The sequence below is a fragment of the Panthera onca genome, chromosome C1, assembly GCF_046562875.1.
Source record: "Panthera onca isolate mPanOnc1 chromosome C1, mPanOnc1 haplotype 2, whole genome shotgun sequence".
Classification (NCBI taxonomy): domain Eukaryota; kingdom Metazoa; phylum Chordata; class Mammalia; order Carnivora; family Felidae; genus Panthera; species Panthera onca.
Window position 1 is genome coordinate 124,162,250 of NC_138346.1, and position 142,660 is coordinate 124,304,909.

General features: G+C 49.5%; 1 protein-coding gene and 1 long non-coding RNA gene across 9 annotated transcripts; one reads left to right on the plus strand and one right to left on the minus strand.

Moving 5' to 3' along the window:
• The first annotated feature begins 33,631 nt into the window (after positions 1-33,631).
• SYT6 (synaptotagmin 6) lies at positions 33,632-99,320 on the plus strand. Of its 7 annotated transcripts, none has more exons than XR_009607865.3 (8): positions 33,635-33,950; positions 45,199-45,547; positions 47,079-47,637; positions 80,049-80,169; positions 84,795-84,966; positions 86,185-86,314; positions 90,678-90,746; positions 92,346-99,320. XR_009607865.3 is itself a non-coding variant. In XM_060625485.3 (7 exons), exons 1-7 carry the CDS (start codon positions 33,788-33,790, stop codon positions 92,415-92,417), a joined length of 1,566 nt encoding a protein of 521 aa, XP_060481468.2. In that variant the 5' UTR covers positions 33,634-33,787; the 3' UTR covers positions 92,418-99,320. The 7 variants fall into 7 exon arrangements, 5 of the variants coding, with proteins under 5 accessions (XP_060481466.2, XP_060481468.2, XP_060481467.2 ...); XR_009607864.3 differs by having other exon boundaries at positions 33,636-33,950; positions 86,185-86,335; XM_060625485.3 differs by lacking the exon at positions 90,678-90,746 and having other exon boundaries at positions 33,634-33,950.
• LOC132673094 (uncharacterized) lies at positions 45,526-54,457 on the minus strand. Of its 2 annotated transcripts, none has more exons than XR_009607866.3 (3): positions 53,504-54,457; positions 51,620-51,703; positions 45,526-45,623 (listed from the first exon to the last, which is right to left on the minus strand). It is a non-coding gene; the product is annotated as an uncharacterized LOC132673094 (long non-coding RNA). The 2 variants fall into 2 exon arrangements; XR_013557416.2 differs by lacking the exon at positions 45,526-45,623 and adding an exon at positions 47,645-50,342.
• Positions 99,321-142,660: the final 43,340 nt, after the last annotated feature.

Consider the following 142,660-nt stretch of genomic DNA (forward strand, 5'->3'; position numbering starts at 1 on the left):
TAACTATTACTAAAACAAATCACCCACAAACCACCTTACAAATGATTCACTCCACCAGTATGAACACACTGTGGTTGAGAATTTTTGCCTTCAATGGTGATACTGCTGTTCTGGGTATTGCGTGTTCAGCCTTGGAAGGGGTAATGAGAGGTGAGTTTGTGGTTCCCCAATTCCTACTTTCCAACTGGGGAAAGGCAGAGAAAGAGCAACAAGTTCCTTGAGACATCAGGGGTCTTGAATTTACTGTCAGGCTCCCTACAAGTTCAGTTATTTGGGGAGCCCTGAATGACAAGCCCCAAGTATCTGGAGCAGGAATAATGGAACTCCTGGAGATTCTGGAACAGTTTAGATAGAAGAGTCTAGGGGTTAAAACATGCACTTTGGAGGCAGACAAATGTGGCTTCAAGTCCAAGCTCTGCTACTTCTGAAGTTTGTGAACTTAGGTAAGTTAGTTAACCGGTCTGATCTTCAATTTTCTCATCTGTAAAATGGGCTTCAAAACAATCGACTTGAGGAAATCTGATGTTCTCATCTGTGTAGAATTCCTTCTTTAGTCCCTTCTTTCCTGGGGGCAACCCATGCTATGGGGTTTGAGTGGGGTTCACCTCCTCCCAGCTGGGTGTATCCACTCAAAGAATTTCATCCCCTGCAGGACGGAGTTTGATTCAGGGAGAAGCAAGTGACTCCAACTGGCCAATCAGATCTTTCCGATGGGGCTACTGAGGAAGACAGATTTTTCTTGTCTTCTTTAGCTACTGTGTAGATAGGAGTATGGGGGAGGGGGGTGGCAGCCATTATCCTACCATGTGGGAATAAGCTGTCCAAAGCATAGAGCCTAGTAGAAATAAGCAAAGGTTAAAAAGGAGAATGCCCCAATGAAATTGTTTGATTCCTGGTTCCAGCCACATCTGGTTCCTCAGTTGCCTGAGTCCATAAACTCCCCTGTTTGTTTAAAACTAGTCTGAGTTGGCTTTCTGACATTCGTAATCGGAAGTCTTGACTTGTAGGCTACCTCAGGCTGTTGTGGGACTAGTGCCTGCAAAGGGACCTGAGGCTGGGTCATTGTGTCACCTCTTCATCTGGGTCTCGGTCATCACGAGTCTTAAGGCCCGTAGAAGCCAGAGAGCCCCTCTTTTTGTGTGTGTGTGTGGGGGGCAGGGCAGCAAATAAGAGCCTTTACGACTTTCCTTTCTCCTCTCTCCTTGCTCCATCAATGTGAACATGACTGGGGCACCTGGGTGGCTCAGTCGGTTGGGCGGCCGACTTCGGCTCAGGTCATGATCTCGCGGTCCGTGAGTTCGAGCCCCGCGTCAGGCTCTGTGCTGACAGCTCAGAGCCTGGAGCCTGTTTCAGATTCTGTGTCTCCCTCTCTCTGACCCTCCCCTGTTCATGCTTTGTCTCTCTCTGTCTCAAAAATAAATAAACGTTAAGGGGCGCCTGGGTGGCTCAGTCGGTTAAACGTCCGACTTCAGCTCAGGTCATGATCTCGCGGTCCGTGAGTTCGAGCCCCGTGTCGGGCTCTGGGTTGATGGCTCAGAGCCTGGAGCCTGCTTCCGATTCTGTGTCTCCCTCTCTCTCTGGCCCTCCCCCGTTCATGCTCTGTCTCTCTCTGTCTCAAAAATAAATAAACGTTAAAAAAATTTTTTTAAAATAAATAAATAAATAAACGTTAAAAAAATTTTTCTTTAAATAAAACAAAATGTGAACATGACTCTTGTTCTGGAGCGAAAAGTACCGCCAGGTGCAGCTCTTTGAATGAACTGCTGACTGTTCATACAGTTTTCAGGAACTGCTATGAGCATCGCATGTCTGTACAGGGTTGGTAAGGTTGTAGGTTTTACATGATTTTTTTCATTAAATTCCATTTATGGAACCATAGAATATTAGAGCCGGGAGGCACCCAACAAGAGGAGGTGTCTGGATGGACCCTCAGGACTGCCCCCTGGCGACCACCCATGGCTGGTTTGGCCACCAGCCCCGGGCCCCACGGCCAACCGGCTGAAGGGGGTCTGTCCTGATTCCCAGTTCTCTGGGGGTTCCACCCTCAAAATTGATCTGGGCCTCTTCTCAGCTGGATATCCAGGCCCCTCCTCCCTCTTGCCGAGCACCCATCTGGGGTGCAGCCCCCAAGGGGCCTGCCTTACTCACATATTAGGTGGGGAGCTGACCCCAGCCAGGTGTTCTGAGTAGCATGGCTGAGCCCTTACCTGCTCTAGCAGTGGACCCCCCGCACTCCCCCCTCCCATTCCTCTCCTCGCTCTCTGTTCTCTACCTATCCCTTTCTCCCCATTGTTCTGTAATTCCATCCCTCTCTACCCCCCTTCATCTCCTTGCCTTCTCCCTCACTTCTTTTTTTCTCCATTTGGACTCCCACCTCCTTCTCTCGGCCCCTCTTCTCCTCCTTACCTGGTCTGGTTGGCCCACTGCTCCTGGGAGCTTAAGTTCTAGATGTGGGGGCTCATGTTCTGAAGCCAGAATTTCCCAAAATGTGATCCAATGACCAACAATTCCAACAGCTGTTAACAGAGACATTATGTGTTTAAAAAAGATTTGTTATCAAGTTTCATGCGTAAGAACTTAAATTCAAACTTGGGTGTGTAAGAACTGTCATATTACCTTACTTAAAGTCAGTTTGACTCTGAACCTTAGCCTCCAACCCGACAGGCTAATGGGAAATTCTCCTTGTTGTCACTGAGAGTTCTTCCTGATCCTGCCCTCCCCCTCCAGGGTTATGACAATGTCCTGAGGTATGGCCTAGAGCAGGACCCTTAGTGTAGGCACCCATGGGCACATGATGGAAAGTAGTTTTGTGTGCCTGTGCCCGGTTTGGGCATGGAAAGCTTAGCTGGGGCCAGAGTCTCAGTATCTAGAGCACCCCTCAGGTCCTGACAGTTTCTATTGGGCCCTGGTGTCAGCTTCTCCAAGAAGTCTCTACCCTTGCTCCCCTTTCACTCGGGAGAATTTCAAGCTGTTCCCTGTTTTGGCCTCCTCCATTTCCACCAGGCAAAAACACTTACCTTTTCCCTCCGCTTCTGAGAGGATCAGGCAGAATTTCTCCCAAAGTCAGGAAAGGCTGTGTCAACACCTAGCTCCTGAGATTCATTCCACAAAATAACTTTCCCCTCAGTTAAGAGGGAATGGAAGGCTGGTTACTTTCTCAGGGAGAAGGGGTTGGGGGAGGAAAACTAGGGTAAGAACAAAATGCAAAAATGTTATCTCGGGAACTTGCTCTATCCTCGAAGAGAGACGAGTCCCTTCTCGGAGAACTTTGCAAGGCTGCTGCACATTGTGAACCTCCAGGAGGCCGAGAGAAGACCTCTCCTATTGTGTTTGACCTGGGAATTTCTCTGTCAGCATCTCAGAGGCTCGCTCCTCAGAACACACCTTGGGAAATTCTGCATTAGCAGTTCGCTAAGGCTTCCTAACTCTGGCCTTGCTCTCAGCATGGACCAGTTTGTGACACTGCCTGGGGGACACGTGGAAAGAGAGAGACATTGAAGTGTGGTGGCAAGGCGTGGGCTGAGGGTTCAAGTCCTGGCTCTGCTACTTTCACACCATCCCCTAGGGGAACTTAGCTTCTCTGAGGCTCAGTTTTCTCATCTGTAAAGCAGGGTCAGTGATAATACCTACCTAGTAGGATGGGGTGAAGGTTACGCGAGGTAAGGCCCAGAAGCGTCTAGAGCAGCTCCTAGAATACAGCAGACAGTCAACATTGGGTGGGACATTGTCCTTGTAAGCACTGTTGTAAGTCAGCCTGAATCCGAAGCGTCTGTGGGTAGCGAAGTGACCATCCAAGTGGGCTTTGGAGAGGTTCACTGGAACCAGACCCTGACGGCCCCAGCTGGAGGAACAGGGCTCGGGGGAGTGTCATTCCTCCCCAGCATAGTTTGTTAGCATGGTGCCTTTTCCTAGCTCGTCAGCATGGCGCCTTTTCCTCAGCCCGAAGAAGTGTATTAACAAGGCTGCTTCCAAGACTGTGATAACACACAAACTAACAGAAGCAAAAACAGAGATCAGAGACACTGACCTGTCAACTTAGAGCACCGGCCCCAATCCCCATCTTTTCTCCTGCATTAGAACATGGCGTCCCTGCTGTGAGGGGGCCCTTGTGACCAGAGGACTCGTCGTGACCTGAATTAGGGCAGTGTCAGGAGAGACGGGAGAGCGAGGAGAGCTATCCCCGATAATGTGGAACGAGAGCCTCTCCACCAGCTTGCCCTGCCTGCTGCCTGCGCTGCTTTTCTTCATGGGGCGCAGGGGTGTCCATCAGTCTCCCATCCTCCAGCTGCGCCTGACAGGTAGTTCCTGGAGGCAGGGATTGGGCCGAGAAGTGGTTCAAAGCTGGTGTTCAGAGGGATGGGGAACCTCATTCATTTCTGCATCCCTTACGCTCAGCACAGGGCTTGAGTCAGTCTTCCACGGCCCCTCAGGAAGGGGTGCTAAATGAACAGAAGCATCCCCTGCTTCCTCATGGCCTCTGTCCCCAGGGCTGCAGGGCTGACAGGCAGGGATGTGGGCGCCTGACACAACACAGCTCCCACTGTCCCCTCCACCCCGTCCACTGCTGGCTAAGGAGCCTGAGAAGGGGGGTGGAGACCCTGAAGCAAGGCGACAGGGCTGTCCCCGCCCCCTTCCCCCCCCTCCCCTCTCTCCCTGCGCTGCCTCTGACCCCTTAGCTTCTTTGCAGCCCAGATTAACAGCATACGAAAGGAAGCTTGCTTCCAACATGAAGCCATTTCCACAGGCACAGCTGGTGTTGTGTTTGGCCCCTCCTAACATCGCTTCGGGAACGAAGTGATTTCGGCGGCAGTATTAGGAACAGGCTGTCGAATAGTAATGGCACATTAATTTTGAGCCTGTGCAGAGGTACAAGTGGCAGTTCTGGGCTTAGACATTTTGTTTGTGTAGAATGGAGGCTATGACAGCTTCCTCCCTCCGTCAGTCTTCACTCACCTTTGGTTTGTGGAGCAGCCCCGGGCTGTCTTCAACAGCTTGGTTCCCCTTGACAGGATCTACAAGACACAGGGTTCTGCAGGGTGGGAATCGTGGCCTCACAATCATCAAATCGTAGACGGGCCTTGAGTATCCGTCTAATACCAGAGCCTTATTTTATGATGTCACTGCACCCGAAACCCAAAGATGTAAAGGAACTCAGGAAAGGACGGAGTTCATGCCAGAGTAAGGACAAGCAAAACCCAGGGCTTCTGACTCCCACCTAAGTGCTTCCCCTGCATAGAATCTCTTCCCAGGGCCTGTGTGGTCTGGAATCCTCTTACCTGAACTCTGCAGAAGGGCTGTCCCCCGTGAGTCAGATCTCCCTTGGGCTGGGCTGCACTGAGCCTCCAGGAATCCAGTTCTGGTGAATCACTGCTCTGACACGTTTGGTGCAGCCCTGTTCATACACGGGGCCTTGCTCACTGGATGGCAGGCCCACATCTGCCCTCTGACCCTCCTCCCCTTCATCTGCTTCTCCAGCCTCTTCTTCCTTCTCTTCCTTTAAGAAAGCCATAGCTCCACTCCTGGGGGGCTGGGCTGGGGCCTACCTCAGAAGCCCCCACTCTTGAAGCTGGAGAGAGCCCCAGTGATCATCTTGTCCAGTGCCCTGGGAGGAAACTGAGGCTAGAAACACCAGCCTAAGGCCACACAGCTAGGGAGCAGCTGGCTGAGGTTAGAACCCAGGACTCTGGACCCGGTCTTAGTACCCTTCCCTCCTGAGCCCACCACTTGAGAGAGAAGACCCGCATAGCCTAGGCGGGGTTCCTCAGAGTGGGGCCTGTGGACAAAATGGCCTCAGACTCACCCGGGAAATCTGCCTACAAGGCAGGTTTCTGAGAGCCACCAAGACGGGGAAGATGAGGAGATCAGAACCCTTGGGCAGGGGGCCAGGAATCTGCTTCTGAAACGCCACATCCTTTGAGAGCCACTGAGGCATATGTTACAATCGGTTGTGAAGGGTGTTGCAAGTAATTTGCTACTAATAATACTTGAAGCTTTGAATAGAACAGATACAATAGCAGTGCTCTCACGTACTTGCATAATGATTAGCTTCCTTGACCAGCAGAGAAAGTTACTGAGCTGCAGCCAACCCTCAGGGAAGAGGCAGGCCCTGGAGTCTGCATTTTTCTGCACCCCAGGAACCAGACCTCTGTGTTCTGGCCTCCCCTAAATGGATATCTGAGGGAGAGATGAGCACACAGCTTTGGAGACAAGACAGGCAGAATGAGGTTTGATTCCAAGCTGCACGGCTCACTAGCTGTTCATCAACCCCCTTGACTTCGCTGGGTTTCAGTTTCTTCATGTGTAAATTGGGAATAGTTCTTACCCCTGAGGGGTGTTGTGAAGATTAAATGAAAACATCCCAATGTCTGTGAGTTGGAGCAAAATGAATGTGCAGGGGTCCACAGCTCCCCCCAGCCTGCAGCCAGGCACCTGGCTGTGGCCCCTGGCTTGTTCCTCTTCCCCACTCTCAGGACAAAGGACCCTCAGGGTTGGGATTCCAAAAGAACTGCATTCCCGGGGGCACCTGAGTGGCTCAGTCAGTTAAGTGTCCGACTTCTGATCAGGTCATGATCAGGCTCAGGTCTATGGGTTTGAGCCCCACACCGGGCTCTGTGCTGACAGCTCAGAGCCTGGAGCATGATTTGGAGTCTGTGTCTCCTCTCTCTGCCCCTCTCCCACTTACGCTCTGTCTCTCTTTCTCTCTCTCTCAAAAATAAACATTAAAAAAATTAAAAAAAGAAGAACAAAGAGAACTGCATTCCCGAGGGGGCGATGCTTAACACAGTGCCTACCCCTGAGAAAGGGCTCACTAAATGGAAGTGACAGCGTTAGTCCCTGTCACTGTCATCTTTACTGCCTCCCACCTTGCCTCTTTGGCCTTTGGGGACTGTGGCCAGAGCTGGGATCCCCTTCCTCTCTCCCCCCTCCTCCATTGCAGAAGCTTCTGCCCCAGCCCTGAATCCACTTGAGAGAGAACAGACAGACGCAGGGCTGGGCGTCCAGCAGGGGGCTAGCTTTGTAATAAATAAAAGTCACGCCCCTGGCTCTTGAGAAGCTTCCAGCAAAGGAGAGATGGAATGCTAAGCCCAGGGGATTTTTTTTTTTTTTTTTTTTTTTTGGATTCTTTGTATCCAATTCCACCCTGCTCTTATACACTGCCTGCCCCCTTCTAGGATGGACGGGAAGGACAGAACACAGAAGCAGCATGTTAGGAATCCCAGCGGGCTGTCTTATTCCCACACAACCCCCTTGATCTTACTCTAGACTGTGGTTACCTCCAGATCTGAGCACTCAGTGGGCTGCTTGGGTGCAGTTTCAATGTATCAATAGGCAACCTTTCACCAATAATGACACCAGGCAAGGAACTAATTTTCTTATTCACTGCACACCAGCCTCATTAAGGCCTGGAGTACATGAAACATCTCAGAAGGACAAGCTCCAGGGCGGGAGAGCTTTCTCAGAGTGTCACCTCTTCAGGGTGTCGCCCCAGTAGGGGCCAGGAGTCTGGTCGGCCCACTTCCTGCACCACAAACAAATTCTAAACAAGCCTCAAAATGGAAATAATGAGAGATGTCGATGCCAGATCGATACCCCTCAGAGCACACTTGTGAACAGAGGCTATGACAGCCGCCGAGGTGCCCAGGATTCGGGTGTGACCGGGTCCTGGGTGAGCGCCAGCTTCGGTTTCTGGTTGCAGACCCCAGAGAAAGGCTTTGAAAGAGCCTTTGCCCCTTCTCCCCCTATTTTGCAGACGGTGCCTGACTCCCCTGCCGGAGACCTTCTCCCCACTCGTCCGGCAAAGGCAAAGGCGCTCATTAGTGCTGGCCAGGCTCACATCAAAGGTGGCTGAAGATACAATTTGTAGGAATCTGGTTACCTTTAATTATCCATACCCTCGGGGTGGGGGCCTTGGGGACAGGATCATTTTTTTTAACTGCACTTTACCCAGAAAGGACCACGTGACTGCAGACAGTCTGAGATGATTAAAGATAAGATTGGTGGTGGGAGGTGAGGTTGGGATAGGGTTAAAGAAGGGGTGGATTTCTAATCTGTTTTAGCTTGTTTGTTCTTAAAAATCCCTTGGATGCAGACAAGCTCAGAGGCAGAGGCAACTCAGATAGGCCCTTGCTATCCATAGGTAACTGGACTTACAGTAAAACCTTGCAACCGACCTGTGCGTGCACAGGAGAGAGGTCCATCCTACTTGGGGGCATTTAGAAGGCTTTACACCTGGCTCGGATTGGGCTTCCCCTTTTCTGGTGACATTTTCCCTTGCAGGGATGACTGTGGCTCAGCCAGGCTAGCCTTCTCTCCGTGACCGAAGGAAGAGTAGAAGACTTGATCCAGAGGAATCAAATCCCCTGCCCCATCATCCCCACACCCCCTCTAACGACATACCACACATGCCCCTGGAGAACCCTGGCGTTTTGTCCTCCTCAGCAGCTTCCATTCAATTACAACCACACGACTCTAGGAAGCCTTCCTGACTGTCCCTTCAGCTTCTGAGCGGGTGTCTCTCCTCTGTGTGTCCTTGGCACTCTGGGATCACTTTTGATAGTTTTATTTAACAAACACTTATGCAGTGCTCGCTAGCACTTTAGGAATACCTACTCATTGAATCCTCATAATAACCAATAAGGTAGTTACTGTTATTGTGCCTATATTATAGATGAGAAAACAAAGGCATCGAGAGACTGGGCAACTTGCTCAAGGTCACACAGTGTGTAAGTGGCAAGGCCAGAACTCAGATGCAGTGTGGTTGCAGATTCTGGGCTCCTAACTGATATAAGGTGTTGGGGTCCAGGAGCGAATGGTCAAGAAAGAATTCTTGAGCCATCTTCAGTGCAAAAAAGGTGGTTTTATTAAAACACGGGGACAGGACCTGGCATTGTGAGGAGTGACTGATTACATATACTTTCAAGTAGGGAGGGGGTCAGGGATAGTGAAAGTCTCTAAGGAATTTGGGGGCAAGGTTTCCAGGACCTTAAGGGCTAGCTGTTGTTAGGATAAGGTCATTTATTACTGCCTAGTAAACCCTTAGTCATGAGACCCTTCAGATGTATATCAGGGGATCATATGCTTGGAGGATGATTGCTAACATATATCCTGGGGGGTGGGGGTGGGGGGTGGGGGTGATAAAGGAAGTTTCCAAAGGGATTTTTATATATTAAAGAAGACTTATGGGATCCTGGAGGTCAGGCTAATGTCAAGCTAAAGTTGCCTTTTGTCTCTAACAAAGTGTTAACATCAAGGCAGTTGAGTTCCTGGAGGAAGGTCACCCTGCCTGTCTTAAGTACTTGTCAATGGGCTGCAAAGGGAATTTAATTTTTTCTGTATTTCTTTTGCCTTTGTTCTCCACATCACTAAGCACTTTGCTAAACTGCATTTACACATCTGCAAATGCCTTGTTGAATGGTCCATTTATAGATCTTTGCCCCTCACCAGCCTGTGAGTTCTGAGGGGCTAGAATTCACTGCTGGGCATAGTTGATGTTCTAGACCCTTCTAGGATACCATGCCCTGTGTAGAGTCCCACCTCAAATCGAGGTGGAGCACCCAACAACCAGGAATTGTCTCCTGGATCCAAGAAAGGAGCTGTTATAAGTTGAATTGTGTCCCCCCGCCCTTCCACCAATTCTTATGTTGAGATCCTACCCTCCAGTACTTTGGAATGTGACTTCATTTGAAAATAAGGTCTTTGTAGAGGTAACCAAGTTAAAATGAAGTGATTAAGGTAAGCCCTAATCCAAAATGTCCTTATAAAGAGGGGAAGTTTGGACATGGAAACACTGATAGGGGGAGACAATGTGGAGATTCAGGGAGAAGATGGCCGTGTGGAAGCCAAGAGGATAGCCCTGGGACAGGTCCTTTCCTCACAGCCCATAGAAGGAACCAACTGTACAGACACCTTAATTTTGGACTTCAGCCTCCAGAACTGTAAGACAATAAATTTCTGGGTTTCAAGTGGCCCAGTCTGTGATACTTTGTTATGGGAGCCCTGGGAATCTAATACAGGCACTTAAATGAGGGTCAAAGACAGCAGCCCCTAGGATCAGCAGCGTTACCTGGTGCTAAGGATCGTCCGCCCACCTTATGCTGCCTTGTCTGGCTCCTCTCTGCTGCCCTCACTCGGGCACCTGATGTATGTAGGCTTAGCCAGGACCATGTCCTGGCACAGGACCAAGCGACCCCTTAGTCACCCCCATCCTTGGCCCCGATGCTGGTCTTACCCTTCCCACGCACCTCAGTCCCAGGCACTAGACTCTTACTGGACCACATGCTGTCCCTCAGAGACAGTACCAGCTTCTGCCTGGTACCACCCTGGGTTCAAACCCCACGGCCGGCGCTTATTATCTCTGCAGTCAAGGGGCAAGTTTTCTAACCAACCTGAATCTTTCTTATCTGAAAACGGAGATAGTGCTACCTGCCCATAATTGACATATGCTGGTTTTGACCGCTCATTTCTATCAGCATTTGGATTTCCTTTGCGAAATTCTTTATTTCTTGCTGGGTAAAATTTTGACAGGATTGTGAATGGAGGTGATCTGTCTTCCCCCAGCCAGGGAGGGTATGGACCCCAAGTTAGGCCAATCAAACTCTTTTCCTGGGCTTTGAATCTGGAATAGTCTGGCGCATGAATGGAAACATGCCTGCCTGTTCCCTCTTGCCTGGTCTGTGTCCTGTCTGGATGTTTGGACTCCATGTCTGTCCATTAAGCTTAACACTTTAGACTCCATTGAACTCGCACTGCCTTTTATATGTACAACTGCCCCTGAGAAGTGACACTTGTTGTGGGTGACACCACCTCCTTGCCTGCTCTTGCCCTGGGCCTTCCATACCCAGCACCTACCTACACCCTCCCCATCCTCTCTTCTAGCAAGTTTCCTGTGTTCTCTGAGCTCCAGGGTGCTACCCTTGGAGAGAGAGACCCCAGAGGCCAGGGGAGAGGCCGAGCCAGGGAAAGCTATTGGTGCCACTTTGTCTGTTTTATATACTCAAGTTCCACATGAGACTTCAGTTAAGAGAAAAAAAGGTCATCTCCTGAAAAAAAAAAAAAAAGTCATCATCTTAGATCTTTCTATTGCTCTAACGTTGAAGCTTTCTGTTTGTTCAGAACTCAGTTATTCATTCACTTACTATTTAGGTAGCCCTGCTCTGTGCGAGGCACTGTGCTGGATGGTTGGGATGCCAGGCGAGGAGACTCGGCTTCCGTCCTCCAAGGGTTCATGAGCTAGAGTAGTGTCCCTCAAATGCAGTATTCTCACAGGGCACTCAGGGAGCTTATTAAAATAGATCTGATTCGGTAAATCTGAGCTAAGGCCTGAAGGTTTGCATTTCTAACAAGTTCTCAGATGATGGAATCAGGAACACAGTGCTCCTTCATGCCTTCTGGACGCTTCTAAAAATCTTAATGCATGAGCCATGATGAGATCAAGCATCCATAGTTTTTTAAATTTTTGATGTGTATTTATTTTTGAGAGAGAAAGATAGAGACAGAGCATGAGTAGGGGAGGGGCAGAGAGAGAGAGAGAGAGGGAGACACAGAATCTGAAGCAGGTTCCAGGCTTTGAGCTGTCAGCACAGAGCCTGACGTGAGGCTCGAACTCACAAACAGTGAGATCATGACCTGAGCCGAAGTCGGACGCTTAACCGACTGAGCCACCCAGGTGCCCCTAGTATCTATAATTTTTAAATAGTCTCAGTGAATCCAGTGTATAGCCAAGGTTGAGAACAATTGATCTATAGAGAGAGGCAGACTGTATTAGTTTTTTATGGCTGCCATAACAAATTGACATAAATTTAAGTATCTAAAACAACCCAAATTGAGTATCTCACAGTTCTGGAGGTCAGAAATTCAAAATAAGTCTCACTATATCAATCTCACGAAAATCAGGATATAGGTGGGGCTGCGTTCCTTTCTGGAGACTTCAAGTAAAAACCTTTTTTCTTGCCTTTTCCAGTTTCTAGAAGTTGCCACATTTCATGGCTTGTGGCCCCTTCCATGACTCTGATCTTTCTCACATTGCATCACTCTGGCTTGCTGCCCCTCTCTTTGATTTGTAAGGACCCTTGTGATTATATTCAGCTCACCCAGATAATCCAGGATAATCTTCCCAGCTCAAGGTCAGCTGATTAGTAAAGTAGCATAACATATTTATGAATCCTTGGGATTAGAACATGGACATCTTTGAGGGGACCATTATTCTGCCCACCAAACAGACACGGAATAAGATTAAGTCGTACAATGTCGTTCTGCCTTGAAGGGGATAATGAACAGGTGGGGCGGTTCTTACCCAGGCTTGGAAAAGGGAGAGGAGACATGGTCTGGAAGGATTTTCTGGGGAAAAGCACTGCAAAGATCTGTACTGGCTCTAGAGAGCTGATTGTCAAATGACCAGGAATACCACCCAAAACAACTATCAGTGGCTTGAAATTAGCCATGGGAGGAATATTTACATCACGGAAAACAACGAATGCTACCAATTAGCCATGTTTTTCCCTTCCCCAGAGAATCTGTTGTTAAACATTTACCAGCATACCACTGACGAGGTGCCCCAGAGTTGACTCTAAAAGAGTAGACATGAACAGATAGGTAAGACACTTAACCTTTGAAGTATGTCTGCTGCTTTCAAACACAATATAAATTCCCACTGGACAAGACCCAAATTTCAGTGCCTCTAGAGCAAGGCTTCTTAGACCTTGAAATGCACACAGATCACCTGAGGATCCTGTTAAAATGCAGATCTGATTTAGGAGTTCTAGGTGAGGCCAGAAAAGAAAAGTCTGCTTTTCTAACAAATTCCTGGGTGATGGCTGGAATGCTCGTCCAAAAAGCATATGCGTAGCCGGATTCTAGAGCAGTGGTGTCTGAAAGTGATCACAAAGCAATCCACTGGTAGAGAGAAGATGATTCTAGAATTTCTATTCACACACCTTACCTACTGATGATGCCACTGATCGTTATTTTATGTGCGTTAGGGAAAACTTGTAAACGCTACCAATTAAACTATGACATGCTATTAATTGTAAGATGCATCCTAACTCCAGAGATATTACAATGTGACAAAATGCATGTGTTTAAATCGATAAAATGCAGTATCTGTACTTAAAATTTTTTTAAATAAGAAATTACACTTAGCAATATTCACTACATGGACTGATGTCAGAACTCCTCCTGGCCCACATGTACGGTTCTGAACGTGTATAGTCCAGAGAGACCCAGAAGCAAAAGTAGGGGTCCCACACCCAAAGGGAGTGGTACCCTCGCTTGTCAATGCACTTTTGTTGTTTACCCATTATTTTTAGTTTTTATTGAGTCAGAGATTATGTCACCTCGTTTTAACTAAAATAGCCTTCATAAAATAGATGAGTGGTTTAAAAGGATTCCCGTGGTTTGAAGTTAACACCAATAATATAAGCCTCAGTAAGCAATAAAAAAGGCAGAACTGACATTTCTCCTCTTCGTGCGAGTTCTGCATCTGCCAGATTATGCAATAAAAACAATGATGGTCTAATCAGACCTGACAAGACATTGGGGGGAATAAAAGAGAAATGATCAGAAACACTTTTTGAAATGTGGCTTTACCTCCATTTTTATTATGGATGCATGTCCCCCTTGGGACCATGAGTATTAGTTATTATGGTGGGACTTGTATATAATTCACACACACACTTAGGGAGAGCGGTCTGCTTACTGCAGGTACCCAGGGACCCTTGCTGATGGAGGTTCCACCAGCTTGAATGCCCTGGGGGTGCTCACACCAGCAATTAAATGCTCTGCTCTGAAAGTGGCACATGGGGTTTTTTCTGTTTGTTTACAATTCATTGGCCTAAGCCAACCATATGGGCCCAAATACAAGGAGACCCAGAAGTGCCACCTGGCAAACAGGACCAATGACAGCCCTGAGTATTTTTTCTTCACAAGTTGTGTGTCTCCTGCTCATCTGGGGTCATGATCATTGCCAAATACAGACAGCGCGTGATGCCCTATGTTAGAAGAAGCTGCCCACATAAGCCTGTTTAGCCCAGAAAAATCCTGTCTGGGCTTTGCATGGCATTTGACTATGAAGATGTCTAATATTTGGAGGAATTGTCCAGTTTATGAACAGATGATAAAGCCAAATCATGAAGAAATCACCTTGAAAACTTGTCTAACCCTCTTCTGTTCTGGAAAGTGACAAGATTCCCTCTCAGCCTTGTGCCAAGAACAGAGTTAAGGAGATCTCTCCTCCTGGCTGCAGTGGGCGCGAAGACAAAACAAATTTGGACTTTATCACCTTGAAGAATGGATTTAGTCAGTGGGGAGGATCATGCCCAGGAAGATCTGGAAGCAAGGGTCATTCAGAAAAACCAAAAACCAAAAACCAAACAAACAAACAACACTCAGGGCAGATCATCTGCCCTGAAGAGAATCCAGAGTTATAAGGAATGTTTTCCACCTACAAAGGTTATATATACGTCCTGATTTTTAAAAAGAGCTCCCAGTGGTATAATAAGCCCCCGAGGAGAGACACTTTGGGGCGACTCTGGAGGAATATGTCAGAGCTGAGTCTTGCATGAGGCAAACTTCATTCACATGCAATACTGAGCAAATGAGTGGGAAACAAAAGATGATGTTGAACTAGGATGTAATTACTCATCTGTAGTGGGCTCCCAGCCTGCATCCTGTCTTCATCAGCAACTGGAGTCCTGTCCCAAGTTTCCCTTCCTGGGAGCAGGTGATGTTTGGAAGGAGCAGTAGCTGGGGGAAGTCACCACCGTGTGCCCCAGGGAGGAGACAGCATGCTAGGCAAGAAGTCGTTCTTGGAATATTTGCTGTGAGGCTGGGGGTGGGGGACTGCAGCCCCGGGAGCAGATAAACAAGGGAGTCTGCTCTGGAAAGTTGTGCTGTCCTGAAGCTGTGGCTAGTTTGGCCTATTGAATTCATATCAAAGCTGGGATTTTAATAAATTAGCTGAACATGAAAGTTTTTTTGTAATGTTTATTTATTTTTGAGAGAGAGAGAGACCGAGCGTGAGCAGGGGAGGGGCAGAGAGAGAGCGAGACACGGAATCCGATGCAGGCTCCAGGCTCTGGCTGTCAGCACAGAGCCCCATGCAGGGCTCGAACCCACAAATCATGAGATCATGACTTGAGCTGAAGTCAGACGATTAACCAACTGAGCCACCCAGGCGCCCCTCTAAATATGAAAGTTTCAAAGGGCTTTGCAGTTTCTTCAGAGAAGTCTTACCAGAAACTCGAAGGCCAGGTTAGGTGCCTCACCTCTGTGCATGCCATGGTCTAGCATGCTATCACCACGCTAGAATAATTGTGTACATGTAATTGTTGCTCTCTGCCCACTGGACTGTGAGATCCGAGAGAATGGAGACTGTATCATCCCCCTGATGTGTGACACATAACATGTGCTTGGCATATTTGATTGAAAGAATGTGTAGATGGGATGACTTATTTCAAGCCCTCAACTGAAAACGCTATTGAAATCCCTTGGAGGGCCTATCGCCATGTAGGCTTTGTTTACAGCAGGGCTCCTTAGCCTGGAGTCTACTCCATGCACCCCGTGGTAGGGGGTTCAGTTCAAGCACGGGATTCAGTGTGGGTTGGGTATGTTTGATGAAACTGAAGGCAATATTTTATGTGCATGTTCATTTTTCTGGAGAGAGTGCCCACCACAGCTTTTTATCAGCTTTTCAAAATGACTCATGGCCTCAAAAAAGCAGAAGAAATTCATAGGCTTGTGTAATGTTTGGCCTTGGCCCTAGCGGAGGAGGAGGGATGGGAGTGAGTTCTGGTTTTGCAGGATAGCCCCTGCCGTCTGCTGGAGATACGGAGAGGCAGACAGTCATTGCTAGGCCCTGCCTAGTGCATGCAAATCCATGCCTGAATTTGAGTCTTGGAGTTTTGCCATTTTGGATTTTAGAAGGCAATGAGCAGTGGAAGAGACCTTGGACAGCAGCAATCCCAAAGAGAAGCACTCAGAGATGTTGAAATCAAGGAGATAGGGAAGTTGCCTCGTGATACGAGAATTGGGGCGTGCAAGAGACTCTGGAGACCAGAACTGGGATAACAAGGTGAATGTGACCGGGAGGCCATTTCTGCTCTTATGGAGGAAGATCTTTCTCCCAGTTAAAACTGCTTGGAAATGGAATGGTCTTTTCTCCTAAGGTAGGGAGTTCCTCGTCACCAGAGAAATTCAAGCAAAGGCTGAATGAAAAAATAGTGGGGCTACAGTGGAGCAATATCCTAAGGCTCTGACTTTTCTCTTTTCAGTGTCTCCTTCCCAGTAAGTCCATTCATCTTGAAAGGCAAAATTTCACTTTTCTTCATTTGGTTCCTGTAAGAGACTCTCTTTCACCAGCTTCACCCACGGTGTGTAAGCTTTTCGTCTTCAAGCTGAAGTCAGAGGGGTGTGCAGGCAAGCTGATTCTAAATAAATGGGTGAGATTCTGAGCAAAATCTCTCTGAATAATATACTGAAATATATGCTTCTAAAATGTGAAACAGATAAGCAAAATCGCTTTTTTTCTGATGTACTCTGTTTTCTTGAACATCCTAGAAGCAACCGCTCTTGAAGATTGAACTGTCGGAGCCAAAGGCTCTGAAATTAATGGAATGCAATTTTCTGCCATTTGTGATGAATTTCTGGCCTTTTTATGCACATGAAAGTCTTAGGGATGAGCAGAAGCGAAGCTACTAACCAAGAGGTTATTTCGACAAGCTTCTTCCAGCCATCCCTCTATTGTCTTTTCCTGATCACAGCTTTTTGTTTTGCACTGAATAACAATAAAATAAAAAATGAGAACAAGTGAGAGAGAAAACCAACGACGCAATGTTCAGCCAACAATGCAAACAGAATAAAAATGTTCTTCGATTTTAGACAAAAGGAGAAGAATTTCGTTAAGGGCCAAAAAAAAAAAAAAAAAAAAATCGTGCAACTTTACAAAAAGCAGCATTGGGAATACCGTAACTTTTCTGAGCCACAGAGTTTCATCTAGAATGTTATTTTCCGTTCTAATACATCCTTGGGCATTGTGGACAAACGATTCCTGTTTAGATCCTTGTTTCTTCAGGGCTTTGCTCAGCTAAGTTCCTCTTTCAGACTCAGCGCGCAATCCCCTGTCTGGAGGAATCTGATCTTTACTGATCTTGCTTTAAGCATACCATGCTTTTAAACTTGTCTTTGGCCTTCCTCTCCCTCTGCCTGGGATGTCCAATCCTGTGGCCAGCTCGCTTGGACTGCTGGAACTAAAACAGCCCCACCCCCACTCCCACAGCCAGATACTATCCATGCTGTCACCCTTTCCATTGTTGTCATGACACATCTCGTGATCTCGTATGCTTACTTATTTGCTTGCATATTATCTGTCTTCCTCAACTGAGACATAATCGCCTTCCTCCGTATAGAGTTTCTCGGCTGCTTTGAAGCATAGGCTGTCAAACTGTACCTACCCAGCCTCCTCCCTTTTTTTGCAATTATCTGATGTTCTCCTAAAGACTTCTCCATTCACAGGCTACTTCGTCACCTGATTTACTGTTCCTCTTTCTACCTGTCAGAATTCTTGGTGACTTCCACAGCCATAGAAAACATCTCTGATGTTTCAGTTCCTTGACTTGCTCATTGCCCCTAAGCTTACCCGCCTCCTCCTTAGCCATCCATGCCCATCCGTTCATCTTTACCTATGTCATTGTGTACAGAATCAGGACCTCTAAACCACTGACCCACTCACCCCTCACCCTCTTTCCCCGGCTTGTGCCTGCCTCCCTCCTTACCCAGTTCAGACTCCCACATCCACCTGCAGACTTGCTGCTTTGCCTCATTATAATAAGCTACCTCGCCCCTGTCTCACTCTTGGTAGTTGCCTGGCAAAATTCCAATCCTGATTAGATCCAACTCTTTGCCGGCTCCTCACCTGCAATCATGGCTGGAAAAAATACATACCCAGATTGATTTGTCTCATTTTAAATTCATGACCACAAACCTCCAGTGAGCCCTCGGTGCTGGCGGGCAGCGAGTGCTCCACATTCCCCTAGTTAATTCACTCTTACTCTCCAAGAGGATTATTTCGTACATTCTCCTCTCTCCTCAAACCCCTCCATACCCATGACCCCCTCACTCTTGGCTGCTAACCTCACGTGCCTTTCACTGAGAAAATAGGAACTCCCACTGGCATGTCCGCCTGCCTGCCTGCACATGAAACCCACACAAGGATGTGTCCATGCCTCCGTTGAAGGCCAAACCTTCCACCTTAGCACTGGATCTCCTCCCCATTCCGTCCTCAAGGACACTGTACCTTTTTCTCGTGCATCCTCACTTTCCCCTCCTGGATCACCCTCATCAGCACAGACTGCCGTAAAATCTGTCATCTTAAAAATAAAGGGATCCCTTGAGACCACAACTTCCTCCAGCAACTGCCTCACTTCTCTGTGCCCCTTTCTAGCAAAACTCCTTGAAAACTTCACCACACTTGTTAGCTCCACACGCTCACCTACTGCTCTCTCTTGCAAGCTCTCCAATCATGTTTTTCTCCCAGCCTTCCCACAGAGCCATGGTCAAGGTCCCCAGATGTCTTAGCTCAGGCTGCTATAACAAAATGTCATGCACTGGGTGGCTTACACTACAGACATTAATTTCTCATAGTTCTAGAGACTGCAAAGTCCAAAGGTGCTGGCCAATTGCCCTGGCTTGTAGACAGACACTCTCTGCGTCCTCGCATGGCAGGCAGAGTACTCTCATTGGCTGTTCTTACACGGGCACTAATCTTATCATAGAGGCCTTACTGCCATGACCTCATCTTAACCTAATCACTTCTCAAAATCCCAACCATCAAAATGGGGGTTAGCATATCAACCTATGAATTTTGGGGGGGGACACAAACATTCCATCCCTAACACCAGTGACCTCCATGTTGCCAAATCCAGTGACCCAGGCTCAGTTCTCATTTATTAGATCTCTTAGCTGCATTTGGCACAGCTGATCCTTCTTAAAACAATTTTTCCACTTGGCTTCCAGGGTACCACCCTCTCTTGTTCTCCCACTTCACTGGATCCTCCTTCCCAGTTATCTTTGTGGGGATCCCCTGCCCAGCATCTTAATGGTGCAGGTCACCACACTCGGTGTTTGGACCTCTTCTCTCTACTGCACTCTCTCCTTGGATGACCTCATCCAGCCTCACAGCTTTAGAGCTGATCTCTCAGATGTTTATCTCCAGCCCTAAGATCTCTGCTGTACTCCAAACTTGAATATTCAACGGCTTCCTTTTATCTCCACATGACTGTCTAGTGGGCATCTCACACTGGGCACGTGCAAACTGATTACACGATTTCTGTACCACCCTCCCCCCCACCTAAATCTCTCTTTCCCAGGAATCTCCAGCTCCATAAATGATACCACAATTTATCCAGTTCCTCAGATCAACCACCTAAGAGTCATCTTTGACTCCTCTCTCTCACACACCCTACATCTAATTGATCAGCAAATTCTTTTGATTCTATCTTTAAAATAGGTCCAAAATCCAACTAAATGTCACCACATCCACCAATACCATCCTGGTCCATTGGATTATTATGGCACTTTTCTAACAGGTCTCTCTACTTCCACCACTGGCCCTTCCAATGCATTCTCCACATAGCCAGGATGAGCCATTAAAATATAAATCAAATCATGAACACTTGACCCCAAATTCCAAGGCTTCTCAACACTCTTAGAGTAAAATCCCAAGCCCTTAAGGGTGTCTATGAGAGGCTTCACGTCCCCTCTGCCCAACAGTGCTTTCTGCCACAGTGGAGATATTCTGCATGTGTATTATTCAATATGGTAGCCACAAGCCACACATGGCTATTGAGCCCTTGACATGCAGCCAATGCAACTGAGGGATTGAATTTTAAATTTTATTCCATTTGAATCCAAGTTGCCACATGTGGTTAGTGCCTACCATATTGCATATTGTACAGCCTACAGCATCTCCGGTTTTGCCTGCCATCCCCCTCCCTTCTTTCACTTGTTTCCAGCCACATTGACCTTCCTGAGGCTCCCTTGAGCATTTTAAGCACATCCTCGCCTCATGGACTTTGCACTTGCTCTTCTCTCTGTCTGGAGTTTACTTCCCCTGAGTGTTCAAATGTCTTACGGCCTCACTTTACTCTGGTCAAATATCATCTCCTCAGGAAAGTTTTTCCAAATGCCCTACACCAATAAAAGCATCACCTATTATTCTCCGTCTTCTCTCCCTCCCTTAATTTTCCTTCTTGGCACTTCTTACCACCTGACATGATATTATAGCCTTGTTTATTTGCTCATAATCCATCTCCTCCTGTGGGTTATAAGCTTCATAAGGTGGAGAGTTGGTTTTGCTCCCTATTGTGTCTCCTGGGCTTAGTTGGTGGTTTGATCATTAGTTGAATGAATGAATGAATGAAACAGCCTCCTTCCAAACCAAGAGTAGGCATCTGTGCTAAGCATAGTAAGGATACAAAGGAAACCCTAGGCAGGGACCCCATCCAGAAGTCCACATGAGCATTGGCAACAGGCTTTGGGTAAGGTGAAAGGGCCTATGTGGAGTCCTGGGGGCTCTTTGCGTGTGGTGTGGGTGGGCGCGTCTGCAGAGATTGACATGGAGAACAGAAGCAAATGAAGAGATTGTTGAAGAAGAGTGTGTGTGGTATACAGTAGGGTTGAAAGGATCTGGGCAGGGCTCCCAGGCCAGGGTAACACCTTGAGCAAGGACATGAAGGCCACAGACCAACAGGAAGCCTTCCTTTCTCTTGTGTGAGGCACCCTGAGCCCATCCACAGCTTCTGCTGGCCCACACTGTCTAAAGCAACCTTCTCAACCTCACTGTCCAGGGTCCCCTCTAATGGAGCTCTGACCTGTTCACGATAACATTGTACAAGGTGTCTATTTTTTTCAGTGTTGCATTCAGTGGTCTGCATCCTCTGTGCTTCTTCATTGCATTTAGTATATTTTAAAAAAATTTCTTTTGATGTTTATTCATTTTTGAGAGAGAGAGAGAGAGACAGAGAGTATGAGCAGGGGACGGGCAGAGAGAGAGCAAGACACAGAATCTGAAGCAGGCTCCGAGCTGCCGGCACAGAGCCCGACATGGGGCTCAAGCTCACAAACCCAAGAGATCATGACCTGAGCCAAAGTCAGACACTTAACTGACTGAGCCACCCAGGCGCGCCTGTTATATTCAATTTGAAATCACTCAGAATGAGGAGCAGGAAGCCCCTTTGGGCCTTGGATCTAAGCTGTTTACCCCAATTTGGCTTTACTTGTAATAAAGCAGGTTCTGATTTCTGTGTCTATTTCTGGCTTAAAATCTGGAGATTTGATGCACTGGCCTCCTCAGAAGCCCCAACACCTCCAGAATCAGTTGAAAATATGGCCTCTTCTGGAAGCCTTGCCTGCTTCCCAGAAAACTCAGTGGCTCCTCTGGCTTCTGTAACAATTTGCACACACTTGACAAGGGGCTTAGGACGTTGTCTTGTGGCATCCAGCCCGTGTCTGCTCCTTGCGTGTTCTGTCAGCAATCAGCTCAGAGCAGACGCCCAATAACGTCTCCTTAAATCCATGAATGGAAGAGACAGCCCTAACTCCTGAGATGGGGGCAGCACAAAGGCTCTGGCCAAGACCCAAACCCAGTTTTGGAGTGGTTACAGGAGGCCTATCCCGGGGGATCGATATAATACTGTGCCAAAGCCTTCCCTCTATTCTCAAGGCTCCACGGCACGTTCCCCCAAAAGCCCAAGCTTAAAACGATTTTCTGGGGTTCAGGCTTTGTCTTTGGAAAGTAGGTTTTTCTCCATGTCCCCATCCCCACCTTACACTAGTACTGCCCGTGTTTGGCTGCTTGCTAGGTCGTTCCATTGGGTCACCAACTTTGAATGGAGAAAGCCAGAAGCTACTATTAAAAACCAAAACCACTCTGGATCCTAACCAAGACAAGCCAAATGTAAAGAGATGCCTTTCAGACAACTGAGTAATTTGAATACAGACTGGGTAAGACTAGGGGATTATTGTTTTGTGAGTTTTCTTGGGGTGATAAATCTTTATATACATATTTAAAGTTTTTATCAGAGGTGCACGCAGCAGAATTGACAAGTAAAATGGAATTTGCCTCAAAACACTTTAGGAAAGTAAAAGGAAGAGGAAGAGACGAAACAAGGTTGGGAGAATGTTAATAATATTTGAAGCTAGGTGATGTATACGTGGCATTTCATTTTACTGTCCCTACTCTCGTACATGCTTGAAATTTTCTATTAAAAAAAAAGGGTCAACCTCTTGCTTCTCCTCTCTCAAGGCTGCAAACTAACAGAATCCCTTGGAGGCTCCAGAGGGTCACCCCTTCATAGAACGTCCTGCGTACTTTTTGTCTGAATGTATTTCTTTCTAGCTACCCGTTTAAGACCCCACAGATCTGTTAGTATGACAGCTTTATTAATAATCCTTGGGTTTGAAACTCCTCAAATGAAACGGCAAGGATATCAAGCTTAGAAGAAGGATAAGGTGATTCTGCAAAGGTCAAAGGGATTAAGAGAGCCCAAAGGGGTCCAGCCCCTGGTCTAGGGCATGACCTTCATCACACTGAGAGAATTTTCCTGCTGTGGAAATGGCCACACAAACCCGGGTGGATAAAAGCAGAAGCTCCAGGCCCTGGGCTTTGCTGACTGTGAGCAGAATTTGCCCCCCAGGGCCTAGTGCCAGAGCCAGACCACCCAGCAGTAGGACTAATTAAGCTAGGAAAGGTCACTGATGCATAATTTATGTGTAAATGGCTCTATTTAACCAGCGGCCCCCTCCTCCACTAGGTGCCCACCTTGGCGCAGACAGAAAAGGGGCCATCTGAAGTTTTCCAGGCCAGCAAAGACATCTGCCTATCTTACCTGGGGCAGATCCCTCCTGCTGGAGCTGAGGACAATTTTGGATGTGGGGACATGAGTGCTCCTATGTAGTTAAGGTGTTCACTTGGAGGCCTGTAATAGGGGTCTTTATCAAGGCCATCCCCTTGTATTCGAGGCCACTCAGTAATCACTTACCATGTCTAAATAATGATCATACAGCCACCATTTATTTGTCACTGTGTGCTACGTCTTTTTCAGGTATTACCACTTTGAAACCTCCTGACACCTCTAACAGTGGGTCAAATTATCCCCTTTTACAGATTTAAAAAAAAAGAAAAAAAAGGAAGCTAGGGGATGGTGGTGTTATATATATTGAATTAATCAGCCTCCCAGGATGAATATCTATCTCTGACAGAACTCTAAGGCCCATACCCTTCACTTCTGCTGGGCCTCACCCACCGTCCGTTGTCTTGGGCTGAAACGGCGGGTCATCCAACTCCCTGGGCGACAGTTCACTATGGTCTTATTTCACGCTTTTATCACAGAGGTTGGTGTGGCTCGACTACTCATCTGAAGACTGGCAGAACTAGAAAAGAAAGGAAGCTTTCCTCTCTACCCTAAATTCTTTACTCTCGCTCAAGCCACTCAACCGCACAGCAAGCCAACAACCCTGAGGGCCAGTTTGAGACGTGTATAAATTTTGGTTGCCTGGGGCCTGGCCTGCCTTGTGTTGATGCCATCCCTGCTGGCGTCGGAAATTCTGGGTCTGCAGCTGGGACCTCAGCGCTGGCCTCTGGGCCCGATGGCCTCTGGCTTTGGTCTCTCTGGTTTTGCACAGGTGGCCACTTGGCTGCCTCCGCAGAGCTTATGGTGAATGCCCGGACTTCCTCATCCCCGCTATTTAGCTGGTGACCTCTGGCAACCCAGCGACGGCCCTGCCCTTCTGGCTCAGCCTTCCTGGGCACCTGGTGACTCTCCAACCAGAGGCTGTGCTTTGGGAATCCGACTATCCCCAACTTATTCATATGATCTGTAATTTCTTCCTGGGTAGTGCCTGAGGTTCTTTGTAAAACTGCTGGTCTGCCATTGCACACTGAGGAGAACCAAAGAAGAGGGGGTTTTGTCTTCGCTTGGGTGGGAGCATTAAGGGGTGTGCCGACTCCCCTGGAAGTAGACCATGGAGATGGCAGCAGCCGCTCTTGGGTGAAACTGAGACCAAGAAATGAGGCCCTTGGTTCAAGAGAGAGGATTCCCAGGGGCATGGGGCCAATCAGGCCCCACCTGTCCCGAACTTCTCCTCTAGAGGCACTCAGCGTCAGTGCCAGGATGATCAGAGAAGGGACACTGAGCCTTCCCTGGAGGGTCGCCCTGTGGCCCTGGTCCAGGTGACCGAGCCCTCTGGGAAGATGTCAGTGCTGGGAGACCTTAAAAACAGATGTTCTGACCACGTGGCCGTTTTTAGGTATTCCAGTTTGCGGACAGGCCCCTCTCCCTCTCTGTGGTCCGCTTCCGTTTGCCTTTAGACATTTCATAGTTATTCCTTCCCTCCCTGGCAAGGGGGAATTGGTCAAGTTAAAAACAACTGCTTCCCCCCCCCCCCCAATTTGTATGCACAAGAATCATAAAGAATTGGCTATGAGATGAACCAGGCCATCCAATCCACCTCCTGCTAGGGCTGGAGGAACTCTTTGCTCTCTCTGGGGCTTCCCCAGAGCTGTGGAGCTGTGGCCTGGCTGTCACTCCCGTGTCCATTCTATCTGGAAGTCTCCTCTGCATCCAGGCCCCTTCACTCCAGCAACCTCCTGTCCCTCCTCTTCCTTAAGCCATAGGCTTCACTGTTTTCCTCCTTCTTCCCTGTTCTGCCCACCTTCTTTCCCTGGGTGGTGCGGTTGGCCTCCCCTCAATGGACTCTGGGTGTTCCCTCTATGATTTTTTCAGTAGTTTCAAGACTTGCTCTCTCCACCCGACAGAGATTGCTGTGAGTTTCTAAAATCTCAGTGGCCTCCCAGAGGGAGAGGGTGTCAGAGAATCTGTCAAGTGCTTCCAGGAGTATGCCTAAAAAATCCCCCTGGGGGTGTGAGTCTGGATGTGGTCTATGCATGTATCTCTAACTGCCTGAATTTGTGCATGTGCACACTGTGTGCACATCCCAAAGGGCCAGTTGCCCCAAGGGCTACTGGGTGCTTCCCTCTTTACCCTTATTGATGTTCTCCCAGGCCAAGCTCTCCCTCCCCTTCATCCTTGTGCCTTTGTTCTCTTCCCCTCCCCCAGCTCCCTAGGCACCCTGATAGTTTGGGAGGCCTGGGAGTCAAAACCCAGTCTCTGACAGAGCCACCCTGAGCCCTCTTCTCCCACAGCCAGTGGGACGCTGGGAGGGAGAGGTCAGAGAAGAATGTGTGTGCAAGGGTGAGGCTGAGCAGAGAGAGGCAAGAAGGGAGGGAGAGAGTGGGAAGGGAACTCCGCATTCCCCATTAGCAGTGCTAATTGCACAGTAATGACTTCGTGTTATTATCAGAAATTTATCCTGGAAAACAGTCAGCTGCCCCAGCAGACACACACACTTCCTCCACAGCAATGACTTAACACTTGAGAAAAACGAGCAGTTTCTTCTCATAAAGAAACTTTTCGTGGCCCAAACTCTGGTGTGTTCACAGGGGCACTGGAGCTGTTCCCTCGCAGCTGCTGCTGGTGTCATCAGAATCTCTTGGAGGGCAGGGGCGGCATCTTCCTCTGCCTGCCTTCCAACTGCCTTGAACAACTGAGCTCACCATAGAAATCCGCTGAGACTGAAGCGGTGAATGTGGGGATGCCTGAGGGCAAGGCTCCTCTCTCTCACCCTGGCCCTCGTCTGTGCTCCAAGAAAATCTGCTCACTCCCCTTTTTGAAAACTGCAGATTTTTTTTGTCCCCAAGTCTTATCACGGGCTGTTCCTGTGTTCTTCAATTCCTTCCAGTCTCACCTGCCTAAAATCTCAAAACTCTACTCCCCCAGGAAGCCTTCTCTGACTTGACCCATTTAACTCAACTCCGATTCCTCTAGTGTTCGGATTCCGATACTTTGTACTATGTTATGTTCACACATTCACCTCTCTTCAAAGCGGTGGACACTCACTGAAGGTGCGTTAGATATGAAGCACTGAGGACATAAAGATGAATTAAATACAGAGCCCAGTCTAGTAACAGTCAACAATGTGCTGTTGCAAAACTCTATGACAAAGGTAAGCATTGCATGCAATGAGCTAATAAGAAGAGGGACATCTAAGACCGCCTTGAAGGTTAGGGCAGGAGTTTTCTGAGTACTTTGTGTAATCAACTCATTTAAACCTCTCAGGAAGCTGATGAGAGTGGTATTTCTATTATCATCTCATTTATGGACAAGAAAACTAAGGCACAGAGAGGTTTAGTAACTTGTCCACTATCACTCAGCTACTACATGGCAGATCTCAGATTTGAACCCAGATAACCTGACTCCAAAGCCCACACTCTTAACCTCTAGGCTTTATAGTGTCCTATAAGAACCAGTGGAGTGAGGAAAAGAGGAAGGGTGTTCAGGGCACAGCAATTGCAAAGTTCCAGAATCTAGAGAGAGCACGGGTGGAGGACAAGAGGAATTGCAGGAACATGAAAGTTTGGGTGGGATGTGAGGGTAAGAGATGAGAGTTATCACTCTGTGAGCACAGCACAGGCAGCCTGAGGACACCAGGAGTGTGTGGAAGAGGAGGCCAGATAGGTGGACAGAGGCCAGGTCTGGAAGGGCCTTGAATGCCATGCTCGAGAAAGTCAACCTCACCCTGAAGGCCCCAGAAGTCTACGAAGGATTTTAAATGAGAGGATGACATAATCATATTATCGTGTAAGGCAACCATCATGATCCAGAAGAAGAATGTCAAGTGGTTGACTAGGGCAGTGACAGGGGTGGGGAGGTCAGGGGTTCAAACATTTTAGAGATAAAAACAGGAGGATTCAGTGCCACACTGATAAGGGGGATAAGGGAGAGGGAAGAGTCAAGGAGGGATCTGAGATTTTTTTAGTTTAGTTTGGTTTAGTTTTGTCTTCCTTTAAGGAGGTAGAGCAGGTTCGTGAGGGAAAATATGAATTCTGTCTTGGACACAGGGGATTTAGGAGGTCTGGGGTAAAGGTGATTGAATGAGAATTTAGAAATGCATGTGTAGAACCACAGAGAGACAGAATCTAGAGTGCTGACGGTCTGGGCTCTGGACCGCCTGGGTTCACATTCAGCTCTGTCACTTGGTACCTGTAGACTGCAGATAGTAATCAGAGTCATTGCAAGAAGTAAATGATATAGTCCCTATGAAGCAAGCAGGGAGGTCCTGGAACAGAGTGTGTGCTCAGTAAATGTTTAGCGGTGCTACTCTTAGTATTGGCATTATTTAGTGTTTGAAGCCCTCGGAGTGGCTAAGATCACTCAGGGAGTATATGAAGAGACAGAAGAAAGAAGGGACGAGAGCTGAACTTGAGAGAAAATGGAAAGGTGGGGAGGGGGCAGGGGAGAGAGTGAAAGAATCAGGAAGGGAGGGAAATCCATGGAGACTCATGTCACAGAAGAGAATTTCATAGTCGATGGAGGTGTGGGCAACTGCAGCAAAGAGGTCAAAGAACTCATTTGAGACCAATTCCACGCGTGGCCTCTCTCCACGGCCGATTATGTGCACTCCCCCAGGACAGGCCTGCGTATTGAGGGCTCTGCACAGTGCATGACTTGAAGGCCAGTGCGGGAGGGAAATCACACAGGGCTGTGTCTCAGGTGCCTGGTGTGGACCCGGGTCTGCACAGGACCAGTAAATGCTCCATGAATGAATGATGTGAAAATGACAGGCTCAAATTCTGGCTCTGCCGCTTGCTAGCTATAACCCCAAAAGAGTTATTTGTAGCCTCTCTGAGGCCTCACCACCCAAGTTAGAAGAAGAATATCCAGTTCTCAGGGTTATTGTATGAAGTGAGGTAGCAAATATGAGAGTGCTGTGTAAAGCATAACACGTCTTACAAACGTATGGGAGTATTAATAAAGGTTGGGAGGCTGACTCATTCAAACCACTTACTGTACCTCTCATAAACAGCAGAGATGGAGATAATTATGTCTTGGTGGCCAGGATGGAAAAGGATTTTTGTTGTATAGGACAGACAGAGGCTAAAATTGGGGGAACAAATTTATTCTCTCTAGAGGCTTCAGCCCCTCAATTCCACTGAGGGCTGCAGGCCACTGACCCGAATATATGTTCTGTTGATTCTTCCTGCTTGCCTACTACCGAAATCAAGGATTAAGATTTCCTAGTCCTGACAGTGCCCTATTGGAATTGTTGTTTTAATTCGTTTGGGCATTTTATCTGGTTTCTTTTCATTAGTGCAGCAGCCAGAGCCCTGAGACAGCAAACCCTCTCCAGGCTCCTTGAGGAGAATTCTAGTCTTTGGGGTCCTGGTCTTACAAGAATCTTGGCTTGGCTGTTTCCTGGAAGCTGGACTCTGACCATGGAACACAATCCAGACACAGCAGAGGCTCCCTGAGCTGCCTTCTGAGCAGCTCTCTGTCAAGAGGGAAGCAGCCAAACATGTCCCAAGCCATGAAGCTGCCTGGCCCCAGCCCTGTGTTTTATCAGTGATGTGATCTGCCCTCCAGAGCAGCCATGGGGCCCCACGTGCAGCTGGGGTGGCTCAGGTCAGAGGGCCAAGAGCTTTGCCGAGAGACACAAGAGTAAATTTTCCACTGCTTTGTAATTTATTTCCAAATACTTTTTATTTATTATGAAGTCAATTTAAAAGTATTATAACCTTTTTTTTTTGTTTTTTTTTTGTAGAAGAAGAAAAAATTATGCCCACCCTCCTCAGTACAAAGCAGTGGTACTAACCAGGAATCAGGAGGCCTGGATTCTATCTCTCTGCTGCCTCCTTGCGTGTGTGACCAGGGACCAGTCACTTAATTTCCCCACATGCCAAATGGACTTTGAGCATCCACCCATTCTGCCTCTCGGGATTGTTATAAGACTAAATGAATCAATTCCTTTTTGGCAGTGTTCAGGGACTTGTTCAAGGGAAGAATATGGGTTAACCTCTGGACAGTGTGCCTCATGGATGTCCTTCTGTGACCTGAGAGACAGAGAGAGAGAGGACAAGAACTGTCATTTGTTTTGACACCTGCCATGAATCAGTTGCAGTATATTAGGTGTTTAACTTAACTCATATAACTCTTGTGCAGTATAAAGCAGGCCTTATATGTCCCATTTTACAGATGAGGAAGTTGAGGTTTGTATTGCTACAGTACAGCACCTAAGGTGTGACACTTGGTCAGTGATAGAGCCAGGATTTGAACACAGGTCTCTGACTCCAAAACCTGTGCTCTTTCTTCTACACAAGGTCAGTCTGAAGAGGAGCACACCTGGATTCCCTTCTGGCTCTTCTCTTCCAGTTGTTCTCATGTCTCAAGTAGTACAGGGAAAGCCTTAGGCACACCATGGTTACTTAGGTACAGCTCTAAAACTTTAAGGGATAATGTTGCCTTCTGACCTTGAACTTATCTCTGCTTCCCCCAGGCCCAGCCTGCTGGATGCAACTAGTCCTGTCCAGTCTTCCCAAGTCTGATCAGGAACACTATGCTTGAACAGAGAGCATGGAACAGAGATGAGACCTCTGAGATGGGGAAGGAATAAGAAAGAGGCAAATGTACCCCTGCTTGGCTCAGGAGGTTTGAATTGTCACAGACCTTTCTTAGAAAAGCAAGACTGGACTCTCAAAAATACCTGGGCACATGTGCAGGGCTTTGCAATGTCTTCTGCGTCTTTTTCAGAAATTCCTGAAAATTCTTCTGATGGCTTGGAATGGCATGGTTTGCAGAAGGCACCCCGCTTCGGCTAGAATTGGTTATGTTGGTGTGAAGGATGAGGGCAGGGGGTGACATCTGCTGGAAATACTGATAAAGCTGTCCTGACAGAAACCCCATAGGGATTCCATAGCACTGTTTGTTTTAAATTGTAGTGTAAAGTGTTCCCAGTCCCCAATATAGGGCATCAACTTAATTCTCCACCAGCAGTAGAACGGGTTCAAGTAATAATCTGTTTTCTTAGAGTAAATTTAGAACCCTTGCTCAGAGTGTCCACATGCCTGGCTAGGCAGGAGATGGGGGAGGTGGGGAGAGGAGACGGGCCCCTCATGGCTGGGTCAGAGCCCTCTTGGCTCCAATCCACTTGACAAAGCAGTGAGTACATTTGTATCTATCTCTCTCAGTCTCTCCCTGGACGTCAGACAATGGGCTATGAACGTCAGGCTGCTCCCTTCACATCTCTGCTGGGGGCTTGGAGAGGAGGAGGGGATGGGGAAAGGGCTCCCTATTTAGAAATTGCATTGAGATGGAAAGACAATGTGACACATCGGCTCATGTCAAAGGAGCCCATTCTTCTCGCCTACGGCATTAGCAATTTCCTACCGAGGTTTAATTTTTCTTTTTTTTTTAGAAATTGTTATTTTGTTTTAATATATTTTATTTGTAGCACAACTCAGCAGGCTTTTACTGCTCAGAGCAGCGTGGGGACCTGTCCAAAGGCAGTCACACCACTGCCTGAGAGACTTGGGGTGAGGGCAGGGCATGTGCACTTTGGCTATTTCTGAGGAGAGGAGGGCATAGGAGTGGAAGGCTGCTAGTTTCTGCCTCAAACCTCCTCCCATTCCACTTTCCATCCCTCCTCCAGTCCCCCTTCCTGCTTCTGAGCAGTCGGGGAGGTGTGTGCGGCAGACTCAGAATGCTCCGGCCACAGTTGCAGATGAGATGAGAGCACTGGGGGAGGGGAAGCCCAAAGTGAGTCTGGACACCGTCTTCTTTAGAGCCAGAAAAGCTGCTCTTCTGCCCCTCTTTCCTTTCCCCATTCAGCCTCCTCCTTTCCCTTCATGTGAAATCCTAGAATGTTGTTGCTGGAAGGAGCCTCTGAGAGCTCCTCATCTAGCTTCATCATCTGACAAATAATGAAACTGACACCCTGAGAAGGGACGTGACTGCCCTGTGGCTGGTTTAGTGCACCAGTTCTGGAACCGGCCTCCCAGTGCCCAACCCAGTGCCCTTGTTTGCCACTATGCCGTGCCGTCTCTGCCCCTCCTTCTCTCCACCCACCCCTAAATCGAAACTCAGATGGTCTTTCTCTGAAAGACAGAATTGAGGGGCAACAATTCTACTTCTTTCTACCTCCTTCCCTCTTTATGTCTGAGTGGCACCCTGGGAGTCTGAATTTGGTCTTTGCCTGTGGGAGTGGGCTTGTCAGGGAAAGAGGCTTTAGAGAGGAAAAGTTCCCATCTTTACATGTTTTTTGTTTGTTTGTTTGGTTGGTTGGTTTGTGGCTGGTTATGTGACCACAGGTATCAGCATTAACTTGTTAGGGGCAAAGAGAGAGAGCATGAAGAAGACAACTAAGGCAGGGGTTTTTCTTAATATAAGAAAAAATTATGTTTCTTTTTTATCTCTCTTTCTGAATGAGTATGCCCTCATAAGCATATCTGTCCCTCCATCCCTCTTTCTCTGTTCTCTGTATCTCTCCCTGTATCTCCTATATTTGTTTCTATATGTCTCAACCTCTGCCTCTCTTTCTCTTGTCTCTGTGTCTCTGTTTCTCTCTGTCTGTCTCATTTCTGTCTCTTTTGTACACACAGATTCACGCACTGCAAATTCAATAGTTATTGACTGACCTGGGAGCCCCAGCCCCTTCCCCCAGCCCTGTCAGAGCAGAAACTCCTCCCTGTTCTGTTGAGAAATGCCAGGTCCAGAGCTGCTGCTGGGGTGCCAGAGAGGATGCAGAACCATTTGCCTAGTGTGGAGGCTGAATCCGGGAACAATGAGAAATTATCTGCTAATTCTCGGCTCCTGCCACCTGCTCTGCTCCAAACAGGCTCCTTTGCCTTCAGTTTAGATGTAAATTCCCCCACTCGTTGTAAAGCAAAATATTGATTTCCCTGCATCACAGGCCTGGGCCCTTGGAAGGTCCTGTGCTTTTTCATTCTCTGCAAAGGCAAAACAAGGCGCTTTGTTCTGTGAATTTCCCCAAGAACTCAGGAGGGGGAGGGAGAAATCGCCCGCGGAGTGGCAGAGTTGCCATAAACATGGGTAGAGAGCAGTTCTTCTCCATTTGTATTTTACACAAACACAAAACTGCTGCCTCGGAAACTGCTAGTGATCATGTAACAAGGGGCCTCCCAGGAACTAAGCTCTGCATTGGGAGGTGGAGAGGAAGATGACAGGGCTTCTGGGCTCCTCAGGTGGGTTCCAGAACCACTGGGAAGCAAATGGGGACTCCACAGCCTCACCTGTTCTTGGAACAGCAACCGAGTACCTCCTTCAGGAAGGCGGCCTGGATTGCACAGTGTCTCCGGGATCAAGCCTGCTCAGTCCCCCTGGCCTGAGTTTCTAGCCCTCTCCTATCGTAGGCTCCTGAGATCAGGGTGAAAGGTCTGAACCCGCCACAATTGTCCATCCCTCCCCACCTCCTTAACGCTGTGCCCACGCTACGATTGCAGCAACTGGGTCTTCAGCACCGTGGACAGAGCCAAGGAGCGCTTTTCCAAAGCAAAACCCGCCTGGTCCAGCCTACGTCCTCGCAGGCCTCTGCTTGGCGCTCTGTAGCTGCCGGGGACTCTCAAGTCCACGGGCCCGCTAGCACGGCTGGCGCAGATGGCGCATGTGGAGACCGCCAGGAGCTGGGGCTCCGAATCTCCTCCCTCTGGAACGTGAGTCACCGCCCTAGCCACTTCCAATTAGCGTGCTAATTAGGAGGAAAGACCCTCCTCCCCCGTCCGCCACCCGGTACACACCAGGCCCGCGGCTTCCGGAGGTTCCAGCTAAAGTTTCCTTCCCAGCTCCGGGGAAGCTGGAGCTTCGGGTGAGCCGCACACAGGAAGGGGCCCATCCGCCGACACGCCAAGGACGCAAGATTTTCGTGACAGGGCCCCCGCAGGGCCGCACCCGGTGGCGGCCCATAGATCTCCACGGCTGAGTGCGGTGCCTCGGAACCCCTCAGCCAACCTGCTCCTGGACCTCACGCCATAGTTCCTGGAAGGGAAGTCTGCCTTAAGTCTAGCCTCAACCCTCCCGTTTTGTTTTCCGTCTTTCTGGCCCTTGTTATGCTTCATAGTAAGATACATTATCTCCGGTGGTGTTCCACAGCTGCGGGGAGGTGGGTCTGGCGGGAACAGAGCGCTCTCTTGAAATGCCCCCCATTCCTATTTGCCAGAAACTTTCCCCTCCCGTTGCCATGGAGAGAGACGGCCGCTGCCTCCCGTTGCCATAGCAACGTGCGGGTATCGTGGACCGCAGGATTGCGGGGCTCAGAAAGTCTTTCTGCAGTTCGAATAGCCCCTCAGTCTTGGGGTCTTCTGCCTCCAAAGCTGAGGACCTGGGACCAATCTGACTAACTTCTCCCGTTAGGAACCTTGACCGAGGTTCTCCCACCCCCAGCCAGGCCACCCATCTTTCTGTTAATGGGTTTATCTATTTCGTTGCCACTTGTGTGGCATGTGGCGATTTACCCAGGCAAACCCTATCTTTCGCAAACCCTATCTTTATATTCCCAGGCAGCCTGTGCTGCACTCGTTATCGTTATACCCCTTTTACAGAGTGGGAAATTGAGACTCAGAGAGGCCCAAGGTCACACCAGGCAGTGAGTGTGGGGTCAGATCCCAGGCTCCACTCTCCAGTGTGCTGGACAACCGGGCTCCCCTGCCTCGAACCCGCGGGGACTCAGACCTGTCCCCGGGTGTGGAGGGGGCGGCCGCGAGGCGCCAGACTTGCCAGCTGCCGCGGGATACCACGTGAGGGGCGGAGACCCTGCGGGGAAATGATTAAAAGCTGAACGGAGCCGCAGGGGGCCGCTGCGGGGAGGGTCTTCTTGGGGCCGCCTTGCCCCGCCCCAGTCCAGCAGCAGCAAGGGTTCAGGCGGCTGCTTGGAGAGCCGGGGTGTCCCGGGCATGAGCGGGGTGTGGGGGACCGGGGGGCCTCGGTGCCAGGCGGCGCTCGCGGTCCTGGCCTCTCTGTGCCGGGCCCGGCCGCCCCCTCTCGGGCTGGACGTGGAGACTTGTCGGAGCTTCGAGCTACAGCCCCCAGAGAGGAGTCCGAGCGCGGCCGACACAGGTAACGGGAACCCCGAGCCCCCCTCTCTTCCTGGGTTCTCGCCCCGACCATCCTCTGTCCCCAGAGCCCCGGCACTGGGAGCCCCTTAATCTAGACAGAGAACTCCAGCTCAGGATCCTGGATTCGGAATGAGCCTCAGCCTGTGCCCCGTTCCACCGCCCACAGGGCAAGCGGAGAGACGTGAAGGGGACCCGGGAGGCAGAGGATCCCTGAGCTCCCTCCCGTGTGACTCTACAGGACTCCAGCGCAAAGCCGCGCTCCTCGGGTGCCGTGCCCCTCGGGGGCCTCAGTTTCCCTGGTGTCTCTCCGCTCACCCTGCGGGCTATCTGCCAGGGAAGGGGTCTGTGGAGCGAGTAGGAGACCAGGAAGTAGCAACTCGTCTCTTGGGTTGTCAGGGTCCCAAGGTCCGTCTGTCGGTCTGAGCGTCCGTTTGTCTGTTCTCTCGGGGAACCCGTCCGAGCCCCCTGGTCTCAGGGAGAAACTTAGGTCTGCGAGCCGCACGAGGTCTTTGTGTCCGGACGTCTCTCCGGCTGCGAGTGGCTTTCTGCGTCTCCGCTGGGGGGGGGGGGGGGGGGAGGACGGGGGGCGGGGTGGGGGAGGGTGTCTCGGCATCCTCCCCCACCCTCGCCCCTATAACTCGCTCCCTCGGTCTCTCTCTGACTCACTCGGACTCGGGGCCGGTGCGCGACCGAGCCGGTGCCTCCCGCCGACTTTGCCAAACGGGCGCCTCCTGCCCGAACGGCGCGGACCCTGCGCTGGACGCAGCGGCCGCCGAGCCCAGGCGGGAGCCCGAGCCGAGGCGAGCTCGCCGGAGCCGGTGAGTCGGGAGCTCGAGCCCCGCGGGGCCCGGGCCCGGCGCGCGCGGCTGCGGGGGTCTCTCGGGAGTCGCGACAGAGGGAATGGCGTGTCGCGCCCTGGCGGCGGGAGCCGCGGGAGGATAGGCGGCCGGCCAGCCCGGGTATTTACTTGCCGCACCAGCGCCGTGCGGCCGCGCTCGCCCGCCGCAGCCGGGCTTCTTTGTCCCGATGCCGACGCCTGGAGGGTCCTGGGCGGCAGGGAGCACCCGGTCGTCCTCCCTCCGGAGGGGAGGGGCTGTGGGGCAGTGCGAAGCCTCGAGAGGATGCAGAGTGGGGGTGGGGAGATCCTGCAGGGACCGTGGCGCCGGGATTCCTTTGGCTCCGCAGACACCACCCCTCCTTGTCCCCCGGACTCTGACCCCGGTGGCGCTGGGCCTAGGGGTAAGCGAGGGTCGCCCCTGCGGTTCCGCACCAACAGCGCGGGAAAGGGAGGAAGGGGCCGCGGGAGGCGGAAATTTCGTCTCCAGGCGCGTCTCAAGGGACCAGAAGCCGGAGACTGGAACGGCGGTTCCTGGAGCAGGTACAGGTGGGGTAAGCTCCCCGAGGCTACAGCTTTCAGGGCCCTGTTTTCAGTTGAGGTTAAAGGTCAGAGCTCTTGGTAGGTCCTAGGTTAGCAACAGGGCCGCTGAGGGAGAGAAGGAGTAGATGGATGGTAGTGGCCCAGGGGAGGATTGTGTGTGTGAGGGGGTTGTGCCCAGCCTTGGGCGCATCTCAGCCCTGTGGGGGTTGTAGGGGGCGCTGCTCTCGCGCAAGCGCTCTCTCTGGCCTTGGCAGTGTTTGATCAATGGGTTGATTACTGCAGCAGAAGGGACTGAGGTTAGACATAAAGAAGAACTTTCAGAGGGTGGTACAGGGATGGATGTTGGAGAGGTAACTCTCCCTCTTTAAGAATCTCCGAATAGATTAGGCCCAGCAAGTATTAGATTTTGGTTCTCTGGTGCCATCATCTACACCACCCAACTCCCCATACCCCCCAGATACACAATTTTCCCCAAGTTAAGGAGTCTCTTCCTGCTTGCCTATCCAGGTCCCTTCCTCCTTTCCTGCAATAATTCATTTCCAGTGGGGCCCTCTATGTTGGTTCTGACCCCTCAAACTCTAAGGGGGATCATTCAAGGTGAGAACACACCTGTGGAGTTCCACCTGGGGTGGAGGCTGCCCCCCTCTCCTGTTGGTCCAGAGCAGAAATGCCACAGAGGGCAGGGGGCAGTGTGCGTTGTGGAGAGGGTGTATGTGTGTGAAACATTCTGATGCAGGTGTTCTGGTGTTCTGACTCCAGAGGGAAACCCCACAGTCTGGAATGACAGGTACCTGTGGCCAGGCTGAGGGTGAGAGAAGGTTGAGGAAGGTGAGCAAGCAGGCCCAGATGAATCAGTGTGCCTTCCCTGCAGGCTGCTTGAGAAAGCGAGCTTGACTTGTCAGCCCTGGGGTACTTTAACTTTGGCTGCTGAGTCACAAGCCTCAGGAAGCCCCTGGGGGGCCAAGTTAGGGGGCTGAAAGGAGGAGGCAGAAGGAGACCCTTGGTCATAGCAAAAGAAAATGGTTGAGAGTGGCTTTGAGTTCTTGGGGTTTAAGTGAGCACAAGGTCTGGGGAGATGCTGTTCAGCTCAGGACCAGGCCCCCAGGTATCCTACTTCCTAGCTTAGTCCCTGCATCCCAAAGCCACTGCCTGGGTCCAGATTCTACAGTCAGAGAAATGCTGGATCTTTTCATTTGTATTTTCGTGAAAAATGCAAGTGACTAGAGCATGCCTAGTTCTCTTTACCTCTGTACGTTTTCCCCTGCCATCCTCCCACTCAAAGTCTCTAGCTCATGGGATCTCTAGTAACACCCCGAGATTCAACAATTGAGATTCAGGCTCTGCTGTCATTTCCTGGGACCCTCTCTGTATATGGTCCGTGCTAGGAGTTGCACAGGAAATCTCAATCAGATCTCCTTAGCTTTCATGACTTGGAAATACCTCTACACAAACTGTCCCAGATAAAAGCAAGTTCCATTTTTCTTTAAAAATTCTAAAGGCAAAGTGTCTGCTTTCCTCCTTAATACACACCCCCACCCCTGCCTCAAGTGGACACTGACAGGCAGTTCCCTACCTTCTTCATGCCATTTGCCTTGTGGAGATGAATGAGTTTGCTCCACAGGCCAAATTGCAGAGTGTTGGGTGTGGGTAGGGAGAGTTCTGGATTTGAGGTAATAAGCAGAGGTTCAGAGGTATTCCAAAAAATTCAGGGGCCTGATGGGAGATCCTGAGCTGCCCTGCCCCTTCCAGGCTGGCAGCCAGGAATGGTTATTCTCTAGGTTATGTGTGGCCATGAGATGTATGTAATGTTTGTTCATTTCTCTAATGACTGGAGATGTTATGTGACTCAGCTACCTGGATTTTAAGTTGGTCTTTTGCAGCACAGATACTATTATTTCTCCTGCTTGTGATGGGAGGTTAAATGCATAGCACTTAATCAAAACAGGAAAGTCCTGTTTCTATAACTAAATAATCAGTTACTCCCTCACTCCTTGCTGGAAGGAAGAAATTCTGAGGATTTCGCCTTTTTTGAGGAAAGGTGCAATGTACAATCCTTTAGAATGTACATCCTTGAGATAATGTTCTGATTTTATGGAGTGTCTTGAGCTTTAAGATTCTAGAACCAGGGGAAAGTATCTAGGAGTTGCAGAGTGCTTGGATTTACAGTTCTAGAAGTTTTCTTCTACCTCTGACTATGTTCTCTGTCCTCCATGTCCACAGAGTTGGGGGTATAATGTGGCTGCAAAAAATTAAGGCTAAGACTGAGCCATCTGTATCTAGCCAGGTTTCTTTAGGGTCTGTGGAAGGCTGTCTGGAGTGTGCAAAAAGCAGGGTACGAGAAAGTCCTGCCCGAGCTAGCCAGCACCCCTGCTGGTCCTGCTTAGGAAAAGAGGTCTCTGAGCCCTGAAGGACTGAGTCACACTTAGGAACTTTAATCTGAGAGGGCTTTGAAAGCAGAGGTGAACAGGACTTCCAGCTGTGGACCCTCTAGGTATATGACAGTGTCATCCTTCCCTTCTCTCTTTGTTGATCTGTTTTTCTTGCTCCATGTGGACCCAGGCAGACCTCGCCTCTCAGTACTTGCAGGTATAAACAGGAGGGGGGGTGGGTAGAGGGAAAGACTCTTTCTGGCTTTCTGTCTGTCCCCACCCCAATCACCCCAGCCTTGATCTCCACACATCTCAGAGGGGCCACAAGCCCTGACCAATCAAGCAAAAAGGTACAGTTACCATCTGCCAAAATAATAATACTAATAATTGCTAAATTAATGCCAACGCTCTGTTAGCTATAGCACTCCGCATTAGCCTCCGATTTATCTCTGAATCCCCTAATGATAGTGGAAGCCGGTGCCCAGTCATAAAGCTTGTGCGGCCATAATTAGCCCGGCATTGTCTCTCCTCATCACAGCTTTTTCAGGAGCGTTAATTCCTTCTCTGTTTGGACTCTGCTAATTATCCCCATCGGTAGTTCAGCCTGGATCTCTGAAAGAAGGAATGGAAGCACAGGTTCTCTGCTCCCCCCCTCCCCTAACCCTGAATTTTAATTACAGCAGGTTCTCCTAATAAATTTACAAGCCACGGAAGAGTTTATTATTAATGGACCACGTCTGTAAGCCTTAGAACAGAATAGCTCCTGTTCCTGCAACACACACACACACACACACACACACACACACACTGTCAGGTATTTCTTTGCTACATCTCTGGATGAGGTGTTTCCAGGCGCCACTGGTTATTTGCCTGGTGCCTGGTGGGTAACCTGTAGTGTCTATACTTTCCAGGGAAGAAGGAAGAGATGGGGGGTGAGGAGGTTGTTCATAATCCTCGTCTCCGGGTTTTTACCCAGGTACAGAGGATCAGGCCAAATAGTTGAGAATGCCTCCCACACTCTCCTGGTTATAACAAAGAAGTGCCTGTCCCCCCTCCCCCACAGCTTCCCTGCCCAGCTTTCCACTCAGCCCCCAATCCCTTCAGGGGCCTGGCTCAGAAGCTTGGACTTTGGCATCAGAAAATCCCAGGTTTAAATCCCAGTTCTTCTGCTTAATGTGATGTATCCTTGAATAAGTTACTTAGTTAATACCTCTAAACTGAGTTACTTTATCTTTGTGAGGTGCATGCTCATATCTTAGGGAGGCTGTAAAGATTAAATGAGAGAATGTAAGGGGCACAGTGCTAACCATGTAGAAATAAATAACAAATAATTATTAATATTAATGTATTAATAATATTAATGGTTACTAATATTAATTAATATTAATGGTTCTGCCGAGAGTCTTTTCCATTCCCAGACGTGACACTATTCTTTCCAGTCTCTTGGGTCTCTGCATTTCTTGCTGTTTGATCTCTGGGTTGTATTTGTCTATGTCTCTTTCTGTGTCTAAATGAGACCCCCTCAGCCCAGGCAGCCTCTGCTCTGCACAGGCCAGCCCTTACACCAAACGATTTCAGCAACCCCAAGCTCGGAAGCCAGCTTTCTCCAGCTCTGGAGGAAGCAGAGAAAAGTGTCCTTTCTTTTCGCTTCCTCTCCCCAGTTTATCTTTTCAATTACAGTCTGTTAGCAAAACTGCCTGTTACTGTTACAAAATGGGTTTTCCTGACATGGAAACACATTAGAAAAATGGGAACAATAGCAAGTTATAAGAACTGCTGATGAATCTTAACACTATGGGTGGAGAGAGGGGGAGGGGGCGCCAGGGCTCTGTCTTTGGAGAAAGAAGTGTCAGTGAGGAGAGATAAGCAAGCCCTGGGTTGCTAATTAATAACCCAGCATTTTCCAGGGAGAGAGGGAGGCCATGAGCCATTACCCCTGCTGGACAGTCTCACTTAAGGTGACAAGCAGTTCCTGCCCTCATAGGCTTCAGGGAGATCTTAACTTCTCTGGAGAGAAGAGGGGCCTGAGGTGTCTTAGATACTTTGCCCTGTGGTCTGGTGTCCCCCTTCCCTGTCTCCGCAGGCCCAGCTTTGGGTTCATTCTGCATGGAAAAACAAAAAGCAAAACATGAAATAAAATACTTGACATTTGGGGAGCATTTACCATATACCAGGAACTATGCTCAAAGTCTTAGTTTATTTCATCTTCCTAATGACTCTATAAAGTAGGAATAATTAGAATCCCCATCAAATAAAAGAGGAAACCAAAGTTTGGAGAAAGTGAAGTAACTTGCTCAGGGTCACACAGTTAGAAATGTGGATGAATGCTCTCTGTGGATATTCTGGTGCTGGCACTCACCTAAGCTATCTGCCCAGTGTCTGAGCCCTCAGTGAAGTCAGCTTCCCTGCCACGGTTAGAAGCCACACGCACCTGTGCCACGCCAGGTCCAGGTGTGTTTCCAAAGCCTAGTTCCACGGCTCCTTGCTCTCCCAGAGGCTGCTGGGTAATTGGCCAGTCAGATTTCCCAAACCAGGTGCCCATGGAATACTGGATTCTTCTGACACCTGAATAAAGATGTTTCACACCTAATGTTGAGTAATGGACCAGACTTCCTTTTCCAAATTTCCAAGAAAACTTTGCAGAAGCATGGCATGTTCTTGCAATTGCTGATTTTTCTTCCATGATTTTCTTTTTACTCCTTTGGATCTCCCACCAGTGGACAGTAACAACGAAACTGGACACATAGCAAGCAAATGGGTATTGACAGAAAAACTTGGAGATGTGAGATCTTTAATATAGTACATGTTATGTCTTGAGATCTAGTTATATATGAAATATTTATATTCTTTCTGCTAGTAAGATCGTCCCTAGTTTGTAAGGATAAAGTTAAAGCTATCTCTTGCAGAATACGCCTCATGCAGTTCTGCCAACGAAACTTTTCCAAACTAGAGTATATTCAAAGCTAGACTTGGCAGAATTAGGTGATTCTAATAGAACAGCTAATATTTATTATATTTTTTACTACTTTCCAGGCACTGTCCTCGGCACTTTTGATCTCTCTCTCTTTTTTTTTAATGTTTATTTTTAGAGAGAGAGACAGAGTGTGAGTGGGGGAGGGGCAGAGAGAGCAGGAGACACAGAGTCTGAAGCAGGCTCCAGGCTCCAGGATCTGAGCTATCAGTACAGAGCCCGACGAGGGGCTGGAACCCACTTACCGTGAGATCATGACCTGAGCCGAAGTTAGGATGCTTAACTGACTGAGCCACCCAGGCACCCCTGATCTCTCTCTTTTTTTTTTTTTTAATTTTTTTTAACGTTTATTTATTTTTGAGACAGAGAGACAGAGCATGAACAGGGGAGGGGCAGAGAGAGAGGGAGACACAGAATCCGAAATAGGCTCCAGGCTCTGAGCTGTCAGCACAGAGCCTGAGACTCGGGGCTCGAACCCACAGACCGTGAGATCATGACCTGAGCCAAGTCGGATGCTTAACCGACCAAGCCACCCAGGTGCCCCACCCCTGATCTCTTTTAAACTTCACAATGACCCTATGAGGTAGATGCTATTATTATACCCATATGACAGAAGAGGAAATTGAGGCTTCATTGAGAGATTAAGTGGCTTGGTTTAAAGCCAGTGGAGATGGACTTTGAATGAGCCCAGTCTGACCCCAGGACCGTGATTCTTTCCCTCCAGGCTAAAGACGAAATAAAGAAGGAAGGAGGGAGAGAGGAAGAATACAAAGATTTAGGAAGTACTTTCTAATTTTCAGTGCTATAGTAAGGGCTTCCTCCCTTACTGGAGGGTTGCCTCTCTCTGGTCGTGAAGCTAGTGCCTGATAGTGCTATGAAATATGAAGAACACCGGATCGGGACTCAAAAGACGGCTGTGTTGCCATCAAAACTCTATCTGCCTCACAGTGTCAAGGTTCAAACAAGATGAGTAGGAAAAAGGCTTTGAAGGCTGCTTGTGCACCTGCGATTTGCTACAGAGCAACAGGTCCTGGTGGCCTGACCCCAGCAGGCCTGGGGTAGGAAGGCACACATCATAGCTGATCTGGGCCTTGGCACAGTCCTTAGACCATACAGGAGACTATGCCTCCCAGCCCCAGTGGACCTTCAACCAGGATATGTCGGCTGGCTGAGCTCAAGGCCACGTATAGTGATTTTACAGGGGCTAAATCCTGTTCAGTCACTCCCTGCCCTGGCCTAATTCTGCTCTTACCAGCCTTGCTAACCACCTCGTATCGCCAGTGAGGGTGAATCCACTCAGCAACAGGACCCGGTTCTCCTGCAGTCAGTCCTGCCAGCGAGGCATCCTGGAAGGAGCTTCTCCACGAAGAGGGAGGGCTTCTTGGTCTTACATAACCTGTATTGAGTGCTGGGTGCTGATTCCCAATAATCCATACCTCTGCCTGCCTTAATCACAGCTCCGAGGGAACTACAGTGGGGGTCACGTGCACAAGTATTCAAAATAGCAACCACACGGAGGAAAAACTGATTCCCTCGGCCCACCCCCTTCCCCCACCTCTCTTCTCATTTATGAATTCAGTTTTTTGTCAGGCTGAACATTTAAATGCACTCTATGCTCTCTGGATTCCCCCATTTCTCCCCCTTTCTCATTAAAATTCTAATTATTACCAGAGCAAGTAAGATGTATGATCAAAGGGAAGCAAAGCCCTAGAAATACCTTTTTTTGTTTTAAGGTGACTCATAGTGTAGAGAATGCCTCCAGAACAGCTGTAACCGAGAACAGGTGTGAAGGGGTCTAGAGATGGCTGGATACTCAGAATAAGGACCCGTAGGATCTGCCGTAGCTTTCCTGGTGAACCCCAGGGCCATAAAGGCCTAAAGAAACAGTCTCCAAACCATTTAGGTAATGAACTCATAACAGCACAAATTATTTCATTTAATGCCTCCAATGTATATTTGTTCCCATGTTGCCTACACATCTGGGCTGTAGCTCCATTCTACGGCTTCCTAGCTGTGTGACCCTGGGCAGTCTAATCCTCTGTGCCTCACTTTCTTCATCTGCAAAATGAAAGTAATAATCACATCTGTTTCACTGGAGACTGTTCAATGAGCAAATGCATAAAAAAGCACTTTGTACCTTGGACATAGTAATGTTCAAAACTAAATCCAATAATAAAATGCTATCATTTCTATTACTATCAACCTGTATATTGCAGTTGTGATTTATTGTTTTTAAGATAATAAATAAATAAATATTAGAACAATCTGGTATTTTTTCTCTTGTGCCCTCATGACGCACGCACACACGCGCACTAGAAACCTTTACTTTAGAAGCTAACTTAGAATCAGCTTTCTGGATCCCTGGCAGTCTCTCTGTGGAGGACTAACCCCGGCTCCTTTGGCCAGGGAGAGGCCCCGATGTCTCTGTGCAGGGGCCTGGGGTAGGTGGCTGTAGTAGTTGGTTCAGGCCAGTACCCTGCATCTGGGGAGTCAGGAGGCAGTGCCGGCTCCCCAGAGAGGGTAGCTGATGTTCTCACTTCCTTCCCAGGTCCCTCTGGATGGGCAACAGCTTTTCCTGGTGCCTGTGTGCATGAGAGTACTCTGGATGCCCCCCCCCACCCCCACCCCAGGAGGGACTCGGCATCTCGGTACTCTAAGCTTAGCTTAGCACCTGACACATGCAGGTTGCTCAGTAAATGCTGGTTGAGAGATCATTATAGCCCTTTTATGCAGCATTCATTCTTGCACTCACTCATTCATTCTCGCGTGCGTTTCTGTGCTAGGCCACGAGTCAGACAAATATAAGAACGCAGAGTTACAATGGCCTACAGTTTAATCAGGGACAGACAGCCTGGGACAGTGTGAAGAGCCCCAGGCTGGGCGGTGGGCATCTGCACCCTGGTCCAGGCTGTGTGTCTGAACTGTGAACCCAGGCAAGTCCCTTCTCTGGACCACTGCTCTTGTCTGCAAGAGCCCAGCCTGGCCCCAGTATTTCTAGGGTCATTTCTCACCTTTGATTCTAAGATTGCTCGGCCACTGGGCCAGGATAATCCAGAGCCTGCAAACCCACAAGCCTGCAGGGGCTGTGCAGGTAAGGTCATGCCCCTCCAAAGGCAATGCCTGTTGCCACCAGCCAGGAGCACGGGTCTAGTGACCAAGCCAGCTGGCCTCCCCCAGAGTTTCCAGAAATTTGATGTGATGATGATGGCGGTGGAATTGCTCAACTATTCAGTTGCCACGCAAGCCATGCAAGACTCCTCGGCTGGCTTGTTCACAAGTTCGCAAATGACCTTTGTGCACACCCTGCCAAGTGTGCCACTGGTTCAGAGCCTTCTGAGCTCTCTAGTCAGAGTGAGAAGAGACCTTGGGCTCTAAGGGTCATTCCTTAAGGAGGAGTAAGAGATCTGCTTCTTCATTTCTTCCAGAGGGAGGCATGGCCCACAGCTCTCCTGGGATGATGGGCATCCTTCTGGAGGCAGGGTTGGCTGGGGCCGACGCAGTGAGCGCTTGCCTCAGAACCAACCACGACATTGAAAATTACCAGTTGTACAGGGGCTCCTGGGTGGCTCCGTCGGTTGAGTGTCGGACTCTTGATTTCAGCTCAGGTCATGATCTCACAGTTCGTGAGTTCGAGCCCTGCATCAGGCTGAATCCCTGCTTGGGATTCTCTCTCTTCTTCTCTCTCTCTCTCTCTGCCCTTCTCTTGCTTGCCGTGCTCTCTCTCTCTCTCTCAAAATAAATAAATCACCTTAAACAAATTACCAGTTTTACAGCAGAGCTCTCAAATAGCTACGGGATGGGAAAAGACAGTTACAGGAATCACTTGTATGTAGCTTTGAAATACACCGTGTGGGTCAAATTCCAACTTAACCCAAGTATTTATTGAGCCTACTGTGTGCACAGTTGAGCGTACAGAAGGAACAGGAGACCCACTCCCGGCCTCAAGGAGGTTATGCTCCGTCTGATTCGCTTCAAGCTCCCGACTGTTGAGCTCCTGCTCTGGGCTCGATGGGGGTGGGGGAAGGGAAGAGATTGAGTTGGCCGAGCCTCTGGTCCCCAAGGCCGCACAGCCTGTTGAGGGAGAGAGCTGTATACCAAAAACGACTCCGCTATAAGTCTGGCCATAGTAACAGCTCTAATAGAAATTCAAACAGCATCCAAATGTGAACGCTTCACGAATTTGCACATTTGCTTAGGCTGCTATTTAAATTACTTTCCCTTCCCCGTGCACATGCCAATAGGCAGTAGGGGAGGCAGTGCAGGTGCTCCCCAAGCTGGCGGTGGGGGAGGGGGCAATGCTGGGGGGCGTCAGACCGAGGTGGGCGCCAGGCTGCAGATACTACACAAAGTGGACTGTGGAGCGTCAGCCCTAAAACCGCCTCTCCCGGCTGGCAGCTTTCTCATGACCATTCTTTTCTCTTCTTCCGTCTTTGTCCCTTCTGTGTGCCCCCTTCTCCAACCGCCCCTTCCTGCTTCTCCGCCGCCTCTGTCTGTCTCTGTCCCTCCCTGCCCTGGCTCATGCTGCGCCCAGGCACCTCTGTCAGCCTCCTCGCAGTGGTAGTTATTGTGTGTGGCGTGGCCCTGGTGGCAGTTTTTCTCTTTCTCTTTTGGAAGCTGTGCTGGATGCCCTGGAGGAACAAGGAGGCCTCCAGTCCCGCTTCTGCTAGCCCTCCCCCGGAGGCCCCCCAGAGCCCCAGCTCCGGAGGCAACATGGCGGACAAGCTGAAGGACACCAACAGCCTGGGCTTCCTAGAGGCGGCCGTGAAGATCAGCCACACGTCCCCAGATATCCCGGCCGAGGTGCAGATGTCGGTCAAGGAGCACATCATGCGTCACACGCGGCTGCAGCGACAGACCACAGAGCCAGCATCGTCTACCAGGTGAGGGCGGACGTCTCCCTTCCCTAACCTCCACGCCTCCACATTCCCTTATCCAATACATTGATGTGATTCCAGCCTGTGGGGTGCAGAGACCGGAAATGAGAACACCTATGGTTGGACTGGACACTATAGCAGAGGATGTGCTCTGTGATGGGTAACCGACTAGGGGGTGGGCACCGGGAAAGGCTGCAGGCAATGGGAACATTTGAAGCAGGGAGCTGTGCTCTGCAGTGTGCACTGGGACGTGCGTGGGTGGGGGGGTGCTGGGTGTTGGGAGCGAAGGCGAGATTGCCGGGCAGAGGGAAGAGAAAATGCAAAGGCCCAGAGGCATAAAAGTTCGTGGTGTGTCTAGGGATATGCCAGCAAAGCCTCACAGAGTCTGCGGCGCATGGGAGAGGAGACAAGAGGTTCCTAACACTTTGAGAATGAGGATTCCTCTGTGACCTTCGACAGATTCCCCTGCAAGACGGCAGCTGTATACGCGGCATTCTTTAACTGAAAACAGAATAAAACGGAACAATAACAAAAAAAAAAAAGCCACCACCACCACATAATGACAAACACCTCTTCAACATTCAGAAACAGTTTTAAAAGAAGTGGTGCATGTAGTATGAGGCATTGTACTTATCTAGGGCTCTGGTGGGCTCCCGGGTCCCTGCAGTGTCTCCCCAGGCTCCCAGGCGACCAGCCGAAGGGAAGGAGACCTGGTCTTCAGATGGGAGTCCAGGAATGAAAGTGCTGGGGGTCACATTTTCAGAGTTTATCATCTGACCTTGGGCAGGTTGCCCACCTTTCTTAAGCCTCACTTTTCCCGACTATACGGTAGGGCTAAGGACGCATAAGGTTGCAGTGCGGGGCCGATGAAAGAATCCGTGTGATCATGAGAGCTGACGATAGACGGCTTATTCTACACCTGGCTGTGTTCTAAGTACTTGTTGTATGTATCAATCCAGTTCGTGCTCACAGCAATCTTATGCAATTGCTACTTTTATTATCCTCATTTTGTGGCAAAGAGAAGTTAAACGACCTGACCAAGGTCACATGGCTAGACACTCACAGAGCCAATCTGTGCAGTCCGGCTCCAAAGCCCAATAAATGTTAACTACAGTGGCAGTGGTAGTGGTGGCGATGATGACGAAGGACCAGGGCAAGCAAGGATGGTCCTTCTCCTAAGGGATCTCGTGGTGTCAGGGGGGAACCAGGGTCACATCTGCTAGGAAAGAAACGTAGAAAACAGCAAGCAGGAAAAAGAGAAAAGAAAATAACAGCAAAAGGCAGCGTGTATCGAGCTTACGATATACGAGGAGGCCCCATTCCAAGTACCTCACACATGCTAAGACTTGGGACGCTCACTGCCACCGGCACAAAGTGTGTGCAGAGAGAGAAAGGGTCCACGAGCAGGAGGAAAAGGCCCGCCCCTCCCCGCCCCCTGCAAAGGGTAGGATGAGCCAGGGCAGCGGGAGGTGTCGTCTTGCATGCCCTTCCCCCTGCCCCCGATCCCTGACCACGCCATCTCTGCCCCCTCCGCCAGGCACACGTCCTTCAAGCGCCACCTGCCACGGCAGATGCACGTGTCCAGCGTGGACTACGGCAACGAGCTGCCCCCCGCGGCGGAGCAGCCCACCAGCATTGGCCGCATCAAGCCCGAACTCTACAAGCAGAAATCGGTGGACGGGGACGATGCCACGTCCGAGGCTGCCAAGAGCTGCGGGAAACTCAACTTCAGCCTGCGCTATGACTACGAGAGCGAGACCCTGATCGTGCGCATCCTCAGGGCCTTCGACCTCCCCGCCAAGGACTTTTGCGGCAGCTCTGACCCCTACGTCAAGATCTACCTCCTGCCTGATCGCAAACGCAAGCTGCAGACGCGGGTGCACCGCAAGACCCTGAACCCCACCTTCGACGAGAACTTCCACTTCCCCGTGCCCTACGAGGAGCTGGCAGACCGCAAGCTGCATCTCAGCGTCTTCGACTTCGACCGTTTCTCCCGCCATGACATGATCGGAGAGGTCATCCTGGACAACCTCTTTGAGGCCTCCGACCTGTCCCGGGAAACCTCCATCTGGAAGGACATCCAGTATGCCACCAGTGTGAGTACAGCCTTGCCTCCTGGGCTTCTGGAGGATTCCTAGTGCTGGGTTGAGTGGGGTGTGTGCCCGTCCCCCTCACCCCTGGAGGTAGGTGGGCCTTTGCCCTTCGGGATGTGAAGCGGGGACTCTGGAAACTGAGCAGTGGCTCAGCCCACCCTGGGGAAGTCCTTGCACTCCGTCCCAGGGTGGGGTGGGGGCAGCTGAGCTCCCACGTGGGTTGGCAAGGAAGACAATTTTTGTCCATTGCTTCTGATTACACGTTCTGGGGCGGTTCCCTCTACCTGCTAGGCCTTAGGTCTACCACCCGTAGGGTTATCTACCTCTCTGATCATGGGTAAGGACTGGGCCATGTCTCTAGACTGAATCAGACAGCGGCATCTGCCAAGGGCATCCATGTGTACGAGAAGCCTGGAACAGGCAATCAGGAACAGGGCATATTAATCAGAGTGCAGGACGTTATGTTGTAGCAACAAATAATCCTAGGATTTGGTAGCTTAAAGCAACCGAGATTTAGCTCTGGGTCAGGTTACACACGCTCTGCGGCTCGGCTGGGCTTCTGCTTTACCTTGTGACTGAGGGGTCCAGGCTGACAGAGGCTCTGTTTGGAGGTGTGCTCCCGTAGGAACCATATCAGAGCAAAGGAGGTGGCGAACCACGCACTATTTCTTAAAGCTTCCGTGGCGAAGCGATCCATGTGACTTCTACTCACATTTCATTAGCCAAAGCAAGACACACGGCAACTCAGGAGGGCAGGGCAAAGAAGTCCTACTGTGTGCCCAGGAGGAGAACTTAGTGACCAACACTAGTGACTGCCACACAGCTCCTGTTCTCAGGCATTGCCTGCCCAGCCCAGTGTGAGCGATGGCGGAGGCCAGCCTGGAAGGGAACCCAAGTCCACACGTAGGACGGGGGTGCCGAGCTATTCACAATCAACTGCAGTTAACCAAGGAGCTGAGGCTCAAGCTGGCTTTTCAGAGGGAGGACAAGTTTGGCACAGAGAATGAGGAGGGCATATCCAGAGCCCTTTGGTCCACCCAGTGTAGATCCCACAAGTGTGGGTGATGTGCCTCTCTCTAAGCCCATCCAGGCAGCTAAGAGCCAGGTTGAGTGTACCCATCAGATACCAATGGCCTTACGTCTGGGTCTTGAGTGCTAGCTGGTTGAGTGTCTCCCAGGATACTTCTTGCACTGTTTCTCTGGGGCAGGGATGACCCTACTCGGTCTGCAGACTCTCCCTTTGAACAGCCAGTTCTCAGTATCTCTATGTGTTGAATTTATGAGGAGAGAGGCCAGGAAAATCTGCCCTGCTCTGATGGGAAAAGTATAAGAAAGTTGATTTGTTCGAAGCTTGGTGGGCTCCGTTTCTGCCCTAGGGAAGGACTCTGAGACACCCCGTTCTCCCAGCTGGTGCTGACTCTGACCAGATCAGTCCGACCCCCCAGTGCATCCCCCACCTTTGCTTTCATGAAATCCCCAAGAGCAGCACCAGCAGCGGGGCCGGGCAGACGGGGCGGGCTGGAACAGCAGCTGCACGCCGGCGAGCCCAAGAGCTCTGCTCTATAAATCACTATGAAGTTTACATCTGGTGCAGCTCTTCCCTTGTGGTCTCATCAGGCAGCAGCTTCATTATGGTGACTGCACAGGTAGAGAAAAGCAGAGTGGTCCTTCCCACGCTGAGGTGGAGGCCCAGAGGTTCCGAGAGAGGGAGGAGTGAGGGCCAGTGGCTGGGGAAGCAAGAGCCTGACTCAGCCTCTTACCAGGGTCCTCCCCTCCCTCTCCTGGGCTTTAGCTCCAGGTATGATGCAAGACCTGGGCCTGGAATAGACAGTTGTTGCCTTAAGCCCACTCCTCATAGGGAAGCTAACTTCCTAGACACTAGAACTCTCTGGCTATCTTTGCCCTCATCCCCTCCCCTCCTCTCCCGGCCCAGCTTTAGAAAATGGCAGATCATTGGGTGCCTGGGTGGCTCAGTCGGTTAAGCATCCGACTTCAGCTCAGGTCATGATCTCACCATTTGTGAGTTCGAGCCCCACATTGGGCTGTGTGCTGACAGCTCGGAGCCTGGAGCCTGCTTCAGATTCTGTGTCTCCTTCTCTCTCTCTGCCCCTCCCCTGCTCGTGCTCTATCTCTGTCTCTCAAAAATAAATAAACGTTGAAAAATTTTTTTTAAAAAAGTAAGAAAGAAAGAAAATGGCAGATCCTCCAAAAGGTGTTGGGTAGATAGTCACCATCGTCATCATCCTCAGTTAGTACTGGTCCAGTCCTCTTCCTAAGCAGAACACTGTGCCAGGCACTGGGGAGTGAGTGGGGCTGGGATCGAAGGCAGCCCCTTCGACCCACACGGAAATGTACAATCGAATTAGGGAGACAAGAGACGTCCCTGCAGCAGTTAGTAACGCTAAGTAACGAAGAGTGTATTCTGTGTGAAGTTGGAACTGCGGGTTGGGACAGCCCAGGAATATTTCCCGGATAAGGAGGAATGAAGATAGATGGGGAGGGGAAGTATGTCTAGTTTGATTGAAGAAGGGCTTGCATCGTCACCAGGAGCACAGGGAGGCCGGGCGCGGGAGTTTCTGAAGGTGCCTGGACTCACACACCCTGTCCTGCTTGCGGTCTGAGCTGATGTTCTGCCAACAGGAGGCCCTTGGGGCCCTCCAATCCATAGCCCCTCCCGTGGGCCGGCGTTCGAGAGTAGGCTCATCCTCCTGGAGGGTGAGGAAAGGGAAGTAAGAAGTAAGAAGGTTGGTGCTTTTACCTGTTTTTTGGAGCTGACTCTGAAATTGTAATTATTTGGGGGCCAGAGAGGCACAAGTCATAGTCACTGTGAATGAGTGCTGAGTGCATGTGAAATCCTGCAGCCAGCGTGGTGGGGGCGGTACAGATGAGCACAGGGACTCCCATGTCCCCTGCGTGCTGGATTCCATTCCTAGAGCGGCGTTCAGGCCCTGCTCTGCTCAGAACTCTGGCAGCACCTCTGCCCTGCAGGCTGCTCCCCTGCGCGTGCTAACATTCCTGCGTCCTGCATTTGCTCACAAGGTTCCCACTGTCAGGCAGGCCTTTCCCCACTGCTCTGCCTGGCCCAGACCAATCCCCCTTCCAAAGTTCTCTGAGTCCTTCCGCTCCTACCAAAATTGCTCCTCTAGATATGTCCCGAATCATATTCAGTCTTGCAAAGTCCTCCGCATGGCTCAGGAATACCTTTTGTCCCACATTTGACTTTCTCTTGTATTTTTCCTCAGGGCTGAGTGTGTCATTTTCTGCAAACGTGAGAATCAGCACTTTCTTGTTGAATGACCAGTGGTTTAGTTAATTCCATCAAAACTATATACTGGTACACCCACCAAGAAAGGATTCTTGAAGAAGCAATGGGAATCGGGTATGGTTAATCTGGGAAGGCTTCCTGGAGAAGGGCAAATAGTATTTTGAAAACTGGGTTAGAGCCGGGCTTGGTGGGGACAGAGGCAGCCTGTCCAGCCCTTCAGAGGTATGGTTCAGGGAGATGGTTTGTGTCTGGAGCGGCAAGTTGATTAACCTGTTGGATCAGAGGGTCTGGACTGAAGTGGGGGGTCAGTGACCCGCGGGTTAGGGAGGACAGGCACTGTGAGAATCGGGGTTTAGGAGACTGTTCTGAGGTTGCGTGAGTCTGTGAATGCTGTCTCCTTGCTGGTCCTTACACTTGCATTGGGGTATCACATTCAGCCCTGGCAGGTAGAACACTTGCATTGGGGTATCACATTCAGCCCTGGCAGGTGTGTCCCTCGTTTTGGCTCCAGCCCAAGTTGGTGTGAAGTAGCAAAGCCTGGAACATTCCTACTGTTTTCTCACAACCGCTGAAATAAGAAGTTTCCAGGCTAGTGAAAGGGAGGTGTACTTCTGGGGAATCTAGATGTTCATTGCACATCTTAAGCCACAAGGGACATTTGCCTCACCGCCCCCACGTTGTTCTGGAGGGAAGCTTGGGAGCAATGGAGGTTGCACACACCTCGCCAGGCTGGAGAGTGAGAAGCCAGCAACCCGGACGTGCCAGAGTCATTGGAGGCCTCTTCTGTTCCACTGAATCGAGGAGCTCAGAGGGGGAAGGAAATCGTGGAAGTTCATTAAATCCACTCCAGCCCCAGGCAGGGGTCTCTCCGCCCCCCCCCCCCCATGCTCTTGCTGCCCCCCACTCCTGCCTGGCTTGACTAAGCGCCCCTGGTGGTCTCCTGGGCATTCCCAGCGGCTTGCCGGTTTCCCTCCACCTAGAACTTTGATTGGCTGAAATCCCTCTGCCCTTCCCTCCCCCACCTTCTACCCCAGTCTCATTATTTCTATATAAAGCTGTAGATTTATCATTATAATAGAGCCACCGTCACCCGGGTTTGCTAACATCCCTGTAATCTTGTAGTTATTGCTACAGAGGCCTCAGACCCCACTGCACACAACTGTTCTGTCGCTATTTCTGCTCCTTGGTGGCGGGGGAAGGTGAAGCCTGTAATTGGGGCCATAAATATGTGTTGTGCTTGGTGGCATTAACGGACTCAGCCATCTTCCTGCCTTACCAGGTCCCTGACAGGCCGGAGAGAGCAGGTCTGGGTGTGTGTGCGCATGGGTGACGGTTGTTTGGGGTGATGGTGTGCTCTCAGGGACCCTGGGCTCAGAGTCTGTGGGGAGGAAGAGAGGCCATATGTGGCAGAACAGTCTCCAGCCTGGGAATGAGCAGGGCTGTACAGAGTGAGCTCGGGCTTTGGTGCCAAACAGACCTGGGTTGTAGTCTTGCTTCTGCTCTTTCTGGCTTTGAGACCTCAGGGACTTTACCTAAATTGTGCCTTGGTTTCCACATCAGCAACACCGGGATAATACTGGTAGGTAGATCGCCTGTAGCGATATTTATGTAGAAAAGTCGGGGCGCCTGGGTGGCTCAGTCAGTTTCTTGATTTAAGCTCAGGTCACCATCTCACCGTTTGGTGAGTTTGAGCCCTGTGTTGGGCTCTGTGCTGACAGCGCAGAGCCTGCTTGGGATTCTCTCTCCCCTTCTCTCTCTGCCCCTCCCCCACTTGAGCGTGCATGTACATGCTCTCTCTCTCTCTCTCAAAATAAATAAATTAACATTTCAAAAAAAGTAAACATACCTGAGATGCCTAGGTCAACACTGTCACAGAGCCCCTAAGCCCCATTGTCACAGTGACTTCCCTTCTAGCTCAGCCTGTGGGTCACTGTACCACTCTCAAACCTGACCCCCTGCTTGGGTCCAGACCGCCTATTCTGACAGATTGTTGGTTATTCTCATTCTTATTTCTTGTCTTAGCCGTGCCATATGTGTTCTGTGTGATCTTGGAAAAGTGACTTGTCCCCTCTGAGCTGCAGTTAACTCAGTGTTAAACCAGCTTCAAATTTCTGAGATTCTGAGATTCTTGGCTGGTCTTACCGAGAAGTGTGGGGCTCTCTTGCTTTCAGAGCAGAGTTACCCAGTCCCTGGGAGTGTGCCCGTAAGAGAGGCCTCAAGCTCAGGTTAACAGGCCACTGGGCAGAATTTCCAGACAAATTCTCCTCCCTGAAGTGTCAGTAAGAGTCAGTCCTCTCTTCAAGCCCCTGGGAGACGTCTTTCCTCCAGGGGGCTCCTGCCACAAGGAAGCCCCACTCCCCACCAACAAGCTGTCTTCCTCCTTTTCCCACGAGGCACAGTCCCGTGGAGGGGACTTAGCTCCCTCCTCATCCACCTCCTTTCACGTCCCGGTTTACCGGGGTGGGGGGTGGGGGGTGGCCCTTGACTTGAGCTCCTACCAGGGGCCTAGAGCACAAACAACTTTATCACATTTTATCCTCACCACAAGACTTATTATCCCCTTTTTGTAAACAAAGAAATGAAGGATCAGGTTAAGTGACTTACCAGCGTCACCCGGAGAGAAGGTGGTAACCAGCCAAGATTCAGATCGGGATCTTCAACCAAGCCTGTGTTCCTTGCACAGCTGGAGCAGAGCAGGATTACATTGCTCCCTGGGGCAGAAGACAGATCTTGAGATTGTGTAGCTCATCAAGGGATCTGGAAGAGAGCTTTGTTTTCTCCTTGCCCTGGTTAAGTTCTCTCCTTCCTCTCATTCCAGGGGGCGGCTTTTGTGCTGACACTGGGACTCCTTTACCATCTCCCCAGGATTCTTCCTGTGGGAAGTGGCCTGACATTCACGGCTCTTTTGTTCAACCAACATTTATGGAGCTTCAAATGTGTGTGGTCAGTTACATCACCGAGCAGTTGTTGGGTGTAGAAGCTTGACCTGGCTGTGGAAAGGGTGGCAGAGAAAGAGCCCTTCGCCTCGGAGTGCCCAGGCTAATGGGCACCTTAGAGCAAACCCAGTGGCCCTTCAGCCCCCTTGCACACACGGCACATGCTTGGGGACAGACAAGTTCAGGACACTTGCAATAAAACTATGCTCTACTACAAGCCCTGTGCAAAAATGTTGCGGAGAAGTGGAGAAGAGAAATCAGAGTCAGAAAAGGAGAGTTTTAGGCTAGGCCTTGATGGCAGTGAGGGTAGGGCGTGCTAAAAAGTGGAGGTAACAGAGGTAGGGGAGTGTGTTTCTTTATTTTCTCCAGATTGGGGGAAGGATCCAGAAAGAACTTCTCTCACATCAGATTGTTGTTGTTTTGTTTTTTTTTTTCCCTTCGTGCCAGACTACTTGTGTAATTAACTATATACCGGGCACCAGCTTAGCATTGGGAATTCGATGACTTAAACTCCAGTCCTGTCCTCAAAGCCTCATAGTCTGACGGGGGAGGCAGCTCTGCCATCCCAAGGGACGTGCAGGTCCTCACTAACCCAGCATGTTGAGGAAGGCTCACCTCCTGGAATGCAGTTGCCTCTCGCCAGAAAAGAGTTCAGTTGTATCCCCTTCTCATGCCCACGTACTCAAGTCAAATGAGATCCAAGGGTAGCCACAAAAGGCCTTTTCAAGTAGAGCTAAAGAATCAGCGAAATTGATCCACAGTGACTCATTAAATCACCGTGGGATGAAGCCTCCCCAAGGCTCATTGACCAGCCGTTCGATGCAGCTCGCACCTTGGATCTCAGGCCCACAGGGCCATCCCGGCTGGAAGGTGGGCGGGACAAGAGGGAAGCATGATGAATCTTCATCTGCTCAATGTACCTTCAGGGATCCCTCACAGAACTTATGTGGGTCCAAGAACAACTGAAAGGGCAAATAGAGGCCTTGCTTTCAAGGAACTTATCGCTTGCTGAGTGAAGGAAGGTGTCAGAGCAAGTCGATGTAATCAAAAGAACACAATAGTTTGAAGTGATTATGGAGGGCGGGTGATTGGGATGAGGGTATGGTCGGCAGAAGTTGGGAGCAAAAGCTGAGCTTTGGGGACACCCACAGTCACAGAGGAGGAGGCCAGCAAAGGGCAGGAATCAGGAGGAGACCCAAGAGAGAAGAGGACTGAGGAAGCAAGGGGAAGGAGAGTCGGGCAGGGATCTGTCCCCACTGTGCATGAGGCACCGAGCGTGGTCCAGGGCCCTGGGGCTGCACTGCTAAACAAAGTCCTTGCTCTCAAGGTGATTACACTCGGGTTGGGGGACACAAATGGGTTGGTGAGGCAAACAGTACGTCAGAAGGATAGTGTGGAGAAAGCAAAGCAGGGAAGTATGGTGGGGAGGGTGGTCTGAAGAAAGGATTGTGGGCGGGGGAAGAAGGGGGGACAGGCTGGTCAGGAGAGACCTCCCCGAGAGGTGCCCTCTGAGTAGATCCGAACGATGACCAGGAGAGAGCCATGCAGATATCTGGAAGAAGAGAGGTCCAGGCAGAGAGCAAGGCAAATGCAAGGAACCTGAGATGGGAGGGCACCTGGCTTGGTCAGAGAGCAGTCAGGGGGCCAGTGTGGCTGAAGCGGAAGTGGGCGGGGAGGGCGTGGAGCAAAAGACGAAAGGAGAGGAGTAAAGGGGTGGGAAAGCTTAGTGGGGCTCCACAGTCACACATTTTTAACTATCCCTGTGGCTGGCAGGTCAGGCGCAGACTATACAACCAGGGCAAAGACAGAGAAATCAGTGGGGAGGCCATTGCCGTAAAAAAGAGACAGCGGTGGCTTGCGCAAGAATGGTGGAGACCTAAGACCTGGCTTGACTCTGCATATATTGTAAAAGCGGAACTGGCAGGCAGTATTTGCTGGCAGATTGGGCATAGGGTTTGGGGTATGGGGAAAGAGAAGAATCAAGGTTTTCAGCTTGAGCAGCTCGGGAGGGACTCACCATTCACAGAGTCGGGGAATCCTGGAGGAAGGATCCATTTGGAGAGAAGATCAGAGGCTCAGATTTGCACACATTATATTCCCAGATATATGTCCCAGATACTTCTGGGACATCCAAACGGAGTTGTTGGATAGGAACTTGGGTATAGAGCCTAGGGTCCAGAGAGAGGCCTTGGCTAAAGAAATAAATGTAGGGGCACCTGAGTGGCTCAGTCGGTTGAGTTTCGGACTCTTAATTTCGGGCTCAGGTCATGATCCCACAGTTCATGGATCAAGCCCCATGTCAGGCTCTGCACTGACAGCACGGAGCCTGCTTGAGATTCTTTCCCTCCCTCTCTCTCTCTACCCCTCTCCTGCTGTCTCTCTCTCTCAAAATTAATTAATTAATTAAAAAAAATAAATGTAATGCATATAAATGGCATTAAAAAGCCATGAGACTAGTTGCGATCCCACGTTTAGAGACCCACATTTAGACTGAGCCTTGGGACTGTCCTCTCTCGTTGTGGGGACTGGGAGGAAAAATCAGCAAAGATGACGGACCCCTAAGGGCCAGTGAGGTAGGAGGAAAAGCGGGGAAGAGTGGTACCCTGGGAAACAGAGAAAGTGTTTTCAGGATGAGAGGGAAAGACCAACGGTATCAGGTGGGCCCAGTAAGAGACACGCTGAGGCCTGCCCGTTTTTCCCAACATCACGTGACAAGGGCCCACCTGGGGAAGAGGTCACGTGTGGAAGATTGGGACATGGGATGTACCATTTTAGGGGAATTTTCCAGAGCGACTGGCCCTCCCAATGTGATTTAAAGGACTAAGAAGGTTTGGCAGTGTGTCGTCAGGCTGGCTCCAGGCATGGGTCATGCCTTGGGGAAGGCCAGGCTGGGATGGCGGGCAGGGTGAGAGGCGTCAGCCCATTCAGGGCAACTCGGGCCAAAATAAAACACTCCATCAGGAGTTTGCGACAAAGGCTCAGTATCCCTAGAATTCTGCCTTAAATTCCCAGGTGTCTGGACTCTTGCAGGCAGGACGAAGCCAGGCTAGAAGCAGAGAGGGAGAGCTTCCGAAAAGAGGCCCATGGGGCAATTTGGGGTCACAGAGAAGGCACGGGAAGTATGAGGGAGCAAGCCTCGGCCTGGGCTGCCTGCCCAAACCGTGAAGACTGCTCCCCAAGCCGTTCTGCCGGAGATGCTCTGAATAATGTATGAAGCCCGTCATCCCTGCTCGCTGTTTCAGAGGCCAGGGCCCCAAGTGAGCCCTCCAGGCTGCCTGACCTGTGCCTGGGTCAGAGGTCACCCGGGTCGAGAGGGGCTGCAAGGCTCCCTTGTTTGAATGCTGCTCCCTGGGACTGCTAATGTTCATTTACCCCCACACTTCTGAGGCCAATAGGGCCGAGGCTTTCCTAGACAAGGACTGCTGAAAATCCATCAGGAGCCCAGCCAGGGGAAGAGGTGGGGTGTGGGGTCCGAGCTCCATTGCACAGGCAGCATGCTGGGGAGACGGCACACACTCCCAGAGCAGCAGCAGGGCCCCTGCATGCCCGTCAGTGCTCCAGGTCTGTGAGTTCTTCCAGCAGAGGTGCTGGGCGCGCACTGCCCCTTCCACACCCCCTCACTTGAGCCAGCTGGGACCAGGAGACGTTCTCGGGTACATGGGGTTGAAGGTTTCCCCTGTGGTGCTGCGAAACAAAGCTAATTGGTCCAGACAGGGCCCTGACCTGGCTGTAAGCAGAGTTGCTCAATAACCGCTTCACTGGCCTTGGGTGTTCTCTCTTGGTAAGAGAGCCTTCCCCGAGGCTTCAGAGGATACGGCCTTAAGAGGCTGCCAGAGGCTCAGAACGGTGGAGCTCACCCTTGATAAATTCCTAGCATCCAGACAGCCCCACTGCCCACTCCACTTCCTGCAGAGCCCAGCTCCCACTGGCAACTGGACTGGAGCCTTGCTCTGCCTCCCTCCTCTGCTCGCGGCTTCACCCCTGCCCTGCCACAGCCCCTTGTGCACTTCATTAGTATGCTGCGCATCTCAATAGTATAAATATCTAATCTTTGCCTTACACGAGAATGAATGGGAAATCATTAGGCAGCGAGCTCATGCATCAACCAAAATCTATTCCGCTAACACTGGAGCACTTTCTGCGCTTCCCCCACCTTGCCGCACAGAGCATATGCACTGGTCTTGTCACTTCTATCACCTGATAACCCACAGTGACATTTTCTCCTGGAGAGAGATTATTTGGTCACAAGGGAAGCAACAGCCAAACCTTCCCTCTGGACACTGTCAAGGACATTCAGACTCCAGAATTCGTTCAGGAGGAAGGGACTGTACTGGGTCCTCTAGATCAGCATAAATGCAGAGACTGGGGTCACTGGATGTAACCATGAGCAGAATAGCAACCACCTTGGGAGAACTGGGGCAGTCTCTGAGGGGTTTCTGTGGACCACAGTGCTAGCACTTCATGTTCTCATGGACTTGGGGAAGGTCAGAGTTGGAAAGGGCCTCAGAGATGACCTATCTGGCCTCATGTCCTCTTCCTCCAGATGATCAAGTCATGACCAGAGAGGTCATGCTTGTCTGGGGTGGCTTGGTGAGTCCATGCAAATCTGGACCCCAAACCCAAGATCTCATCCTGTGCTCTGGCTACTGCCCTTTATGGGGAATTCTCTTGCCCTGGTTTCTGTTACTCACTCGTCATCTCTCCCCTTCCCTTCCAAAGTCATTGCCTACTGGCTGTCTTCATTCTATGCCTGTGAGTCTCTGAATCCTGCAAGGAAGAGGGTCAAGAGATGACCAGGAGTCCAAGGCACGAAGTGTCAAAGGGCACATAGCAAAGACCACATTCTCACTGCCCACAGTTAGCCTCTTGCTTGGAAGAGACTTCTAGTCTCCACTGAGACTAGAAATAGGGCAAACCAACAAGCAACGTCAGTACAAAAACCAAGGAGGAAAGAGAGGCCATTTATCACAGTGCCTGAGACCCAAAGTCAACTAAGCCCGACTTCAAAGCCTCCCCATTGCACATAAATATTTATCCTTTGGAGGAGGAAGGAGGCAGGGCTAGCCGTAGGGGGTCTAGGTCAACCTTGTCCAGTTGCTAGCGTGTTTCTAGGGTATTTTAGCATCAGCAACTATGTAGAAATATGTGGCCTCCCAGCAGACAGCATTCCTCACCCTCCCTCCCCCGCAAAGCCCGTGCCCATCTGGCCCCCATTCATCCTCATCGGTTGTCCCTGTAGGCACATTTTCCTCTTATGTCTGAGTTGACACCTACTCATTCTCCATGAATATTCAATGCCTTCCTCTCTGGACAAAGTCTCTGAGACCTTGAGGGTCTCTCTAGGGCTGTAGCAAAACTTGGGATTGAGAGTTTCTGGCACAGTCCACTTGGCCTAGAGACAAGGACTCAAAGCAGGGAGAGCACCCCGGGCACAGCCTGGCGTTCAGGGAGTGCACCAGCATCCCTGACTATGACACTGGTTTCTCTGGGAGGTAATTTATATTGTGATCAGAAAACATGTGTTTGAGTCTGTGCAGTGGGGTTGAGGCGCCAGGAGAAGGGACAGAAGAACAGGGCTCAGATTACTGTCTGTGGGGAGTCCGATTACAGGTGTAAGCGGGCATCAGCTAGGGCTTCTCTGGCTCTTATGTGCCAGGCTCCGGGTGACAAAGCTTACCTTTCATCCTCACCACGCCCCTGCAAGGTGGATACTGCTGTTGTCCCCAGTTTTCAGGAGGGGAAACTCAGGCAACCAGCTCAAGAGCAAAAAGCCAGGGAGACACAGAGCCAGGAGCCAAACCCAGGTGACTTGGCCATACTGTATGTGCCCCAGTCCTCCCCTCTGCTGCCTCTCAGGAGCTGGCTAGGGAGGGCTGTCCCCAAGGTCCTGCCTCTTCAGGGATGGGGAAGCAGATGTCCTCCCTTTCACTCTAATTTCCTGCCTCTTCTGAAATGTCCTCCTCTCTGCCTCTGGTAGCTCTTCCTTCACTGACCCAGTCATGGGACATAAGCCCGGTCCACCCAACCCCAGGCGAAACAAAGTGAGTAGCCACACTTTGGTTGGAGGTTTGCTGTCATGGGAACTGTATCTCTCCCCCCACCACCCAGTGGAGAACCCGGCAAAACCCTGTGGACTGCTGGTGAGCACCCGCTCCGAGGGCCTCTCCCACCAAGCCTCCATAGACTGCCGGCTCCCGTCCTTCTCTGGGCTCCCCTCCATCTTCCTCAGCTTCCAAGACTCAAAGCACAAACAAATAAACAAAGGCCCTCTTTAAATTGCCCTGGGCAATTAGTTCTCTCCAGCTCCTATGCCTGGGCCGGATTCCAGCTCCATCTTCGAACATTCAAAACCGTCAGAGTATTCAGTTGAGTAATGATGGACCATCTTCTCCAAGAGCAGTGGAAGCCTGAGACTGGTTTATTGCCTTTCCTAGGCTCCACCCTCCAGAGAAGGCAATTGTGGTTTTCAGTAACGTTTGCTTTCTCTTGTTACCTAACAACTGCTGTGGCCACTGGCATTCTGTGAGCCCATAAAATGGCTTGTGGGGCCCTCCCTGTGTATGCGGAAAGAATTCCCTCCTTAGCGGGCTAGGCAGAGGGACCACCAAGATAGGAAAGGGGAAGACACGCTCCATCTCAGCCTTCCCAGTTCTGCCAGTGGGTTGAGCTCTTCCCACCAAGGGAGGCCCCAGACTGGCAGATGGCTTGGACGGGGTCTCAGCCAGGAAGGATACGGGCTGTTAGGAGACCATAGATGAGTGTTGAGAAAAGAAAGGATGCCACTCCCCAGAAATGGGCAGAGAGTTGCCAGGGGAAACCCCAGGGATGGGCCTGCGAAGCTGTCCCAGCCCTTCAGGGCTAGAGCCCAACGATTAAAGACTCCAAAAGCATTCTACCTGCAAGCCTTTTGCATTGTCTGTGGTTATTTCCATTTAACTCCTAGTATTTAGAGAAGTTCCTATAGGCCATTTCAGGGATGCTGTGGGAACCAGGAGTAGACAAGATTTGGGTCTGCACTTGAATTAGAGCTTTATTTTTAAAATTTTTAATTAAGTTTATTTATTTATTTGAGAGAGAGAGCAAGCAAGGTAGGGGCAGAGCAAGAGAAAGGAGAGAGAGAATCCTAAGCAGGGTCTGCATCATCAGCACAGAGCCCAATGTGGGGCTCGAACTCACGAACTGTGAGATCATGACCTTAGCCAAAATCAAGAGTCGGACGCCCAACCAACTGAGCTTTAATGAGAGTGCACAGGCAGAACTCGAGGGGGCAGCTAGACCCAGAGAAAAAACCCAGAAGAAGGGGAAACTCAGAGGGAACGAAGGGAGCTTCATTCCCTCCTCGCTTGGCAAGTCCTCTCCAGAGCCCCTTTCTTTGAATAAGGGAGTCCTGTCTTTGTGGGGCAGGATGGGGAGAGATTGTTCCTCCCACCCCCTAGAAGAGCACTGCGTGGGGCTCCTTCCCTAGGGGGCTGAGTGAGTCCATTCCTCCCAAGAGCCTTTGGCTGACTCACGTCTTGGTAGTGACACATTGGACCGTGTGCTAGGAACAGTCCAACATCCAGAGAGAGAAAACAGCTCTGGTAGTGTATCTTGCAAACATGATGAGCATTGCCCTTCTTGAGAAGCTGGGGACAGGCTGGCTTTGTGATTTGAGGCACTGCTGGAAAACGCTACCCCCCGCATCGCAGAAACCATCTCTGGCTGAGTCACCACCTGCCCCAAGGTCCCCGCTGAAGTGACACTCAGAGGAGCCCCCTCACCACGTCCTCAAATGTATCATCAGATGCATCAGATTAATCATGCGTCAGATTAGCTGCAAGTTAGCAGAAAGTGGAAGAGCAGGAAGGAAGGCCGTAGAACAGCTGAGTTTTGAGAGCCTCGAGGGCAGCAGGGAAAGGGGGTGTGATTCGGTACGTTGTCCTGGGAGGGCAGACCCTGGACCAACAGTTTGAAGGTAGGGGTTAGGGCTCCAAGGTGGCTCTTAAGGGGGAGAAACAGAGGCACTAAACTTCCGTCTTGCTTCTGGGCCTTTTTGGTAGGTCTGAGGAGAAAAAGAGGCCAGGGGAAAAGGCAGGCAGCGAGTGCCTTTGTATTTCCAATTCCTGCTGACAGGACCTTTTTTTTTTTTTTTAAATATATATTAGTAAATCCTATCCAAGTCTGGGCAGACACACAGCTCTCTTTAGGGAGTGAGTGTTCCCTAAGGAAAAGTAATCACCCAACACTATTTGGGCGCTGTTTACCAGAGAAACTCTGGCAGAACAGTTGTTTCTTCTTGCGTGAGATGGGAAGGAGATTCTCAGCAGTGTCCTGCCGCCTCCAGTGTGGCCAGCTGGTATCAGCAGGGGCCTCCCTGGGCCCCACCACAGCAGGCGCCTCCCTGGGCCCCACCACAGCAGGCAGCCCTGCGCGCACACACACACACACACACACACACACACACAGTGTGGGTCCCCGACACGAGCTTGTTTGATTAGCTTTTTGTCATTTCCCCTCCTCAGAGGGCTCCAGCTGCCCAGAACAGGACACTTCCTGTTGCCCTAAGAAACTCCATTTGGAAAAGAATATTCTGGGGAAGACCTTGGGTCCTAAAGATTATGCAGCTTACTAATCAATGCCCATACGAGTGCTTATAATAAGCCCACAACTGCTCCAGGTTGTGTCTCACACACGTCGAGAAAGGAGGATAAAGATTATTTCTTGGTTTCACTCGTGGGGAAGCTGAGGATAAGGGGTACAGCTGTTTTAAGGCCACACAGTCAGCTCGGGGCTGTGGGGCAGGCCCCACGAGGCATTTAGCAGATATGGTGTCAGCCCTCGAAGACTTGCAGGTAAGCAGGACTTGGAGTCGGGAGATCAAGGCTCGAATCCTCCTGCCTCTGCTGTGTGGCCTCAGATGGATCATGTCCCCTCTCTGTTTCCTCATTAGTAAAATTGCAAAACAACCTGTATTTCACAAGGTTGCGGTGAGGCTGTATTAAGTATCAGTGAGAAAGGACCTTCACAGCTTCTTGCCATAGGTGATTGCTCCTGATGCCAACAGCAATGATACCTAACATGATTATAAAGTACTTTCCAAGTTTATGACCGCATTCCAAGTTCATGACCCAGTAAGAAATCAGTATTTCTATTTTCTAGATGAGGCAAACTGAGGAAATTTCTGGAATCACATTTTTTAAACTCTTTTTTTTTTTATAATTTCTAGAACAACGTTTATTTATTTTGAGAGAGAGATAGAACATGAGCAGGGGAGGGGCAGAGAGACAGGAAGACAGAGCATCCCAAGCAGGATCTGAGCTGTCAGCGCAGAGCCCAACATGGGGCTCGATCCCATGAGCTGTGAGATCATGACCTGAGCCAAAATCCAGAGTCGGATGCTCAACCGACTGAGCCATCCACACATGGTTTTAGAACAGAAAACCAAAACAGATCCTTTTCTTTAAAAGGTGTATGGCTGTAATATATTTCATCCTTCCTTGCCTCAAGGCAAATTATTACAGTTGTGTTTTAGATATTTTGGAAAATACAGAAAGCCGCGCAAAACAGAAATACTGTTCACCATAAGCCCATTGTCCTGAGATAACCGCCGTTACTATTTTGATGATCTCCAAAGTCCTCCTGTTGCTGAGAAAAAATCACATGGATGCGGCAGAGACTCAGACAGTGCTGATGCATTGACTAGACAAGGCCTGGAAGTTCTGGGGTTAAGTGATTCTGGAAGAATGCTGGAAGGAAGGGAAGGATGTGTGTGGAGAAGAAGAGGAAGGGGATGGTTAGACGTGTAGGTCCGAGGCTCAGAGGTGGAGTAGTCAAGCCAGACTCACTGGTCTGGTGGGCCCCAGGGCTGCCTTCTCACCACAGACCACAGCCACTCCTTATCTATTATTAGCGAACCCCTGAGCACCCTGAGGTGTGAGCAGGAGGAGGGGCTGCTGGTCACGAGGCTGACACATCCCTAGAGGGTTCTGGGGAGACTTAGAACCTCACAGTGAACTGCTGACCTTCCCATGGGGGACCCCAGGCAGCTCCTCCATGGGCAGTGCAGCAGGGACAGCTTCTACTGAGGCCTGCCTCCAGATGTGACAGGTGTGAGGTCTGGTATAGGTCCATTCCCCTACCCAGGAAGCATCAGGCTGCTCTGAGAACACAGGATGGCTGTGGGAGTCTTCCACCATGTTGGACTGGGTGCCATCCAGCTAGACCCTCTTCACCAGTCCCTGGGTCCAGACCATACATGGTGCAGGTGCCCCGGGGCACGGGCCCATCTTGTCATTAATAATAATGTTACTGACAGGTCTTGCTTGCCTTTATATGGCACTACTGGATTTAAAGAGCTTTTTGCACACATTGTCTCATTTAATCCTCAGCAAGTCTTGGTAGGGGCATTATCCTAAGTCTGCAGATAAAGCAAATTAAGGTAAGAGAGACAAAGTGAACTGTCTGAAGTTTGCACCCCGAGTAGCAGAAACTTTCATTTATTTTTGTCTGTTACTTTGTGTTGCTCCCAAACGGATTTAGCTAGCTCGTAAGACCTGTACCGTGATTAAAACTAAGTTTAAAACATCAAAAAATATAGCAAAAGGATCCATGAAAGACAGTCAAATGAAGTTCAGAGAAGCCGCTACACAGCACAGCAGGTCCTGCTGTCCACTGTCCAGAGTAGGCACACATTTGACCTGGAGTGTTCTAGCAGCTAATGCAAAGAGGGAAACATAGTCCCAGAATTCTGTGTCCATGAAAACAGACCAGGTGCTTGGGGGAAAGCAAAGCTATTCCTGGCCCTAGCACAGGAAAGAATAATGAACATCATGGGGGCTGTTCAAAGCATGGCCTTCGAATTCCAAAACTGTAGCCCTGTAGGCCTCAGTGTCTTCATCTGCAAAGTGGGGGTAATCATAAGACCTAGTTTTGACTAAATTTGTTTTGACAAATGAGATGCTCTTTAAAAGATTGATGAAAATGATTAACTGGGGGCGCCTGGGTGGCTCAGTCGAGCATCCGACTCTTGATTTTGGCTCAGGTCATGATCTCATGGTTTGGTTCATGGGTTTGAGCACTGCATAGGGCTCTGCACTGACAGCTCAGAGTCTGCTTGGGATTCTCTGTCTCCCTCTCTCTCTGCCTGTCCCCTACTTGCGCTCTCTCTCTCTCTCTCTCTCAAAAATAAATACACATTAAGAAAAAAAAGAAAAGAGTAACTGAGATAATATATATAAAGCTCTGTCACTCACTACTTAATCAGGAATCCAGAAGCATTTGGGGGAATCCCAAACATTGGGTAATGAGTGTGACGAATTTGATCCCTATGGCGACCTTTCGGAAAATCAAGCTGGTTTGACTTGGTGATTAAGAGGGTGTGTGGGTTCAAGCCACATGCCCCTGCTCTTTAGTTGATATCTCTGGTTTATATCTCTGTGACTCTCTCTGTGCTTGCTTCCTCACCTGTAAAATGTGGGTAAGAATAATTCCTATTCCATAAACACACAGAGGGCTTAGCCAGTGCCCAGTGCATGGCAAGCTCTCAGTGAATGCTGGCTATGGGTAGTGGGTTGACTGTTTTTCCTTGTAATCATCCTTAACTGCGGTAGAGGTAGGCAGTCCCTGGCATCTGGGGATTTTGACTTTCTTCCTGCCACCCATTCGTCTCGTTTGTTTGTATGTCCCTTGTAGCTCGTAATCCTTAGCCCTTAATCGGCATCTAGTAGGTACTCAATTTATACACGTGGGGTGAAATTGGAAAGTGAGAGAAAGGGGTTCCAAAGCGGTCTAGGAATTGGGGAACTCCCTCTAGTGTCACCTGGGCCACACAGCCTTTCAAAGCCTTGTTTCCCTGATCTGTAAAATGAGAAGAGATCTTTGTAATATCTAAGGCCTCCCGAACTCTTACACTGATTACCACAGAGAGGGCTTTACTCTGAAACTACTCACTGCAGAAGGTGCTTGGTCAGGAATCCTTTAAAGAGACCCAGCTCCCACCCTAGTCTTGAAGAAGGCACGGGGCTAGGGGAGTGGCTGGGCGCTCTGCAGAGCCAGGGGCCATGTGGACGTCAGTGAACATGGGTTCTGTCAGTTCCCGTTGCCTGGCCTGGAGGTCAGGGGCCTGGGTCTGCCTGGGAACATACTGTTTCCACTCTCGTTTGGGGCCTCTCCCCTTGAGGAAGAGTGGCTTCCGCCGACAGGACAGGAGATGCTCTGTGTGGTGTGAGAGGAAAGGCAGACGGGAGTCGGGTAGGGAGGAAGGGTAAGAAGGAAGCATTGGCTCCTGGATTCCTTCTGCAGTGGAGCCGAGGCCCCCACTAGCCGTGGCTCTGTTACACGAGCAGGTGGGAGCCTGGGCTCCCCGGATCCCCACTCTCCAAGTTGCCTCCCAGCCCAAGCCTCATCCTGTTTTTTCCCACTCCGCACTTGGTGCCTAAAAGGGAGGAAACACCCATTAGTGTCACCTGCTCATGGGTGGGAGACATTAGCTGGCTCTGGTGGAACAAGCGGCCTATAATTTGTGGAGTTACAATAATGGAGCTAATTTGGTGTTTCATCATTGTACTCCTGGGTGAGCAGAAGGGCAAGAGAGGCCTGGGGCCTGGTTCAGAACAACCACTGGCGCAGAGCTCCATGGGCATCTTTAGGGACCTCAGAGACGTGCTCCCTGGTCCCTCGGCCTCCTCCCTGCTACCTGATTCTCCTTCCAATGATGCATTGTCAGAATGCAGCTTGAAGATGTCAGAAGCCAACCCCAGTCAGCTGCCAGAGACAGCTCCACGGCAGGACAAAGCAGAAAGGGGTTTGAAAGTGTGCGGAAATGCTTGAAGAGTCGGCCTGCAGCGGGTAAAGTGCACACAGGCATTCAGCCGCACAGTTAATCCTGTTTTATGATGAGAAGGCAAAGTCACCCGGTACAATGCTTTCATTTTACAGCTGAGGAAACCGAAGCTCAGGGAGCCACAGTGACTCACCCTCGATCATTCTGCTGGTTAGCATCAGGGTTGGGATTTGAACCCAAGCTTCCTGGCTCTAAGTTCATCCTAGTGCTGGGGATACCCAAGCTGGAACCTGCAGCCTGAGAAGACCTACGAGATGTCTTCCCCAACCCTGCTTGTTGAAGGTGCTTATGGGTGGGGAAGCCCAGGCTGGGATACAGGATAAAGGCCACCTACAAACCAGCACAGCTTTCTGTGGGCCCTGGAGCCAGGAGCTGGTCTCTAAAAGCCAGGCTAAAAGAAGCCCTCGTTGTCGCCCTCCACCCTGGGACGTGGCGGCCCTCCTTCTCCTCTTGCTGACCCAGACATTCAGGGGGCACACCTGGCCCTTCCGGCCACCAGGTGGGTTTTGGTCAGCCTGCCCAGAGGCTGCAGGGCTGGGAAGTGAGGTTTACAGACTGCATGCTTACCTCATGTGCGTCGTGGTGTTTCTACTCTACTGTGTGGTCTCCTCATACGCCTCCAACTCAGGGACTCAGAGCAGCTGCCCTGTAGGAACTCACCCTGAGGATGGCTGATGCTCACGGTCAGACAAGGTCAGAGAAGTTCAATGACTTTCACAGTCATGCAGCTGGAAAACAGAAGAGCGGGACTTGAACCCAAGGTTCTGCCCCAAACCCCATGTATTCCCCCACTCCCCCACCCCCACCAGGGCTGTTTATACGAATTCTCTTGAAACAGACTAGTGATTCCCTCCCCTCTCGTTGGATGAAGAGCCAAGACCCCAGCTTCCCACCAGACCCCCAGTTGAGAGTTCTTTGTTGATTATTGTGGGTCTCCATGAGGAGCATTAAAATGCCTGGAAGCTTTAGAAGACCGAGGAAACTGAATTTCTTGGCTTTGGAGAAGAGAATTCAGTGAAAATTGAGATAATCTTCCAGACTTTGAAGGTGTAATGGCTGCATCATGGTGAAATAGTAGGTGGGAACTGGGAAGGAAGGGCATACATGGATTGGACATCAGGAGAATTTCCTGAGTTCCAGGATGGTGGACCACTGGGAAAAGTATGAGTGATATTTTCAAAAGAGGGCTCCATTGTTCAGTTTAGTGTAGTCCTGTTTAGAAGCTAGGACTGGATGAGTTGACCAATCACTTGTGGTTTCTCTTGCTGCCTAGAGACATGTGATTGGGGTTGTCTTCCTTACATCTGCAAAGATTCCTCATCAAGGGGATGAATCCCCACATAGGACACCTGCAACTCTCCCAAGAAGCCCACAGGGACTGCAAACCACCCCCAACCCCTGCCCCAAAACCTAAGGAAGCAAGAAAATGAAAGTGAAGAAAATACCTCCCATTCTGCAGGAGACAAACTTCTTCATATAAAGGTTTCCCCCCACCCCCACCCCTTCCACCAGTCTTGGTGTCTGCACCCTGGAGAAGCTCAGGTGGGAAAATCTGTGCAGAGAGAGTGTAGGGTCCTTGCATGGAGACCAGAACTTCCGGCCCAGGGGTTCTGCCTACATTGGCCCAGCTCCCTCCTCTCCTAACCTTCTCCCGGACACGAGACAGTGTCCGCAGGGGCAACTGAGTACCTCATGAGACGTTGACGTACAGGTACATTTTGTGAGGAATGGCAGGCTGAGGGCAGGGGGGCAGCACTGGCTGGTTTAAGTGCTCATGAGATGGAGCCCCTCACAATCTGTAATGTTGGCTGACACCACCCACTTGTCTCCTTTCTAGAGGAAGCAGCAGAGGGAGGTACCAGAACAACTGGAAATTTCACGTTCAAGGCCCAGATAGGTCCTTAGCCCACCTGGTCCTTAACAGCCCGGGGCAGAAGGTAGGGTGGAAGGGAGTTAGTGGTGCACGCACAGTTCCAGAGGAGGCTCAGTGACATGGTGGAGAAGAGCAAGGTCGTTAGAGTCGACAGACAGAAGTCTAAAATCCAGACTTGGTCAATCACTCCGAGAGCTTAGGCAAGTTACTTAACCTCTCTGAACCTCAAGATGGCAATGATTATGGGCTTCTCCGAGGAATGTGGTATGAATGAGATGAAGTAGATGTATGTTAAGTATCCAGGGGCTCCATATCTGTTAGTCTCCTTCTCTCTTGACTTTGGTTTTGATCACCAAAATAAGTAGGTTAAAGGAAGTCGAAGCAACTTCAAAATCCTGGCCAGAGTGTGCATTCTCAACTGGTTCTTGTAAATGGAAAAGGCAATGGTTCTCACCCTGGTGAGGGTGGGGCCCGATAATTTTCCATCTCTGGCAAGTTCCTAATGGTGTTGATGCTGTTGGCCAGGGAAACACACTTGGAAAACTACTACAATTGGAGTATTTACAGAATAGTGTCAGACATTTTTAAAACCTTACCCAGGTTTCCTAAACTCTCTAAGTTTGGGGGGAAGCATCTTCTTGTTAAAATTTAGCTATCCAGTGTACCTATGGTGCGTCAAGAAAAGGTAAAGAGGGAGAGTGAGCACGCCACCCCAGGAGGATCTGGCATGGCTTTGCTCCATCAGAACCCTTGTTTGCACCCAACAAAAGAGAGCCCTTTCGTCATCCTAACTTTAGTTTGGCGGCATTGATATTGAATGACGCTGGCTATATTCCACGCCACCGCGATTCTACTAGGGTTTGATCCAGGGCAGCTTCAGAATCCCCTCAATTGCCTTATGTTGCAAACTGAGGATACGTAATAATCACCTGGGAAGCTTCTCGGCCACTCACACATCCATGCCCCAACTTCGGAGGTTCTCTCAGTAGGTCTTGGGCACAGCTCAAGAATCAAGCCTCCACTTCCCCCAAGGGAGGTCCAATACAGGAGATTCCCGTGGTTCCTCAGACCACACGCTGAGGCTCAACCCTGGAGCCATCTCGTCACCCACAGGGATACTCCTGGACAGACCAGAGGCTGAAGTTAAAAAAGGGTCCACTCCTCACACCAGCCCTTTTCACCACCTTCCTAACCAGGTGCATCCCACACAGCTAGGTTGTTCATTCATTCAACAAATATTTGGTGAGTGTGTGTTACATACCAGGCGCTGTGCTCAGTCCTGGGAATATAGCAGTGAGTAAAATATAAAGCCAAGACTAGGGTACGGGAAATGAGGTACCTAGAGGGCAAAATTTAAGGAGGCCCGCATTCTTGGAGGCATGCATGAACCTCCTTCACTTTTCTACCCTGGGCACCTGGTTTGCCTCACTCCGGTCCCACTCTTGGTAAAACAGATCCCCTCCCTGTCCTTCGGGAACACACAGTCCAGAGCCAGTGTGGCTTTGGAGGAAGAGGCCTGAGGGATGCCATGTGAAGAATTGAGGGAAAGAATGGTCAAATGGAGAGAGCAGAATACACAGTCCTGGGAGCAGGGAGACCCTGGAATATTTCAGCTCTTCTGGGAGGGTGAGGAGGAAGGCTTGAACTCTAATCAGGTAGGGCCCTATGGGTCTTGGCAAGTGTTCTGGATTTTTTTTCCTAGTGCAAGGGGGAGCCATTGGAGGGTTTTAAACAAAGGAGTGACGTGCTTCACCTTATAATTTTGAAAGATCACTCGCCGCCATGTGGAAAGTGGGGCAGGTGAACACAGGGAAGCAGAGAGGTCTGTTAGGAGGTCGCTGTGATTAGGCAGATGAGAGCTGGTTTTGCCCTTGGAGACGGAGAGAAGGGGCAGGCTTGAGACTGAATTTGGAGGTGGCATTGGCAGGGCTCGGTGGTGAGCTACTTGTACAGGAGAGAGGAAGGCAAGCATCAACAATATTGCCTCGTTTCTGGTTTGAGCAGCTGGGTGGATGGAGGCGCCATTTGCCAAGTTAGGCAGAAACAGAAGAGGATGTAAATGGCAGATGAAAGTCCACCTTTGAGCATCTGAGAGATTTTAGATTTCTGTGAGACATCCACATGGAGATGTCAGGTGGGATGTATGAGTCTGGAGTCTAGAAGAGAGGTCCATGAGGGGCCATACATTTGGGAGTCCTGAGAATAGAAATGGGCATTAACATTATGGTTGATCAGAGAGAGAGAGTGTGTGTGTTTAGAAGTGCACTGTTTAGAGGCAGGGATGGGAGGATCCTGCTGCTACTGGGAGGGAGAAGCCAGAGGAGTGGGAGAATGGAAGGAAGTGGGTGGTCCAGAGCGGGATGGCCAACCGCAGGGAAGGCTGCAAACAGAACAGCCACACCCTGGTAAGACCAACAGATTCCTGCGTGTTGGAGCAGGAGGTGGGTGAAGCCCTCAACCCTCCGGTCAATGAAGATAAAGCCCCTGTCACTGGCTCTTCATGTGACCTTGGCTGCGACCAAAGCCCTGCCGGTTTGGCATCCCCCGGAGGACCTATTTACAGACATGCCCCTCAGCTGCTCCAGGAGACTAACCCCCTGGGACCAGGGCATCTCCCTTCCTGCTGAGAGCCCCTGTTGCCACTGCCCTGCCCGGGGCAGAGATCAGATCACTCACTGCTGAGATGCCCACCCTTCCCGGGGGAAACTGACAGCTGTTTGACAGCCACACAGCAGGACAACTGGAGGCAAGAAATGAAGACAGATTCTCATCGTTAACTTCATTAATGTGCCATTTATTCCTCGTCTCATTAATGAAGTGCCAGTGGAAGGACCAGAGCGGGGGCCCTGGCCTCCCATAGACAAGCACCCATGGAGCAGACTTTACAGCTTGACCAGGCATTGCCTCCCTCTCTTCTAGAACTTCCCCAAATTCTGCTCTCCTCAAGCTCCTTCCGCCCCCTCGCAGCCCCTCTCCCTCTCCGCCCACCTTTTAAAAAGTCATTAGGAAGAGATCTGTACCTCCCAGTGTGATTCTGACTCACGGATATTTGCCCAAAAGTAATGGTGCATGTGAAACACTAAACCTCTTTTCAAGGGCAGGTTCACGAAGGAGAGGCTGAGAAAAAGTTTGCTAAATAAAACCATCTGTTTCCCTGAAGATACGCAGATACAGTAACATTTGCCTCCTGCTGATGTACTTTAATCTCTCGAAGGTCCCAAAGACCCAGCCCAGCCCACGGATCTCACCTACTTCCTCCCACGTGCCCCACGCAAGCTGGAGAGTCTCCCTCCTCCCGGGGGCCATCCCTGGCTCTCAGGGTCTATGCCACAGGCTGTAGCTGGAGTCTGTGGAGTTCATTTAAGGCACCTCTATCCTGCCAGATCATTTATTCATATCGCTGCAAAGGCCTTGGAGCAGAAAGCACTTGAGAGAAAAAGAAGGCAGGGATGGAACCCAGAACAAATGGACCCTGCCCCACAGGGAGCTGGTGCATCCCAGCCCTCACATCTGCCCTTCCACCTTGGCCACCCCCAGCATTCTCCCCAAAGCCCTGGAGCCCAGGCCTGAGGAGGGCCAGGCCCAGCGCTCACAGCGGGAATCCTGGCAGCACCAGAAAGAAGCGCCCCACCCCCTTGGCTTCCAGCAGAGAGTGGAGTCAGCCCTGGGGTGCTGGGCTGCACGGTGTCAGTCTCCGCTCTCCTCCCCTGCAGCCGGTCACTAGAACCTGCTGACTATGTCTCAGAAACGCCTTGCCTCTGCTTCAAGGCATTTGTAACACTTGATCCCAGGCCTTTAGACCCAGGGGCGATGGGGACCCCCAAGCCAGACCAGGGGAGTGAGGGGGAAGCAATGCAAGAGGAGGGAACAGAACAGCTGGCCAGGAAAGACAAGTGTCATCCAGGACCATCAGAGGTAGGGACAGATTGTTTCAGGCAGTGGAAAGAACCCGGCCAAAGCATGGAGGTGCAAAAGCATCTGGAGGGTTTGGGGCAGTAGGGAGTCATGGGGAGGCAGGATGGTGGGGTGGCTAAAACTGTAGACTCTAGAGCCCGGCTGCCTGGGTTCAGACCTCAGTCTGCCATTTACTGGCTGTGTGTCCTTGGGCCAGTTGCATAGCCTTTCTGTGCTTCAGTCTCCCTGTGTAGATAATGGGGACAATAATGGTGCCTATCTTGTAGGCTTACATGAGGATTATATGGCTTAATATGTTTAAGCGCTTGGGACAGAATGGCCCATATTATGGCACCTGAACCAGAATGGCTGGCACAAAAAAAAAGGCAAGGGCCAAATCATGAAGAAACTTGAATGCTACTCGATTCTGTGAGATTTTCAGGCTGATTCCCAGAAGCTCAAGGAGGTAGGCTGAGGGGTCGAAGGTAGGAGCCCTGTGTGCCCAGGCTCCAAGCCACTGTTTATCTGTTGTATATATTTGTGCTTCTGGATAAAGAAGAGGTTTTCCAGTTCCAGAATGGATTGAAATGGGGAGCCATTGGAGGATTCAGAGCAGGCGAATGGCCCCCCCATTTACAGCAAGGAGGCTATCAGAGGATAGGCAAGCAGAGGTGGGGGTCAGAAAGCTTGGAGGTCCAGGCAAGAGGTGGAGTGGGTCAGAGCGAAGGTTGTGCAGAGAGGCCCCAGAGTCTGGGGACACTTGGAAGGCAGAACAGCGTGTACAACTGGATACGGATCCTGCAGGAGGGCGTGGAAGCTTGCTCTCTGGCTTGCTCTCTTCCCCTGCGCTCCTTTCTCCAAAGCCTCCTGAGGTCTCTGCTTTTCTCAGGGAATAAAATGCAAACATTTTTCAAGGCCTCTGAGATCTCTCCCTGCCTCCCTTGGCTCCCCCCCAACTCTTCCCCTGCCCTGTCCTGGTCCCCCTGCTCTCCAGCTCAGCTGCCCCGAACCAGTGTGTCCAGACCCACGGCATGCCTTGCTGTCTCCTCTTCTTCCTCATGGCTGGCCACCCCCTCCCTCTTTCAGGTCTGATGGCCTTTCCAGCCACTCTGTCTAAAGTGCCCCCCCAGCCCCCATCATGTCACAGTTTCATTCACCGCCCTCGGAGCCTCTCTTGCTTAGTTTCTTTGTGTCTCCCTCTCCTAGAATACAGACTCCTGGAGGGCTGGGACCCTGTATGTTCATATCGCGTATCCGTGAATGTTTAGTAGGTGGGTAACCAACGAATGACACCCATGAAATTGGTCTCCGGTGTGGGTGTCTGGATGGAAGGTGACACTGCAGACTAAGTGGGGCAGGAGCCAGGGCGGACTCCTAAGTGGGGGCCGTGAGGCGGATGGGCAGGGCCCTGCCCTGTTCCCAGCCTGCCCTGGGCTATTCCAACCCCCACCCTGCGTCTCACCCTCTAACACACAGACACTCTCGCACCGCCTCCCTCTGCCTGGAATGTCCTCGCTTGTTTTTCTCTGCAGCAAACTCCTTTTGCTCACTTGCCAGACCCTGTGGAATATCACCCCCTCTGGGAAGCCTACCTATAACCCTGGGCAGTTTATTATTCCTTCCTCCGCTCCCCCACATCTTGCCCACACCTCTCTTAAAACACTGATCAAAGCAACATTTCTCTCCCCTGTCCCTACCGCAAGACTGTGAGGTCTTTATCATATTTGTAATTATAGAAGTAATAATTATAATAGCAGCTAATATTTTCTGAGAGCCTACTCTGTGCCAGGCACCATGCTAAGCACTTTACACAAATTAGTTCATTTAATCTTAACAACAACCCTAAGAGGAAGGTACTGTTATTTAGCCCCATTGTACAGATCAGGAAATTGAGACTTTGAAAGACTTTCAATTTAATGAAAGACTTAAATAAACTGCATTGCTCATAAACATCAGAGCCAGAGTTTGGACCCAGAGCTGCCTGACTCCAAATCCATATTCTCAACCTTGTGCTCATCAGCCAGTATTTATTGAGCACATACTGTGTATCAGGCACTGGGTAAGACATGGCAGGTATGATGATGAGGAAGACTAGACCATTTCTGCCTCCAAAGAGCCCACAATCTAAAGAGAACACAGGATTCGTCACATAATCCCCACAAGCAACAGGAAAGTTATGGCGGTGACATGGGCTATGGAAGAGGAGGTCTGTGGTACTTTGGGGGCAGATCCCAGAGGAGATGGCCCAGCCCCAAGTGCCCGCCTCCACACCTGACTCAGCTCTCCCCCTCCTCCGTCCCTGATTCCCCCACCAATTCCAAGCCTCAGACCTTCGAGGAGGGATTGCTCACTAGATGTTATTCTCTACCCATCAGAGCCAGATTGGCTTCCACCCTGTCTCTCTTCCAGGCCCCCCTGCCCAAGGGTAGCTTAACAGCACTTCCTGCCCCATGCTTCAGAGATCCTTTTACGTCTCCTGTGGCTTTCCTGAAAGGGTAGCGGATGCTTCTCTGCTGATGATGAGAGATTCAGACAAGGCACTTAATGATTAACAGACTAGAAGTGTTCTCTAAGAGATGGGGGAGCATGGTTCTTACTCTGCCCAGCCTGGATTCCCAAGACAGACGTGGAGGCATTGACACCACTCATTGCCTCTTTGGGAGGAAGAGAAGGAGGGTAGCCCTGGAGAAGAACAAAAACACATGGGGGCAGCAGGGACTGAAGGAATGAGAGCATTTGGATCTCAAAACGAAGTTGCTGGATTCCTTGAGGCTGGCAGTGGACACAGTCAGGCACCTTTGGACCCTCCCAACTGGCGATACTGATGTTAGGTCTTTCAGTGTGAATCCTTGGTCTTTTCTGGCTGGCAGGGACAGATCTGAAGGCTAGAACATTGAGAACAATCATCTCATCTTACAGATTGAAGCCTAGAGATGTGAAATGACGTGCCCAAGCTCTTGTGGCTTGTTAGTGGCTGAAGAATTAAAGCCGGAGTCTCCTGACTTGTGCTTTTCCCCAGGGCAGCCCACAGATAGGAATTCTCTTCTATGCCTGGAGCTATGTGAGTGCATCAAAGGGAAGGGAATCTTCAGTGAGCTGTTGCAGACAAGAGCAATGGTGTGCAGTGGACGGGACTTTGAGAATCTTACTGCCCAGACAGTTTGCACCTAAGGACAGACTTCTCCAGGAGCCCACACCCTGGCTCTCCCTATGCTGAAAGCAGGTCTGCTCCCTCCAAACACCAGCCAGGACTTAAAGCCAGCTGCTACTGGGTCCGGATCTGCCCTATCGGCCCATAGGTTAGTAGTCGAGAGAGCCAAGTCTGTCTCTGCCAATTTCTGGACAGCAGTGACCTCTCCATCACTGGGGAGCGCATTACCAATCAGGGGCCCTAAGGCAGCCTCCCCTGACAGCAAGTGAAGATGAAAACAATAAAGTGTGAGCTGTTCCACAGCCCCTGGTCACCCTGGTTTTATTAAAGCCAAAGTCTCAAGCATCACTAATGAGGATAAAAGGCTGGCGGGGAGCATAGGATATGGGGCTGAAGCCTCCAGAGAAAGGGGGTGGGGCAGAGCCAGGATCTGGCAAGGTGGCCCGAGGGTCCAAGCTGGGGCCCCAGCTTTCCAGAGAGGGAGGTGGCTGCCAGGAAGTGCTGACTCTGTTTGCTTGGCCCCCATCCCTCTATTTACTCAAAAGTAACCTATTTATTTTCATATCTCAGATAAGCCAGTCCTCTGCAGTGTGTGTGTGTGTGTGTGTGTGTGTGTGTGTGTGTGTGTGTGCAGGGGAACAGTATCTCCCTTGATCCGTTGAGCCAAGAGCAGCCAATGTGCGGTCAGGCCCAATGAAGCTCAGTCACCCATAGCAGAAGGTCCTGGAACTAGCTTCTTGGCTTCTCTTTTCTCTCTTCCTGCAAGTCATGGGCGGGGGGGGGGGGGGGGGGGAATCTTAGCCCGTTCCCTTTACCAGTGATGGAGAAGGAAGTTCACAGTTGGGAGCAGGGACCAGGGTTGGGGTTAGGGGCCCCCACAGCATGCCGCAGACTCAGCCCCCCGCATGCTCCCCAGCTGCCACAGTCCTGTCAAGAAAGGGCACCCCTGCCGAAGAGGGGCACCCTGCTAGGTTGGTGATCCCCAGGAAGGAGCCATCCTTGGGACCAGTGCATAGAGCCCCAAGTGATTCCATTTACCATGAGAGATGCCCCACACCCCAGGCCATAAACAAATCCACTTGGACTCTCCCAAACAACACAGCCCTCGAAAGTGCCACTTTACATCGTAGGGGAGCCGCTCCCTTCAGAGGGGCCACAGGATTCTTTCTCAGGCCCTGCCTTTATTGTAACATTGGCACTGAGGACCACTCCGTCTGGGGCTCTCCTGGCTGAGATACAACCATCTGTTTCTACATGCATTCATGCAGCTCCTCTCATGCTTGGCCACCTCTGAAGCTCGAGTAGGTGTAAAGCAAAGCCTGGCCCCAAAGGGCCTCCAGTCACTAGATGCTAGTGGGAGGGCACGGTGGCAGCAGAGGGGGACTTGGTAATGCGTCTGAGGGGCTCAGGGGCAGAAGGTGCTGCAGGGGTGTGTTGGGGGGGCAGAGGGGAGAGATGCTCTCTGTGGGCTGGACCTTGGACGAGGACCCCTGCAAGATGCATAGGTTTGTCCACACAGAGACAAGAAGAGGCCCACCAGTCTTGTAGAGCAGGGGGAGTGGCCTAGAAGAATAGGGAGAAATAATCAGGTGAGGAAGTAAGACAAGACCCCGTTGTTGAGGGTCCTTAATGCAAGCTAAGAAGATGGGCTTTGATTCCAGAAATGGAACAAGGGGAGCCACTGGGGGTGTTTGAGCAGCAGCACATCTGTGTAAATCTGGCACCAGAGCACTCACTAGGCATGTGACCTCGGGCAAGCTACTTAACTTCACCAAACAGTCCTTTTCTCCTGTTTGCAGTGGGGATAATAAGAGCACGCACCTCGTAGGGCTGTGGCAAGGCTTCCTGAGATCATTTGGCTTTGAAGGACTTGGCGCATGGTAGCCACGCAGGAATGTTAGTTCTCATTGCTGTTGCTGAGTCGGAAAGGCTTCTCTAGCTTTGGGCAAGAATGAACTGAGGAGGGTTATATGGGACATGAAGAGAACTGGGGGCCCCCTCGTACCTCAGCGCCTTGGTCAGAGATAAGACTTTCAGCCAGGTGCACTGGGGACCTGCTGCAGGAGGGGACCATCACGCTCCCTCAACACCATGTCGCAGGGCCGTTTCCTGTGTCTCCCTCCCTCCCTGGACTAGAGGGCTAGGGAGACAAGAGACGCCCCTGAGGGAGGTGGGGATCCTGGCACCTTATTTTAACTGGTGACACCCTACTAGACCGTGTGCATGTTGAGGGGGGGGACTTTCTACTCTCCACAAAGCACAGTGCCTCCGGCAGGTTCTTGGTCAACGTGAACTGACAAACAAATGGACAGCTGCAGAAAGCTGTGGTGTAAGGTCTAGAGGAGCCAGGGTCACCCTGAGGTACTTCCTCAGTGAGCTGGAAGGTGCTCCAGAATGGAGCGAGTGTAAGGAGCACTCTCCTAAGAGTCAGGAGTCCCGCTGTGTCTCCCACCAGCTGTGTAAGCCTGGGCAGAGCTCTGAGATGGGAGTTTGAACCCTGAGCTCTCTGTCTGCGAAGTGGAGGGGATGGTGACAGCACTCCCTGCCTTGCACAGTTCCTGCAAACACAGGAGCTGGTGGGTGTTAGTCTGGGGTTGCTGGGTCCTTGGTGCCACAGGGTTCTGTGTGCTGGAGGGGGTCCCGCCTCTCCAGGGTGTCCAGCTCTGCCCCAGCCAGACCCCCTCCTTCTGCTACTCTGGGATTTAATTGTGGGGCGAGTAAAATTACCAAGACAAATCTTGGGCTAGGGCAAGGTTCCATCTAGAGGAAGGCATGGGGCCCACAAGCTCGGGAAGGGGTTGGGAGTGTCTTACATTATTCTCCAGTTGGGCCCAGGTATCAGGTGTCTCTAGGAGTGCACAGTCAAGGGGAGTTCTTTGTCAGAAGGGACAAAAGCCTTGCTGTCATCCTTGACTTCTCTCCTTCTCACAAGTGCCCTCCTCAAGGAGGCCCTCCCTGGCCAGCCTGTCTAAAACGTCAAGAGCTATGGCTTCCCCCATGAACATTAGCTATCTCCTTTACCTGCCTTACTTTTTCCTCCTTGATACTTTTTTTTTTAAGTTTTTATTTATTTATTTTAAGAGAGAGAACACATGCATGACTGGGGGGCGGGGGGGAGGGCAGGGGGAGCGGAGAGAGTGGGAGACAGAGAATCCCAAGCTGTCAGCGCAGAGCTGGACAAAGGGCTCACACCCACGAACTGTGAGATCATGACCTGAGCCGAAATCAAGAGTTGGATGCTCAACCCCCTGAGCCACCCGGGCGCCCTTCTCCTTGGTACTTTTTACTGACTTATTTACCTTTGTTTCTTGTCCTTTACCCAAGTAAAAATGTAAGCTCCGTGAGGGCAGGGGTTTTTGTGCATTTTGTTCTTTCCCAGAACAACACCCTGCACACAGCAGGTGCTCAGCGAACATTTGTTGACTGAACGAATGACTGAAGGAGTGGATGGCCCCATCTGAGATCAGAGCCACCCCCCCAAACCCTGCCTTCCTCCTCCACCTGGGGCGGGGGGGGGGGGGGCACCAGGCCAGCCCCCGGGCCTCAGGGCAGGTTTCAGAGCAACAGCATTCTCCTTCATCAAGTGGGGGGCAAGAAGAGGAAGCAGTCCAGAAAAGAACTGTGTAACTGACAGGCAAACGTCTTTACCCTGTTTGAAGTTTTCCTCTTCCCTGTTGCTCAGAAACTTCCTAGGATTAGGACCCATAGGAGAGACAGGAGAGCGTGTACTCTGCTGGGGTCGTTTTTGAAGGATGACCACATTTAAGGAAAAAGGACAAGGTGGATCCAAGACCTGGCACAAACCTGGGACGGGGAGTGTACACCCCTCGGTCTGCAGCATGGCCAGCTCTGGGCTCGAATTCCAGAATTCCCAGAAGGCCAGAATGGCCAGAGTGAGGTCGCGATCCCTTGTGTTTCCACACTGAGGCCTGGAGGCGAGAGAGCTGAGTGGGTCTCCAGAGAGGCGAGGAAGCGGAGGGACTGGTGAGGAACAGCTCAGCTGAGGGCTGGAAGCAGACATGCTGGGAGAGAGCACCGGATGGCCGAGGTGGGTCTTGTGCAGGACACGGTCACGACCACGAGCCAGGCAGGGGGCTGGGGTGTGGAGTCAAGGGGACCAGTGACTCAGAAGGGCGAGCTGGAAGGGAACAGGGCCGGGCCACAGAGGGGCTGCTAGTCCCGAGGCTGCAGCTGAGGGGCACATGCAGGGCCAGTCAGGACAAAGCAGGACCCTGAGGTCCTTCCAGAATCCGAGCAGAATTCAGAAGGGACAATGAAGGCGGCAAATTCTACTGAAGAGGCGATATCGTGATCGTTTAGTCCCAGCTACTCCCAGCATGGAGGCCAGACCCTTGGGTCCGACAGACATGGCAGTCTGCCTCGAAGAACATTCTCCTGGGCCCCAGAGTGGCCTGCAGCAACTTCCCCAGGGGCCTGTGCACCCCTCATCTGCCCTCTCGTCTGCTTCTTTGCAGGAAAGCGTGGACCTGGGAGAGATCATGTTCTCGCTGTGCTACCTGCCCACTGCAGGCAGGCTCACCCTCACGGTGATCAAATGTCGGAACCTCAAGGCGATGGACATTACAGGCTATTCAGGTACCTCTCCTACCCAAGTCGTCTGCCATGTGGCCTTCCAGCCACCCAGACATTAGGACTTGGAAAGGTGTTTAGAGAGAAGGGAGAACTATCAGTGTTCTTTTTCTTAAATGTTTCTTTTTGAGAGAGAGACAGAGACAGAGAGCACGAGTGGGAAGGGGCAGACAGAGAGGGAGACACAGAATCCGAAGCAGGCTCCAGGCTCTGAGCTGTCAGCACAGAGCCCGACATGAACCCTGAGATCGTGACCTGAGCTAAAGTCAGACGCTCAACCTACTGAACCACGCGGGTGCCCAGAACCGTCAGTGTTCTTAGAAGAGAAGCCCCAACTCTGGACTTGAATTCCAGTTCTGCCACTCCTTTGCTGTGTAATGCTTTGATTTTCTAATCTGAAAAAAGAACTTACACAGTTTGCTTTCAGGATAAACGTGTTGATTCATGTTAAGTCCTTACAGTTGTGCCAGACACGCAATAAGCACTCAGTAGATATTAGCTACTCCCATCGCTCTTTTCCTCAGAGGAGGCGGAGAATAAGGAATAAACACAGTAGGAGAAAAAAAATAAATAAGGAAAATTTTTCTAGTTATAGGAGGCCCCAGGACTTTGAAGGGTTATGTCAAGTTTGAGTGTGTAAATGTTTGGAGGTCCGCACAGCCCTGTGGCGGCCCCGAAGACCTAGTCAAAGGAGCGAGGCCACTGAAAAGCAAAGTGCATTTGTATTTGAGTTTTTTCTGCAGGGCTCCTGGCCCCAGCCTCAGTGCCAGGAGAGCTGCTAAGAAGCGCAGGAAGCATGAGTCCTCTTCCAGAAACCGAGGAAATGCTTGCTTGGGGCAGCTATAGAGACAGGTCCTTTCCCATGACAACGTTGTTGCCAGAGAAGGTATTTGAGTTTTGATAAAGCAGAGGAGTAGCGTGGGTCCCAGGAGCCTCCTTCCCCCATCTGCTCAAATTAGCCCGAGAAGCGAAATGGGGTGAAGTGTCCCAAAGAGCAGACTTACAGAACAGTCTGAGCTGCGCTCAGAGTTACAAATGGAGGAAAAGGCTTGTTTTCCAAGACCCATCACCCAAGAGGCGCTTGTGATGAATCTGGTTTCCAGTGGAAAACCACTCCAGAGGTGCCTCTGAACCTGGGTTGGGAGTATACGGGAGATTTTTGCTTTTATCCATTAATTATTTGTTTCCTGGAAAAACTTAGTATTGTCACAGGGGCCATAAAGAGGGGACAGTCCAGCTGCGAACATCTGTGCCCAGGTGCAACCTGGTGTAGGTGGAAGAAGATGAGGTATTAGACCCCAAAAAATGAGGCTTTGAGGAAAGACGGTTGGAAAACACTGAAGTAATGTGTACTTCTTGCCGCTCTGAATCCTTCGGAGCCTCTGCTCCCAGCCTCCACTGTCTCTGGGCGGCACTCATGTCTTCCAGACCAAAAGCTCCCCAAGATGGCACCCACCCTAATGCCTCTCCTTCCACTGAAGCTACCACTGCACTTTGCAGGGCAGGGGGCGGTGGGGGGGAGTTGTGGTGAGAAGCTTAAAGAGCCTCTCCCGACATGTGAAAAGCTCTTAGGTCCCAGCAAGCCAGCTTCCTCCAAAAATACAGCCGATGTAGATTTCATTTTAATATCAAAATAAGTGCGTGCCAGGGACAGGAATTCACCGAGGACTCTCCAGCCTGCTGAGGGAAATAGGATTTTGCTGCCTAAGTCCCCACACTATCTTCTCTGGTGTAATTAAATTGATGTGCTAGAGAGAGAGCTTATGCTGAAGCCACTGAGGTAATCATAATGGCCGTTCCACATCAGAAGGTTGTGGGGGAGAGATTTTTTTCTCACACCAAATCCTAATCCCCCTCTCGCAACTGACCCTCTTTTCCACCTGGGTTCAGAATCTGGCATTAAATCTCAACTTGACGCGGAACATTCAGGGGTCCTCCTTTTGTCAGAGATTTCTGTCTATTTGGTTCACAGATGTAAGCCAATGTCTGGAACGGTGCATGGCAACACAATAGGCATTGCATAAATATGTTTTGAATGAGTGACTGAATGAATATGTAGCATGAGGAGCCTTGTCAGCGGGTGATACCGTGGGGGCATACGTGGCAGGGGCCTCTCAGACTAGATCTCCTGTTTTTGAGGATGAGTTTGAGGTTGCCGTCAGCTCAGACTGCTTTGATACTGGACTAAACCAGGGGGCGAATAGAGCTTATTGCCTGTTCTTGATTTCTATGCCATCGACCCCTGAACCCATGGGTCTTCCTATTCTCCTTGATTTAACCAGTCATGAACCAATTCTCTAAGCCCATACACTGCAATGATGACAATGAAAATAACACAATAATAATAAGGGTCCGGATGCCACAAAACCCACCCATCTCCACCACATCCGGTCTGTACTGATTGGAGTCTAGTGGTTTAAAATGTAAACTTTGCAGACAGACAGACCTAGGTTCAAACCTGAGGCAAGTTCCTTAATCTCTCTCGCCTCAATTCCCCTACCTATAAAAGGGGGTGAAGATGATAAATATTTTATGGGGGTGGGGAGAAGTTTAAAACACATGATGTACATAAATCTCAGCACAGTGTCTGGTAAATGCTGGACTATGATGGCCCTCACGACAATGAGGCTGAAATACACTGCCAGCCTTCGTGCTCTCTCCCTCAGCTGCACAGAACATCAGAGGCTGCTAGAGAGGAAACAACTTCCAAGGTCTTGTGGAGCCAGCACTCCACTAGAAGCCACAAATTTTTGCCCCAGAGAATCCAAAGGAACAGTCATCTCTCTGCTTAGCCTCTTGGACGGTCATAAGATTGATGATTTCTTCAAGGGAAATACACCCACTGAAATTTGTAAATGGACATACCTCAGAGGGGTAAACAGAGTTGGGGAAAGAAGCTGAGAATCTCCCAGTCGGTAATAAGCATTTGCCTAGTGGCCATTGGGACAGGTGGCTCTGCCATATTTTTCCAAGCCTGGTGACATGGGAATCTGTTGTCTAGGAGGTACATGGAAATGGGCGTGGCAGGCAACAAGCCAGCACTTGAACAGCCTCAAGCCTGAAGACACTTTCCAGGGCAGCATATACCTTATGGAGTCTAGAAGTTGCCACGTTAACAACAGGTCTTGGGGCAAGCTTTCCTACCTGACTGCCTGGACCTGAACACTGTCCTGGGCACATCCCTAGACAACAGAGCCTATAGAAACCAGAAAGCTGTCTCAAGGAGGTTCTAGGAACTCTGCCTTCCTTTTTACTGAAAACATCCCCAAGAGAGGGCCCTTCCAAACAGGTCACTGGAGACGGCGGGTTGATTAAACACCTACTGTTTAATCATGGTCCCCCCAGAGCCCCCATAAACCTAAGTGCCCCCAAGGTTAAGGCATAGCTGCCGCTGTCACATTGGTTAGTCGGCTCTCTCAAGCTTCTGCATGGTGAGGTGCCCCAGCTGCCCCCTGAGCGATGCCCAGGGAGCGTGAAGGCCTGGTGGGTGCTCAGGTGCCCATGAGATAGAACTGCATGCCTGTGCATCAAGGCGCCAGGCAGTGGCTGGTTGGCCCACAGCTGCTGACAGATTCACATGAACCCTGGCTTCTGGGCAAGAAGGTGTCTCGGCACATCAGCGTCTCAAAAGCTGTTATTACCTGTGACTTGCCCTCCCATTTCTTGAGCTGTGCGGCATAAATAACAATTATGATGGTGTCTAAGACACCTGTGCTATGAGATACAATAGGTGTCGCTTCACTTGGATGAGTTGAAAATTTCAGGGTAGAAGGATGACCACAAAATACCTATTCAGAAAACAAAAGAAGAGACAGGGATGGGAGACACATGGAGGTTCAGTAAAAAGACATCTCCTCTGGGGATGGAGAGAATCCAAGATCCCCCTGAGAAGTGAAATGTCAACTGGTTGCCCTGAATCTCAGGAAGCCGCCTTACTCACGGCCCCCGCCACAGCCCCATCCTCCTCCTCTGCCCAGAAGTGGGCAGGAAAGGGCTTCCGAGGAAGCAGACAGCAGGGCCTTTCTTGATGCCAGCTGGAAATGAGCTTGTTGGGACAATGAGACCCATAATCCTGTTGTCAGGTGGGGAGGACAGGACCAGCGTTGTGATTGTCGCTGTTCATTTACTCTGACACGCTGCTACTCCTTGGGTGTCATCGACATCTATTTTTACTCCCTTATCCTTTGGCTAATAATGCTGACAAACCCCCAGAGAAAAGGACTCCAAGTCGGGGAAAGGAACCGAGTGCCTCGTTCAGCTTCACCACCCTTTGGAGCAAGCCGGCCATCACGGAGCTGAGATTTAGGGCCGTGATCTGCATACCCATGGGCAGGTGTCCTGTCTGATTTGAGGCCAGCTTCACCATTAGTGAAAGTCCATTAGGCACTCTCCCAATAATCCTGAGGTCGCTAAAGACTCTGTGTTTATTAAGCACGAAGTGTCCTCAGAGACAGGTGTGCTACATAAATACAAGGTGGTTTAATTATCTTAACAACCCACTGATACCATCTGATGAGCAACAGTAGGTCTGTGGCTTCCGTCTCTCTGCTGCAAATGATGTTCGAGGACATCTGGTTAACATGCTCCCTAACATGCCCCTTTCCCTTCCCATCACCCCTCCACTGGCACAGATCCATATGTCAAAGTGTCCCTGCTTTGTGATGGGAGGAGACTGAAGAAGAAGAAAACGACCATAAAGAAGAACACTCTCAACCCTGTCTACAATGAAGCCATCATCTTTGACATCCCCCCAGAGAACATGGATCAAGTCAACCTGCTCATCTCGGTTATGGATTACGATCGGTAGGTGCTGGTCCCAGAGGGCCACGATTCCCTGCCCCTCACGCCCACACCAATGCAGCACAGGGTGTCCTGACCTTGGACCCTGTGGTTCAGGGCTCGGGATCCCATTGGCCTCAAATATGGCTCCACCCAAGAAGGGTGCAGAAGTTTGAGGAAGAGTGTGGATTCCCCTGAGCAGAAGCTCAAGTTTTGCTTCCCAGCAGGGCCCATTTCCATCAAGGGCCAATCTACCCGTTAGTTTCCCTTAATTTGCCCCTGACTACTCCTGTTGCTCCCCCTGCCACCAAGTCCTGTCATCTGTCCTCTAAAATGCCTCCCTCCTCTCCATTTCTGGTGCTGCTACCACTCCCACTCAGGGATGGCTGTGCAGCGTCCCAGCTGCCCCCTGCCTCCATCACGCCCTGGCTCAATCCTGCCAACACACTAGAAGCACGCCTTCCTAAAAGACTACTTTCTTTGGCACCTACCCTTCTCAAGAACCACCAATGGCTCCTGTTATATAGGCTCTTCCCCTAGCTTCTCAAGGCCTTCCAGAATCTGGACCCAACATATTTATCCAACTTAATTTCCCCTTTCTTGGATATATTTCTTCTCTTCCACTTATCCAAATCCTCTCTTCCATCAGGGCCGGCTCAAAAATATTTTCCAACCACCCCAGCCACCGTGACACCTTCTCTCCAGGTGTCACTCCAGCTGAAGGAAGGAAAAAAAAAAACATGCAGTAAACCCTTCATCCAGGATTTTTAGCACAAGTTCTCAGGCATAGTAGGTGCTCGCTGAACATAGTTGAGTGGTGATTAATGTTCTTGCTGAGTGAATCAATCACATTCTAGCCTTTGGGGGTATGGAGAAAGAGTACTCAGAGCGGGGTGATTTATTTCCAAATGCTGAGATCTCAAGCAAGGCTGTGATGTCCTAGCAGAGTCCAATAAGGGACGAGACTTAAACTCTCCCATTCCCTAAAGTCCGGCCATCTGCCCACCATTTCCTGTGATTCCAAAGCAGTTTGTCACCTTTTTCTCATCTCTCTGTGTCAGTGTCCACCCAAGGAGGGTGGGCAAAGTTTCACTGCCGCCGGCACCCCGAGGCCCTGCCAAGCATCTGTTTTCAGAGCTCAGCATTCTGAGTTAGATCTCTGGGCAGAATCCCAGCCCCCAGGACCCCCCTTTCTGACAGCGTGTCTGGTCACCAGCGCCAGGCCCTTTCTTTCTCCCTCAGAGTGGGCCACAATGAGATCATAGGAGTGTGTCGTGTGGGGATCAATGCCGAAGGCCTGGGCAGGGACCACTGGAACGAGATGCTGGCGTACCCACGGAAGCCCATTGCACACTGGCACTCCTTGGTGGAGGTAAAGAAATCCTTCAAAGAGGTGGGTGAGGTCGTGCTTGGCCCTTGGCAAGTTTGCCGCATGGCAGCGTGGGCTGGAGAATGGCAGTCGGCGGCTGTACGACCTCGCCTTCGTGGGTCCTTCCCGGGGTGTGCGGGGGCTACGTGCTTCTCACCCAGTGCGGAACAGGCAGGAAGGAAATGGAGGAGGACAGTGGGAAGCTGCCTGACAAAAAGCCTCTGATGTCGAGCATATTGAAAGCGACACTGAGTTCTAAACGGAAAATTAGAACTTGGAGGAAGCCTTCCCAGCAGCTCCACTGTGCCAGGCCCAGAATGCTTTCACGAAGCCCCCGGGGCCAAGTCAGTCCTTTGGGAGAAAGCCCCAAGAGGCTGAGATCAGAACGTGGCCATGGAAGCACTAGGTTCCCTGAGGCTCTAGCCAGGTGGTCCCAAGGCAGTCTTCATTGCCTGGATGCAGATGGCCAGAGATCAGATCCTGCCACCACGAATGCTGGTTCTCCCGTTGTTGGACGGAGTGTGGCTTCAAGGCGGCACACTGTGTGACCGCATCCTAACAGAGATATGATGGATGGAGCACTGCCCAGGAGTCCTGAGCCCTGGGCTCCAATCTTGGCCCCTTTGGCCTTGCTATATAATAATCTGGAGCCAATCATTTCTCTTAACTGCAAAGAAAATGTCCCTTCCAGTGACATTGACAGTTGGCTTCCCCTCCGCCAAACTCTGCCAATGTAAGATCCTGCTATGTATCACCCTGATGGCTCCCAGGCCTGCTTTTTCTCAAATGGGTTGAGATGTGGGGGTCGCCAGGTGAGCTTTAAACCTTATTTTGAGTATCTCATACCCATTCCGTATCCTAAACAGCAGGTGATTGCTTGTTCATCCTAGCCTTCAAGCCTAGAAAGTCTAGAGCATAAAGTTGGAAAATCTAATGAAAAAAATAAAGCTTTAACCCTTACACCATGTGGCCCCTCAGCTGAAAAGCAGTCACCTTAAAAACAGTACAGTTGACCTTTGAACAACACGGTTTGAACTGTGTGGGTCCACTTAGGTGTGGACTTTTTTTTATATATACAAATACAGTACAGTACTGTAAATGCATTTTCTCTCCCTGATGACTTTATTTAAAAAAAAAAATTTTTTTAACGTTTATTTATCTTCAAGAGAGATGGAGAGACAGCAAGCAGGGGAGGGGCCGAGAGAGAGGGAGACACAGAATCGGAAGCAGGCTCCAGGCTCTGAGCTGTCAGCACAGAGCCCGACGTGGGGCTCGAACTCATGAACTTCGGGATCATGACCTGAGCCGAAGTCGGATGCTCAACCGACTGAGCCACCCCGGAGCTCCACCCAGATGACTTTCCTAATAACATTTTTCTCTCTAGCTTACTTTATTGTAAGAATACAGTATAGAATTCCTATAACATACAAAATATGTGTTAATTGACTGTTTATGTTATCGGTAAGGCTTCCAGTCAACAGAACGTGAGTAGTTAAGATTTGGGGGAGGAAAAAGCGATACTCAGATTCTTGACTGTGTGGAGGGTCAGTGCCCCTAATCCTGATGTTGTTCAAGGGTCAACTGTAATCCTTTCTTTAGGCTCTGTGACATAGGAAAGGTGTGGGAGCCAAACCCAGAGGACCTCCCAGCTCCCTTTTCTTTTTGGGGTGGACAGGTCTGTTTCCACCTATTTCCACCCCAGAGCAGTGTGAAGTGTCTTTTTTTTTTTTTTAATTTTTTTAAATGTTTTATTTATTTTGAGAGACAGAGAGAGAGACAGTGCAGGGGGGAAGGGCAGAGAGAGAGGGAGACACAGAAGCCGAAGCAGGCTCCAGGCTCCAAGCTGACAGCACAGAGCCTGACTCAGGGCTTGAACTCACAAACCGTGCGATCGTGACCTGAGCCAAAGTGGATGCTTAACCGACTGAGCCACCCAGGCGCCCCTGCAGTGTGAGGTGTCTTAAGAGAGACTGGGAGCTGAGGGTATTTGGACATGTGGAATCATGTGGGGGATAGAAGGTTCTAGGAGCCAAGCTAATTGATTTACCTACTCAGGTAGGCATGTCTTCAAGGCCAGTGTGGAGAAGTAAGTCATAGACACAAAGTTCTTGGTCATCTGAGGCCTCATGTTTCTGTCTTGTGGTTTCCTTGATTCTACCACAGCTTCTGTGAAGCTTAAATGACTGAGGCCAGTCCCATCCCTCACCTCCCCGGCTCCTTTCCCCCAGGAGATCTTCTGCCTCCTCTTATCCAGAAGGCTCTGTCTGCAGGGTGTAGGTGCGGTACCCACGACCAGCCTCTGTCTACTCAGGAGGCAGCTCCTAGACAGAACAGTAGGTGCCCAGAGACCACACCTGGTACCTCACTTGAATGCAGGGTTGAATCAACCAAGGGAGGGTGCCTTGCCCCCTCCCCCATTTTTAAATCCATTGGAGATACGTTAAGAGTAGAATAAATACACTGAAGTGTTCAGAATGCATTAGAGGGAGGGACACGTAAGCTGAGAGGTCCCTGATAGGCTGCAGGGCTTCAGGCAACTCACTGCCTCTTCTGGTTTCCCGTTTCCTGGTTGGTAAATGAGGCGGTAGGCTCCTGTCATCTCTGCTCTTCTGGAAACTCGGACCCTTAAATGATGACTAGTGGAGCCAGTGAGCCCTCACGTCGCACCACCTCAGAAAGATAACCGGCATTATAACTGGGCTGGTCTGTCCACGCAAACCGGAAGCAACCGGCCAGAGGCAGCTGGAGTTGGGGGTGGGTGCAGAGTGGCACGGGGGTGCCGGGACTCGGTTCCAGAATCACTCCATGATGAATACAACCTAATTAAGCCAAATAATTGATTCCAAGTCCCGTTTCTTTGAAAACCCTGACTCACTAGTCCAGACTACAAAAGAAAGAAAGATAAAGTGGAATCAAGACCTTGAAAATGAATATTTGATGAGACAGTGAAGGAAAGGAAAGTAACAGTATATGGAAAACGAAAAGAGAATACATTGATTCCTATCCTTTGGGCTTACTTTTTTCTTGACCTCACACACCAAGCTCCCGAGACTGCCCCTCCCCCACTCATTATCCTACCATTTTCCGCTCAGCTGATCAGTTCTCTGTATGAAGAAGCTGAAAATGACATTGATCTTGGCAACTTAGGATTTCACCTACACTTTTAGCACCCACAGTTTGAGAATCTTTAACAAAAATGCATCTAAAAGCCTACCAGGTAGATATGAAGTAAACCCTCTTTGGGCTCACGTGATGCATCGTACTTGAACGTTTATCCCCCTCAGTCATCCTTAGAGCTCCCAGCTCGCCTCCTCGGTTCTGTGCTAGACACTGAGCAAGAACCTTGCCCCTGGAACCTGTTTCTCCCATTTGTATAGTACATAAAGAAATCTTATTCTCCAGCTCCCGGGCAGATAAATGGCATCGTCTCTGTAAAGCGCTCTCTATTTATATTGTACCTTTCTTAGAAGAGTTTCAAGCGCTGTGATCGTTCCTTATTTATTAATGAGAATAAGAGGGCACCATACTTGCTCGCTTGTTTGGGGTTTTAAAATAAGGTTGAGGGGAACAAACTAACTGAAAAGGTATTTTTCCCTGCTGGGATGTTTTCCTGAGTAGAAATTGATTAAGCCACAGCGAGCATCCTTCTCTGGCGGGGGCTGTGGCCCTCTTCTCTCTGAGCACTCCTGCCCGGTGCTGCGTATCATTGATTTCACCACACACAGAGCCCGGGTTGACCAGCAGCCTTCTCCAAGGCGTTTTTATCATAGAGCACCAAGTTTAGATCAGCTTCCGGAGATTTTTCAATCTGTTGGAACGTGACCCATTTCAGAACAATAAGAGGGCTTACTGGAACACAGCTGCCCTGTGTGCCAGGGTCAGTTCTTTCCTATTTCAGAGCCGCCATGATAAGCCTGCTAGAACCATTCACTTTCCCATCGTCCACGGACCCCAACTCCCTCCTCTGTTTACCTTCATAGAAAAAATCAGGGGCTGGCAGGGGAGCGAGCGTGTCTTCTTCATTTGTCCCGGATTAACAGTTACGCTCCGTGTGACTTCTCTTTGGGGTATTACATAGAGAAAAAAAGGTACTCTTTGTAGCCATTTCGTTTTTCTCCTCTGAACTGGCCTACCAATCAGATAGTTTAGGTGGCATGCTTCCCCAGGGGAGAAGCCGGCAATTACAATGTACCTTGCACCGACATCAAAGGTCCTGGCAGAAAAGAGTACAATTCCTAAAGTAAAGGTGTGTCGAATGCAAGCATTAGTAATCATCTCGTGTCACCTTCTGGTTAGGAAACACTTGAGTCAGAGGTCACAGCGGGCTCAACAACCAGGCATTCATGTATTTAAAATATTTCACCAGGGAAACCCTCGGTTGTGATTTCATTCACGTGGATGCTGCAAGCAGAGAGACTACCACCTGGAGTTAGGAGTAAGTACCCGGTGTGGACCCAAAGAGGTTAGGTTTCTTCTCACAAGTCGCATCTCCTTCCCCTGGCGTGGCCAGATGCTGAGGCGGTGGCGGAACGGAGCAGAAAGAACACCGAGCTGGGAATGAGGAGACCTTGTTTCACATCCTGGCTCTGCCCTTGACTAGCTGTGTCTTGACTTCTCTGTGTCTTGATTCTGTTATCCGCAAGGACGAGATTCCGGGCTGGATGACCCCCTGGGCCCGCCTCCAGGTCCGGCATGCTAAGCTCACTCAGATCTAGGACACGTGGCAGTGGTCATCAGTACCGGATTGTCCGGTGTTTGGCTAGTCGTGAAGATCTGCTGGTTAGCCAGCACAGGGAGCACTAAGTGACCAAGTCCAGGGAAGGTGGCAGGGGCTTTCTGTAGAATTGGGAGCATGGAGGTTCTCCACTGGTCTGGGTCTCTCCTCAGCACGGTGGGTTTCCAGTAGGAAATGCTGGCTGGCAAATGGTCTGCTCCTCAGGCGGCTCAGCTCTATCTAGAAATGGCTGCGCTGTGGGGAGAACTGCATCCTTCCCCAGCCCGCCCCCGCTTCATGCATAAATGCACAGCATAGCTTCTACTCAGCCCATCATTCCACGGTGGAGACCCCCAAAGTTCGGGGGAAGTGGAAGGGCTGTACTTCAGTGCCGAAGGGCCATCTCGACCCCCTCCCTCCCTGACTCTCTGGAGCACTGTCCCACGGGCACCTGGGAGAGGGCTGGGTCTTCCCAGCTCACAAGAAAGATGGAGTGAGCAGTGGACACTGCCTCACTTTGAAGTTACACAGCCACAAGACAGGTCAACAATATGCCCGGGGTCAGATCTTTGCCCAGAATGCACTGCTCCAGCATGACTGGCTTTTCAATTGAAGGAAGGGTCGAATGGCTCAGGCACGGGTCCATTCATCCTCAGCCCTCTCCTTCACTCCATTACGCCTCATTACATCACCGACTTTGACAGCAGGGGCAGGGTGGGGCTGAGAGGGGGCAACCTGTGAGATGGGAGAAGGAAGGGGATGCCCCAGAAAGGGGAACTGGCTGCCCCCCTCACACTGCCACCTCCTCACAAGGTGGGTGCGAATGCCCATAGGAAGCATTAAGCCTAAGAAAGAGAGCACAGAGCTAAAGCAATATCAGGTTTGTAGCTGTGCTAACAGCCCCCAGACAAATTGCTAATAATTCATGATCGTGGGTTCTTGGCAATAAGGGCATACTCTGTAGACTGCCTCTTTTGCTGCTAACATAATCTGATTTTCAGTGTGAGAAATGGCTGAAGCACTCAGAAATGGCCCAGTCATAGCACCTCATTAACACACACGCACACACACACACGCACACACTGCACAGTGGAGAAAGCTTTAATTATCTCTGCAGTAGGTCTTTTCTAAAAATCAGGTATTCCAAACTAGAAGCCCTACAGCTCTTTTCCTTCTGTTTTTGCATGGCTGACAGCAAAATTCCAGAAAGCTTATGAAAAGCCGGGAAAGGTGAATTCAGTGCATGGGCCAGAGAAGTTTTGAAAGTTGAAATGCAAACCCCCCTGGCGATCAATAACCAGCCTTCTCCCCTCTCCGCAGTGGCAGGGCCGGGCTGCCAGCTTTGACAGTGAGAGCTCGTGCCCGTCCCCGAAACCACCTCCCACACCATGAGCTGCGCGGCCGGGCGACACCGAGGGGACTCCGCGACGTTCTTTTTTGCACTTGTTCAACTGTCCAAACACAGTGTTACGCAGGAGCAGTGGCAGCGGTAGCACGAGTCTTAACCGCTCCTGTGTAGGTCAAGGCCAAGACATTTGTCAAGCGGCCGGACCTGTCTTAGTCGTTTTTGTCTCCCAAGGTGATGTTTTCTGTGGTTTTCACTTTTTATGGATCTGCTGCCAAGAAAAGAAGGGGGAAATAGTAAGAAAGAAAGAAGAGTGGAGAGCCCAGAGGTTGGTTCATATAAAATACAATGTAAAATAGTCGCCTTTTCGGGGGAGGTGGTTTGAGTTCCTGAAGTTTTGTGTCTCCACCAAGCTCCACAACCCTGGAGACGAAGGAAGAGGACTGGAAGAATGGCTGCTTCTGCAGCGGCCCGCCGAAGGGTGCAGATCGGGCCACGAGCCTTTACGCGGCGAGCTGTGACCCTTGGAAGCTCTTCGCTGATGTGGCACAGACCGAGATGAAGACTCCTGGTCCTGCGCTGAAATCACTGGGGCTCCGAGGTGTCTGTGCACCTTCTGCTGGTTGTGAGGGCTCCTTCCCCCACTTCCTTGTTGACTTTCCTCATGCATTGAACGAATGTCTTGATTCCTCATGGGAACTTAGCCACTTTCTTTAGGAAGGATTCTGCTGACACTAAACATGCCCTATGTTTTCTGGCACACCACAGTTAATGACCACAGTTGTTTGAAAACAGATCTTTGTTCTCAGAAATAACCTTCATGGTAAAGAAAAGAAGGCACCCAGGTTCCAGAATGACTTCTGTGTTATGCATAGCTTTAAAATGCCATGAAGTATCAAGCAACTGTTTCAAATGCCTCAGTAGATCAGAGAAGAACCTGGATAAAATGTTCTCTGGAAAATGGGGAGTTTTAATCCAAGTCAGAGCTGGAATCCATTTTTCTCTGAAGAGAATCTTCTTGATTGAAACAAAGTCAACTTAAGAGTATATCAGCGCCCTCCACCCCCTCTTGACTCTGGGACAATGTTCATCTTCAACTTTAGTTCTATAAATTACTAAGTACTTCAGTGTTTGTTTCAGTGGTAGTGAAGGTTTCGGTTTTTTTCTCCTTTAGACCTCTACCTTAGGCCAAGTTCAGTTTAGGAAAAAAAAAATGTTTCAAGTGTTCTGCATTGTCATAGTACGTTTTTGTTGAGTTACTAGTGGCCTTCCCACCAACCCCCTATAACTCAAGTTGGTTTGCTTAATCTCAGTCTGTATAGCCCTGGTAAATTCCTGGAGGTGAGTTGCCACTGTATCTTGTGAATACACAACGCCAACTTCCAGAGTCGTGTGTGTGTGACTTTCAAGAGGCAAGTCTGCTGAAGAGCCCCTTCTTCTGCCATGGGAAGGTCAAGAATGGAAAAGCTACTCACACACCTTGTGTCTTATTCTTTGTATATGTCACGTGCTTTAGGAGCAGAAACTCAATAAAGTAACCCTCACTTTAAGCCAAGTTTTCAGGTTTCTCTGCTGATATGACTTTGGGCAGTGTCTTCTACCCAGAGTTCAGACTAGACATGAGGATGACCAGGATATTGTGGCCAGAGAAGTTTTCAGCTCATAAAAGTAAAGGCAGATAAACCCAAACTCTACTCTGTACTGAGCCTTAGGCTAGGAGCTAATGTGAGTCATTGTATAAAGATAAGCTTTCTCCCCAAATGTCTTGTGATTGATAGGCCGTCCTGGTCGGGCAGTACTGTGGCTGGATGTTCTTTCCAGAGGGAGAAAAAACCTCATGTCATGACAAAAAAGGACAAAAAACCTCTTGTCATGACAAGACTTCCAACAGGCCATGAACATTCTTCTGCCTCTTGACTCTAGACTGATTCCATCAAGAGGGCCATCTCAATCACTGGGCAGATGCTGTGGGTCCTGCAACTAGGAAGGGGACAGCTGAGTTTCCTGGGTCACAGCCCAGAAATTAGTGTGAGAGGATCCTTCCAGAAGTGAGCTCAAAACACATGTCCAGCTGCCATCCTCATAACCCTTAGACACATGAGAATGACCACTGGACCCTTTCGGAGGAGGGAGTGTGATCGGAGTGAAGGGTGGGATAGTGACTGCTCTCAGACATTCCTTTTATGTCCAAGCAGCTGACCCACACAAGCGAACCTCCCCGTGGTTTTGGGAGATGGTTTCCTGAGCAGATTGTGGTCTGCCCCCCACCACCGACCCAGTTGCCACTTCCACTATCACAGCCTTGGTAAGTTTCTACAGCCTGGGAAGCCCAGGCTAGGGAGGCTCTCAGCAGCAGGAGCCTCACCCCCCAAGCGTCTTCTGGGGAGATTAGTCCTCAACCCACAGCATGAATGAACCTGAATGTCTGCCAATGTCATTATCTAGCCCAATACCTCTTCCTCACGGATGAGAATAAAATGAATTACAAGTTTCAGAACAAAATGAAATACAAAGTTGATTCATTTGTTAGCTTCTCTGCCAGGAGAAACCTCTTTCCTGTCTTGGCGTTTTGAGCTTTGCTCAAGTCATGATAATCAGGGCCTTTTGCATATAGAAGTGTTTTGTTTTTGTTTTTGTTTTTGTTTTTGTTTTTGTTTTAAAGCAAAGTTCCCTTCTTGGTTTAGCAGTGTTTCTGGGCTAAAAGATGCCTCTCCCCCTTCCTTCACATATTCAGGATGTTAACTAATTGCATCGTCATTTAAAAAATTATGTTGTTCATTACTGCTTCGTGTCTCCCCACCCCTGTCACAGCCTGGAGTTTTTATTCAATTAAATATCCGTCTCTCCCCCATTTCTCTTGTCATTGTATGTTCCTGAGGTTTAGCCGTCTGCATGCACACAGGACACTGCAGAGCTTTTTTACCTTTAAGCTTTGTTTCACAGAGATAACCACTTCCCTTCCATCCGAGGTACAGCGGTAGGGCTTGTTTGGTTTTTGTTCCGCCCAAGGAATCCCTGCATACCCCAAGAGCCTGGAATACACCTGCGTTTTGTCAGGCTGATGGCTCCCAGAGCATTTGGTGCACGGGGCTGTGCTGTCTCCTGAGCTGTTCAACTCCACAAGCGAACGGCCCCTCCAGATGCCCAGGGAAGCGGGTTGCACGCTCGAACCTGGAAAGTGCCATGCTTTTGCCCACCCAGAGAGGAATCCTGCTAACTCTCACAAAACACCACTTGGCTGAATGAGGAGAAAAATCCTACTGCAGGCTGGAAATTTTAAAAAGAACATTCTGAATTAATAGAATATCCTCTCCACTCACCCCCAGCTTTTAATTAATTTAGGAAGCAGCCCACAGAGAGGAGAGTGGAAGGTACTGTCCTTTCCTGCGCATCCGCATCTGAATTACTGGCGCTCCGCAGTGAGATGCCACCAAGGGAGCCGAACTGCTGAGAGAAGCACTCTGCTTCCTAAACGCACAGCCTCCCCTGGCTTCTGCCTCCCGTCAGGTCACCTGTCAGCCGCGGGGTTCGGTGATGTGTAGCTTGGCTCGTATCTAGAGCAGATCAAGCGATGGGGTGAATGTGGCTGGCTGGCTGGGCTGGGTTATGCAGCCATAGCATCCTTCAGACCTCAGTGGCTGGAAACAACAAAGGCTTACTTCTCATTCGTGTTCCATGCCCGTCACAGGTCAGCAAGGGGTTGGGGGGCATGTTCTGCCCATCAAAGGTATTCAGGGGAACTTGGGACACCAGAGCAGCCAACATCTCAAACATTGCCTGAGGGAAAAGAGCTCTCTGAAGGCTCTCCTATTGGCCTCAACACTCTGGCCCAGAGGTGACACATGTCCCTTTCCTTCACGATTCATTGCCCAGAACTATTCATGTGGCCACCCAAATTGTAGGTGTTCAAGTGTCGAGGGGATGAAGAACTGGAAATAATCGGTTTGCACTCAGGATGACCACAGTGAGGTTAGCAGACCCGTGGGGGGTGACAGCTACTGAATATCTGATTCAGAGAAACTCATAAAGAGAAGATATAGTCTATTCGTTGTCAAATGACATCAAGGACTATATTGAGCCACATAACTGTGCTAGCCTCAGACTTGAATCTTGCCCACAAACAGCTCCAGTCTAGTAAACTGGCAATGTAAGTAACTATAGTCCAAGGTGTGTGCAGAACAGGAGGTGTGGACTCCGTTTTGTTTTTGTTTTTGTTTTTTATGTCCATTCACTTTTGAGTCAGAGAGAGAGACAGAGAGAGACAGCAGGGGAGGGGCAGAGAGAGAGGGAGACACAGACTCCGAGGCAGCTCCAGGCTCTGAGCTGTCAGCACAGAGCCCGATGCAGGGCTTGAACCCACGGACTGTGAGATCATGCCCCGAGCCGAAGTCGGATGCTTAACTGACTGAGCCACCCAGGCGCCCCGAGAGGCGTGGATTTCTGTGGCCACAGAAGAATATCATAGCTCGGCAGAATGACGGCTTCGAGAAGGAAGGCGCATCTGATCTAGAGCTTTAAAGGATGGGTAGGATTTGGGGATGTGGAGGTTGTGAGGGGGGAGCACATTCCAGGTGGAGGGGTCCATACTGGTGAAGGCCCGGAGCTGAGGAATCCCCAGGGCCACCAAGCACCCTGAATCTGGGGGAGACAAGGAACCCCTGAGCACAGCCACCACCTTGCTGGTGCTGGTCAGCCCCAGCCAGACGCTGGACGCCTGCCCAGGGAGCCTTCCCTTCCCCTACTCTGAGCCCTGCACCACCAGGCTCTAGACCTGGCCCCTGCCTCGTTCCTGCCAGCTGCCTCCACAAAGTGGGCTCGCTGCCCTCCTTCCTCCACTGCCGGCTTGGCCTCTCAGACGGGCTGATCACCCAGAACTGCAAGATTTGCCTGATTTCAAGAATCTGTCTAGCTGCCACACCTCATCCCCTCACCCAGCCTCATCGCCTCAGGCTGTTTTGCAGCTACAGGCCACTCAGGACTTCAGGATTTGTCCCGTGTCCCACCCCTCTTTGCAGTGAGCCCCATCCAGATGTCTGATGCCCTGGTGCAGGGCACGGGACTGGCCTCCCCCAACTTTCCTCTGGCTGGTTCACAGCAGCGCCACCGGCAAGGCTGTGGCAAGCCCACAAGCAGAGCCTGGAGGCAAAGGGGCTTCCAGGCAGTCGCAGCCATCCATCCAAGAGGGGGCGAAGGGCCAAGCTAAACCTAGGCCACACACAGGGAGACAGGGGCACCTGTATGGGACATGGGGAACAGGATGGACAGCATGGCAGGGCGGACAGCTGAGCAGATCTGGAAGGCAGGGAGACGAAAAGGGCATTCAAGAGTGTTGAAGGCTTTCACACTTGAGGCACCAGAAAAATGATGGAGGCTTCCATAGAAACCGGAAACTCTGCAGAACAAGGGAAAACGTTAAGTCTGGTTTGGCCAGCTGAATTTGAGATGCAGGAGGGATGTGCAGCCGACAGCCGTAGTTGGAGATGCGGCTTGGCAGAGAGGTCGGGCGTAAGATGTTAATTTATAGAAAGCTTACACACCCAAATGAGATGTGGACAGGAGGCTGACACAGCCACGTGGGTACAAGCAGACAAGGAGAGTCTCAGAGAGGGCTTCTTCGGGAACCATCAAGATTTAGAGGTCAAGGAAAAAGAAAGCGATGTGAATAATAATGGAGGTGTGCCCAAGCAAAGCTGATCGATGAGGCTGCGGGTGAACAAAAACAGATCAATCAAGGCCTCATAAAACGATTCTTCACAAGTTAATCCAAAGCGCTTGAACCTAACTTGATTCGCAAGTCTATTTTCACCCACATTCGCAGGGACCCGCCTCTTTTTTCCCCCTTGCCTGTGATTGCCTTTTGTGTGTGTGCGTGCATGGTAAAATACATCTACCTTCAGTTTACCTTTTTAGCCCTTTTTAAGCGTACGATTCAGCGGCTTTAATTATGTTCATGCTGTTGTGCAAGCATCACCACCAGCCATCCACAGAACTTTGTCCATCCTGCAAAGCTGAAGCTCTGTGCCCATTAAACAGAGCTCCCCATCCCAACCTCCCCCAGCCCCTGGCCATGCCCATTCTACTTCGTGTCTCCATGAACTTCACCACTCTAGGTAGCTCATATAAGTGGAATCGTGTCATATTTGTCCTTTGGTGCCTGGCTTATTTCACTTAGCAGAGTATCCTCAAGGTTCATCCATGTTGTAATATGTGTCAAGAGTTTCCTTCCTTTTTAAAGCTGAATAATATTCTATTGTATGGATATACCCCATTTGGTTTTTCCATTGATCTGTCAGTGAACATTCGGGTTGCTTCCACCTTTTGGCTTTTGTGAATAATGCTGCCGTGAACATGGGTGTACAAACATCTCTTCCTGTCTCTGCTTCCAATTCTCTGGGGTATATATCTGGAGTGGAATTGTTGGACCATGTAGTAATTCTGTTTTTAATATGTTGGGGAACTGCCTTACCCTTTTTCATAGTGGCCGCACCATGTTACATTCCCATAGGCAGTGCACAAACGTTCCAATTTCTCTCCATTCTCACCAACACTTGTTATATTTTTTTTATGTATTTTTGATGGTAGGCATCCTAATGGGTGTGAAGTTGTATCTAATTGTGATTCCGATTTGTATTTTCATAATGATTAGCGATGTTAAGTATCTTTTCATGTGTTTTTTTGCCATTTGTATATATTCTTTGCACAATGTCTATTCAAGTCCTTTACTTGTTTTTTTATTTTATTTTATTAAGCTTTAAATTTTAATTCCAGTATAATTAACATACAGTGCTATATTCATTCCAGGCGCACAATATAGTGATTCAATGCGCATTTCTGAATTTGTTTTGTTGTTGTTCTTTGGATTCTTCTATATTCAAGGTATTGATCTCTTGTCAGATTTACGATTTACCAATACAGTATTGTCTCCCATTCTGTGGGTTGCTGTTGATGATGTCCTATGATGCACAAAAGTTTTAAAATTTGAAGTTGTCCAATTTGTCTATTTTTTCTTTTGTTGCCTGTACTTTTGGTGTCATATCCAAGAAATCATTGCCAGATCCAATCCCATGATGCTTTCCCCCTATATTTTCTTCTAAGAGTTTTGTAGGGTTTAGCTCTTATACTTGGGTCTTCAATCCATTTTGAGTTAATTTTTGTAGAGGTTGTAAGATTAGAGTCCAACTTCATTCTTTTGCACATGGATATCCAGTTTTTTCACATCATTTGTTGCAAAGACTGTCTTTTCGACATTGAATGACCTTGGCACCCTTGTTGAAAATCATTTGACCATATATGTGAGGGTTTATTTCTGGACTCTCTATTCTGTTTCATTGGTCTATATATGTGCCTTTATGCTAATACCACATTAATTTGATTACTTAGAGCTTTGTGGGAAGTCTTGAAGTAGGAAGTGTGAATCTTCCAACTTTGTTCTTTTCCAAAATTGTTTTGGCTACTCAAGGTCCCTTGAGATTCCATATGAATTTTAGCATGAATCTATTTCTACAAAAAAATGGGATTTAAAAAAAAGCTTGTTTTGTGTGTGTGTGAGAGAGAGAGTGCATGAGCAGGGGAGGGGTAGAGAGAGAGGGAGAAAGAGACTCCCAAGCAGGCTCCATGCTGACAGTGCAGAGCTCGAACCCACGAGCCGAGAGATCATGACCTGAGTCCAAATCAAGAGTCAGACACTTAACTGACTGAGCCACCCAGATGCCCCCCAAAATGGAATTTTGATAGGGCTCTCACTGACTCAATACATACCTTTAGGTAGTATTCACAGGGATCCAACTTTTGAGGGCACTGTAAAGTGTCCTATAGGAATCACCTGTAAGGTGCCATTTGCTGACATTCTGTCCACAAACCTATTCTTACCTCCGGGGTTTTGCTGATAAACAAATGTTTTGTTACTTGGTGCAGGACCAAGCATGGTGATGGAGGCTTAACTGGCTAACCAGACCTTTTACCCAATTCTTGCCAATTTCCTGTGGAATTCATCTCCCACAACTGCAGATGTCTTGGACCAACTCCCAACCTGCTAACCAAACTCAACCCCACAGCCCGACTTCTCTCTCTTGCCCTACTCAGCCCCAGAACGCTCAAGAAATTCAGCTGCACTCACTCCTATGAATGCAGGTTAATCTCTTTTCCTGCATGCACGTAGGTATTCACTCAATTAACATGTTGAGCACCTAGTATACATCAGATAACATGCTAGGGCTGAGGGCACACACATTAGTAATAACAACTAACAAACACTAAGCACTTCTCATATGCTGGGCACTTCCTAAGCACCTTCCATCCATTGTCTCATTTAATTTTCTCTTTAACCCTATGAGGTCAAGAAACTTGGCCAAGGTCATACAACCAAACCCAGATAACTAAACCCCATGGTTCACATGCTTAAGCATGATGCTGAACTGCCCTCTAATAAAACACAGCTCTTCAAGGGGCTCACAATTCAGGGGAGACACACACATAAATAGAAAATTACTCTTAAATGTGGTAAGCCTGGAGAAGATTTGCCTAACCCATCTGTCTATTCATATGCCCTTCATGATGCAATCCTAAATGTAACCTCTGAGACCTCAACTTCATTCCTTCCTGGAGAGAGCCCTTCAGTGGCCTCTTTGTGAACCAGCACTCATACACATGCATTGATCCCTCACATCAGTTCCTCCTCCGGGAATAGCTAAAGAATTGTGGAGTCCGCTCATCACACCCAACCCCAGTCAGTCACCTCATAAACGTGTCCTGTGTCGGACAATGCCAGGAAGAATGAAAGCTTGCTGTAATTTAGCAGCTCCACTGGGAAGCTCAGAAACGGCAAGAGGGCTCATCGCTCAATGATACGCAGCTCCAAACAAAGCCTGTGCCATCGGACTTGATGAAAAGGGAAATCGACGGTGAGCTGCCACGGGAGAGAACAGATAGAAGAACTCAGAGGGTTCAGAGGAACTCTACAAACAGGAACGCATCCGGGCTAGCTCAGCTCTCTTCCCTGCTTACGTCTTTTCCCCTTCAGTACCAGAGGGGTGAGGCTCCTGCAGAGGCCCCAGCTGAGGACAGCTCACTGGCAGTAAATTAGCCCCGGGGGGGCAGACTGGGGAGATGTGTGACTCCTTTACCCGAGGGGACTCTCTTTCCTGCACAGACTGGGGGAGTTTGGTGACACATCAAGGACTATCCCGAGAGACGCAGAGCACCGATGTGGGCAGGTGCCTCAGGCATCCTGAGACATGTAGCATTTCTTCTTTCCTCTGTCACTTTACCTTGCGGTCTGTGTCTGAGCCAGGTGTGTGGGGACCCTTCGGGCTGCGACAATGAGGAATGGAAACCCATGGCTAGAAATTCTCAGTGTGTTTGGAAACGCGAGTCTCTGAGATGACAGAGGATTTGCTAATCACGGTGGGAAGGCCTCCTGCCCCTTGGGACCACAGTCCTTCATCTCCCTGGAGACATTACTGACAATGACACTGCACAGTTAAAATGGATTGTGAAATCAAAGAACCAGAGAGCTTCCCAACTGTCTTCCTTAAATGACCGCCAACTCTCTCTTCCAGATGGTCCAAACATGCCTGACCTCTTACGCAGAGAGGCTCTTCCTGTGCCTCCTGGTCTTGAACCCGTGGCTTCCCTGATGCTTCCGGCTTGCTCTCTCCCTGGCCAGGAAACTAAGGGTAGAACTGTCTTCTCCATTCTCTTCCATCCCAGTGGCTACCCAATATGCCGTGCTGCCTCCTACCAGATGTGCCACGTGAGGACGGAGTCATCTCTTCACCACCATCACATTTGGTAAACTCCAGGGCCAGAAGATCTGGGTTCAGCCCGGTCTAACCCGGGCAGGTCTTTCAACCTCTCTGAGCCTCTTTCCCTCATCCGTAAGCCAGAGGTGGAGTTGCATCGATTGTGGTGGTCAGGCTCAGCTTCGGGTCTGCAGCCCGGGAGCAAACCGCAGCCGCCAGCGTCGCCCGGACCCCGTCCCCCCTCCTTGAAGGCCTGCTCACCTTTCACAGCTGAGTAACTTGAGAACAAAGGGAGTGACACTGCATTGCCTGCCGCTCCCAAGCCTGGAGAGGGTGGGAGGGAGCGGGGAGGGGGATGTACAGAATAAATCAAGTGGCTGGGTAATTAATTTAGAACAACGTAAGCACTGAGCGTTGAAGAGAAACAAAAGTGGTGACATTTAACGAATGTGTCCGTTGATATCTCACTCATTCCAGCTGTCTTTTGAAATGTCAGAGAACTCACGATCCCTTTTCCTTGCAGCTGGAAGGTCTGTGCAAACAACCAATTCTGGTTGCTGCCCGGTGGGTTAGCACGGGCACATAATTTCAGAAGCGGGAGGTCCCAGAGGCTGAAGGAACGGGAGACAATGCCCGTCACCCTCAGAGAGCCGGCCGCTGCAGCTGCCCCTTGGCCCCCAGCCCCGGGTTCCTTTCTCCTTGCCTTTTGCCCACGTTCTTGCCACTGACTATGAAAAGCACACCAGGTGTCCATGCCAAGAGAAGGACAGTCCGTGTTTTCATGGAGATCCTCCATTTAGGCCTCTTCAAACTCCTCAGAGCTTACAAGTTTGCAAGAGAAAACCTTAGCTGAACTCCAGGGAGAGGGAAAGCCAAGAGCCAGTTCCTCCAGAGAACTCCAGGCTCAGGAATTTCCATTCTGAGCTGATTGGCCCTCGGTTCGGTCCTCTATAAATACCAGATCTACTGCTCAGAGACAAACCCGGGGAACAAACCAGCTGGATTTGCGCTTTGGGGAAGAATGTAAAGCCAAGCAGCATGGAGTAGTTTTCATCCCAGACTCCATCTCTAACCCCCAAAGTGAGTTTTCCCACCGTCATCCACAGCTCAGCAGCCGGTGTCCACAACCTTATGGGCACCGAGGTGCAAGGAGACGGAGCGGTTAAAACCCGCATGGAAAACCAGCCGGTGGAAGTCTGAGTGACCGAGGCAGACTTGAAAGTTCCTGCAAGCCCCGCTTACCTCACAGAGCTTGAGGAGCAGAGGAGGGCCACGGCGTTCTAGGCTGCCTGGGAGCAGGACAGGGTGAGCCAGCCCAGAACGGCGACAGCTCAGCTTTGGCCAACCCCAGTTGCACGGAGAACGCACAGGGACGTGTCAGAGGAGAGCCACCCTTCCACGGTCCAGTTCAAAGCCAGGTTGCGCAGGAGGTCGGTGCAGCCCCCGGGGCGAAGTCAAACACAGGAGCCCCACCACCTGAGGGTGCTCTCGCTTAGAGCAGAGCCAAACCACAGGGACACCGTCCCCCCTGGCCCTCCCACCAGTACACAAAGCCACAGCTCAGTACAGCAAGCAGGTGTTCACAGTCCATCTCGCAGAGCGTCTCCTGTGTGCTCGCCCTCCCTCCTGGAGGTTCTCTCCTGACTCCGGCATCTGTCACGGAGCCAGTTTTGCAACCACCCCAACTCTTAGGCATATACCCATAGAGAGGAAAGGCCCCCAGGCCCAGTCCTTGGCCTCCCCCCAGCTGTCTACACAATTTCATCCACCCCCAGCCCCATACGACTTCCAGCTGCTGCCTATCCGTCCCCAGCTGCCATTACTCTCCAGAGCACCAAACTGCCACCTGCCATACACAAGGCTCTTGGACGTCCTGCTGCAGCCCAGCTGGCTCTCTTTCTGTCTTTGGACTTCAGTAGCCTTCCCCCACGTGTTTAATCCTGGACTCCCTTCTCTCCCTGCGTGCGCCGCAATGCCACATTTCTTTCTTTCTCTGTGTTGTCTCACTGACCCCACCCTAGACCATCGCTTCCCTCGTAGATTACTGCCATAGTCTCCACTGCTTGGGATTCCCACTTCTCTCCCGCCTCTGTGCCCATCTAGCGATTGGAAACACGAAGACGTCAGGGGCTAAGCAGGTGGCAGAAATGTGTAAGGCTGTAAATCAAAGGTAGAGTGGCAGGTTGTGGGCACCAGAGGGGGCAAGCTGTATCTAAAGACATTCAAATTGAAATTAAAAAAAAACAACAAAACCCACCAGGCATACTGATCAGGTTTGGCCCCTAGACAACTACTTCTCAGCCCCTAAAACGCCAGTCTTCACCTCCCTGGTAATTTCATTATCGTCACACCTTTAGAATACATTCCACCATTACTCAGAAACTGTTACTGACTCCCCTTTTGCCCATTGGGGGGGGAAGGAATGATTACTGCTTGCATAAAATGTTAAATATTATCAAGGACTTTGCTTTACATGAAACTGGTAATGGATTAATCTGGTGTTCAGGATGCCTCATGGGTCCCCACTGCCATTTCCAAAGGCAACCCCGCCTCTCCTCAGGCTTTACTTATGTAGATTCTTTCATCAGGATGCCCTCCTCTCCCCTGGGAAATATAAACATAAACATTCACTCTTTAAGGCCACCTCCTGGAAAAGCCTCCCCAGCATGGGGCAGGGGAGACCCCCACCACAGTCCTGAAGCAGCTGCTGGCCCATAACTATGTGCCCGGGTGTGCCCTGCCTTGTCTCCACACGTGCTCTTGTCCTCCACCCGTGGTGAGGATTGAAGGTCTTTCCTTGTTTGGTTCCCTCCCACCACCCTACACATTCAGGTGCCCCATTGCAGTGGGCCTGTCAGAGAGGAAGCACCTGCCGCCAGGGAGGGGACACGTGAGCCAAGACCACAGTCAGGGATCCAGATTCAGAACGGCAAGTGTGTGGTTGAGAAAATAATCTCTAGAAGCCCAAGCATAACGCTAATGGCAATGGTTTCCAGCAGCGGCTCTCAAACCTTACTGCGTACTTGAACCGCCTGGAGCCATTGCTCCAAATGTCAATTGAAGACCACAGAGATCCTGGTGTACTGCACCAAGGGTAGAGCCTAGGCATGGGTGCATCAACAAGCTGGCGGATGATTCCGATGCCAGTAAATTCCAGACCCAGGCTCTGAGGAACAGTTGGTCCCAGGATTTGAGATTTGGCCCTACCTGGAGTGGGACGGTCGTTCCTAATCATGAAGACCTTGATCCAGACCCGGCTCACAGGGTGACCATATTCTGAATTCCACACGGTGGGTAGTCACCGAGGGCTGTGTTCCTGGGCAGTCTCGGCGTGGGTGTATTCCCACCCTGGATATCTGTCCGGCAGCCCTATGGACCACACGCCGTCAGTCTGAACAGGAGGGAGTGTTAGCGGCAAAGGCACCCAAGGTGGGAGCTCTGCCCGGTGCCCTAACAGTCACCCCCCCCACCCATGACACTGCAATTCAGTCCCTACTGCAGCAGGGCAAGCCATCTGCTTCCCTCCCTGCACCCTTGTTCTGCGTCACCACGGAGGAAAAGCCGAGGCAAACAGGTTGATCATGACTGTGAGCATCTGTTCTAAACTAGCTGACTGCAGACTGGGCACAGGCAGGGACAGGAGGCAGTGGCGGAGTGGGAGTGCTGCCCCGGCCTGGCACCTCTTCCAGAGCCCCCACCCCCACCCCTCTCCCTAACCCAGTCTTTTCCAACGGACAGATCCTAGAGAATTTTTGGGAAGTCTCTGCAATCAGGGACTGACTGGAGCAGAGGGTGAGAGGGGTGCTAGTCCCACCTACGCATGGGGTCCCACCTATGCATTGGGTCTGAGGACGGGAGGTCAGCTGAGTCTGTTTTCCTGCCATGAGAAAATGTCTTGAGATGCCTCACAAGCTCCCAAGTTCCTGTGGGAGAACTCCAGGTGGGTGACTTTGGGGACCTCAAACTCAGCGCGGCCTACTCTCAACTGTCCTCCCTCTGGCTGCCAGCCCTCCTGGGCCCCCTCTCTTGGTGATGGCACCGCTCATATTCTTACCACCAGGCCCAGGGCCTCCGAATCGTTTTCTATTCCTCCCTCTCCTCAGCCCCAGTCACTCACCAATTCCTGTCCATCCCACCCAGTCGGTCTCATACCCGTCCTGACTTTCAGCAACCACACCTCTGCCCCTTCACCTCTGGCCCCGGATGACTGCAGGCATTTACTAAGGAGGCTGTATAGCTCTGCTCCTTGACTTCTCTACCCACCTGGGTTCCCAAAGTGACATTTACAGATTATCCAGGGATCCTGGATAAAAGAACTTAAAAGAACTACTAGGGTGTCTGGATGGCTCAGTTGGTTAAGCGTCCGACTCATGATGTCGGCTCCGGTCATGATCTCCTGGTTTGTGAGATCGAGCCCTGCATCCAGCTCTGCACTGACAGCACAGAGACTCCTTGGGATTCTCTCTCTCCCTCTCTACTCCCTCACTACTCACACACTCCCTTTCTCTCTCAAATAAATATTAAAAAAAAAAAATTTTAACGTTTATTTATTTTTGAGACAGAGAGAGACAGAGCATGAACAGGGGAGGGTCAGAGAGAGGGAGACACAGAATCTGAAACAGGCTCCACGCTCTGAGCTGTCAGCACAGAGCCTGACGCGGGGCTCGAACTCATAGATCATGAGATCATGACCTGAGCTGAAGTCGGCCGCTTAACCGACTGAGCCACCCAGGCGCCCCTCAAATAAATACTTTTAAAAATTTAAAAGAACTACTAGAAACTGTACATTTACCTCAATACAGCCTCACGGATATTAATAAATATGATTTGTCACACGGCTGAAATCCAACGAGATCTATGGGGGTAAATTAACGGAAGGGGTCCCCTGGTCATGAAAGGTGGGGACCCAGTCTATCTTCACACAGTCCTAGTTAGCGAGCTCTCTGGAGCCTTTGTCCACTGTCCCTTCTCTTTGGCCCCGTTCCTTCAGATTCCTTTCTATGGCATTCTGGTTCAGTGCCACGTGACCCTACCCATTCACCTTCTCTCTTCACACAGGCAGCATTTCCAAACACCTGTGCTCACGCTGTTCCCTTGCTCTGGAGTATTCTTCTACCCCTCCTTTGCCCCTGGAAACCTTTCTTGTCTTTCACGTTCCTGCTCAAATGTCCTTCCCCCATCTTCCCTGAGTTCTGCCTGTCCCAGGTCAGCTCCTTCTTCTCTGTCCTGTAAGTCCAGTGTTCATTTCTTCTTTTAGAAGACATTTCACTCTGATGTCCATTATAAGGAGGGTCTTCCCCAAAAGGGCAGAGGCCACTTGAGAGCTGATGCCCCTACTGTACTTTGCACGGTGTCGGGCACTTAGTAGGTGCTTGATAAATGATTTTTGGATACATTGGGAATATGAATGAATGAGTAGATGACCTCTCTCTCCTACAGGCTAAAATCAACATCATCACAATGTCCCAGAATCATCCTACACCATCCACAGAACCCAGGGTTGTTTCCGGGAGAAATGGGCTAAAGAGAATGCATATTTGGAAGGTTCTTGAAGTCCTTACACTGCACCTATGGTCTAGAGTGGCCACTTAGGACTGCAGTGACCACTATTTTCCAATAACACCAACATTCATCATAGCAGCTGTCATCCATTAAGTGACTGTGATGTGTCAGTCTCCATGCTAGGTTCTTTTCATGCACGACCTGACTGGTTCTGACATCAGTCCTATGAGGTAGGTAGCATGAGTACTGTTTCATAATACACATAAGGAAACAAGCAAGAGAAGTCAAGTCGATCGCCCAAAGCCAAGGAGGAGAGCTGAGATTCCAGCCTAGGTGACTCCGACCCTAACTGCTCTGTCCTGACTCCGCAGGGCTCAGGCACCCCCTCCACCTGCTTCCCACGGGTTGTCCCTGAGCCATCAGTGCAACAACATTTTTATCTCTTGCCAGAGAGGCTGTGAGCTCCACAGGCAGACTGAGCCCAGGCCATGAGGGCCGGCCATGAGGGCCAGACCACTGCACTTCCTTACCTAAAGCGTAGGTTCCTCCAAGGTCCCCCAGACACTGCTGGGGAAACATCTTCCTTCCTATCCCAACAACCTGGGCCCATGCCACTGTGTCCCCAGAGAGCTGTCGCTGTGCCGTGCCGGCCTCCCTCTCTCTGCGAGGTGGTACCTGGGATCGGGTGCCTCTGATGATGGATGCCTTCAATATTTTGGTCAGTCCCACTAAGAAGGTTTGAAAATAAACTGGGCCAGCAGGAAAAGGTAATTAGGCAGCGCTTTCCTGATGAGGTGGGAGGATCAGCAGGTGTTAAGGTCAGGGATCTGAGTCCTGGTGTGCATTTAATTAACTATCGCTGTTCTGTTCACACATGGGATGGCAAAGCTTGAAAAAGTCCCAACCAACCTCTTCCCTTGTAACTCCAGGAGGGGGAGAGGAAGGAGGCCAAAGGTGCCCCCCACCAAAAAAAAAATAAAGAAAACAAAGCCAAACCACAAAACAGAGCAGCCAGAACCCAAAGCTTCTTGTACACCAGCCCTTGATTAGGAAAAGAATAACCAAAGGGAACAGAGAGAGCCCCCGGGAGACAGGGCTCTAGATATCCCACTGGCACACAAAAGGGTTGGAGGAAAGGGCCGGAATACTTAAAAAGCAGTTAACCGATATGCAAGGCATCCTATTTAAATTCTAACAAGGCCACTGCTCAGAGATAACAAAGGCCGCTGTGTTTAATTAAGGGTATAAACGGTAGAAATATGAGACAGGAACTCTTACGAGCTGTTAATGAGGTGGATGGGAAACCTCTAAAAATAAGCCATGGCAAGTTGAAAGGGTAATTAGGGGTGCAAAAATAAACAGAGAGTGTCAATTTGAGAGAAGTCCTCTGCAAAGGCTTCTCCCAACCCATCCTCAGTAGGCAGGGCGGTCCCAAGAGAGAGGCCCCAAGGGGTCAGGGCTGGCAGTAGGGCAAGTGCCCTCCTCACTTGGCCCGTTCTCCTTTCTGGCCTTGGAAGAATAAGCCCCCCACCTGGCCCCGCCACATTCCAACCAAACAGAGCCCAAGAGAGGCCTTATGTATGCCTTGTTGAACAAAGAGGCCTCAAAGAGACCTGAACAAATATTAGGGGATAAGAGACCTTAAGAACTAAGTGTTAAAAATCAGTCTGGTTCCTGCCTCTGAGCTGAGAGCCAGGAATTATGCCTATGTGCATGGATGCATGGATACACACACACACTTGCTCAACACACACATACACACACGTACACACACGCACACACACGCACACACACGCACATGCACACACACACACACACACACACACACACACACACACACACACATCAGTGGAGATTTCCAGTCAAGGCCAGCCCCAGCATGTAGGGAGTAGGTGATTGCTAACCCTGAAGGGAGGCATGAGATGTTCTTGTAGGCCTCCAGCCTCCTACCTCTGTATTGTCCTTCTCCCCTTCCCCACGATGGCTTTGAACACCACCACTTTCGGAAGTCATTCTGTGGTCAAGTAAGTTTGGGAAATTCTTCCAATGATATGCCCCTTGGGGAGATGCACATTAATACATTTAATGCTCTGAGAAGAATAAAGGAATTTTTGTGTTTATTTAACTTGGGATTTCCCAAACGATCTGATCATGTAACCCTTTTTCCACAAAATACTACTTACCAAATCTCTCCCCCACTACCCACCCCCAACCAGTAGAATTTGGGAGCATTAAATATGGCCCTGGGGGACTGGGAATTGACCTTGGGAGGGATAACTGGAGCACAGACCCCTCCCTGCTCCGATGATGGGGCATCAGTGGTCTCCCCAAGAGGTGCTATAGAGCAGTAGGCTGGTCACTGGGGCCAGGGAGGAAGAACCCCACAAAGGGAAACAAGGGGGCTCTGGGCATAAATGTCCCTCATTTCATTTATTCTCTCACCAACTTCTCTGCAAATATCTGGCAATGCCGGTTCCTCGAGTTACCATGTGTTGCCCACCCAAGGAGAGAATGGACCAGCCAGAAGACAAGACCCATCGCTGCTGTTGCTAAGGCTGTGTGACCTGAGCAACAGGACTTCATCCTTTTTATCACCTGCCCTTATTTGTAAAATTAGGATAGTAATACCAGCTACCTCACAGAGTTGTTTAGAAGGGTAAGTAAAATAATACATACACGCATTTAGTGTCTTTTCAAGCATGAAATGTATTTACAACGAACAGAATGGCAACATTTTCTGCTTCCCTCTATACATTCCCTGGGGCGACTTCATCCACTCCCAAAGTCTTCATTCCATGGAAATGTAGATGGGTCTGGAAACCATATTCCTATCCAGATCTCTCTCCTGAACTCTAGCTTTCCACTACAGTTTGAGACTCATTGTAAGAAGGCAGAAATCCAATGAACTTCAAGGACAGAAAGTAAAACCTTGTCAGATCTGAGAGGATCTACACTTGAGATCCGGGCCAACCCATTAAGAATGGAAGCAGCAACTCTGTCTCCCTGGCTTTAGGGTCTGCTCTGTTCTCTTGCCCCCCACCACCTACCTCTGCCTACTTATCAGCCCCCAAGGGTTTAAGACCCAAGCCCAGAGCCCACTGCAAGTGGCAATAGACTCCGTGTCTCCTGGTTCAAGTGTTGGGAGAAAAAGTCTTCTTGGATGAGTCTGTCCATTTGATCCAGACAAGGAGTCAGAGGATGGCTGCCCAGGGTTAGGTGTCCATTGCAGATCCAATAGAGAGCCAACTATTGGCTCTACGAGAGGGAGGGGCTCGTGTTGCATATAGAGCTGTCCCTTGTGGCCTCACTGGACAGGACAAATAATAAAAGCCTGTCAATTGTATTCTTCTGTTTGCCCTGCCTGGCACACATAACTTTCTCCCTATTCAGATATTTTCTTTTTTTTTTTTTAAGGTTTATTCATTTTTCAGAGACAGAGAGAGACAGAGCGTGAGTGAGGAGGGGCAGAGAGAGAGGGAGACACAGAATCTGAAACAGGCTCCAGGCTCGAGCTGTCAGCACAGAGCCCGACGCGGGGCTCGAACTCACAAACCGCGAGATCTTGACCTGAGCTGAAGTTGGACGCTTAACCAACTGAGCCACCCAGGCGCCCTCATTCAGATATTTTCAAGGATGTTCTTATCTAACTTGATCACATCTACAACTATAAGTCAACTTTACAGTCATTTACAACTATAAATCATGCGTCTCCCTGACAGAATGGAAAGTCACATTCTGCTCCTCATTCAGAGTCAGTGAGTGTCCCGAGGCTGCTGTAGAGGTTGCTTGCTGGCCTCAGAATCCACAATATTCAGGTTCTGTCCATTCCTCTTCCAGTTCTGAGGGGTCCTGTCCAAACATGACCCCTCACTTTCTTATAATCTATGAATGAAATGGTAAATTTAACCTCTGCCATTCCCCGAATATCCTGCAACGGACAAAAACAGAATGACAGCACAGGGTGTTGCTGGGTGGGGGGTGGGGAGGCGGGGGAGAATCACTCAGAAAAGTAGAGGAAAGAAAAAAAAAATAGAGGCAAGAAGAGATCTCTGGGGCAAGAACCACACAGTGGCTCCTGGTCCAAGCGTATGTCAAATCCTGTAGCAACAGAGGACCCCTGGCTGACACGGTAAAGCCAATGTCCTTAGAAGACCGCCTATTCTTAACAGCCCAAATGAATCCTGAGGACCAGGCTCCCAAATCTCTTGCTGTTTAGAGCCCAGGATTAGCTTCTTCCATCTGACTGTCCTTTTCTTAATAGCTGATGCCTCATGGCACAGAAAGGCTGTAACTGCAAGTGGAATGTCTTTCCTCCTCTGTCTTCCTTATCCGTACTCCCACCTTCACTGTGAGACTTGCCTCTCAGTGGGAAGATTCTCCTTGTTTTGTGGGGAAGATGGGGTGAGAAATGCCTGGGAGGGACATTGAGGGGCGTCATGTTCCCCAGCAACTCCTCCTCCCAAAGAATTCTTTTCCAATGGCCTGGACATCCATCTTTGTCAATCAGAGCTTTAACTTTGGCACTAGAAATTCAATGAGACGGAAAATTAGGACCAGACCACAGTTTGGCAAGACCACGGTTTGGTTTCTGGACTTGGCTGTAAGCAATCAGAGAGCTCCAGCTACAGGCAAAATGGGCTTTCTGCACCAGAGTTACATAATCCCCCTGTTTTTCTTAGTTGCTCACAGACAGGCATTCTTGACAGAAACTGCCTCTTTGCTGCTGGCCATTATCTAAGGTTGTAAGCAATAAATAATCTGCTTCATTATCCTTACATTCAGGCATCAAGCCTCCCAAAGCTTCACCTTTGGTATGCATACGGCCTGAGTCTCAAGGGATAGCAGATGCCGACCTAATTAGTTGTTTTTCCACCAAAAATCACAGACTGCAAATTTCCTATCCTACAATGAAAACAATTTTTTATCGTGTATCATCCCAATAATACCATAGCTAGTCTCCTGTGTTGAGGCTCTATCAGTTTGAACCCCACTCCTGGTACCAATTTCTATTCTAATTGTGACTTCTCTGGTTACACACTTAAAAGAACTAAAGTAAAAAGGTTAAATGCAAGCTTATTTAACATTTAAATATTTACTACCCTCTCAACAACTGACATGTGGCCCCAGTGGCTGCTACCACGACCCCTGACTCTAAAACTTTCCAACGCCAATGTCCATTAATGACTGGCAAGACTCGGTGGCTTGGTTGAAGCTGATTGGCAAAATCTGATTGGCAGACAGAGACAAAATCTGATTGGCATAACTCACTCATTTGAGTCAGACCACACACAAAAACTTACCGGTCAGCCCTTGTATTCACTGCCTTTGTGTCTGACCTGTATTACATGTCTAGTCAGCATTGGCAGTCATGTGAGACCCATGTGGTCTGTAATTCTGTCCCTTCCTGGAGTTACGGGCAGGCGAGCATCACAGAACAAATGGCAGAATATCCAAATACTGTGTATATCTCTACATGGAATCCATAGGCCCTGAAAACGGATCATTGCCCACATCAAAATGATCACTGTATATGGCAATCCTTCTTCCTTAATCCTGATCTGAATGAATGGCACCACCATCCAAGCTAGAAATCGGGGTGTCACCCTTCACCATCCCTTCTACTCCCATCCCCATATCAAATTCAACAACAAACGCCATTGATTTTACCTCCCGAATATCCCTGAAACCCATCCACTTCTCTTCAACCCTCCGGCATTATCTTAGATCATGCTATTAAAATCTTTTAACCAGCTTATCCCAGTAGCCTTCTCACTGATCTCCCTCAGGCAGTCTTTCCTCCTTCTGAAATGTTCCCCATATGGTTTGCTGACAACGCTGATCATGCCTCTAGCGAGACCTTTCAATTATGCCCCGATGTCCCAAACCCTCCATAACTGAGATTCTACCTACTTCTCCAACCCTCCTGCTTGACGGCACTCTAAGAGCCAGACAGTTCCCAGTTCCCGGAAGCCACGATTTTCCAGTCTCTCTTTTGGCTTAGGTTTGCACACGCGCAACACCTTTTCCGGGGGGGGGGGGGGGGGGGGGGAGGGGTCTCCTCTGAACTCTCTTAGTCCAGGTTAGATGTATTTTCTGTGCACTCTCATCAGGGACTCGGCATTACCATAGATCTTATCACTATGGATTATAAGCACCTATCTTCTTAGGTGTATGCAGCACTGTGCTTGGCACATTCTCGATACAGGTTTGTTGAGTAAAAAAGACACGCTTATCTGTTGCTGTATGTATACGTCCCAACTCCTGCCGACAATTCTTCATTATTACGATTGCTAGCTTGGTGCAGGGTCTTGTATCTTGTAAAGGATATTCGCAAGTCACGTCTCATTGGGTCATTCCAGCAACCTCCGCCCATCCCCGCCTCCTCCAGCCCTAGCACAATGCCGAGAAAGGAGGAAGGGAAGAATGTTCCTCTTAGTTACCTGAGAAAGAAATATGATTCAGACGCATTAAATGATTCGTCTGAGGGCAGGTTGCTAGGGCTGCTTCTTAATGGGGTATCCTTAAGTGACAGCTGAAAAGCAGGTGCCAGTCTCTGGTGGCAGAGAAAGCACAGGAGTGAGCAGGTTCTAAAGAAAAATGCGCTATGAGTAGTGAGATGTGAGACTCTAACTCTGAAGACTAACGTTGTTAAGAAAACAATAGGGGATCTATTCTAGGAGCTTGCCGCTGCCACTGGGTCACAAGGGAGAGGGCCACTCTGTGTTCTAACCATTAGAGTGGATATTATGGTCCTTAAGTGATGATTTATGGCATCCTCTAATGGTAGCACACATGGATAAGCTGAGCAAGGATTAGACACACCACCAGCAGCTCAATAAGCAGCTAAAAATTATTGGCCAAGGGCAAGTTAGGTACAGGGTGACTTGATTTTCTAGAGATCAACATGACAAGGACGGCCAAGTGGAGGGAGGCCATCAAGGATCGAGTAGGATGATAGAATAGGCCAAGCAGCTGCTGCCCTTGGGGTCTGGCCTTCCCACCCAACACTGTCCCAACTCTATTCCAAGCACCATTCAGAGCCTCTGCTCTTAACGATCAATGAGAGCACCTTGCACTTTGTGTGTGCGTGTGTATTTCAGTGCCAGGACATCAGACTGCTTTAGCAACAACAACAAAAACTGCTTCATGCATAGACGGAAACACACAGGTGAAAAAGGGCTGGCCCCATTAGACAAGATCATATCCAGAAAACCCAAGCCGTTGATAGATCCATAGGGACAGGTGCACATCTCCATTTGTCTTACTGGTTGTAGAGAAAGGAAAAGGAAAGAGGGACACCAGAAACAAATGCCTACCCACAAACAGCTTTGCCTTGAGGCAGATCGCAGGCAGTCAGGAGTTCATTTGCTGGGACCAGCCCTTGTGGCTGAGTCAAAGCTCCCTAGTGTTCTAGCAGCTAAACGGGTGTTTGCATAATTGATCCAACCAAGAGTCAATTTGAGATCTGTGTTTCTGGGCTCTACTGCTGAAATGCAGTATGGCCCTAGTGTGGAAAAAAACATTCATTCCAGGGGTGGGTAAACCAAGGGATTTACCTGACGGTTTAGGACTACAACTCCTAGTGGGAAGTGATTTCTTCCCGTTGCCCACCGTATAGAATTACAGAATTCCCAACTATTCCAGACGCATTAGCCAGTCCTCCTGTTCTGCCTGCCTCTTTGCTAGCTCCCCACACTTGCGTTGCTAACTTGGGCTCAGCCCAGCCCCAAACCCAAGAACATAAATTTGACATGAGACAGGAATAATCCGAAGAGACTTAGTTCCCCATTTCGCCACTCCCAGTCTCGTGAGGATGAATTTGAGAATGCAAGCAGTGGTGTGGAAAGACGGGCACCCTCATTGTCCCCAAAGTCACTTTCTCATTATTCTTACCCACGCTATTCCCATTTTCCTCACACCTGCTCTGCAAGTTCTGTTGGCTCTGTCTCTAAAATCTCTGGGTCTTTATTTCCACCTGCACCCGCACCCTCCCACCCTGCTCTAATCCACCACCCCCACTCTCCCCTCTTTGGATTTACTGCTTCCTAACTGGTCTCTTTGCTTCCCCTCTTGCCTCTGCAACCCATTCTCCACACCACAGCCAAATTATTTTCTTTGCAACTTTTAATATACACTTTTGAAAACATACCTAAGTAGACAGCAACGTATAATAAAGCCTCCGTGACTTCTGTGCGTGTAGGATTCGTCAAATCAAATCTTAGATATCATGGCATCTCACCCTTAAACCCCTGTGCATTATACATCTCCAACTAATACAGACTTTCTTTTAACCTAAGAGTCATGCAACTATCACACTTAACAAAATTAACAATAATTATCTAATAATTATCTAATAATTATCTAATATCAATTGATAATATCAATTTGTACGTATTCAAATTTGCTAGGTTGTCTCAAAGATCTCTTTTCACAAGTAGTTTGTTTGGATAAGGATCCAAACTAGGTCTGTAACCCAACTTTTTTTTTTTTTTAATGTTTGTTTTTTAGACAAAGAGACAGAGCAAGAGCAGGCAGAGACAGAGGGAGACACAGAATCCGAAGCAGGCTCCAGACTCCGAACTGTCAGCTCAGAGCCCTAAGTGGGGCTCAGACTCAAGAACCATGAGATCATGACCTGAGCTGAAGTCAGTTGCTTTAACCTACTGAGCCACCCAGGCGCCCCAGTCTGTAACCCAACTAATGTGAGTTTGCTCTTTTGTGAGTTACAGACAGAGACTACACCAGGTGGGCTTATCCCCACAAAGGAAACTTTGTTTGCAGCAAATAAAAAGATGCAAAGCGTGACTCTCGGGAGAAAAGGTGAACCGGTTCCTTTTATTTAGGGTTAGGATGGATATTCCGACAGAAAGGGGAGTTTTCTCACCGCAAGTCAAGGCAGACAGAAAACACGCCTATGCATGCAACCTATGTTATGTTAATGAAATTGTGCTCCTCCTTGGGCAGAGATTTTGACATTATAATGAGGTACAGGTAACTGTTCCGAGAGTCATGGTCCATCGTGCAGGTTTATGTGGTTGAGCTCAAACTAATCTAGGCTCTTTCTATTGTTTTTCTCCAACAGATAAGGTTAACATTTCTATGAAGAAGGAGGAGGCGTCAGGTGGGGGGTCTTGCTGGTGAGTTTTACCTCATTAACCCTATGGGGCAGGGTTTCAGGTCTATACATTGTGTTTCATTTGGTCCTTTTTTTTTTTTTTGATGTTTATTTTTGAGGGAGATAGCAAGTGGGGGAGGGGCAGAGGAGGACAGAGCATTCAAAGCGGGCTTGGTGCTGACATGGGGCTTGAACCCATAAACCATAAGATAGTGACCTGAGCCCGAAGTCAGACACTTAACCAACTGAGCCATCCAGGCGCCCCTCATTATGTCCTTTAAGGCTCTTTTATTCTATAATAGTTTCTCCTCCTTTCTTCCAATGCCTTTGATTGCTCTCTTTAAATATAAATCAGATTAGGTCATTCCCTGGGGGTCATTCCCTGCTCAAAAACCTCCAATAGCTTCCCCTAGAGTTAGACTAAAACCCAAAACCCTTACCACATCCAAGGCCCTGTGGGATCTGGGTCTTGCCCACCTCTCCAATGTTCTGTGTCACTTGCTGATTCAGTCCAGCCCCAGATCCTTCCTTGAACACACCAAACTCATTCCCACCTGGGATTCTGCACTTGCTGTACCCACCACCTGACATGCTGTTTCCCCCCCCCCCCCCCCCCCCACCACCACACACATACCCAGATCTTGGCGAAACTGGTGTCCTTCAGGCCGAAGCTCAAACTGCCACCTTCTCAGAGCTAGATGCCTTCTCAGATCACACATTCTAAATTAGCTCTTCTTTCCCTGGGCCTCTCTGTCCCATCAACCCGACCTCATTTCTTCATGCAGCTGATTACTATCTGCAATTTCCTTCTCTTTCATTTGTTTGTTTACCTGTTAACACGACTTTAAAGTAGAAGTTTCTACTGAAATACCAAGAGACGATAGATGTGAAATTTCAAAGCTCGATAATCGTCTACAAAATCTACAAAGGAAATGGTCAAGAACATTTCCATGATTGTAGGTTCCCTCGGCCACATGAAGTATATGAAAAAAGAGGTAAGGTAATGAAAAAGGAAGGATTTGTAGAGGATTTCTTTGGAAGGAGTTGTTGGAGGAGTTTTGAGGAGTCACTAAGAGAGTGGACTCCTCCCACCCTTGGGAAGGGGGAAGATGGGGAGAGCCACCCCCCACCCCCAAGCCCAGAGAGAGGTTTTAGAGGACCACTCAGAGAGCTTCCTATGCATCCTCTCAGGTTGGCAAGAGGGGAGGAGAGGTGTCAGATATTGGACTCGTGCCTGACTCTCACCTGAGAAAACTAAAGTGCTTAGTCTGGGAAAACAGGATAGAGGGTGTTCTTCTCGGTTCAGTCTGCACTTCCAAAACCTGCTGGTTTTGGAAACACATGAGAGATGCTCGAGTGTTTCCTGGGGACCCATGTAAACCACAAGAGAAAAATCAGAGAAGGGTTGTCTTGGGTTCTGCCCAGTGGGGGTTTCTAGAAGGTTCAGTGATCCATTCCAGCAACAAGAAGCTGAGGAAGAAGACCAGGTTCCTAGAGGCTATGAAAGAGTAGAAAATAACCCCTCACAGTTAAGATGCATCTTCCTGGGCCAAAAGAATGGCATTGATTGGACTCTCCAAAGAAAGAGTAAGCTTTAAACATCTGCCAGACTCAAAGAACACAAACCTCCCAGTCTAGAAAGAACTGCCCCATTCCCTTACCACACACACCCCTGCCCCTCACACACACAACCCCTGCCCTGAAAGGAGCAGAACCCTAGCTAGGAAGGGATGAGAAGTTGAGACTGTGTAGAAGATGAAGGAGGAGAAAGCAGGAATTGGCCACACCCCTTTCCTTGCAGTCAGGAAGCCATCAACAGGTAAAAACTCAGAGGTTTTAGTTCAACCGTTGGGTGAAATTGAAACGTTCCATTTTTATCTTGCACCTGAAATTCCAGTTCTTAAACTGAGGCTGTTTTACAACTTAAAGAGGCAGGAGAATTGTCTATAACCCAGGCGTGGGCAGAATAATCGTGAGATCTGCACACGTTTCTATTGTAGGAAAATCACCACCGCTGAGTTTACTTTATGGGCAGGGGAAGGCAAAGGCAGTTATGTTTTGATCCTCTAAGTCATTCCAAGAGGATGGACTCCTCCCACCCCAGCCTGTTATCTGTCTCCCTCCACCGGCACGTAAGCCTCACAGGACTGTGGATTTTGTCATCCTAACACTGCATCCCCAGAAGGGACAAAGGGTTTGCCCTGTGGTACGCTCTCCATAAATAAATAAAATAAATATCACCCAGGACTGATGAGCAGGCTCAATCTTAGGTTCCCCAAGTGGTGGGTCACCAAATAGCTGAGCTTTGCCTTGGGGCTTATTGGAAGTTTCTAGTATAGCTATAGCAGATAGACTAAGTGCCATGACAATGACCCCAAAATATGATTGCGCTAACGCAATGCAAGTTTATTTCTTGCTCCTGACAAGTCCAATGACAATGTTCCTGGGGAAACAATGTTCCTCAGGGATCCAGGCCCCGGCCCTACTGTAATGGTGCCATCTTTAACACGCAACCTTCAGAGGCTGCGGAAGGGAAGGAAATTGGAGGAGACACAGTGATCATCAGTCCCCTCAGCTGGGAAATGAGACACATCATTTCTCCTTAGGTTCTTTTGGCCACAGCTAGTCCTCTGGGCCCAGCCAGAGACAAGTGGGTTAGAACTATGGTGTTTGGCTAGATAGCTGCATGCCAGAAGTGCCTCTACATCATGGAAGGAGAGCTTGAACCTTGGGTGGTCAGTTACAGCAGCCACTGGAAGGACTGGCTACCTCCTGTCTTGCTTGCAAAAGTAAGTCTTCCTCCAGAGGATGAGCCCAGCCAGCTCTCTGGGCCCAAATAGCCCCAGCCTCACGTCCCCAGTACCAGCTGTTACTTAGTCCAGCTTCCCCTCAGGGGTCCCTGCTCTTTGTAGAAACCCTGCTGTTTCATCAGGGGCCCCACACCTGAATATCTGCCTGCCACATCAGTAAGATGACCACTCCTTGTCCTTGCGGGGTAAAAAGGCCACCCCCAGTGGTGTCTGGGTGGCTCAGTCGGTTGACTGTCTGGCTCTTGATTTCAGCTCAGGTCATGATCCCAGGGTAGTGGGATCGAGCCCCACGTCAGGCTCCGTACTGAGCGTGGAGCCTGCCTGGGATTCTCTCTCTACATCTCTCTCTCTCTCTCTCTACCTCTCTCCCTCTGCTCCTCTCCCCTACTTGCACCCTCTCTCCCTCTAAAATAAATTAAAACAAAATTTTTTTAAAGGACCGCCCCACCCCCCAGAGCTGGGTCAGCTGCAAAGCTAGTGAGGCCCCTCAGCTCTGACACATCCTGCTGTGAGCAAAGGATCCTGAGAGCCCTAAGATACCTCCTTCACTTTAGAGATAAAGACCTGGGACCTGGCATTTGACTTGCCCAAGGTCACATAGCTCATCAACAGCAGAGCTGGCATCAAGGCACGGACACCCGCCCGCTCTATCACACCACATGTCTTCAAACCCTCTACCTTTAAAGGCCGCCATCCCCACTCAGTCCCCAAGTCACCTGCTGTTGTGCACAAACTGAATTTTCCTTGTCCCCACATCCTGGGAGCCTTTGCACCTCTTCTGTCTCAACTGCCCCCGCCCTTCCCTCCCCGGATGCACCTTCCCCAGGAGGCCTGCTCCTCCCTGCCAGTCTGCTATCTGGCCCATCCTTTCCCTCAGGTCTCGTTTGGAAGTTCTGTTCTCTGTGGAGCGTGGGTCCAAGGGGCTTTAATGATGGAGTCTACTGCCTCGTCTCCCCACCCCACCCCTGCTCCCCTGCCTTCATGGATGAGGACTCTAAGCCCTGAGGCCTCCAGTGACCCTCCTGAGCTCACACCACTGGTGGTGGCAGCTCAAGGAAGGCGGGTACCGCAGGCACACCTCTCTGGAACTCTTGGCCTTACCCTCACTCGTGCGGTCATCAGTCCTCTGTGGCCTAAGACCGTCTTCAGGCTCAACCTGATAGCTGTCACTGCAGCACTGCTGGCTTCCCAGCTGGCACTTCCCTACCCACATGACGGGGAACCTGTATGTGCTGGGGGGTTAACCTTGGCCAGCTGGTGGAGGGACGGACCAGAGAGGATGGAAGCTGATGGGTAAGTGCTTTCTCTTTCTCTCCTCCTGATAGACAGCTGTGACCCCTCTGTCAGTGGCTTTACCGACAGCCCCACACAGTCAGGCCACCAGGAGGCCGCCTGCCTGGCAGTGCGAATCGGCTCTGAATTCGCTCTCTCCATCCCTGCTCCACTCCCTCTGACTCTCACTGAGGCTGTCTGTCCAGTAAAATCTCCCAGTTAAGCCTTTGTCTCTGCCTTGTCTTTTAGGGGGTGTCAGATTCTGGCAGAGACAGAGAGGGTGAGCCCTAGGAATTCCTGACTGCCCAGACGGGTCCCGTGCAGGACATTGGTCTCGGTCAGTTCACCACTCTCCATGTCTGGTCCTCGACCTTGTTGGTTCAGTGATTTGATTTTTTTTTTTTTTAGAACAAAATAGGGGCTATCTCCCAGGGGCAGTTTGTGTTACCCAGGCTCATCAGGGCAGGAAACCCATTTATTTATTCACCACGCAAAATGTAACTGTCAGTCAGGCCAGAGACTTGAGTGCATCCTCTCGCCTTGAGAGGCCACGTGGTCAGAAAGTCCTCGGTGAGCGGTGAATCCCCTAACAGTTCTACGGGATCTCATCATCTTGGGACAGATCTGTCAGCCAGGTAGCTGGAGGACCTCTCAAGGCTCCAGAAGTAGCTCTTGTCAAGAAGATCTTAGCAGTATGCCTGCTTGGTCAAGAGCTCATTTCCCAAACCAGTGCTTAGACGGGTACCGTCCATATTTCCCCATTACATTACTATTTTCAATGCTTCTATGCCCTTATTACCATTATTCTTATTACTAGCGAGAAGGCAATCTTTGGAAAAGTCATTAATGTGCTTTCCTCTTTCGTTGCAGAGGATCTGTCCTTCCTGTTGCTAGCCCTAAGCACCCATCAGCCTGCAGAAAGATTAAATTGTCACAAAAGAAGGCAAAAAGAAATAAAGAATTAATATTCTGCTATTGACACTTAAAATGAGATTTCTCAGCAAGACATTTATCTTTAGATCCAAGCTACCGTCTTGAGAGAGTTATAATTGCCAATTGGCTAAAATGACAGACTCCAGGGTACAATATCTGGGCTCAAATCCAGATCCTGCCATTTACCAGTTATGTGACCTTGAGCAAGTTACTGGATTTCTTTATGACTTATTCTCCTTATCTGTAAAATGGGAGTAATAATAGTACCTACCTCAGAGGATTGTTTTGAGAATTTAATCCACTAATACACATAAACATGCATTCAACAAATTGGATTGCTTCTAGATACCAAGCATTGTTAACACTTAGAGGTAGTTAGAAAGTGCCTGGGACATAACAAGTACGGTATTCAATAATCATTTTCAAAATTCCTTTATCTTCTTCTTTAAGCCTATCAAAAACCAGCTCTTAGAGTCTCAGTGGAGCCATAAAGCTCTCTCTGTGATAGATGAGGGATATGTCAGACAGAAAGTGATAAAAGCCTTTCTTTTCAGTCCTAAGGGATTAGGGGAAGAGGAGGTGAGAAAGAGAGAAAGGAGAAAACTACCCCCCCCATGCACACCTTACACACATACACGCCCATCACACACTCCACACACACACACCACACACCCCCCACAACACACACACACACAGCCAACTGTTGAGGCTGACCTTCTGAAACATCCAGAAAGTGAAAAGCTCTAAGGACATAGAGACCTCAGGTGGCAAAGCATGGCTAATGAGAACCAAGTAGCTGTGTCAGGCAGAGCGAGGGTCTAGAGAAGATTGGGAGGGACCCCCAGCGTTGGGGAGCCAGGTGGGGAACATGATAGAAACTCAGAAGGATCTCCACCCAGCCAGTAACTCTAAAGGGAGGCCGAGTTAGCCAAGGAGTAATGTAGGGCCCTGCCCAGGCTGAGAGACAAGATCACAAATTCTTCTAGTTGCCAGCTTTAGCAGTGTAGGCAGCAACCAGAATCAGGGGCCAGAGATAAAGTCCTGAAGACTCCAGAAACCAGGGACACTGCCACTTGATTCCAAGGGGGCGGTAGAAGTAGGGCTGAGTAGGAAAAAGACTCCAGAATCTGGGAGACTGAGCATTTTTACACAGAGAGTGTGTATTGCCTAGAAGTATTGTTTACATTACTGCCCTCTGTGGAACTGAATCTAGATTTTTCTCCCAGCTACCTAGAGGCTGGAGATTAAATAAATATTCTAATTCTTTCTGGACGTCCAAGGCAGCATAAGTCTATGACCCTGATTCAGGGTTTTTTGGGGTCTTTTAATGTTTATTTATTTTTGAGAGAGAAAGAGAGACAGAGCACAAGCAGGGGAGGGGCTGAGAGAGAGGGAGACACAGAATCTGAAGCAAGCTCCGGGCTCTCTGAGCTGTCTGCACAGGGCCCGATGCAGGGCTCAAACCCACAAAACCGGAAGAACGTGATCTGAGCTGACCGGCTGAGCCACCCAGACACCCAGACCCTGATTCAGTTTTGATTGTTGTTGCTATTTTAGTGGATGCTATCATCGGTGGAGTTCTCTTCTGTGGGAATTGACCTCCACGTGCACAGGGCGGTGGCAACAAAAAAACAACTTCCTGTTGAGAGGCCCTGCTCCCTGCTCTCCAACCCCCCCGGGTGATTGGTTTCTAGGGTGGACACCTGGTTCAAGCTAGCTCAAGCTGGGCCAATTCGCATCTCTTAGGATTTAGAGATTTTGATCGGAGGAAGATGAGCTGTTCGTGGCTGGAAATCATGGCCGATTCCCAGCGCAGTGACTTCCAAGGTACGACGGGAGCCCCTGGTGAGCCTCTAACAGACCCAAAGTGCAAGCCCTTTGGCTTGCACTTTGCAATGACTTTACTGTGTAATGCCATTAATTTTTATGTATAATGAGGGGCTATTTTCTAATAATCTAGCAGATGGGTCGTTATGGGTTGCTACAATTTAGGATTCATAAACTCAAGTGACTGTTAGAAGAATGTTCTGAGAACTCTAATTTGATGTTGTGCTGAGGAAGCAGTCTGCCGGGCCAAGTTGGCAATGATGGGATGCTCTCACGGCACAGACACACAGGGCACTGGGATTCCTGCAATTTGGGGTAATGACACTTCATCACCAGTGCCTCATCGATGTTGTGTAGAACTGACTGTGGGTTTTAATGGCTTAATTACATTGGTCATTAATTATAAATTACATTAATTATAAATAAATGTAAATTTGGCTTCTTGATTATTTAGCTTATAATTACCAGTTTAGTTTATTGTGGTGGTTGTGTGGTGATCTTTTGGGCCTATCATTTTTCAATAATTAGACTTTAAAACTCTGCATTATAATTCAAATGGCATCATCATGCTTCTGTATATGCATATGCATGTATATTCTCCCTGGCAATTGTATTAGTACAGTGATCATTCATGCTGCACTGACTTTTGTCTTCTGGAAATTGGGAATAATTGAAAGCTTTCAAGGTTTTCGCTCCTCTTCAGTGAGTCACAGTGAAAAATTTTAAGACTTCTGCTCCAGAAGACAGACCCACAAATATCTGATGGTAAGCCCCTAGAGTTGTCCTTATTCCCAGGCACCTCAATGGTCAACTCCTTTTTGGATTCCATGACTGGAATAAGTTCTCGTTTTGACTTAAACTAGCTTGAGTTGGCTTGGATGATATCTAAAGAACCTTAACAAACAGACAGGAAAGGGTGGAATAGGGAGGAGTGCAGAAGAAGCCAGATGGGTTGGAAGATTCTGGAGTGAGAGTAAAAAAGCTTTACAAAGAATGGAGTAGAGAGAAATGAGTAGGGGGAAATAATGAGCCATAATGAGTAGGGAGAAATACGGGTTTCTCATTATGGCTCATTATTTCCCCCTACTCATTTCTCTCTACTCCATTTTACTTTGTGCAGAGACCACACCAAAGTGGCCAGTGGTACTCAGGTTTGAACCTGAACAATCCTTTTCAGTGTGGGTAGATTTTTCATAAAATGGATACAATAATTAGAGCCTAATTGATGAAGAAGGGATCATAAGGCAAGCTGAGGGCAAAGCACAAGCTAACAAACACCCCTGCCCCCCAAGGTGGAATACGTCTGACATTCCTCAGACGCTTCTGTCTGCCCAGGAACAAAGGAAAGGGAAAAACAAATGGTTAACTGATTGAGATCACAGCCATGCAGTGTGAGAAGTAAATGAGATGATTCATTTTCAGAAATACCAGATAAAAGCTGTGCTGTCTAGAACACCTCGCCCATCCCCACAATGGAGTCCCAAACCCTTAGACACTTCACTTCCTGGTTCTTCTTCCCCCCTCTCCATTTCACGGGCTTATTTTTCACAGGCTTTGCGTTGAGCATGCGCCAAAGAACCAGAGTCTGTGTCACCTCAGGGAAGGTACATTTGTTCCAATCAGACTATTTTTTGCCGTACATAAGCATAGGCGACTTCTGGGTAAGTCTGTAACCAATGTAGTACTCAGCCAATGAGGAATCAGGGGAGGGAACTCACGCTAGGAGATGAATTGTCTGCTGTAACTGCCCTGAGTGTGCCTGCCCATCAGACACCCACTCTTGCAAGAATGTTGATTAAAGCCTGTGTTCCCAGTCTCCAGATCCCTCCTTTGACTGGGGCAGTGGGTGTCCAAACTGATAAAGGGAGCTTTTGGATAAAAAGTTGACCTGTGGCAGAGTTCAAAGCCTGAGAGGAATGAGAAGGATAGTCACATGGGGATGGGGACATCACAGAATGAGTATCAGAGTTTGGGAGGGATGAGGTGGGTTTTGATCTTAGGGGTGGGCCAATGTGCAGTTTTGGAGCCCAAGCAGGCTGAAGAAGTCATCAAAAACAGGGCAGTGTGGTAGCTCAGCCCTTGGTATCAGAGCTCAGTGTTGTTAGACCTCTAGTGTTGTTCTTCTTTTTCAAATCTGGTTTAACTATTCTAGATCCTTTGAATCTCCATATGAATTTTAGAATCCACTCATTATTTTCTGGAAAGGGAAGGGAAGGTAAAGGAAGGGGAGGGAAGGGAAGGGAAGGGAAGGGAAGGGAAAGAAAGAAAGAAAGAAAGAAAGAAAGAAAGAAAGAAAGAAAGAAGAAGGAAAGAGCCTTCCGGAATTTATCTTGATTGGGATCACATTGAGTCTGTGAGCCAATTTGGGGAAAACTGACATCATAACCATATTGAGTTTTCTAATCCATGAGCAAAGCATTTATTTAGGTCTTCTTTAATTTTTCTCAACAACGCTTTATAGGTTTCAGCTTACAGATCCTTCACATCTTTTCTCAGATTTGTCCCTAAGTATTTCATGTCTTATACTGTTGTAAGTGGTGTTGTTTTCTATAAATTTCACTTTCTGATTGTTAACTGCTAATGTGTATACAAATACATTTGATTTTGTGTATTTGCATCCTCCAAATTTTCTAAACTCACTTAGTTCTAGTAGCTCTTTTCTACATAGGCAATCATGTCATCTGACAATAAAGGTGGTTTTACTTATTTCTTTCTAATATCTGTACACCTTTTATTTCTTTTCTTTTCTTCTCTGATTACACTGGCCGGAACTTCTACAATGTTGACTAGAAGTGGTGAGAGAGGACTGGGCTGTAACAGTCTATAAATGTAAGTAGATCAAGCCGATTAACAGTGTTGTCTGGTCTACTATCTCCTAATTTTAGTGGGAAAGCATTTGGTTTTTCATCATTAGGTATGATGTTAGCTCTGGGTTTTTCATAGATGCCCATTATCAAGTTGGGAAAGTTTTTTTTTCTTTTTCTTTTTTTTTTTTAATTTAAAAAAATTTTTTTAACGTTTATTTATTTTTGAGAGAGAGAGAGACAGAGCATGAACGGGGGAGGGTCAGAGAGAGGGAGACACAGAATCTGAAACAGGCTCCATGTTCTGAGCTGTCAGCACAGAGCCTGACGCGGGGCTCAAACTCACAGACTGCGAGATCATGACCTGAGCCGAAGTCGGCCACTTAACCGACTGAGCCACCCAGGCGCCCCAAGTTGGGAAAGTATTATACTATTCCTGGCTTTTGAGAGTTTTCCTACGTCTATTTAGATGACCATATGGCTTTTCTTTTCAGGTGGTAAATATAGTGAATTACATTGACTGGTTTTTTCATGGCAAACCAACCCTGCATTCCTGAGACAAAACATGTTTGGTCATGTTTTACTATCATTTCTTTAAGTATACTTATTTATTTTTGAGAGAGAGAGAGAGAAAGAACACAAGCAGGGGAGGGGCAGAGAGAGAGAGAGAGAGAGAGAGAGAGAGAGAGAGAGAAGCCCAAGCGGTCTACACACTGGAGCTCGATCCCCCAACCCTGGGATATGACCTGAGCCAAAATCAAGAGTTGGATGCTTAACTGACTTAGCCACACAGATGCCCCATGTTTTACTATCATTTTTGTATGCTGTTAGATTTGATTTGCCACAATTTTAAGACTTTTTGCCTATTTCTTCATGAGGGATATGGTCTATAGTTTCTCATAATCTCTTTGGCTTTGGCTTCAGAGTAATATTGGCCTCGAATAATGAGTTGGGACATAGCTCCTCCTCTTCATTTTTATGCAAGAGTTTGTACAGAACTGAGATTCTTTCTTCCTTAAATTTTTAGTAGAATTCACCAGCGAAACAATTTGGGCCTGGATTTTTCTTTGTAGAAAAAATTGTAACTATGAATTCAATATATTTCATAGATATAAGACTATTTCTTCTCGAAAGAGCTTCAATAGTTTGTGTCTTCCAAGGGATTTGTCCATTTCATCTGACTTGTTGAATTTATTGACATGAGGTTGTTCATAGTATTTTCTTGTTATCTTCCTAATATCCATAATTGATGTTTTTAAGAGATCAATCTGTCTTCTCTGTGGAAAATAGAATGGTGAGGATGTTGGGCTTGAGGGAGTAGAAACATAACATTTGTCTATCCTCCAACTGGGTTCTGAATTATGTGAGAGACTCTAGAGTCACCTATACAATAGGAAATCAAAATAGCATCTGCATAACTGATAAAATTTTTGTTTATTTGTTTGGAGAAGGTGGCTTAGGTGTGGCAACAATGAGCCTTCTCATACTTTGTCCCAGAATTATACAGAGTTACCAACCCCTAACCCCTCAGGACCAGGCAGTTCTGTATGACAGCGGCTCCCTTATAAGGGGCCATTCTATAAACCTCCCGGTGGAGAAGCAGAACGCGGCACATGCTTCTGTAGCAGTTAAACCCTAAGGCGACCCCCAGTGCTTTTCTGTCTCCTCCTAACCAGGCTTTTCTGTAATTCCTTCCCTTGTGTGCAAACTGAACCTGCCTTGCTTCTAACCAGTAGAATGCGGCAAAGGTGATGCGGTTTCAGTTAGGTTGCATTATGGCCAAGGTGATAGCATGTCCATGGTTACATAACCTTATATAAGACTTTATCATAGCAGGCTGGATCGAGAGATTCTCCTTGCTGGCTTGATGAAATAAGCAGCCTTGCTGAGGGAGCCCACATATGGGTAGCCCCTAGGATCTGAGGATGGTCTCCAGCTGACAGCCAGCAAAAAGCCAGGCTCTCAGTCATACAACTTCAAGTACATGAATTCTGCTAACAACCCAAAGGAAGCCGATTCTTCCCCAGTTGAGCCTCCAGATGAAGACGTCCTTGCTGGCACCTTGATTGCGACTTTGCCAAAGCTACACGAAGGTCCCAACTAAACGATGCCCAGAGTCTTGACCCACAGAAACTGCGAGATATGTGTGTGCTGTGTGAAGCTGCTAAGTTTGTGGTAATTTGTTACACAGCATGAGAAGACGAATACAGCCTTCCTGAGCCAGGCAGATCATTCTGAGAGAAAGCTAAGCCATGCTGGCTATTCCAGTCCCTAAACTCACCACTCAGATGGTGGAGAGAGGCCAGTACTGTTCATCTCGTGGAGGTGGCTCCACATGGAAGCATGAAGCCAATCAGAGGGAAAACTTCCACTTTCCCCTCACCCCTATTTCAACAGAAAGGAGAGACGACTGTTAGGGGGCGCCGACCCTGCTCCAGGCAAGAGGTGATGGAGGCCAGGATGGGGAGAAGTAAACAGATCTGAGACACATTCAGGAAATACATAACTTGCCAGAGTTGCTAAGTGACTGGATACAGAAGGTGAGAGAGAGGGGATCCGGAATGACTTCCAGGTTTCTGGCTTGAGCCCCTGGGGCTACGGTGATACCACTCACCACGCGCTCTGACTGACATCTCTACTTGGAGGTCTCAAAGGGACATTTTGGGGGAAGAGTGGAAATCAAGAGTTTACTGTGGACACACTAAGTTTGAGCTCCTGTGAGACATCCAAATAGAGCTGACAGTTAAGGGCTGGATCTGCCAATCTGGAGCTCTGAAGAGAAGTTGGGGCTAGAGATGTAAATGCGTGAGTCATCAGCACACAGATGTTATTTAAAGCCACAGAAAGGAATGGAACTGCCTAGAGAGGGAACGTAGAATCTTGCCCCTCCAATCTCTCCTTGCTGCCCTCAGACCAGGGTGTTCTAAAATACAAATCCCATCGTTTCCTTCTGTTTAAAATTATGCAGTCGTAATCAAAGGGTTCTTTTTTCTTCTCCTGTTAAGATTCAGTTTTACTAAAATGTTGTTTAAACTATAAAAGGAAAGTTATGTTAACACGTTGTACATTGACCTAATTTCACAGAAGAAATTATATAGCACTGATTAACAGCCAGTACAATATTTGGAAAGTTGAGAAGAAACAGTAAAAGCAAAGAAAATATAATGAAGGCAAGTGAATAATTAAATTATGGCAAATGTGTTGCTTTTAACATTACATTTTCTCTGCGTACCTACGATAATTTATAAACCCAGCCACAGATTTTAATTGCTTAAAAGGCCATGTGCTAGCTACGTGACCTTGCAAACTGCTTTAACCTTTCTGCCTCCTTTTGCTTTTTCTATAAGGTGGAAATAATGATGTTTGCACTACATTTCTGGAAAGGTTGCTGAGAGGGCCAAATGAGATCATGGAAATAAAAACACTGAAAAGGTTATAGGAGGAGGAGTTGATAAGCTCCTGAGGTTCAAGGACCACAGTGTATTGTACTTGTAACTTCTCTGCTCGGTAGAGTGCCTCGAGTTCATTAGAGGATTATTATTAGAAAGGGGGGGAAAAAAACATTTCAAGGGCTCTCCCTATTGCCTTCGGAGTAAATCTCAGTTGGGTTCCCTGAGAGCAGAGCATAAGATTAAGACTTGGGTGCAGATGGTTTATAAAATTGTCCAGAAAGCAGGCATGGGGGAGCAGGAAGAGAGAGACAAAGAGAACGAGCCCACGTGTGGTTGCCGTGGGCCACCGCTGCTGAAGGCAACGGGGCTCAGTTCTGCAAAGACCCCTTACTGAGTCACTCCCAGAACTGTCCACCTGTATGACAGGAGGCTCCAGCGTTTATCCCCCAGTTCCAGCCCCTCCCCTGATGAAGGGATCCTGCGGTGCACTACCCACTCGTTCCTCCCCCAGCAGAGAGTTGCTGTGGCCTCGGAGCTGCTCAGAGAGAGAAGGTAGAGCGTGCTGGAGGCGGGACCTGTTGTAGAGCAGTGATCTTGAGCTTGCACAGAACATCCACCACTGCAGCAACTGAAATCAGGGGTGGACCAAGGGGAGGTGAACACGAGGCACCAAAAGCTGTCTGCTACAAGATCCAAAACCTCTTGTCTGCCATTTGTACTCTCATAGCTCAGAACCCCTCCGAAAGGAATTTTCCCTGCCCTTGGACTCTGCTGAAGAGGCTGCCCTAGGGGGCTCTTCTCGTACTTTGCAGCCCTGCCCGCCTCCCTGTGCCACAGCTGATCGGGCCAAGGACAGACAACTGTCCAGTCCTAGTCAGCTCGGACTGCTGTGACAAAATGCCACAGACAGGGCGGCTTAAACAACAGAAATTTACTTCTCATAGTTCTGGAGTCTGGGAAGTCCAAGATCAGGGTTCCGGATGAGCCTCTCTTTCTGGCTTGCAGATGGCCATCTTTTCACTCTATCCTCACATGGTGGGGAAAGAGAGAGCCAGTGAGCTCTGGCCTCTTCTGATAAGGACACTAATCTCGTCAAGGGGTCCCCACTCCCGTGAGCTCATCGAAGCCTAATTACCTCTGAAAGGCCCCACCTCCAAATACCATCACATTGGGAGTTAGGGATTCCACATAAGAATTTTGAGGTGATGGGGGCCTGGGTGGCTCAGTCGGTTAAGCATCCGACTCTTGGTTTTGGCTCAGGTCATGATCTCACAGTCTGTGAGTTTGAGCCCTGCATTGGGCTCCTTGCTGACAGTGCAAAGCCTGCTTGGGATTCTCTGTCTCTCTCTCTCTGCACCCCCCCCCCCCCGCCCTGCCGCTCACTCTCTCTCTCTCTCTCTCTCTCTCTCTCTCTCAAAAATAAATAAACATTAAAAAATAATTTTGAGGTGACATTAAACATTCAGGCCACAACATATCCCAAAAGCAGCTAAACTTTAGGGTGGCTAGTAACTTGTAACTAAATAAGACAGACCAATCGATTTCTCTCTCCGAGGAATTTGAACCGGGAAAGCCAACAGAATGGGTCCATCTGTGGTGTGTGTTGAAATCAACAGGATGAAAGGCACAACTGAGGCTGTAAGCATAGGTCAGTTTTACCAGAGGGGCAGATTGATCTTTTATGTATCATAAAAGAGATGATTCTTGAACTGGATCTTAAAGGGTGACTGTGTGTTAAGCACACAGAAAAAAATGAACTGAAATTGTGAGCAGACCAAAATGATGAGAAAATAGAAGGTAAGGTGAGGACGAGAATAAGCTGGTGGTGTGGGTGGGGTGGAGATACCCATAGCGAGGCTGAATTTCCTTAACTGTCCAGCACTACCCTGAAGAGGCTGTACCCAGTGCCCCGGCCAGGTCAGGTGGCTGGCTGCCCATGCCTGTGCCTTCTGACTACTCCTCACTCTTTCAGGCAAAGGGCCCAAGGAGTTCCAGACACCCAGAACTCTGCTGCTCTCTGGATGGTCCACTGTCTCTCACGCCAGTCCTGCCTCAACTTCCTGGGCTACTCTGTTCATCCTTTAAAACTCAGCTCAGGCCTTGGAGCCTTTCCTGACTCTACTGTGCACCTGTCACTCCAAGGTACCGGCCTTTCCTCTGTCCTCCACCCTACCCCGTGCTTATCTCTACTATAACATTGTTGAGTTCCAATTATTGACATCTTGTCTGCTACCATTACACTGAGAACTCTCTGAGGAGGGGAACAATGAATTCTCTGTATTTAACAAATACACGTTGAGTGCCAACGATGTGCGAGGCATGGCTCTAAACACTGGGGACATGAAAACAAATAAAGCAGACAGAGTTCTTTCTGGTCTGGAGCTTATACTCTAAATGTTTTGTGAATGGATGGGTGGTTTGAGGGTTGGGTGTGTGGGTGGGAAGATGGATGAATGGATGGACAGAGAGATGGATGGATGGATGGATGGATGGACGGATGGATGATGGATGGATGATGGATGGATGGATGGACGGATGGATGGATGGATGATGGATGGATGGATGGATGGACAGATGGATGGATGGATGGATGGATGGATGGATGGATGGACGGATGGATGGACAGATGGATGGATGGATGATGGATGGATGGATGGATAGAGAGATGGATGGATGGATGGATGGATGGATGGATGGATTGATGGAGAGATGGATGGGCTGAGAGATGGATGGATGGATGGATGGATGGATGGATGAAGAGATGGATGGGTGGATGGATGGATGGATGGATGTGTGTGTGAATGAATACAGAGATGAAGCTTTGAGGTGGGGAAGCCCACTGTAAAGGAACAAAAGATCCTCTCTTCAATTAAACCTTGAGCCACACCTCTAAGTCCCAGGCCAGGCCATCTTCGTCCCTGTATCAGGATCTGTTACTGCGCAACAAACTGGCCCACGACTGAGTGGTGTAACACAACAACCTTCACTTATTATCTCACAGTTTTTGTGTGTCATGATTTAGAGAAGACACATCAGGAGTGACTTATCTCCCTCTGGGGTCTGGGGTCTCGCCTGGATGACTGGCAAGCTGGAACCTAAAGTCATCTGCAGGTGTGACTGAGGGCGAGGGTGGAAGAGCCACCTCTGAGGCAGCTCACCCACATGGTGGTGGTAAGTTGTTCCTCTGCACGGGGGCTTCTCCTCAGGGCTGCTGGAAGGTTCTCAAGACACAGTAGCTGGCTTTCCCCTGAGGGAATAATGCCAAGAGAGCCATGACACCTTCCATGGCCTCACCTGGGAAGTCACACACTGTCACTTTTGACACATTCTAGGCATTAGGATCAGGTTACTCAGTTTGGCCCACATGCAAGGGGACAGGAAGCACTCCACTTTTGAAGCGCAGAATGTCAAAGAATTTGAGGACATATTTTCAAACAACCACAATTCCTCTTCCTCAGGCCCCCAATCTGATTTTTCTTCTTTCCAGCAGTTACCACCTACTATCAAACTGCCATTCACCACAAACCGCCCCCCCCACACACCCAGCAGGGTGTAGCCTACCAGTCACACCTACCAGCCTGCACGTGAAATAAGTAATAACCCTTTGTATTTTCAGGGTTTTATTGCTAGTTCCTACAGAAAAGCAATCCAACCGAATTTTTAAATGGCAAATCTAGGGACATTATAAAGTCCCTGAAACCGCTGTGGCCTCAGCTCCATGGCTCTCGGGTCCCTGCTTCCCGCTCAGATGGTCCCACAGGAGAATCAGTTTCCAGCCTAGAAATTCACCTGCACTTCCTGTCTGGTTGAATGGCAGACCATGACACTTGGCTTGAGCCCCAGAAAATCTGTTTTGACACCTCTTCTACATCTAATGGAAATTTTGGTCTCTTCCGGGGAAGCTTCTTTCAAATCTCCTCACTCACTGTGGGCACCTTTAGCCTTGAGCTGTTCTGTTTGTAAACTGCAGCTGTCCGTGCTGGCACTTAGGGATTGTGCGCTGATCCCTGGACACTGGGAAAGGAAGGCCTGTCCTCAAATCACACACCAAAAGATTTCTCCCCTGGTTTTGAGGTGTTTTACACAGACCTGAGGTCACAGACCATTATCTTTTGCTTGGAAAACTTCAATAACCCCCTAACTGGACTCCCTCCAAACTACCCTCCACACCTTAGTCAGAGTAATCTTACTAAGTATATCTGATCTCATTGCTCTCATTCTTGAGACTCTTCAGGGGTTCCCCATTGCCCCAGGAGAAAGTCCACATTCCTTGACAAAGTCTACAAAGCCATTCATGGTATTGCTTTGGCTCAGCTCCCGACATCAGCTTCCAACCAGAAAGAACTAGATTGTCCACATTCTGCCTTACCTGTGGACCTTTACACATGCTATTGGGTCTACCTGGAAAGCTCATCTTTCCTGCCACTACCCCCAACCCCAGGCCTGTCTCACTCCTGTCCACTTTCAGGTGTCAGCTTGAATATCACCTTTTCCAGGAACTTATCCTTGACCTCACCCCAGCCCAAGATGGCCCACTGTTCTTGCTCCCCACTTTTCATACTCAGTTGAATTTGGCTTATTTGTCTATCTATACTATTAAAACCTTGAAGGCATAAACCAGGTCATGTATTTTTACCATGTAACACAGTACCTGGCTCAGAGTACTTGCTCAATGAGCATTTCTGATTGAACGAATGAACGAATGAACAGAGGCCCTCCACCATTCTCCTCCAGGTGTCCATCACTCTGTTCTCTGGAAGGTCTGCCTTGGCCCTGGCCTGTTTCTGTCACATACAGCTGCCTGAAGAACGCTGATTTAATGGACACATGGGTGCCGAGGTGGGCTCAGCTCTTCTGCTGTCCTGGGCCACCATCAGAGCAGAGTCTCAGTAGCTGTCATGTGATGTGGGAGACTGCCACCACCATCGCCAGCGAGGTAACCCATGTGACATGTCCCTCCAAATCTCCAAGACTTGTCATCTGTTCATCCTCTCTGTCTAGGCAAGCAAGGTGGAAGACCAGGCTGTCAGACGACTGCTAAAAGGATTCTCCTTTTCCTAGTATGGCCTGACCAGTCTTCACCAGTCTCTGCTTCTTCTTTTTTTTTTTTTTTTCCCACATGCCCAGCATGGAACCCAACACAGGACTCAAACTCAAGATCCTAAGATCAAGACCTAAGCTGAGATCAAGAGTTGGACACTCAACTGAGCCAGCCAGGTGCCCCTATAGCTACATTTCTGATGGCAGTTGAATTCATTATTTGTCAAAGGTGTGCAAAGCTGGAAAGACCCCACACACTGCAGGTGCAACCATTTTGTTTCTGGCTCCTTGTACCAGCACAGTGCAGGGTTTGAGAGTTGAGTTCTAGGCTCACACTGCCTGAGGTAGATCCTGGTGTCACCACTGGCTAGTGGAATGACCTTGGGCAAGCCTTATGGACTTTTTTAATCCTTTCATTTCTCATCTATAAAACAGAGATAGTACCTTCTCTTAGGACTGGTGTGAGGGTTACATGAGACCATCAATTTAAAAGAGCTTAGAACAGGGGCACCTGGGTGGCTCAGTCGGTTAAGTGTTCAGCTCTTGATTTCAGCTCAGGTCATGATCTCATGGTTCATGAGATCGAGCCCTGCATCGGGCTCTGCACTGATAGCGTGGGGTCTGCTTGGGATTCTCTCTCTGCCCCTCCCCTGCTCATGCTCGCGTGTGTGCTCTCTCCCTCTCTGTCTCTCAGAATAAATAAATAAACATTTTAAAAAAGAATTTTTAAAAAAGGAGCTTAGAACAGACTTGGTCTAAGAAATGATAGCTCCTATCACTTGCACATAAGAGGAGGCATAGTCGAACATCCCTTGCAGGACGTTCCTAGTTCTCTCTTTCCCTTGTTCCACTTCAGCCTCCCACAATGTGCTCCCATTAAGCCTTTCCTTTATAGGGATAGCCTTCCCCTCCCGTGGGGCGATGCCAGACTCAGCCCATTCTCTTCTTGACTGCCGTCTGTCAGTCTGTCAGTGAGCGTTCCTCTCCCCGGCGCTCTGCTCGTCCTCTGAGAACTGTGTGCACGGCTGGGTGGGTTGGGAGGGATGGCGAGGAGATGATAGGTGTCTCAACTCCAGCTTCTGTCCCCCAGCAAATGCTGCAGGCTGCTTTTCCCCGAATGACCTAAAGGAAAACACCCCTTGCTACAGCACCAATTAATTTTCTTCCAAAGCCCGAGGCCTGAGATACAAAAGGAGGGCACGTTTTTTTCCCACAAACACAACTTTGACCCTACTCTTTGGGAGTAATTACGCCAGCCTTGTGATGCTAAAGGACCATTTTCCCACTCTGGGCCTGTTTTTATTCCAAAACATCCCCATTTAACTGAAAAGGAGACTCACAGCAGCTCCTCAGTATGATTTCTCCCATCCCCAAATTTCTCTTTTAATAATAGCTGTTATTCTTTCTGCTCACCCCACCGTCCACTCCCATCTTGCTGTACAGAAGCTCCAGGCCCTGGTGGGATCTTCCACTCATCCGCAATTTCTAGCCTCAGGTCACCTCTCGTCCCAGCTTGCTGCAGACATGACTAACACATCCTCAACACAAAATGAATCATTCAGGTTACCAGTTCCAACCAATTTTCTCACAGACCTGTGACCTCCTTGGGCCCCCACTGTCCTCCAGTTGATTCTCAACTTTGTCCCTGTCCGCCCACCCTGCATGCACCTGTTCCCACATTCCTAGCCCCAGTGCGTCCCTGGATTATTTCCTTTGATGCTCCGGCGGCCGGCGGGGGGGGGGGCGGAGGATTAAACAAGACAGTCCTGAAGTAATGTTCAAACCCCAGCTCTGACTCTAACTCCAAACCTTCCCACAGCTGAGCAACACTCCCCACATCCCATTGAGATCTTTGTTCTCAGTCTGTTGTATTCTAGGGCTACCAGTGCTAAAATTCCTTAAACATACAATAACAGAAACACAGTTCCTTCTAAGGGAAGACAAAGCCCACTGCTATCCCCCAAGTCTCCAAGAAACCAGTGAGAGTTAATTCCACCTAAATCCCAAGCCACACACTCCTGCAGGCCTCCCGTTCACCCCACCCCACGCTCCGCCCCAGTTTTCGAAGTCTGCTCAGCAACCAGAGCCATTAAAGCCAGAAACTAATTTGTAAGAAAAACAATGAGAAGAGTAATAGTCTCTCAGTAGGGTTCCAGCAGAAGGCCCCTCTCTCGGACTGGTGCTCTGTAAAGAACAGAGCAGGAGCTGGGCACCAGGAAAGAAATACCTATTAACATTCAAAACCTCCCTAGTGGAATGGGAGCTGACCCCAGCAAAATGGAAATCTGCCCCCGCCCGCAGGAGCCAGCACTCAAGTTCACATTATTTATCCAGCAAATGGAGGGAGCCCTCGTGAGCCTGCCCCCGTAGCTCGGGGCCAGCCTGCAGAGCCATCCCCAGGACACGTGCCTGGCTTGCTTCAGAGCAGTGCTATTTGGAAAAGGAGAAAAAGAAAAATAAAGTGGGGAAGTGAAAGGGGGAGAAAGAGCCCAAAAGGTTGAAGAGAGTCAGCAGCAGGGACAAGCAGCCTTGCCGGAGGGAAATACTGATGTGGTCTTCTGTTCTGCACAGATGGGGGCCAGAGACTCAGAGACGGGTAGAGATTCACCTTGAGTCATCCCCTGAGTCATAGGCAGCAGGCAGAAAAAGATCTTATGACCCACTGTTCCTTGTCACAGACGTCTTGTAGCATCTTTAAACCAGGACTTCTCAGCGGGGATGGGTGCTGGTGCTCCTTGCAGCCAGGTTGGTTTATTTGATGGCATAGCCATCCTTCTCCATTCCATAGGCAAGTGACTTAAAGTCAGAAAGGACCAGGATCTATTGTATGTCAACTATACTTGGAAGGAAGGAAGGAAGGAAGGAAGGAAGGAAGGAAGGAAGGAAGAAAGAAAGAGAAAAGGAAGGAAGGAAGGAAGGAAGGAAGGAAGGAAGGAAGGACTGCAGGCCAGCTGGGATCTTCAAACAATATCCTTGGCCAAGGCTACCCCACTCTGCACATCAAGTACGTGTGTCTATCACCATCATCAAGGTGCAGCTCGTTTGTTTTCTGTTTCTCCTTTCCTTCTACTGACTTCTCACTTCCATATGCCACACATATCAAGTCCATCTAGGACTCCTAGATCTCACTGAAGCCCATGCCCTCCAGAAAGTCTTCCTCATCAGACTGACCCAATCTTGACCTTTCTCTTACTTGTATTCCCTCAGGGCTGTGACAGTGTGGATTGCCTACCCAACAGCCATGATCCCTCCACTGCCTTTGTCATCAGAACTCTGCTCTAGTTCTAATATTCACCCTCCCCTGTGCTCTAGGAAGGTGCTCATTCTCCAGCTCATTTATGCTTTTGGACTTATCATGTGAGGATATAACTGTTTTAAAAACGTAGGTTTATGGGGCACCTGGGTAGCTCAGTCGGTTAAGCATCCAACTCTTGATTTCGGCTCAGTTCATAATCTCACAGTTCAGTTCTTGAGTTCGAGCCCCACGTTGGGCTCCTCACTGACAGCCCAGAGTCTGCTTGGGATTCTCTCTCTCCCTCTCTCTGTGTCCCCCCCCCCCACACACACACATTCGCTCTCTCTCTCTTGCTCTCACTCTCTCTGCCTCCCCCCTCCATGCAAGTGCTCTCTCTCTCAAAATAAATAAACATTTTAAAAATAAATAAATAAAATCCAAGTTTATTATTTTGCAGGTATGGTGAGGCCAACAGATCAGGGACAATTGTCATTGAAAAGACAGTGTGTTTCTCAAAGCTCTTAGGGGAGAGGACAGAGCACACCATGACACATGGGGAAGCACCAGGGTCAGTCTGGGGGAGGGGGGAGCGGGAGCAGGGGAAAATATGGACAAGAGCCTTGACTGTGGTTTTCTGTGGGACAGAACAGGTGGGGTAGAGTACGCGGCCTTGGGATTGGTCAGTTAGAATAATTTCGGCAAGGCTCTGAGGGCTAAGGGAAGTCCTTAGTCGCCTGGAACCTGGTGCTGAGGTGATTAGGGCAGGTGGATGGTGGCCCAGACTGTGAGAGTCTGATAGAGGAGGCAGTTGGGGTGTGGGGTCTGGATTGTTTGGTTTGCATGCGAAAGGCATCCTCACAGGTGCGTGGAGGTGGTTACCATCTCTAGGAAGTAGCTAGCCCTGAGAGGGGCATCTTCCCCACAGTCAGCAAGGCTCTGAGAGGTCAAAGCATCAGAAATACAGAAAATAGAAAGGCACGATTAATGCAAGTGCCCTTGGAGCTGCTGCAGCCATCTTGGGACCACAGGAAAAAGCCAGCAGGATTCTGGAGAAGCCGCTTCAGGCCTCCTAAACTGGTTAAAATACCCAGTTAAGCGCCCTCTGAATTGCCTCGTTCTGATGGTCTCATTATGTGAGACAGACCCCTTACTGCTCCTGCCACTTGTATTCAGCTGTCACGTTACTTGCAGCTGAAAGCTTCCTAATCAGTATGACATTTAAGTCGTCACTTTAAGGGAAACTTCTTATGCCAGCTTGTCTTGTTACACTAGAATTGCTTTTTATTTTTCTTTATTTTTTTAAAATGTTTATTTATTTTTGAGAGAGAGAGCATGAGCAGGGGAGGGGCAGAGAGAGAGAGGGAGACACAGAATCCAAAGCAGGCTCCAGGCTCTGAGCTGTCAGCACAGAGCTCAATGCAGGGTTTGAACCCATGAACCACGAGATCATGACCTGAGCAGAAGTCAGACACTTAACTGACTGAGCCACCCAGACGCCCTGGAGAATTGCTTTTTAAAGAGCGAGTTGCTTGATTAAAGTCATAATAACCCACCACATCTGTTTAGAGTTTTATCTTTTACAACCTTCAGTTGCTGCTTGACGTCCTCAGACTCAAACAGGAAGTGAAAAACAAGTGCCCTGAATCCAGCTGGAGAAGGAGATAGGTTTGGATTCTAGGTTGGTGTGGTGGTTGGATGGGGAGATGGGATTAGGAAGGGGTGAGGGTAATGAGGTTCCATTGCCATTTGGGTACAGGACCGAACGAGTACAGAGAGGGAAACATCAGCTTGGAAGAGAGAAGCCAAGCTTCCCAGACTCGTCATGGCTGCTGTGAAGATATGCACCCCCTGCCAGGATCATGTCACCTAGGCTTTGGTTGGCTCACTCACAAGGTGAAGCAGTGAGACGAAGTCGTTCTATGATTCTAAGTATGGATAGAATATTTCAACTCGCTTTCTATCCAAATGCCAACCACACACAATCGAGTTCTTTCTGAGAGACAAAGACCATTACGTGAATTGGAAGAACTGATCGGAAGCGACTCTGTTTGGCATGGCCCTCTACCAAGATATGGAAGTAACTTCTCAGTGATATTATTAATACTACTGTCATGGACTGAATGCTGTCCCTCTTCCCAGCCTCTGTCCCTTAGTTGAGAAATCAGGTCCCCGCAGATGTGATTAGTTAAGGTGGGATCATCCTGGAGAAGGGTGAGCCCTTACTTAGTCCAATGACCGGTGTTCTTGTAAGGAAACCGACAGGAAAGAGACAGCCTGTGACAACAGAGGCAGATGCATCTACAAGCCAAGGACTGCCCCAAAACATCAGAAACTGGAGGTGCCAGCGAAGGATTCTCCCCCATGGGTTTCAAAAGGGAGAAGAGCCATGCTGATAGCTTGATTTCAGATCTCCTGGCCTCCAGAACTGTGAGACAATACGTTTCTGTTGTTTTAAGCCATCCAGTGGGTGGAACTTTGTTAGCAGCAGCCCTAAGAAAACAATACAGTTACTAAGGGCTAATATTTATTGAATGTTTACCATGCACCAAGAGCTGTAGTAAGTACTCTATGCAGAATCCCTTTTAATCTTCACCTCAACTCTATGGAGTTGATGCTGTTTTTATCTATGTTTTATAGGTGGAGAATATAAAGTTAGGAGTTAAGCACATGCCCACAATCATCTGGTAAATTGTTGGAGCTCTGAGGTACGGGACCCTTTGTTGGAAGGGTCTGAAGTATTAAGGGGATTTTATATATTCAAGGCCTCTGGTGGATACCACGCTTTCTCTACTACTTGAGTTGTCTTGCCTGTTTATGATGTGTTTGTCCAACCAAGCTATATCAAAAAGCACATCAAATTTAACATGTCCAAAATGGCGCTCATCATTTTCCTTCCAAACTTCTTCTTCAATTTCCCATTACAACATATCCTACCCACTTCTTCCCAGCCTTAGTTGGTGGCTCTGTGCATTTGCTCAGGCCCAAATCCCAAGTCCTCCTCCATTCCTGCACCCACCCACCCCCACCCCCCCCTCCACCCCCCCTCCCCCCCCGCCCAGGAACATCTGGCAAGTCCTGTCCCCTCAGGCTGCATGTTAAATCCACTCACGTCTCATTGGCCCCACTGCCCAGCAAAAGTAGACTTCTATTTCTTGGAAACTGATTTCTCCACTCCCCTTAGGACTTTGTTTTTGCTGGCCCATTGACTCGTAAGCCCTCTAAAAGCTGTTCTGAACTGTAGATCCACTGGTGGGGGACAGTGGTTACCCAGGTCCAGTGGCCAGAACTGTGGCAGCAGATTCCTGGAGATGCTTGAACAGTCTGCAGGAAGCAGGGTCAGATGAGACTCAGATGAGAGTCTGAGCTTTAGATGATGATTCCTCTGTTCCAGCCACCATTACCCCTCCTCTGTAGCCTAACTAGTGTCCCTACCAGTAACTTCCTCTCCTGCTCTCCGGAGTCCATTCTCTTACAAGGCGTCCAGAATGGCCTTCCACATCTTGAAACAAAGTAGATCCTATTACTCTCCTGCCCAACCCCCTTCAAAGTCTTCTGATTACACCTAGAATAACACCTGACTCTTTCCGTGGTCTGCGAGGCTCAGGCCCTGCCTGTCACTCTCTAGCTGTGCTGCTAGCTTTTGGGGTCCTCAAATATCCCTCAGCTTTGCACTGTCTTCTTCACCTAAAATGCTCCCCCTGGAGCTTCAGTTGACTGCCTCCTCATTACTCAGGCCTCAGAGGCCACCGTATTTAAAATAGTCCCTTTCTCCATCCTTGCTTCATCCCATTACCCTGTTTTATTTTCTTTATTTTCTGAAAATTAGCATATATGTTTATTTTCTATTCAGTTCTGTCCTTGCTTGTTTTTTGTCTCTTTCCATTAGAATTTAAGCTCCATGGCAGTGGGACCTCATCTAGGCCGGTTCACCGTGTTCTTCCAACACCTAGACCAGTGTCTGGCACATAGCGTTCTTCCAACACCTAGACCAGTGTCTGGCACATAGCGTTCTTCCAACACCTAGACCAGTGTCTGGCACATAGCAGGTGCTTCATAAGCTGCCTGGATACATAAGTGACACGTTAAGTTCTCAAAGTGGGCTCACAGCTTTTGATGACCTTCTCATGTCTTCTTCTGCTCCCAGTTCAGTGCTCTGGCCCAAGCAGGTGTTCACCAAATGTTTGCTGGTTGGATGAACAGAGAAACTTTTCTTCTATCATTTCTGATCGTCTTGAATATAGACTTTTCTGGGCGGTCCCAGGATTTTGTTGAATGCAGAAATCTTCCACACCGTGTGCATGGATGGGACTCAGAAAACTGGTCCTCAATTTTTTCTCTAGAGGAAATCTCTGTTCAGTGGGACAGATTCATCCTCCACACACATGGAGGCTTGACCTGCTTCAAATTTGGTAACTTTCTGTCCTAACTAAGCTCCCATATGGAAATATTTTCTGGATTCTTAATTACGTCCAACACAGAGAACACATTTGGATCCCCTTGTCACTCATTCTGTGTCTCTTACCACTGCAAACTACTTGGAGAAATGAGTTTTCCTGCAACAGGGGACATAGAAGAAAACTAATGACTTAAAAAAAATTTTTTTTTAACGTTTATTTGTTT

What these genes read in the sequence shown, in the direction of transcription:
- SYT6 (XM_060625483.3), top strand. Translation starts at nt 33,788, where the DNA reads ATGAGCGGGGTGTGGGGGACCGGGGGGCCTCGGTGCCAGGCGGCGCTC. An exon ending in GAGCCAGCATCGTCTACCAG is followed by an intron (nt 45,548 to 47,078) that starts GTGAGGGCGGAC and finishes CCCCTCCGCCAG; the next exon opens with GCACACGTCCTTCAAGCGCC. An exon ending in ACATCCAGTATGCCACCAGT is followed by an intron (nt 47,638 to 80,048) that starts GTGAGTACAGCC and finishes GCTTCTTTGCAG; the next exon opens with GAAAGCGTGGACCTGGGAGA.